Raw genomic sequence first — 144,179 nt, 5'->3', positions numbered from 1 at the left:
CACAAAGCTACAAAGCCAATAGCACGACTGTCTAAATGTTATTTCCTTTGATTTGTTTTTTGCCCTGTCTTGCCACACACACACACACAGACACACAGAGAAAGACCCTCCACACATTACCAATGTAATGAGATTGCTCAGCTCTGTATGGTAATGATGTTGTTCACTTTGTCGATGCCTCCACAGACATTGTAGTTGTTTGTTTGGTTTTATGGATAATAACCATTAAAGGTCAGAAAAAATGTCATCCAAAACACTGACAAGCCTTTCATCTGGGAAACTAGGGTTCAACCCCATGTGGTTTGCCAGGATGATGCGATCAAGTGCCTGAAAAAGAGATATAGGCATATAAAAAATGGCTAAGGTACATGGAATATAAAATTATATTTGGTATGCAGCAAACAAACAATCCAGAATAACTTGTGTTTCAATTGAAGCAACACTCGAAATATGGTTTCTTTGTATGTATATTTTTTTAGGGGAGGGAATGTGTACAGCGAGACATACCATATCAATAAACAGTCAAAATCTGACAAAACATGTCTATTTTCTTGTTATTGTTCCATACTTTCTACTGGAAAAAATGAAAATTTATATATTACTCAGGATTTAAGAAAAAGAATTATTTGATTGGCTGATTTTGCTCCCTGACAACCATAGATTGGCTTTATATGTATACAGCACACCTGTTCAAAAGATCAGTTTCTTCCATTCCAACCTCTCCACCACCATGGGCAAGACAAAACAGCTGTCAGGGTCAAGATCTTAGACATGCACAAGGCAATGACTGTAGAAAAAATGGCCAACCTGGCTGGAAATCCTCCTGTTGTTCAAAATCAATCCAAGATTTTCCATTTGTGGGAGTTGTCATGTTGCCCTTTTAGAGCCAAAGTCTGTGCACTAATGACTGTAAGTACTGAACATGAACACGAACACGCCCCTCTGCACTTTTTCTGTAGCTTAGCTGCTCCAGTTTTGACGGTATCTGCCCATGGGCTTACTGTGACTGACAATTGGTTAAATTAAAAGGTAAGTATTTCTATATTATCAAAAAGACACACAGCTTAACATCTTATAGTTCTACAACATCTAACATCGCTCTGTAGCTTCTGTTGTTAATTCTTTTTTTTCTCTTTTGCCTGTCCCGTTTGGTTCTTTAGCCGTCAGAATTGTTGTCTGAAAACCAACAAGGATACCCAATGGATTTACTTTGCCAAATGGATCATCGCGGCCTTGCTGTATTGGTCCATTTGATCGACCTTTGTTGTTATTATTTATTTTATTTTATTTTCAGTTGTTACAGATGGGACAGACATGACTGCGTTATAGGAAAGGGAGAAAGAAAGATGAAGGAAAAGAAAAACAGAAGGGAAGAGGGACAGTGAGAAAGGGCACTTAAAAAAATCTCCTGGATCACCTGTTGGGAGAAAAAGAAGAGAAAACAAGCAAAAAAAAAACAAAGCAACATACTAAACACAACACCATAACGTTAATCTAGTTAAGTGTAAACAGCAGTAAATACTAAATATTGAATGTTGTTGTGCAGCACGCAGGACCGACAGCGCACAATGTCCTTTGAAGTAGCAGCCAATAAAGGTGTAGTTTATGTCTATGAACAGTGAACACCCGTGTGCACACCTGTGTGGATCAGCGCGCTTGTATTCAAAAGGTTTTCCCATGTAACGGTGTGCTAGAGGGTGTAGAGGGCCATAGCCCTGTCCCCCAGGGCATGAAGCAGGCATGGAGGAGATCCAGGCTCCAGACATCCAGAGGCCCCAGAGTGCGAGAGCCCAAGGAGGACCACCGGAGGGGCATCCGTGCCACCCTCCTAGGAAGAGCTGAGGAGAGCCCCAGACCCAGTAGCCACAGAGCAGAAGCCAGAGGGGGCTGCACTGGCGTGCCCGCCGGCTCTGCCGGCAGCCAGCTGTGCCAGAGTGAACCGAGCCGCAGGCCCAGAGGCCCGAAGAGGCCTAACTGAGCAACAGGCGCCAGGCCCCGCCAAGTAGCCACCGGGAGTGAGCTGATACATACCTGAGCACCCAGCCCTGGACACCAAGAACCACCAACGCATCGACCTCTGAAGGCATCAGTCACCGGCAGGGAGTGTGGTGAGGGGAGATAGGCCTCCATACTTTGGAAGGCCTGGGAGTTCCCAGAGAGGTGGAGTCTAAGACCCAACCTGACATATAGACACAGGCAAACAAGCACACAAAGACACAAACATGCATTCCCACCCTCGTGCACACATATACAAATACTCAGCACTCACCCAACGTAAGTGGACATCTACACACAATCACACTCTCCAAACATACTCTATACCCCCAGAGTATAGAGTATAGAGGGGGAAACAGCACCTAGACCCAGGAGATGTTACCCTTTCCCCCGGGGTGGAGGCAAGCAGACCGCCCCAGGCTTCACAGCAGCAGGGAGGCCCCACATCCCAGATCCCAATCGGATGGCCAACACCTCCTCCCAGCCCCCCTGCCCTGCTGGCCAGCAGAGAACCGGGGTGTGTGAAGACCCCATACCTCCCTCCTCCTGCTCATGTGTAGTGTTGCTGCGTGTTGTTCTAAAGTGCATTTAAAAATTAATGTTAATTCTTTAGTTAGATTAGCCATTAGCATAGGTACTGTGTTAGAGGCTTGTTGCTAGCTAGATAGCAAGGCTACACACCTGTTACTCTTGTAATCTATATGTTTGAATGATTTGCACGCCTTAGTTTGCACACTCCACGGAAGCCTAGAGTTACTGTTAATATCAGAAATGTCTAGAAATGCAATGTTGTCCTTTGAGATTTTAACTTAAGACTGAGGATGAAATGAAACTGAAGATTTAAACAGTTTTACAGCCATTACGTTACCAGCTTTCTTAGGTCAAGAGGTTTAGAAAAACTAGAACCCTTCTTTTCATCACAGCTGTCCTGTGCCAGATGTTCTGTTGACGCACTGAGAGAGGTGTAATTTCAGAAACATCAGGAAGACTGAAGCTCATTGCAGTGCTCAAGCAAGACTCACAGTTTTCATCAGCAGCTCCCTCTTCATCAACAGTGTGATAGTCACCTTTTCTTTCTGTAATGCTCAAAGCCCTCACATTATCTTCATATAATGCATCCTCTCTGGTTACTCTGTTACAAAAAGCTCTGAATGACTTTATGGCAAATAATACACTATTGGCAAAACACAGTGTGAACGAATTCCAGATAAAAGTTTTTAGTTCAACATACATGTGAAGACCTTTGATTTTAAATCAGGTTGTATTTAATACTGTCAGAGAAAACCATGTCCTCTTCATGTAGTTGACTACATTCAGTGTTAAAAGCAGAAGCTGAGCAGGTCTGAGATCAGCAGCTGTCTGAAACACCAAACTGAGTTGTTGTTTATGGTCTTATATAGTGACACTAGTTGCATGAATGATTAATCCCTTTGACTTTTTGTCTTTAACTTTATCAGTAAACCAGCTCTAGCTTTCACTGACAGTACATCATGTGGAACTTTAGCCTTTGTACTTTTTACATTAGTTCATTTTGGAGTTACTACAAATAGTGAACACATAAAATGATTTGTCTGTTGTCACTGGGTGGTGCAGAGGTCTGAAACTGAGGGCATCTCCTGTGATCACAAAGAGAAAAGAATCATGACGAATAGTTTTCCCCTTACATTTGAAATAAAGCTGATTGTATAGTTTCTTTGTAAACTCGGTACTGTGAGTGAGAACCTGAGTGGCTCTCTCCACTCCGTTACATATTCCATATTCCCTGTGAGGTGATGGTGCAGCCCACACCCAATCACAACAGTGTTGTCAAATGAACTATTTAAAAATATACATACATACATGCTGGCCGGGTCAAGGCCCTGTCACAACAAAGCAAGCTGCTATGGTCAAACTGCAAGACGCTAGGCCGACCTTGGAGATAAAAGCTACTGCTGAGCACAAGCACCCGCTCCCCGAAAGAGGGGCTGGCTGCCACATTCAAGCAGCAAAACCTAGTGAAGATCAATCCAAACGACCATGTTGCTGCCACGCAAATGTCCCAGAGGGAGGCCCCCTTCTTAAGACCCATGAGGTGGCCACCCCCAGGTTGAGTGGGCCCACATTTCAGATGTGAGGGGAACCCCCAAAGAGACATACACTTGCGAAATGACCTGCACAAGCCAGTGGGACAGCCAGTACTTAGACAGGGTTCTGCCCAGGATCCCAGAGTGGAAGCTCACCAACAGCTGGTCTGTTCGGTTGGGTATGCCATAGGGCAGCCTGGTGCCAAGCCGCCTCCTATTCCAAGCCCTCAGTGGAAGCTGTTTGTAGCTCAGTCGACTGGGACAGTTGGAATTCGGACAGGACGAACAGCAGGAACTCTGGGTTGGGCCGGAGTACCACTCCTTTCCTGTCTTGCAACCACCCGCAGCAATCCATGTGGATTAACAGAGCATGGATTTCACTGTGTCCTCCAGCGGTTCAAAAAGAGGATGCTGAAGGGTGCCAAGGACCAGGTTCAGCTCCCATGGGAAAACCAAGGGGCCAGTCTGTGAATTGAACGACCAACGCAAATGGCATTGATTGCTGGCATTATGACATGCATGGGATTGAAAGCAGGATTGATAACAAGCATGGACAAGCATGGATTTTTAAATCTCTTTGGGGCCAAAGAGGGGCCTCCAGGATCAGCCTCAGCATCTCAGTCTGGACCAGGCAGATGATTGACTGGAGGAGGAAGAAAGCAGAGAAGGCGTAGAGGAGAGGCTGGTCAATTGGCCGTTGACCCGTAGATCGCACCCCAATCTACTGGGGAGGCGTCTCTAAAGACTAACTGATGGCAAGTCTGGCCCTGCTCTAGGTTGGACGAGTCCCTCCACTGGTAGGACCTCTGCGGGCACAGACCCAGGCTCAGCAGGTGTCCTTGGACTGGTCTCATGTGTAGCAGCCATGAGGTCCATGAGATTAAGGCACAGCCCCCAGCTGATCTGCAAGTAAAGCCCAAATTGATCTAGGCACGCCTCAAAGGCTTGATGTGAGGGAACACGAAGGCCATGGACATGCCCAGAAACATTGTGACCTGGAGGGCTGAGACTTGTTTCCACAGTATCTGGGCATGCTGGGAGTCGCTCACTGAGGTAAAAGTTGGTATGTTCGTGATGGGGGATCAGCAGAGGACCTGTAGGCAGTAGCCCTGGGTAACAGTAAATACCACCCAAGGATCCGCCCCCAGAGCTGACCAAGCCATCCTGCGCTGGGCAGAAAGGGAAGGGGGCTGGCCTGACCCAAGGAAAATTCAACAGGGAGGGGGACAGCTGTAGGACAGCCGAACCTTGACTGCACATCCTCTCCGTTTCTTCTGCGTGTCGGTGCTATGTCGGTGAAAGGCCTCTAGCTGAGGCCTGAGGTCCCCAGGGCCCCCATTCAGCAGATGATCCAATTATTATTTCCTCCACTGTATTGAAAATAAAAAGTAGGGTAGCTTAATGGTACTTCCATACTTTTCTAAGGGTTGCATCTGCTATGGGAGAAAACCCCTTTGGAAGAAACTGTTTAGCCCCTGATGGCCACCCTATCAGCCATTAACATATATTAATGCTGGAAGCATGTGTTCAAAGATTCACGATCAGTTTGAGAGTAAAATCAATAGTAGCTCCGTCTCTTAGCTATTCCTGCTTAAATATTGGGAAGAGCAGGGGAAGAGAGATCAATGACCACCCAAGAGGCAGGTACATACTCTACTTACACCTGTGCAGCAGAACATATCCATCTTATTCGTTGACACAGGAGCATTAACTGCCAAATAAAACCCCACAAACAACGTGGCAAAGAGAGATCCCAGTGTTCCAGTAGAGCTGAGACACCATCAGTCTTCAACCCTCCCCCACTCCCCTAGGCTACCACAGACAGCCCGCTCTGCTCTAAAAACACATTAAAAATACTAAGTGTTAAATGCCTGTATAACAATTTTCTATGTTAACTTGAGAGTCCATCTATTAATTTGCAGCACATCCAAACTACAGAATCTATTAGCATCAGTGAAACTATAAGTAATTTATTTTTGCCCTTTAGATAATCCTTGTGAAGTTTGACAAAATGACATTGGCACTGATAATATATTAGTTAGCAAATAGGCAATGTAGATTTACACCAGTATATATTTTTTAAAGAGTGGACAGTAAAGTGCATACATTTAAGCTAACCTGTACTTAAGCATTTTACTTTATGCTTCTTCATCCTCTCTGAAGTATTTGTACACTTTTCACTTAAAATGACTGGTATCAAATCTTTAGCCTCCATTAGTTGATTTTGCTAAATTAAATCAGTTTGTCAGCCCAGAGACTAGCATGGATTTTTAAATCTTTAAACAGGGATCTTAAGTCAGCATTAATATGGCATGCCATCAGATATCCTCTCATCTGGCTTGAGGCATCCAACAGTTAGTATTACTCTATAAAGCTACTGTCTCTTTATTATTTCAGGAGGCTGCGCAGTGAGAAGAGTAAATCAACATAACCCCGCAGAGCTGCCTCCTGACGACACATATTTTTCTCATTTTACAGGAGGAAGTTGCGGGTCTCTTATTGACATCTTCATATATCAGCGCCGTCCTGTGAAGAGTGCTCGCCTGAGTTAGAGATCCTCATCGCGCAAGCATGCACGAATATGCAGCTTGCAGGGAGAGGATTAATATTGGTAGTAAGCATGGTTCCAACTGGACACTGAGAAAATAATTGTCTTCTTTATCTTGCCAAAAGCATCCGTTGTATTTTTTATAATTGTATACTTGATGCGTTCGAGAACAAGGCTGTGCAGAATTGTTTTTTTATTGCTCTCATTTTTATGTGCACTCACAAGCCTAACTTGATACCCAAAGCATGCAATATTAAACCACACCAGTACTTCTGAATGAATATGACACCATACGCTCAGCATCTTTAGCTCCATCCAATTGGTAGGGGTGGTAAATTGTCAGTGCGATGATGAGCAGGCCGGGCCCTGTGGACTCTTTATTTTGAAATAGAATTTCAAATGTAATTTGAACAAACATCCACAGGCTTTGATCAGATCCCTTTCTCTGTTTGATTTTGTTGCAATGGTGTAAGAGAAGATATTGTGTTTGCAAATGAATTTGAGCTTTATTGCAAGAACAGAGAATCCATCCAAACATCATTACGTCTGAGTCCCCCCTTCCTTCGATCTATTCCAGGCGCAGCCAGGCAGCGGCTATGAATGAGTAATTTGCATCACACTGGTCATCATTAGCAGCCTTTACGGATCTTTAGACTGTGAGAGTGTTGCTCCTTTTTCCTGATGAGACAAAAACTCTTCCCTCTAAAACTCCGCAGGCTACAGAAGAAATAAGAACTTCTATAAGGATGACGTATCTTTTCTTCCCATATCAATCTGTGAATAATTCATTAGTTCACAACAAGAGTCACTTCATGTGACTGACTCTTTCCTAAGACCCACTACTGTTTGCTAGTGCTGCTGCTCCTGGTAAGCTTTATAATCTTACATGGAGTGTATTTCAGTTTCAGCCTAGATAGTCAAGAAAAACCTCCATTACTAGCTGGTGATAATGCAGCTGGTTTGAACTGCAAACAGCTTTTGTGGTTCCTGTGATAGATTCTTTTTGTCACTGGTCTCGTCCCCCTTCTTTAGTGTCTCTTGGTCCCGTTTATCTCTCTCCATGTTTATTCAATTAAGTTAAAATTACAAATCACAACACCTCAAGTCTTTTTATATTGTAAAGCAAATAACTCGCTATGCAATAATACATAGAAAACTACGTCAGTCAGATGGCACAGTATGAGCAAGAACTTGGCAATAGTGGGAAAGAAAACCTCACTTTTAGCAGGAAGAAACCTGAACAATAGAGTAGAATCCCTTTATTGTCACTATACAGATGTACGATAAGATACAAAATATACAATCTGATAAAAAAAAAGGAAACAAATATGTAAATAAATAGTGTTATGTATATACAGTTTGGATTATTGCACAGGTGGTTTATAGAGGGAAATCCTTGAAATGGGGGGTGGAACTGTGTTTATCAGTGCATGTCTGAGTTCAGGGTGGTTATGGCTTTTGGGAGAAACTGTTCTTTAGTCTGTGGGTCTTTGTGCTGATGCACCTGTAGCGCTTCCCTGAGGAAAGCAGGCTGAACAAGTTAAAACCACGGTTGGAACTGTCCTCTCAATGGATGAGCAGTAGAAGGTCAGCAGCAGGTTGGAGTTCAACATGACAAACAAGAGCAGCTGTCTGTGGTTACTGGTTGCGGGTGACTGCGGACAGAACAGGATGATAGACAGGACATAAGAACCCAAATTGGGAGCTGGATCCACAGAAGGGTACTGAAAGATGAAGGCTCTGCTTGCCATTCTACTTTTGGACGCGCCGGCGCGTCAAAATCCCATGACCAATTTAAGACGACACAGCTACAAGATGCAGCAAGTCAGTCTCCATTTCAACTTGGGCCGAAAGTGCGGACTTCAAACTACATACCAGTTTTTGAATTGTGTCGATGGGCCACATAAAACCAGAGTTATGATAAAAAAAATACACGCGATGTTTTTTTCTGAACAAAACAGTGGTTTTTACAGCGGGAAGAACGCTAAAAACTGCATTTTCTACGGACAATGCTAGCAAACACTCCGCTCGCGAGTGAAATAAGTAACAAAAAAAACACCACTTCTCTATCCGATTGTTCAGTCTGACGTCACTAGCCGTGTCTGGGCCTAAACTCCGCTACAGGTCCATATATCAAACGATCACTATGGCATTACTGAGAGTTGAAAAACTGTCTAAAGTCTTTCATCTTTAATAAAATAATCAGCGTTCTGCTCTACCAGGTGTAACAATTGAGTTTAACATCCAGGCATCCATGAAAACGGAATTTATGACATTTAACGGAGTTAGAAGTTAGCAGGGAGTTAGCTCGCTAGCTTCTATCTAAATACAATATAGCATGTCCTGACTGCGGGGTTTTGGAAACAAATTAAAACGTACAGCTCTGTTATCACTTCCAGCATAAATGAAGACAGAAAACTAAACAGCAGTGACGTTTGTAGGGTTACAGACGTTTGGCTAGCTGGTAATGATGTGCTACGTGACCGCTAGCGACACAGCTATGTTAGCATAATATAAACAAGCTAACTTTTTTTCCACTCGATAAAAGTTAACGTGAGTGTTCTCGGTGGTCAGGAACAAATGTAATCGCATGGCAGGATGCTGTAAAAGGACCAAACTTCAGCCAGGAGAACAACTGAGATAATCCATCCACATATGAGGTTAGTCATTCATATACTGCTGCATGGACTGGGCTGTAGTTACATCCTAAGGTTTTAAAAACTGAGCTTAAATAAATGATTAGCGGTAATAAAAGCCGAGGGAGGTCAACAGTGATCACTGACTGTTTTAGGAGCTTTTTGAGATCAAATAGAAGAAAATACATAACATTAAACATGTTAACAACACAAAAGCCATATTAAACGCAGACTACTTTAGACCCGGAAGTAGGATTCGTCGCGTCATCACTGAACAACCGGATTGGTGTTAGAGTTTACCATGTCAGCCAATCAAAAACAAAAATGATATGGCAACATGTGGTACTTGGTTGTTTAGGGAGAAGGGGAAGTTTTTAGGAGTGACACCCGCGACGGAAAGCGGGCGAGCGAAAGAAAGAGAGAGAGCGCGCAAGTTTTCATACGTGAAACATTAGTGATGTTTAGCGTGTTTGGAGGCTGTAGTTAGTGTATTGTGTAGTTATTGTTTTGTATTGTGTGTCAGTTAGACTGCTGAATTTCATATTTGCTCTTAAAAAGCCGTCAAAGGCAGATTCCAGTGTAAACGCTGTTCCCACATGGAAAACAGGACTGATGCACCTCCTGCTGTCAGACCTACAGGGTTTAGGCCTGTGGTGTTCTCCTCTGTCTTATACTGAACACAAACTACATTTTTGGACTGGCACAAATAATTTGTGTGCCTTCTTATTTGATGCAGCACACCTGATTGTTCTGTAAATAGATTTAAATGGTTATATAAAAAACGCCTGAGGCCTTGGGTGCATTTTTAGGTAAATAGTACCATATAACTTTATTGTTTGCAAAGCATGTGCAGAATTTTTAGAAATTTACAATTTCTATTTGCATTTCAAGTTATGAAAATGATTCGTTAGACATGTTTGTGGGTTTTACAGTAAAAAATATAACTTTTTTCTACTCGGATTTTGAATTTTCTGTCTGAATTTAGATCAATTGTGCTAATATAGTATGCAAAAATGAAATAATTACTCAAATCTCAGATATTTGAGGTTGTGCTGAAAAAAATGATACCAAACAAGGCAAGATAAACAGTTTTTAAAGGTGAAATATAGAGGTAAAATCAAAAGTAGTCAAAAACGGCCAATTATACCCTGGACCCCAGAGGGTTACACACCCCAAGGACAATACGTAAGCCTGCAGAGAGCAAAGGGCTCTACTGGGGTGATATGTTGCCACAGGGGTGATATGCAGAAAAAAAACCCCTTCTTTTGAATCTGTCTGGTTTTGAGTCCAAACCCTTTGTTTATAACTCAGCTAGCTGTTCATGCAGCTCATTAACATTTTCGTTTGACTCATGGATGGTTCACTTCGTGAGTCAAATGATAATTCAGTGTCCAGCTGACCCACTTTAAGACAAGTACTCCATAGGATCTAACATAACTGTGTTCGGGGCTAAAAGACTGAGCTGCAAGCTGCAAATACAAAGCCAGCAAGCAGGGATGATTATTAATATTGAAACAGGTTTTAAACAGGTGGGTACAGTTGTTGTTGGTTTACTTCTTAGTTGCACTGCAGCATGTGAAAATTGAAAGATGTACTTTAGCTATTAACAGTGGCTCATGGTCAAAGTAGCCATTCATTTCACCTCTGTCCTTGAATCCCTCCCTCCCTATATATGTATGTATGTATATATATATATATATGTATATATATGTATATATATATATATATATATATATATATATATATATCCATTTTCTTACCACATTAATTTCACCTTGCTCTGTCTCTTCCTCACTTGTGCCAGCTGCAGCCTCCTGTGACTGAGGCCTGGATACTGGTTGTTGCTGACAGAGGTGGCCAAACTCCAGACATTCTGTACTTAAGTAGTAGTAAAGATGCTTGTGTTAAGAGATACTACAGTGAAAGCTGTGCAACAAAATGTACACAAACAGTTTGTGTGCGTGCTGATGTTTGTTGAGATGACAGAAATGTTGTAAGATGTTGCTGTATAATGTCCAGCTCACTTTGACCCCGAGTATAAACACTTTAAAAGATATCGTTAAACCTAAAGTAATGAGTCTGCTTTGAAAATGTAAGGAGAAGAAAGAAGCGATATTTGTGTTAAAACATAGGGAGTAAAAGTAAAATATTGACAGAAATAAAATAGTCAAAAATAATACTCATTAAAATTTAAAAAGGTAGGGAAGCCCATATAGACAAGTGTGAAAGAAGAAGATCTTGTGATATGGGCCAGTGGGCAGGTTTAGAGTATGGTCCAATATACAGTCCCCAGCCACTTCATTAGGTATACCTTTATAGTAATGTGTTGTGCCCCTTTTGCCTTCTGAACTGTTTTAATTCCTTGGGGAACAGATTTAACAAGGTGCTGGGAACGTTCTTCAGAGGTTTTGATCCACATGGACATGATAAAATCACACAGTTGCTGCCGATTTATTAGCTAAAGATCTATGAAGATCTATGCTGCCTATGAAGCAAATTTCCTATTCCATCACATCCCAAAGATATTCTTCTAGACTAGAGTTCTGTTTACTGTGGAAGCCATTTGAGTACATTGAACCCGCTTTCATACTCAAGAAACCAGTTTGAATGATCTCAGCTTTGGGACATGGTGCATTATCCTTCTGGAAGCAGCCATTTATAACCACACTGTGGTTATAAACACAAGGCAGTATTTTTTCTAGTCTTCTATTGTTCACTTTTGGTCTGTGAGATCCGTAGCCTCAGTTCCCTGTATTTAGCTGGCAGGAATGGCACCTGGTGTGGTCTTCTGCTGCTGTAGCCTGTCTGCTTCAAGGTTTGATGTGTTGTGTTTTCAGAAATGCTCTTTTACATACCTTGCTTGCTTATTAGTTATTGGTTATTATCTCCTGGAGGCCTGATTCCTCCCTCCCACCTTCTGCTCTTACAGAATGCTTATCCAAATTTCGAACCACAAATCCTGGTTCAGCTCTAATTTTCTTAAGCTCAGTCAGGATGAAACTGAAATCTTTCTGTTGCTTTCCTATCAGCTCAGTACTCTGACCCTTCTCCTCTTCGCCCACTGGATACTTTCTCTTATTCAGACCAGTCTGTCTAAATTCTAGAGATGGGCGTGATGAAAAATCACAGTGGATCAACAGTTTCTGGAATACTCAGTTCAGCAACCATGTCACATTCAAAATCACTTTAATCCCCCTTTTTCACCATTTTGATGCTAGATTTGCAGATCTTGAACTTCTCATCTCGACCATGTCTACTTGCCTAAATGCATTGAGTTGCTGCCATATGTTTAGCTGGCGAAAGATTTGCTGTTACAAGCAGCTTGAACAGTTGCATCTAATAATGTGAGCAGTGAGTGTTTGTAATTAGGCACGTGCACAAATGTTCCCCTATTATTACACATCATCCAAACAGAAATATCAGGGCTTTGCTTGACTGTATGGTTCTTGCCAAATACTGAACATGCACAACATTCACACCCCTCCCCCACTCACCCCCTACCCGCCTCCACCTAGCTAAAAAAAACAGACACTCCTTAAGCCAGACAATTGGGCATCCAGTGAGAGGGAGAGAGGAGAGAAGATGATGATGATTTGCCTGCAGTGAGAGTGGACTCGCTCTATTCTCTCTCAGGGTAACTTGAGATTTCCCTAGATGTAGATGATGCAGCTTTTAGCCAAGTTGTCTGGGAAGCTATGTGAGGATGCACTGCCTTCATTAGGCTTTATCGACTGCTAATGCTGCTCTTAGCTTGCTAATAGATGAACAGTTCACTCTGCCAGAGAATGATCTAACTTACAGAGACTTTAAATAAAATAATGGAAGCTTGCGCTTTTTCAGTCCAAGGATCTGAGGGGTGTGTGTTGTTGAACTGCTGCACCTGCAGCTGGTAGAGCTGGAGTGCAGTAGAGTATAATAGGCTGACATCATCTCCATCACCGTCTTGGCCTGTCGTGCTCTCTTATCATATCCATCAACATCAAAAAAAGAAAGAAAGAAGGTAATCAAATTCTGAGATTTATTTGTCCTAAATCCTCTCCATAAGCTCTCAAAGTTACTGAGAGTGCTTTGCTGCAAGACATGCTGGCCCATTTCAAAGATCGCTCGCTTCACGGCTCTCTAAAACTTTTATAACTCTTGACATTGGGTGTGAGAGGGTTTTGTCCAGAAGTAACTGTGTTTCAATTTTGTCCTGTGGAGAGAGAGTGAGAGAGTTGCTAAGTAACACCTCAAAAAGCCTTCACTGGGCCTTTTACCACCTCGGAGTTTATTCTTCGGGCTCAGCAAAGTATCTTCACAACATCAGCAGCTTGGCCAAGTTAACTTCAGAAACTCACAGAGTAGCTTCTTTTTGAGATGAAGCTGCCATCCCTTCCCAGGTCTCAAAGCCACATTTATTCCTACTCAGCTGTTTTGCTGTTTATTCAAAATGTATACAGTCTGTCCACTTGGTCCATGTGGTACACACTGCATTCCAATTAGTTAAAAACAACTAATGTTTAAATAAAAGAAAAGATCTTAGACAAAATTGCGCTTTCTTTGTTATCCCCTGCAGTGCCTCTTCCTCTTTTTCTTCTTGATCTCTATTCATGAACATCTTAGCTGCATCAGACAGCGAAAAAAAGCTGCTTGAGCTTACTTGCCTATTCAAAAGACAGAATAAAGGGGAACGATAATGTCCAACTGCACACACAGAGGAGAGGCGAGAGGCAGCAGAAAATCATAATGAGCGACTGAATATAAATGGCGAGTGTGAGAAAATTTGCAGTTGGTGTAGGGAGAGGCATATAAAAAGTTAGAGGGAAGCAGAGAATATCCAGTGCAAGGGGAGAGAGGAGGATTTAAATTCAGCGGAGCAATAAATGTTCACTGGAAGACAAAATAGAAGAGCCACAGAGAGAGCGGGAGGTGGAGGGGGACGCGGTGACTGCACAAAGATAATGGGTAGAGAGCAATGAGTGACAGTAGTACAGAAGTCACTATGAGCATCGTTTTCCCCCCTTTTTCTCAAAATGTGATAAATACACACACATGCGAGCACACACAACTAAAACAAAACACCACCTTCATGCAAAAGTCAGTCTGCAGGCAGTGATGAAATCAAGAGGGAAATGGTGGGAGCGAAAGCAAAACAATCCTCTGCCTATTAGCAGATTCATAAAATAACAGTAAAATACAAACAAGTGCCCTACTTACCCTGACATGTGATCCCACCCCTCACCATCTACCTCGCTGTACACTGAGCTTACATTTGCTGGATGCACATTGTTCTGATTTACTACTGTCAGTTAAATATTCATTTATTCATACATAATTAGTTTATATCAAGGGTGAACAGGCTAGCCAACATTTATTCAGAAAGCATCATCCGGTCTGAGTTGTATTTTGTGGCCATCTCTCTCTCTCACTCCCGTTTTTTTCCTGTGTTTTGATAGTCACTAACACTTTGTTCATCATTTGATCCTGGGACATCTGGTAATATGGCCCAGGATCAAATGACTGTTCTGTTCTCTCTGAACAGAATTCTATTAACTAAACATCTTTTTTTTTTTTCACCAGCCTTTTATTTTATTTTATTTTATTATTTTAATGTCAAGTATGGCGGCCTCACTGAAAAGTTCTCCATTATGGTGACTTTACTTTTTGGGTGAATCATATCATGTATAGCATTTTCAGAATGGCGGAAATCAAGAATGAGAATTGAAAATATAAAAGTTTGGGTCTTGAGTGTTGAAGTGCACCAAGAACACAAGGAAAATGAGCCAAAGTGTTAGCATACAGTACCTTTTAAACAAGTACAAATATGTTTACTGTGATGAATTACCCATTGCAAGCTGTTTTTAATTTTCTCCATAATTCATTGAACTTTCATGAAGACGTAGCTGGAAGCAACAAGCTGCCAGCAAGAGAAAAAAATCAATCCAGTTTGACTTGGAAAAACACTTGATGGTAAATTCAAGTGCATGGTGTATAATGACTAATCTAACCACACAAAACCACCAGTATGGCCCATTATAGCTCAACAATCACACAAACCCCGTGGGTGTCTGTCGTTTTTTTTAAAATCTTCGCTTGTTTTCTTGTTTTTGCTTGGTCCAAGATGGCATCTCTAATTAGAAGAGGGATTAGATGGTGAGGATAATGTGCCATCGCCAACTTCTGTCTGCCCGTGCTTTTATTAGCTCAGCTCATCATTTTGGATCATAGAACGCTGGGGAGACAGACAGATAAGTACTGATGGATTAACATGCCGCCCCCGAGAAACCAGGGGGCTTAAGCAGGGTACGGCTAATACCGCCACACAAACTTGGTCATGATGGGAAAGCCATTATGATCTTTAAAATACAGTAACGAGCTCCAGGATCCTCAGCTTGCACAAACACTTTCAGCACAGGAAGCCCTGACACCTCGGAGGTCTGTGACATTTGGGTAGGGGGAGGTTTCGGAACACGTGTGAGCAAAGTGTGATGGTCGCTGAATTTGAAAAATCTCTTCCCCGTCGTCGTGTCACAGTAAAATAAATGGCCTGTGAAGAGGAGATGTGAGTCACTGCCGGTACTGTGACTAGCCCCCAACAGCTGTTTTGGCAATGTTTCATGATCCAATGTCTCATGTTCAGTCACAGGTTTCATAGAGAGACTTTAATCCTTATGAAACATTGAATTCCTTGGCCTCACGCCTAAGGGAACACTGAGATATGGGTGTGCGTGCATGTGTGTGCATGTGTGTGTGTGTGTGTGTGTGTGTGCGTGGTGTTCTACCTCTCCCTCTTCCTCTCCGTCTTTGTGTATGTTTGTGCCATCGTGCTGCAATCCCGCCATCTGTCCTAGCTGAGAATCAGGTGCTGAATGCTTTGTGACTTGGCTTCCAGCTAATTCCTTGTTCCCCAGCCTCGTTTGCTCTCTGAGGCCAGTTTATGCCTAAATGAGCCCAATTGTAATGACAAGGATACTGGCACTGAGCTGTACAGGTCCAATTTGCATACTGGAACTAAGGAGTGTGTCAGAATGATAATACGCTATCACCACTTAACCATTTCCTGTTCTGTATTTGCTTCCTTTTTCCTTTAGTGAGGTGCATTTTTTTTGTTCATTCTTCCCCTCATCCACAAAAGAAAAACAAACTGTATGAGAAACGAATGCAGGACGGCGCTCAAACAGCTGTTCGTCTATGAAATAATTTACACAATAACATCAGTATTAATCTGTGATCATGAAGCCTGGATGCATGAGCAATCTCAGTGCCTTGCTATTTTTTTTTTCCCTTTTGTGTCCTAGCCCATCTTGCACTGGACCCTTGCAGTGTTATTGGAGCACAACATAATTAATAATGCATTAACTGAGAGACATATGTGGGCCACAGTGCAAAAGCTATTTTTGTGTCAGAAAAAAACAACAACAAAAAACCCACAGATTTGACTTTTATTTACAGCAAAAATGGCGACCACACAGGCATTACCAGCCTCCAGAATTTAGTTTGCCTGGTGCTGCTGCTGCCTGTTATTACAGGGCTAGACAGACAACACAAACTGCAAACTGCTTTGATAATTTAGATGCAAGCAACAATATGAAGAGTGTCTTGCCTTTTGGAGTTTATCATTCGTGCAGACTTGTAGATATGGACAGGAAATCACGCCCACACACTGTACTGCTCAGTCAGTTTCTGCCACCTACATATTGAGCGAGGCCATGTTTGGGTTTACGGCTCCTGTAGCCACTTGTCGTGTCGCACAAGCAGCTCAGCGGTGTGCACTGTTCTCTATAATGAGTGATAACCCACCTCTCTCCACCAATCCGCTGTAATAAATGACATCATACGCCCCGCTCTCGTTCCCTCAAGATCCAATTTCCTTCCTGTGTAACCCCGGGGTATCTGACCACAACTAATTCCTCCAGTCCTGCCGAATCATTTCACTTTCTTCGCCTTCCTATTGACTTTGGCATTAATGTGTGTGCGCCAGCACGCGGCATCAGGCGCCGTGGCCATCATCGAGGAGAAACGGCGAATTAGGAGAGGATGGGAGGAATGAGAAGCGGATGTAAATGAAATGAGTCAACAGCCAACACAGATGGCTGTGAGACATCCAGACATCCTATTTCCACAGTCATGCATGAATTGCAGAACAGTCTTGTTCTGCCAATATTGTTGCCGTGTACTCTTAAGTGCAGAAGTGAATGAATCACCTGTGACCCTCCCTCCTTTATTTCAAGGGTTTTTTCGAGACAGATTGTGTGCAAGCTGTTTAAATGTGCAGGCGTGCACATGAAAACAATATAAAACAGATATGCGGGAGTCTGTCAGACTCAGTTCAAAGATGTACACTGATCAGACATTATGACCACCAAGAGGTGAAGTGAATAACACTGATTATCTCTTCATCACGCCACCTGTTAGTGGGTGGGAACTGTTAGTGTATTAGGGAACAAGTATACATTGTGTTCTGCTGGGAAACCTTGGATCCTGCTATCCATTAGTTCTCATGCAGCTCTTGTGGGTTATTCCTATTTTGCAGCGGTCAGTATCTATCAAAAGTGGTCCAAGGAAGTAAGAATGGTGAACCAACAAAGCTGATGGAAGCAGTCTAATGCTTTGGGCATTGTCCTGCTGCCAAAACTCAGTTCCTGCTATCCAGGTGGATGCTACTTTGACACATACTACCTACCTACCACCAAAGCATTGTTGTAGACCATATATACGCTTTAATGGAACCAGTACTCCCTGATGGCTGTGACCTCCCTCAGCAGGTTTATGCTCAGTGCCGTAACGCAAAAATAGTTCAGGAATGGTTTGAGTAGCACAACAATGAGTTTGAGTTGTTGTAGCTTCCAAATCAAGCACTGTGCTGCCCTGCACAAGAGGTGGAACTCTTTTTTTTTTCAATCTGTATATTGATTATATTTTGCACACTCCCACAAACAGACATACACACATACTTACCTGGCCTGTTTTCCTGTGGATGTGCTGTATCATAAATAATTCATTTTGAATTTTCTATCAGAAATTTCACATTATAAGTGTGCCAATCAGTGAAAATAGTCCTTGAAACCTAACATGGCCTTACAAGCAATGTTGCAATGTAAGTCTTCAAAGGTGCTACTACCTGCCTGCAGACATACAAAATGCAATCCACTTTCTAAATAACTGAACTGATTTTTACACCAGATGTTCTGCAGTTTCTCTCCGATTATTCCAACTCTCACACTCCTTTGAAAGTAAATGCTATGCAGGACACTTTGCTGAGGACAGACCTCGTGATAGACCCCTGTGATGTCTGAAAGCGAGCTGTAAAAATTTCTCATGGTCACGGCCTTCACTCTCACGGCTCAAACTAGGTTTAATTCCATCCTGTCAGCAGCTGTGCCGCAAGAGAAGGGCTGTAGCTACCAGCTACTGCAGGAGATGAGGCTCCCATAATGATCCCCCTTGACTGCTGCAGGGTTTTGCTCACATCAAAGCTAATACCCCCCCTCCGAAGATGGGCGCAAGGTACAGAGTAGGCCTGACAGCTGTGCGTAAGCACGATGCCAGGCTTAATATTCCGACTACTATCCATAACAATTCTCAGGCAGATGGAATCCTGTAGATTGGGATCAGCAAAGTGGAGGGTTGCCACTGTTTTCCAGGCATGTAGGTTAACATTTCATCCCCCAATTTTGCTTCCAAATTGGGCCAGAATATAATTAGCATTCAAAGTGCTTAGGTTTTGGAGTTTTTTTAGTTTTTTTAGTCCTCCGAGGCTTCGCACCGCATTTCTCTTGTTCTAGAAACTTCCTTTTCTACGTATTATCAATAAACTTACTTCACCTTGTGCAGCTCGCACACGTCGGTGGTTAATGCGCACACTCTCTGAACACTGCATAATTATTAAAGAGGCTGTAGACTCAGGATTGTGTTTTGAAGAAGTTAGTGAGATGTCACACTGAGTTTTGAGCTGTCAGACACATTTCTGGATGAGGCTCTAGCTGCCAACAGCACACCTGTGCTGGCACTCAGACAGGCACGATTGCACCCTTCTCTGAAAAGCGCTTGAATCGAAGAGTTAGCAACAACAACAAATGGTAAGGAGGCTACAGAGGCATGAAGAAGCATCTGGATTTTGGTGACAACCTGCCACTTCATGACAAACGAACGACTCACTGGATTCCTAATTTATTGTTTAGCACTTTAATTAGTTAGGAAAAAGCATATGGTCATGAGATTCATCCCCTTTTGTTTGCTAAAAATACACTTAAATAATTAAAGCAGTGTAGAGAAATAGAGTTAGGATGTTTTTTCCTCTGTCCATATTTGATTTTTGTTTGTTCTAAAAAAAATGATATACATATATATATACATATATGTGTATATATATATATATATATATATATATATATATATATATATATATATATATATATATATATATATATATATATATATATATATATATATATATATATATATATATATATGTATAAAACACCCAGCACGCCCCTGCGGGCGGTTTATCCTTCAAGCTCGGGTCCTCTACCAGAGGCCTGGGAGCTTGAGGGTCCTGCGCAGTATCTTAGCTGTTCCCAGGACTGCGCTCTTCTGGACAGAGATCTCCGATGTTATTCCCGGGATCTGCTGGAGCCACTCGCCTAGCTTGGGAGTCACCGCACCTAGTGCTCCGATTACCACGGGGACCACCGTTACCTTCACCCTCCACATCCTCTCGAGCTCTTCTCTGAGCCCTTGGTATTTCTTGAGCTTCTCGTGTTCCTTCTTCCTGATGTTGCTGTCATTCGGAACCGCTACATCGATCACTACGGCCGTCTTCTTCTGTTTGTCTACCACCACTATGTCCGGTTGGTTAGCCACCACCATTTTGTCCGTCTGTATCTGGAAGTCCCACAGGATCTTAGCTCGGTCATTCTCCACCACCCTTGGGGGCATCTCCCATTTTGACCTCGGGACTTCCAGGTTATACTCGGCACAGATGTTCCTGTACACTATGCCGGCCACTTGGTTATGGCGTTCCATGTATATATATATATATATATATATATATATATATATATATATATATATATATATATATATATATATATATATATATACATATATATATATATATATATATATATATATATATATATATATATATATACATATATACATACATATATACATACATATATATATATACAGTGGGGCAAAAAAGTATTTAGTCAGCCACCGATTGTGCAAGTTCCCCCACCTAAAATGATGACAGAGGTCAGTAATTTGCACCAGAGGTACACTTCAACTGTGAGAGACAGAATGTGAAAAAAAAATCCATGAATTCACATGGTAGGATTTGTAAAGAATTTATTCGTAAATTAGGGTGGAAAATAAGTATTTGGTCACCTCAAACAAGGAAAATCTCTGGCTCTCACAGACCTGTAACGTCTTCTGTAAGAAGCTTTTCTGTCCCCCACTCTGTCCATATTTGATTTTTGTTTGTTCTAAAAAAAAATGAGGAGAGAAATGTCTGTTCTTGATTTACTGAATGTATTCACCGAGAGTGAGAATTGTGACTTGTGTGTGTGTGCAAGGGAGTCAGAGAGTTGTAGAGAGCAAGGAGGGAAATAGACTTTCTTTAATTAATAAAACAAGATTAGGGAGCTTGTAGATTCAGGTAAATTTATTGTAAGCGCAGCAAAATGAACTAAAAGAGGAATGAAACAGCAAGAAACCCACGTACTGCGAAAAACTGCATTAATACTGAATTTGTCTGTGCAGAGCTGCTTTTAACTTATTACCAGCTGTGATAGTGTAGCTGTGACTGTTTTCACCTTGTAAACCTGCCCGTGTGAGTGTGTCATTGCGAGTAAAATGAGGCCCTGGAGACGCCCACATGCGGGAATTAACACAAATGTCATTTTGAGTGCTTTTGACAGGTTTTTGCATGTTTGCAGTTTTTGTAAACACGACAATATTACAACTGTGAAAGTGAAGAAATATACTGTCGTGTGGTTGAGAATGGTTATGTTTATTAATTAGATCTGGTAATAAGTAAAAATTGACAGCTAGTGTGTTCCATTCATAAGGGGCTCTTTTGTTTTTCTTTAAAGTCATCACATTGATGTCCAAAACACCAGTGCTCTGAATTTAGCCCAGCGAATACACGGATCAGGAGAAATTCAACACAATTCAGTTTTATTTATATAGAACAAAATCACAACAGCAGTCACCTTAAGATGTTTCATATTGTAAGGTAGAGACCCAATAGTACAGAAAAAATACTAATAACGAAACAACCCCCTTTTAACAAGCACTTTGTGACAGTGGGAAGGAAAAACTCACTTTTAATTGGAGAAAAACTGATATAATCAGGATCAGCCATCTGGCATGACTAGTTAGGGGTGAGGGAGACATTATGAGAACCAATGAGTGATCTTTTTGTGATGACACCTGTTAGTGGGTCGGATATATTAGGTGAGTGAACATTTTCTTTCTAAAAATTGATCTTAGAAGCAGGCAAAACGTGCAAGCATAAGGATCTGAGTGAGTTTGACAAGCGTGATGGCTAGATGACTGGTCCTGCCATCCATGTGATACTACTTTGACTTGTTTCACCTACCTAAGCATTGTTGGAACCATGTACCCTACTTGCATTAAAAAACATTAGTCCCTGATGGCTGTGGCCCCTCTCAGCAGAATGATGCGCCCTGCCACAAAGTAAAAATGGTTCAGGAATAGTTGAATAGCACAACAATGAGTTAGAGTAGTTGACTTAGCCTCCAAATTCCCCAATCCAATCGAGCATCTGGGGAATGTGCTGGACAAATAGGTCCAGGTAGAGCCTCCCACCACACAACTTACAGGACTTAAAGGATCTTTTGCTATATATATATATATACATATATGTGTATATATAAGCGGATAAGCGGAAGGAAGGGGGCCGGGGACTGGTGAGTGTCAGCACCACAGTCCAGGATGAGACAAGGAACATCCAAGAATACATTGGGAAGATGGCCCCAACTGACCGAGTGCTCAGTGAATACCTCAGGCAGCAGAAACCCAAGAAAGAGGAGGGAGACGAGGAACCATCATGGAAGGACAGGCCCCTGCACGGTATGTACCACCGGCAGATAGAGGAGGTGGCTGATATCCAGAAATCCTACCAGTGGCTGGACAAAGCTGGACTGAAAGACAGCACAGAGGCACTAATCATGGCAGCACAAGAACAAGCTCTGAGCACAAGATCCATAGAGGCTGGGGTCTATCACACCAGGCAAGACCCCAGGTGCAGGCTGTGTAAAGATGCCCCAGAGACAATCCAGCACATAACAGCAGGGTGCAAGATGCTAGCAGGCAAGGCATACATGGAACGCCATAACCAAGTGGCCGGCATAGTGTACAGGAACATCTGTGCTGAGTACAACCTGGAAGTCCCGAGGTCAAAATGGGAGATGCCCCCAAGGGTGGTGGAGAATGACCGAGCTAAGATCCTGTGGGACTTCCAGATACAGACGGACAAAATGGTGGTGGCTAACCAACCGGACATAGTGGTGGTAGACAAACAGAAGAAGGCGGCTGTAGTGATCGATGTAGCGGTTCCGAATGACAGCAATATCAGGAAGAAGGAACACGAGAAGCTGGAGAAATACCAAGGGCTCAGAGAAGAGCTCGAGAGGATGTGGAGGGTGAAGGTAACGGTGGTCCCCGTGGTAATCGGAGCACTAGGTGCGGTGACTCCCAAGCTAGGCGAGTGGCTCCAGCAGATCCCGGGAACAACATCGGAAATCTCTGTCCAGAAGAGCGCAGTCCTGGGAACAGCTAAGATACTGCGCAGGACCCTCAAGCTCCCAGGCCTCTGGTAGAGGACCCGAGCTTGAAGGATAAACCGCCCGCAGGGGCGTGCTGGGTGTTTTTTATATATATATATATATATATATATATATATATATATATATATATATATATATATATATATATATGTGTATATATATATATATATATATACACATATATATATATACACATATACATATATATACACATATATATACACATATACAGATGTTCCTGTACACTATGCCGGCCACTTGGTTATGGCGTTCCATGTATGTATGTATATATATATATATATATATATATATATATATATATATATATATATATATATATATACATACATACATACATAAATACACACACATACACACACACAGATCCTCTGTGTCTAGTTTTTGCCAGATTGAAACCGGCCTCGTCAACAAAAATATACTTGTGATGATTCACAGCAGCGTCCAGCTCCATCACCCTCTGAAATGATAATTTAGTTAGTTTTTTTTTTACTACTAATAGTTGTCAGTACTGTTACAGTAATTGCATGCCAGTTTAGTGTTGTACCTGAATATATTCTGAACGCAGTTGTTTCACCTGGACATTGTTCCTCTCAAAAGGAACCAAGTAAATTTGTTTCATGGAAACCTGGTGCTTCTCCAAAAGCCGGGCAATGTTGAAACACTTATTTTGTGTAGTGAAAAGGATATTTTGTCATTATGTGTGTTGTACTAACACAATTGCAAATATGCTGAAATGTTTGAAAAAGGTGCACTTATGATGATCTGTTGTGATATAAGTACTAAGAGTTTTGAAAATGTACCAATTGCTTGTGAAAACTGTGCCAAACCAATAAAAAAAACCTGTAACCTGAAGCCATTTGAACAAGCACCTTCACGTCAGGCGGTCTTGTTCATGAAAGTCAGAGAGATCAACAGTTCGACAGGGTGGTGCATCAGCAGTTAAGTAGGTAATGTACTGTACTGCTGTCTGAAAGCAAAATTTCTCTCTACTTTCCAAACCCTCATATGTGGTCATAAACTTCAAGTGCAGACTAAAGGAATGAGAGTTCAGATACAAATGTCAGAACTGAGTTCTCTTTGTAGGATTTCTAGAAACAGCCTTAAAGATTTTAAAGAGAGAACTTTGAGTATAACTGTTGATCTTTCAGTGCAAGTTCAGTTGAGCTGGCTGAGGAATGTAATACAATCTGAAGAACAAAGAACTGAGAAGAATATCTTGGCTACCATGCTTACTTGGCTCCCTGTCTACCTGCATAAATGTAGCAGATGGATGCTTGATAAACAGTAGACATGAATGCAATAGGTAGCTGAACAAGAAACAGAATAAAACGCATGACAATGATAATATATGCACACAGCATTGTGTGTGTACTAGTTTCCAAGCTTATTATATTTATATGTTACTATTCCCTCCTCTGAATGAAAGCATCTACACCCCTTGGGTTTGTTGAAAGCTATTCAGCTGCAGAGAAAAATCACAAAACACAGCAGGAGTCGAAGGTGGCTGACAGAGTGGCTGCACGGTGAAAGTCCCCTTACAGAGGGAGTGTCACAGATTGATGATCACTAACAGTGTAAGAATACTTGAGGGTGGATTATTCCTTAAAAAGTTAATGCTTCCTGATACCTGCCTTGGCGCCATTAAAGATGCATCAAGCACGTGTATTTGATCCAGCTGAGTTATGATGATGAAACATCTTTGTTGTACTTCTAACGTGGTGTGCTCGGCATTTCCTAATCCAGCTGTCATTTCAGGTTTAATGACACCTCGAGCAGACAAAAGTCAGCCCTTAAACAGAATCACTTTGACTGATCAGCGTCATGCCGCACACATGAGTAGAGATATTTCTAGGCTGGGGTTGGAGACCAGTGAGAGGCTCTCTAGGTTTGAGGACCATTTACAGCGTGTGTGTTTGCTGCAAAATAGTTCAGGAGGTGATGATCACAGTGAAGGTGAGTGGCAGAAAGAGCAAAAGCTGCTCTAGATGTACAGAAGCTGAGGTGCATCTGCCAGTCTGAACTTTGCTGTGCATACAGTACAGTGTGTCTGTGTGTGTGTGTGTGTGTGTGTGGGCGGGCAGAGAGGCAGCAGTAGGGTGATGTTGCTGCTGGTACCAAGGGAGATGAGTGATGACAGCAGTGAGCTGTGTCAACTTAATACCATTAGATGAATTATTCTCCCCATCAGTTAGTCTGGCTGTGGACACCAAGAAGCACAAGCTTGACAAGCTGCAGTCCAACTGGTCCTCACCAATCATCTGTGTCTCACTGGTGTCATTCTGCTACAGGGAGCACAGCAAAACTCAGAGCTTTGCTTTGTTCCCAATTTCCCCATTTCAAGAAATCCTAAAAAAAAAAAAAAAAAAAAAAAAAAAATTGTGCTTCCTCAGATTTGGTCACTTCTGTGTCTGTTTGACAAATATCAAGCTACAGCTATCAAATGGTTAGCATAGCTAAAACCTGTATAAGTACCTTTAGACTGTTGTTTGAACATGCTTTACCTTAGTGGTTTCATCACAAAATTGCTCACATTTCCTGAAGTTTGGTTTTTGCTGTTACCTGCCACACCAACAAATCAACCAATCAACATCATTCCTATATGCCATGTTTTTTTTTCAACAGTGACTTGCAAAAATTTTACTCAGAAAAATTGTATCTCACATGTAAACCTCCTTGGTCATTCTTAGTCTGTGTCTTCTTTCAAAGGAATGTCATGTGACATGAACACAGTCTTGATCATGATTCAGACTGTCTAACCCATATGCAATATTAACTGTTTGCTGCACTTAATCTGAATATTTAATGAGTGTTGTAGACACTAGTTATTAGTCAGCTGATATTAGTTGTTTGCTGATGTATCAGGCTCAGCAGATATGAAAAGTTAAAAAGTAAAGAACGGACGAGAGAAACTGTCACGGTCTGGCTGGCAGACCGTGGGGAGATGGGGAAATAGGACCCAAACGCCGGACTCTTCAGTGCAACAGTGTTTATTTACAAGGTGGTGAAGTAAACAACAATAAATCCCCAGTTTCCCAGACTCCCGTGTAGTGTCTTCTTCCCAAAAGTCCCCGTGTAGTGCTCTCTGCCCCAGTGTCCCTGCACTCCCCGTGCTCACTGCTCCTTCTCGTCCCACACTCCTCCTGAGGGGAAAACAATAGAGGCAGCCGTTACAACTTATCCCAGCAGGCATACACTCACACTTGACTTGCTTGAAGACTGACGTGTAGTCAAACGCAATAATCCAGCGTCAGTGGAAGCTCCATCGCTCATCTAAATAGCTCCCCCGACGAGCCCAGATGAGGAGCAGGGCCCTATTTCAGGAAGCCGGTTTAGAAAACTCAGAGTGAAAAACGATACTCAGGGTTGAGTAACCCCGAACTGTCCAACTCGGAATATTCGGTTTCAGAAAGGCTGATAACAATTAGTTCAATCAACGCGGAGTTGCTTTAACCCCAAGTGAAGCGCGCGGACGAGGATACATAAAGCCCTGATAAGCGGAGCACAGATTAAGCGAGTCACCATGGAGACGGAGGGAAAGAAGGCGCGGTCAATGTATTTCACAGCGCTTGAGGCCGAAATTCTGATGGCAGCATATGCCGATAACATGCAAATTTCTCAGAAAAAAAGTAACACAGCCTCAGCTGCAAAACAAAGGGAGCATGCATGGCAAAACATAGCCGACAGAGTCAATGCGTGAGTGTTAATATAAACATTGATCTAGGGATTTCCACCCATTTAACACGTTATTTTATCATATGTTATTTTATTTGTTATTTTATACATTTTATTTTGTGACGTGATGTGAGCGCAGGTGCAACCCAACAGGCCCCAAACGTTCCTGGCAGCAAGTAAAAATGAAGTATAAAAACATAGTCCAAACAGGTGAGGTGTAATTGTATTATGAGCCACAGTGCTTGGTCTGTTTGTCCTATGTAAATCAATTGCAGTTAGAGGCTACATTAATTTTCTTTCTGTAATTATTGAAATTATTGAAATTATTGAAATTATCTGAGCACATTACAAGTACATATTTGCTTACTCTGTATGCTCAAATGTGACCCCGTTATAGCCAACAGAAAAAAAGCGGAGGCCCGAAAAACAGGTGGGGGTCCTCCACCACCACCACTCACAGAGGCTGAGCAGTTGGCCCTCAGCCAAAACAGTGGGCGCCCTGTGGCCGAAGGCATCTCTGCGGGGACATCCTCTGAGTCAATAACCCCGCAAGACACAAGTGCCTACATAGGGGGTAAATTCAAAATAATACATGATGTGCATACATCCTTTCTTCACAGTCACCTTTGCAGTGCTGCTCATTCATTTGATAAACTCTTTACCATAATGGATTATTTTGTAGTGAAGTTATTTTCCTACTGATTTTGCCTTCCCTCAGTCTTGGTTGTCTTTGAGAGCATAATGACAATGAAGTGTAAGGTGCTTGGTATGTTTGTTAATTGCCATTTGGTCCCTTGTAAGTTATAAGTGACCTGTATAAACCTCATATTCTATCAGTTGATGGTGGTGGTGTACTGCATCTGGTGCAGCCTCCTGTTGAGCCAGACCAACATGCAGTTGTGAGTAATACTCCACAGATTATATGAGTGTACAGTAGAACAGCAATGTTGTTTATTTCTTTACTACAGGAAAATAATGAAGAAACATTGACAGCTGTTACAGAGGAGGAAGCAACAGAGACACTTTATGAGGTTTACATCTTTTAATACTTTGTGTACAGGAAACACAGGCGACCAATAAAGCCAGTTGAACAGAAAATCTGTTTATTCTTCTTTCAACATGTTGAGGTGATGGGTCAAAGGAAATGATTGTGACATATGGTGTCTCTGACTGCGCTTCCATCTTGTATGTCCGTGCGAGGGTCAGGATGTTCATGGTTTGGATCACTGCTGTTTGGTTCAGAAGGACAGTGTTCTCCTCTAATTGTGGCAATGTTGTGAAGAATCACACATGCCACAATAATGTCACATGCCCTTTCTGGGGTGACCCAGAGTCTTTGCAGGCACTGGAACCGGGCCTTAAGCATTCCGATAGTCATTTCAATTCTGGCTCTTGTCCTGCAATTAGCCAGATTATATCGCTGCTGTGGGCCCGGTTCAGGGTCAGGGTAAGGGGTAAGCAAATAGGGTAAACATGGATACCCCCTATCACCAAGCAAGTAGCCAGTGAACTCTCCTAAGACAGAAGGATACACTTCAGTTCAAATGTCCCTGAAGCAATTGGTCTTTATATATTTTAAAGTATTCTCAACTCACCATGTCCAAATTTTGTGCTCAGTGTACAATCACGGAATATTTGTGAGTCATGGACAGAGCCTGGCCACTTGGCTTCCACATTTGTGATAATGTTGGCAGCATCACATATGATCTTCACAGTGCAGCGAACACAAATTAGCATCCATTACTATAATGAAATAATTTGTTAGTTTGAAATGCTACAGGGAACTATGTACCTGTACATTAATGCTGTGGAAAGACTTCCTGTTCACATAGTCTCCTTCATTTACTGAAGGAGCAATGATTGGAATGTGAGTGCCATCTATACAGCCAATCACGCCTGGGAACCCTGAAAATAAATGTAAAATTTAAGTAGTAGTCCAAGTATCACCACATCATAAATTAAGTTTTGGTCATCCTGATACCTGCAATTTTGTGGCATCCCTCTTTGATGAATCTTGTGGGTCTATGACCGGGGAACACCACAGACGGGTACAGGAGACGTTTCAGTGCAACTGTAACATTCCTGACTGCCCGACAGACGGTAGCCTTGGAAACGTGCTCAGCGTCACCAATATTATACAGAAAGCTCCCGTTTGCAAAAAACCGAAGTGCAATACAAATAATATGTACAGAACTGAGAGAATGTCCACGATGTGTCACATGCGTAATATATGGCCTGAGGATGTTATCCAAATAACTTATAGATTGTGCTGAGAAACGGTAACGTTCACACAGAAAATCATCAGGAAATGATAAAATGTCCAAACGCGCTCTGATCACTCTCTCCCGGCGGAGAGCTCTGCGGAGAATTTGGGCTTCACGATCTACTGGCTCTTCAAGGAAGGGGCACGCCATGTCCGACACTTCCTACTGTCAGGTTTCCGACAAAGGGGCGGAGACAGTCAGGGTTAGTTGTAGTAAACCTGCTAGGGGGCAGGTTAGCTTCACGGAGTGTGTCGTCATAGTGACTCACTGAGGCTTCATCTGAACTCGCTTTGTGAAACCGAAAACCCAGAGTTTTCGTTAACTCAGGGTATACTTACTCAGTTTTTCCACTTAACCGGCTTCCTGAAACAGGGCCCAGGTGTGCGGCCAGGACTTCGGGTGTGGCCAGCCCTCAAGTTAGACCACGCCCCCAGGGCTGAAGGTGCCTGTAACTTGGCCACAGCAGAAAGGCAATACACACACATACCTGCCTACATACAGATGTGCACAGGGGCAGTGCAGACAACACACCAAATAATAATAATAATAATAATACCAATAACAACAACAACAACAACAACAGTCATCGTCCCCACTGCCCACGGACCCCGAGTCCCCAGAGTCGGGGTCCGTGACAGAAACACCCTTCATTCATGCTACGAGTGTTGATGGTGCATGGTTTGTCCACCAGAGGGCGATTGGAAACCTACCTGTATTCGGGACACTGTGTAGGCTATGTGAGTGGCCGAAACTGTTACCAGCAATCTACTTTTGGGCAGTGCGTTAATTACATATTTGTTTTGGTTGTGTCCCACCCACTTTGTAATACTTCACATCCAATCCAGTAGCTTTGGCTATTTCCATCTGCAAGACTTTATATTGAGGCAATAATTGTTATTCAGTCAAAAGCAGTATCAAAATATGCAAAGGAGGGATCAACAACGCTGAACAGGCAAATCACAATAGTTGTAGGTGGTGGTTGTAGAACCCTCTTTTTTATCAGGTGGAGTCTCTCATTCAAGTAAGGTGTGATTTTTTGAGCATTACTTTATTGAATCACTTCACATTGTAAAATCAGCATTGAGTGAAGGTAAGAATGGCACAAATAAATCATTTATAAAATTTCAGTCTTACTCTTTTTTTAAGGCACTCAGGAAGCCAATGTTAAAATGCTACGAGCGGGATAACCTCATTAGGATTAAACGTTTCTCTTAGGACCGGTTAGTGATCTGTCTTGCTTAGCTGACTGCAAAAGAGTCTCCTGCAGGCCAAAGATGCTTCACTGGTTTTGATTTTGCTTGGCACCGCTGTCTCCTGCTGATGTTTAATCAAAGGTTTGGGAGGGGTTTTTTTTTACCTGCTGGGAAGGTGTTGATGTTGAAATGACAGTGATGAATTACCTTTATGCGCTGTGACCTCAGGTGGTACATTTGCACCCATCCTTATTTAATCTTCTCTTCTTTTTTTCGACCAACTTTGTTTTGGCAGGATGCAGTGAAGCTGGATGATTCTGGGTGACTTTAATCAACAGAAAATGACATTTGGGTAAGTTGGCAGAGGCAGTTCTAAGACTTGAAATAAGAAATTGGAACAAAAAAAGTAACATTAAGATGATTTTAGACACTAAAAGTTGCTCTGTCTGTCACACAAGGACGGTATGTAGAAAGGAGATTACAAATCATTGTATTTCTTACAAAGAATATCTCAAAATATGGCACGTTGATATATCACCGTGTCATTTTTACAACAGCGTACATGCACGTCTCTCCATGCTAACGCTTGCATATACCGTGTGTTTTATTGCAACTGAATTTGCATCCGCAAATCACCTAATCCCGATTGTACTTTGTCATTCGGCAAATGATTTAATAGCACGTAAAAGCAGGGCAGAGAAATGTGAGACGGCGTGGCCGATAGCTTCGGCATCATGAAATATTCAGTTGAGTGCACAGACTCTGAAATGATTTTATCAGCTGATTCATTTGAATCTGTTAGACATATGCTGCTAGAGACCTGAAAGATGTGGCCTCCCATCCGAGAAAACAAAGAGGAACTGATGACTGAATCAGACATGTCCTCCGCTAGATCTTCACTCGCATTGTTTAGAATGGCTAATAAATGGCGTGCAGTCTCCATAAAGCAAACCGGGGGGTTGTTAAGATCTCGTAATAATGGCTTCATCGTGATGCACATTCCTAATGCGACCCTGCTGCACGCTTGCATGTTAGACAACTGTACAATGATGCCACTGATCCCACCTGTGCTTACCCAGCATGCACCAGCAGAGATGTGGCTCATTTGTGAGAGGAGTAAAGGAAATAGAGTCAAAGAAATATTAGCAGAAGGTGTTTGTTGACAGATACCAGAACCACAAATAAAAGTCTCCCAAGTGAATCTGAGCGCAAACAAAATTGGTTTCTGTGTCATCGCCCCCCACCCCACGCTTCCGTATATTCGCTATATGATATGCTTTTTTTTTCTCCTTTGTGTCTCAAAATGTCAAGCCATAAGGCATCTCCATCTCCTCCCCTGACTCCAGCGGCAAACCTTTCTCTCTGCACACTGGGCGGTCAGTCTCAGGAAAAACATATGATGAAAACAAAACAAAAAAAGCTGCCTCAAGTGCATTCATTCATTTCCACTGAATTTATTGTCCTGGCTTCTGGCTGGATGAATAAAAAAATGTGTTTGTTCCTGGTCTGTTTTCCTCATATGAGCTATAAACCTTCAAGGTGGTTTTTTTTTTTGTTGTTGTTGTTTTGTGGGTATTTTACATGAGAGATGCCTGCAATTTTGTGCACCCAAAGGAACGGCATTTGAAGTGAAATTTGATGGGACTGTTTGTGCTTTGTTTCCAGCGCTCAGCTCAGTTTTAAGGCAGAAGAGTATACAATACGAAACACAAGAACTCGGTTAAGTGAATTCATTAAGCGATTAATTCACTCTGTCCTTGTTTGTCTTTCTTGAATGACATCAAGGGGAGAAAAAAATCTGCTCGTATTGTGCCTGGGAGAAATAATTAATGCTTTTAATTTGGGCCTGTCCTTGGCTGCTGTTCGGGCCCTGTACCACACACAGGTTTCAATGACCCTGCCTCTCTACAGGGGAGCACCGTAGTGTGGAGGAGAAGCCTGCAGCTTCAAAGCTGATACTCTAAGAGCCTGAAAATAGAACAGTGCTACTGTATGTGAGTGAAGAGCGGGGGGGAAGTGCAGGACCATATGCTCTTCCTTCTGGCTGTGAAACAAGATGATCTAATTAAATCAAGTGCTAAGTTTTACATGAGTGGGACAAAGCTTCTCCTGCTGAGAGAAGGTTCAAAGTCATATTGCTAACTGTTTCCGTTTGGCACCAAATTCAACAAATCACCTCGATACTTTAAGAATTTCTTCCTGAAAGTCGTCTGCACTGACACGCAATATGCCGTTTATGTTTACGTTGCAGGCTTTAATATTTCTTACTTCAAACTTTAAACATTTTTCTTCATTCTTGAGCCATCTCAAGCTTTCTCAGTCCCCTCGAGAAATCTCATTTCTACTAGGAAACTGAATTTAACGACCTCCCAGATGCTGCCTTCCCTCATGACGACAGCTGAGAAGAACAAAGGAGATCCACGGGACAGCAACGCTAATTCATCCCCAGCATGCTAATGATAACCGCTGACAATTATTTGAATATTATTCTAAATCCGATCCAAACTCATGTGTTATTTACCTGCTTTTCTGCAGGGAAAACATCACCGGCTGTGTGCTGTGTATTTACACATCAAACATCTCCCTCGCTTCCCTGTCGCTGCTTTCCCTTTTTTGTCTTCTAGTTCTTTTTTGCAATCCATCTGCTCTTAGCATCGGCTTTGCCTCCTCTCTAATCCTTTTACGTGATGTTTCTCTTTCCATTTTTTATTTTCTTGAAAACTTTGGCTCTCTCCCTCTCTCCCAACACAAAGTACAGCATTGTGATTATTGTCTGGTAATCATCTTAAAATTAGACCATGGTAGAAATAATTAGTTGTGCAACATCTGCTGGAATACATAAAATGAGTTGAAAGCCAAAGTAAAGGAAATAACTGCATGAATGGCACTATGAACCAATGAACATCCAGCCCTGCTCTGTGACATGCATTAAAATGCTGAGCAGGCTCAGCTTCTTCCATCCTGCAAAGAAGATTAGATCTAAGACAGTTTGAAAGAGGGTTCATTGTTGGGAAATCAAATCATTGTTTACAAGTCGAGACAGAAGTACAGACATGCTGTTTGTCATCTTTATTCACTAAAATGATTGGTTTCAAAAGTATAAAACTGATGTAAATCTTACGCTGTGGCCTTAATGGTCACCAGGTCTCAACCACTGTGGACACGTCCGGTAGATTTTGGACCAATGTGTCAGACAGCACTCTGTCTCCCCAAAACACCAAATCTTGGAATATCTGTAGGGAGGATGGTGTTTCATTCATCCATTAGAGTTTCAGAGACCTTTCAGAAGCCAAAGAGTGCTGAAGTTTTTAAGGTGACATTTGATAGACCGCCGCATTGCCAACACACTTGTTTTATCCTTCAATTTGTCACCAGTCTTCAGCAGAATTACAGAACACAGATTTCTTGGCAAACCCAGATGCGATTCACAAACTTTGAATGTTTGAAGAATACTTAACACTAATCAGCAGAGCAGTGAAACAAATATATACGATTCTTCAGACTGCAGTGGCTCCTATTCTGCCTCTGCACGCCCACACAGGTGCTGGAGCGCCATGTGGGAGTGTGCAGACTATGTTTGAGTGACATGTTCCAGACTCCCCTGACATTTTTTTCAAGATCCTGTTTTGATTGTTTGGGAATAAAATATGTGGTTTTAAATCCTGGCAGATTTGTGTCATATGTGCGCATAATTTTCAAATCCTCTTCTATCCTAGCATTCAATACAATTCTCATGGCAGCATTGAGTGTTTAGTTTGGGGTGTTTATCTGCTGCTCCGCTAAACTGCTGTTGAGGTTCTATTACAGCTACAATTATTGGCAAGGTGGTGGCAGAAGGAACGCTGGGAAGCAGCAATGGTCTTAAGTTGGAGAAACTATATTTTGCTGCTATTGACAACGGTGGTACTAAAGGTGTTGGAGCATTGGTATTACAGCTAAATTAATTTTGCCACACATTTGACTGTTGTGTTGATTGTGGAATGCAAAGCCACGGGACGTGACAAAACGTCGGTATACTACGCCCCGGGAGTGAGAACGGGCTGAAAGTACTGTGCAAAAGCCATGTGTCACCACTCATTTCTTGATTCTGCTAGAAAAATGGGGGAAAAGATGCAGCACATGCATGAGGCAAAAACAGGGTTTTTATTCTTCAAACAACCTTGAAAGTCAGTATTTGGTATGACCACCTTTATTCTTCAACACAGCCTGAACTCTCTTAGGCAAACTTTCTTCTAGTTTCTTTAGGTAGTCCTCAGAAATAGTTCCCCAGGCTTCTTGAAGGACATTTAAAGCTCTTTTACACCATGTCAATAATCCCAAACTCACTTCTAACACAGTAAAAACATACCTGGAGAAAAAAAAAACGCATGATAATAAAGCCCAGAGCCCAGAGCATGATGGGATTATCTTGACAGAGAACACAACAAATGGCAGTCAACAACCAAAGAAGATCCCCAACACCACTGGCCAAAATGCAGAGCATCTACCATGTTTTACAGAATGTAGACACTCACCGGTTGCCACAGATTTTAAATCCAATTCTTGTATAAATTGGCATACCTGAGCCTTTCCTCCCTGCTTCCCTTTCTGAAGAATAGTTTCATGACAGGAACCATTCCACATGCATGTCTCAGGTCCTGTGTCAGGATTTTGCTGGATTTTTTCCTATTTCTTATTTCAGTTCAATTCAATTCAATTTTATTTATATAGCGCCAAATCACAACAGCAGTCACCTCAAGGCGCTATATATTGTACAGTAGATCGTACAATAATAGATACAGAGAAAAACCCAACAATCACATGACCCCCTATGAGCAAGCACTTTGGCGACAGTGGGAAGGAAAAACTCCTTTTTAACAGGAAGAAACCTCCGGCAGAACCAGGCTCAGGGAGGTTGGGGCGAAAGAAGAAAAACAGGATAAAGACATTCTGTGGAAGAGAGACAGAGGTTAATAACAGATATGATTGAATGCAGAGAGGTCTATTAACACATAGTGAGTGAGAAAGGTGACTGGAAAGGAAAAACTCAATGCATCATGGGAATCCCTGGCAGCCTTCATCTATTGCAGCATAACTAAGGGAGGATTCAGGGTCACCTGGTCCAGCCCTAACTATATGCTTTAGCAAAAAGGAAAGTTTTAAGCCTAATCTTGAAAGTAGAGATAGTGTCTGTCTCCTGAATCCAAACTGGAAGCTGGTTCCACAGAAGAGGGGCCTGAAAACTGAAGGATCTCCCTCCCATTCTACTTTTAAATACTCTAGGAACAACAAGTAGGCCTGCAGAGCGAGAGCGAAGTGCTCTAATAGGGTGATATGGTACTACAAGGTCATTAAGATAAGATGGGGCCTGATTATTTAAGACCTTGTATGTGAGGAGCAGGATTTTGAATTCAATTCTGGATTTAACAGGAAGCCAATGAAGGGAAGCCAAAACAGGAGAAATATGCTCTCTCTTTCTAGTCCCTGTCAGGACTCTTGCTGCAGCATTTTGGATTAGCTGAAGGCTTTTCAGTGAGTTTTTTGAACATCCTGATAATAATGAATTACAGTAGTCCAGCCTGGAAGTAATAAATGCATGAACTAGTTTTTCAGCGTCACTCTGAGACAGGATATTTCTAACTTTAGAGATGTTGTGCAAATGGAAGAAAGCAGTCTTACATATTTGTTTAATATGTGCGTTGAAGGACATGTCCTGGTCAAAAATGACTCCAAGGTTCCTCACAGCGTTACTGGAGGCCAAGGTAATGCCATCCAGAGTAAGAATCTGGTTAGATACCATATTTCTAAGCTTTTCAGGGCCGAGTACAATAACCTCAGTTTTATCTGAATTAAGAAGCAGAAAGTTAGCGGCCATCCAGGTCTTTATGTCTTTAAGGCATTCCTGCAATTTAACTAATTGGTGTGTGTTACCTGGCTTCATGGACAGACTTCTTAAGGACATGCCCTTCACTTGTAGAGTTTCTTCAAATTTTTTTAGGAGCACACTGCACACTGTGCTGAGATATGCCAAGTCTTTGGCTTATAGCTCTTTGGGAATAACTGTGTCGGTGCAAAAACATTATTTTATTCTTGTCAACCTGTCTTTAGCATTTTTGTACATTCTATTAAACTAAAGAAATTAGAAGAAATGATGTGTTACTTAATGGGCTTTTTTATGTTTCAGTGAACTATAGGTCTGCGTTTTTAAAAGGTTTAACAAACATTTAAAAAAAAAAACAATTATTTCTCTGAAGACAATCAGGTAGGAGGGCTGGATTGAAAATGAGTGACAAAGCCAATGTCCAAAGAAAAACAGAAAGACCTTCAGAAAGCCTGAAGAACTATTGTTTAAGACAACTTTGAGAAAATTCAAAGAAAGTCTGGCTCTGTGGAAGCAAAATAAAAAGATATAAGGGTAGCTCAAACTTTTTGCACGGTACTAGTCATAAGTAAAGCTGAGATAAAGTTGAAATCTATCACGTGTAAGGATTTAATTGAAAAGCAGACCCCAAAATGCTGGCAGGTGTAAAACAGAAGATGATTTTAATAGGACTCGTGGAAAAATGTGACAACAAAAGCCACTGCAAGCTGAACAGGATAAAAACCAAACTAGGGTACAGAGAAAAAATCCAATGAGTACAAAGGGAGATTAATATTAAGGAAAAGTTAAAAATAAAATAAAATAAAAAAATAAAAACACATAGGGCACACAAAGAGACAGGAGGCTGATAACTTGATGAACTGCCAAAGACTAAATGAACGGACTAAATACACAGCAGGGAGAAGGATAATAAGGCACAAGTGAGCTCACAGGAAGACAGAAAGGGAAAAAGTATAACAAGCCAGATGAGGATATAATAAAGAAAAATGGAAATAAGAGAAAGAGTAACATACCACATTCACACAGTTACTAAAAATAGGGGAAGAGAGGTAGAACAAAATATTTGTTGTTTTTTTATTTTCAGATACAGAGACAAAATCTCACATTTTTCCCTCAATGTCTTCCTTAAATCTTTAAGAGAATCTTGATCCCTCTTAAACTGCGACAGGGTACAAACACGGCAGCGACAGCCGAGAACTGCAGCTCTGTGCAATGCTTGGGTGGCCGACGCTAATCACATTACAGCACGCACAACCTGAACTGTATGGCCATTCCTCAATCTCAAAGTCTATTAGAGCAGAGCAGCCTTTTATTAATATTCCAATATGTCAGTGCCAGTGTTGTAACGCTATCTCATTCTAGCTCCTCTATCTGATTCGTATGTAAGTAGGTCAGCAGTGCAGGGTCGGGCGATGAATGGGCTCTGTTAGCTGAAGATCCACAGGCTCAAAGCAATTACACGTGAACACTGGGGTTTGGTCCCAAATTTCGCGTTTAACATCTGGCTTTTGACCCTTTAGCTCTTCCCCAACTTGCAGACCAAACATTTTAACAATGAATAATTAGCCTTTAGAGTGTTACTGGATTTTTTTTTTTTTTTTTTGTATATATTAGGATCACTTATAAGAATCTAGAGGAAGTCCTATCCCCAACCTCACTTCATCAGTGCTACACACACACGCACACTCACAAGTTTCTTATTAAGCAAGCTATCAGAACAGAGGAAATGAAACTGGTTGATAAATAACTGCAGCTGGGAACAGTTTGCTAGCAAAACAGTGAAACACATTTACAGTGTTCAGATTTAGAGTGGTGTCCTATTCCTGTGGGATGCCTCAGAAATGACCTGCAGCAGTCCCAGACACAGGCGCTCTTTTGTCACTGAGTGAAGCACTAACGTACAGAATGCCAATAAATCCTCAGCGTGCCAGTTATTTATCAGATTCATACAAGACTCTAAATATGTTGTGCTGCATTACCACTATAGAGCATGGGCATCAGGCGTATTTTAAAGATAAAATCTTTGTAATATTACTATTAGTTGCCCATATTTCTCCTAAAGAAAGGCAATATAAAGTATAAGCCTACGTCTCATGAGACAGAGGACAGGTTTTGAAACTAAAAGGCCTGATTTGGCAAAGCAAAAAGATCAATAATGAAAATAAGACAATAGGAATGTATAGTAAAACCAACTAAGAGGATGACATAAAATACACCAGGAATTCAAGAGCAGGATTAGACTATATATACATTTCCACATGTCTGTCTGTCGGTGAGCCTGTGCAAACTGTGCCCGATGTGGACTTCTGCTGCTGTTACCCATCTGCTTCAAGGTTTGATGTGTTGTGCATTCAAAAGATGCTCTTCTGCATTGTGATTGTTTGAGTTACCATTGTCTTGGATATTGTTTTCTGTGTTGGACCATTCTCCGTAAAGCCTAGAGATGGTTGTGCAGGAAAATCCCAGTAGCTCAGGAGTTTCTTAAATATTTAGAACAGTCCATCTGTCGTTAACAACGATTTGGCGTTCAGTCACTTAAATCACCTTTCTTTTCCATCCCGATGCTCACTTTGACAAAAAGTGAAAACAATAAACACAATCACAATAAAAGGAAGAAAAACAACAGATGCTGAAGACTAGCCTAAACTCAATCACAGACAGTGAAGCACAGAAGGCATAAGCACACAAACACAACAGAGGGAAATCAGTTTGGACACAATGGGAAAACAGCAAAACAGAAAGAAGAATAATTTTACAATCAAAATAAGTCCAAAACTACCAAAATAACTGTACTAGAATAATAATTAAGTCAAATATGAATTTAAAACTCAAAAGCCACAGAAAATCCTAGAACTGTGGTATCACCATTTAACAGTGACAAGCTTGTGTCTTGCAACAAGCCAAGAGAAGAAACAATGAAAACTAAAACAGAGTGTAATTGGTTCAAATGTCAGTGAATTGCTTGAAGTTTCAGTAAAGCAGTTGTTCCCAAACTGTGAAGCTGACCCCCCTGGTGGGACAGAGAGCCATTGCAGGGATGGCGCTGACAGTCAGGGTAAATGCGTGGTGGAGCGAAGCGAGCACAAAGTGTGCAGAAGGGCAAAGAGTACGCTGATGGGTCTTTATTTTACTTACATTTCAGCTTTGATCCTTTAAACTACAAAAAAGAAGAAGCTTCCCTCTGAGCTTCTTGGACACAAGCTAACATGGCACAAAAAAGGTGAAATTACCTTTACCATGAAGTAAGTAGTTTTACTTTTAAGTTAGTATAGTTTATATTATTGCTTGAGTATCTTACCTACGTAGAAGACCCAAGTGTCAGAGTATTTCTTAAAATTTCTCTGAGCTGATTGACCTGAGCTGCTTGCATCTTAAACAGCACACCTCGACATTTGGTGTTACATTTCTTTCACTATGCACTTCCTGGTCTGCAGCATTGCTTCAAGCGCATCTGCATGTCCCAAATCCATCCTTGCATCCATTTCAAATCTCACCACATCCTGAATCCACCCCTACAAAGGTTTCACAGGGCCTGTCACCCTCGTGTTGCTGTTGCAGTCTTTGACATTTCACCTATTGCCATAATTGGAGGGATCTAAAGGCCCTATGTGTGGCCCTCTTATCCCCACTATTGTAAAAAGTTGGGAGCTTAAATGAGGAATGAACTTTTCGCTTTGGCTTTGCTGCTTTACTCACCCAGGATGCTGCCTCAGTGGAATCCATGCATTCTGATCGTCCCAAATCCATCCTGTAAACACTGCATTAAATATTGATCACGGGTATCATGCAGAACAACGTTTTATTTATTTATTTATTTATTTTTGCTGCGCTAAGGCTTGTGTGAGGTTTTCTTCCTAATGAGACATTTGGAGTGCTGCGAGTCATCCTCACCACCGCAGATTTGATCAAAGCTTTGGAGATTATTGAAATTAGTGGTGCATGACAGGCTTTATTATAATGATCACCGAGGAAGGCTTACATAAAATACACACAGCGGTTAATGCACATATTCCTCCGCTTGTCCTGAAAAACCTGCAAGGCGAAGTAGAAAAATCTGCTGGAAGTGATAGATGTACACATTTTCGGTCCAAAAAAATCAAACAAACAAAAAAGCCTAGAAAGGAAGTCGGTTCTTTCTTTGAAGCCTCAGCAGGGAATAATCCACGGATGACCGTAGCTGTGATCACCAGCTGTGATCTTGCCTTTTGTGAAGCATCTGTAGAGCTACAACTGTTTACACTATTAAAAACATATTGTACTTTACCTGTTGTGTAGCTTAAACAGACATCCTTAAGGACACAATCTCTCTCACACACACAGCCCACAGCTCGGTAAACAAGAAAGCATGGCTGCCTCAATGAATGTGTCAAAATGCTTTGTGCCTGGCTCCATTAAAAAGGTGCTCTCATATTGTGTAAAAATAGATGGCATGTGGAAAATAATAATAACCTTGCACGTAAAGAGGGCGCCTCTTACACTTACACTATGGTATCATTTAACATTTATTTTTTTATTTTAAATAATACAATAAATATACTACAAACGAACATTGGCTTTGGTAGAGTTACAAGTTCATCAGTTTCTCTCCACTTCACAATTGTGGACATGACCTTTTTATTCTTCTTCTTCTTCTTTTTTTTTTTCCATCTGTAGCAATGAAAAAAAAAAAAAAAAAGCTAACGTATCCTGATGAATAACACATGGACCGGAGATCATGCCACGCTACAAAAAAATCATAACAAGAGAAAAAACTTTACAATTTCATGCATACAGATAGGTTTTAATGCTTCAAAAGACATACAAGAGTGGATGGCCACAGTAAACTTGGATTTATTGACATAAAAACCAATATATCTTCTATCCTCTGATCCTTACACAGGTTTGACAAAACTGTGAAAAACAAACAAACAGAAAATCTACAAAATGAAACAAAGACAAAAAAAAAGAAAAAAAGAAAATAATGGCAGCATCACTGCTGGTTCTGGAAATTTACAAAATAATTGTTTGTTCTTTTTTAAAAAAAAAAAAATCATTATAATTATTATTGAGAGCGGAGTGTTAAATTTGGATTTACTGCATCAAATGAAAAATAAAGCCAAAGATCTACAAGCATATTGAGTTATCTTAACAGAAAAGGTTCAAGTCACATATTTAAAGATTTTTTTTCTCTTTTTTTAAAAAGGAAGCCAAAAAAAAAAGAAGAGCTGTAACAATTCTGTGGTAGATACTAGTGGTCATAAGCATAAAGAGTGCATAGTTTGAACAAAGAGCAATATTACAATAAGGGCAAAAAATAAAAAAAGAATTATAGACCGATAGGCAAGTTTTGACGCTGCATGAACAAACCGTTCCATCTGGCTAATCAACAAGTTTCTCGAGTTGTTTTCCCATAACAAAAAAAAGAAAAGAAAAGAAAACCTTTGGTGGAAGGACCTTCTAATTTGCACTGTATCCATTTGGCCCAATTGCAACATGTCCATCTTTTAACCTAGTTTCATGTGGCACACATGATCAAAAAAAAAAAAAAAAATGCAGCGTCACAGAGCATTGATACGCAAAGCCAACAGCACCATCTTAGATCCCTCTCGTCATTTCCAACATTTTTTACAGACCCATTTCTTATCTGTGTGGTCCGCTGAAGCAGGAGATAACATGCTGCACTGATCTCAGAGTGGCTATGTATGGGAAACAAACAAAAAAATAACGGCATGCATAAACCACCACTGGATGCTCAAGCGAGTCAAAGGGACTGGTGGCGATGGAGTTACTCTCAGCACAAGTTTTCCATATTTCAAACACAAAACTAGAAAAAATACATAGCACCACAGAAGAGAGAGAAAATAGCACCTAGGTTTCGATTTCTTTGTGTTTTCGTTACAATGTGACATCATCACCATCATCATCTCCCACTGCAGTCAGATTTCAGGAAACGTGAAGAAGGCTTTTATTAAGTTAAGAATATTGCCACCAATGCGGTTTGTTCTGTTCAGAGGACACAAAAAGGAGGAATGTATTTTTTTTTTGTTCTTTTCGTTTTCTGTCTGCAAATTAACTGTCACATAATAACAGAGCTTGTTTTCGTCCTTTATTTCCATTTTGTTCTTAAATTACAACAAAGGCGTGCTCCACAGTTGCAACAAGACAGGACTCACCACGGGGTTGGGGTTTGTTTTCTGGATTTTGATTTTACAAGTCGAATTCTCTCACTTTTCTACAATTTTGGATGTCGTCCACGCGCTCCTACCTCACAAATATAGAAAGTCACATGCATGTTTTGAAGCCAGAAGCAATAAAAGATACCCAGAAAAATATACAGAATGTACTTACAAACATAAAAAAAATCATTTATATATATTTATATATATATATATTTATATATATATATATATGGCCCATCCCAAGAGAATGGGGAGACAATTATGCACAAACAAAGCTCCCGTAGTGAAATGAGCAAACAAACTGAGAAAAAAGCAAAGCCAGGGAGATGAAGGAAAACATGAGATCAAAACTAAAGCAAAGAAAAAAAAGAGCCAAATCAAATGGAGTCCAAGGCACATAGCGCGACCGTCTGGAACGGCTGCGGCTCTCAAGGTCGCCTTCGTTGTTTGGAACAAAAGTGTGGTGACATGGGGCTAGGTTTTTGTGTGTGAGTGAACTGTATAGGAAGGAGGATCTGACATCCAGTTTCAAAACTTGCATGTGATGGAGAAGGCACACTGAGGTTTCAAGGTTTTTTCCTCTGTTTCCTATAAAAAAAATTTCACCGCATTCTCAACTTGATTTCATTTTACTTTATACTTGTTGCTTTTTGGAAAAAAAAGTAACGTTTTTCTTTTACAAATAGAATCGTCTTATTCTTTTTCATCAATTGTTTTTGAGAAAACAAAAATATGCTTTTTTTTTTTCTTTCTCCATTTGCTCAGTTAAAAAGTCTTAGCCGATGAAACAGACGGGCCCCACTTCGAATCCGAACTTCTGCGTGGGGCCGCCAAAATCGTTGAACATGACGTCCACAAATGGCACCTGTTCCACCTTTGGTGTGTTGATCTCAAGTACTGTCTTTTCATAGCCCTTTTTCAGCTGTCAAAGAGAAAAGACACAGTGGGGTTGAAGAATCAGTGTGCGGAAAATATTCTTTTCAAAAAAAGAGAAAGAAACACCACACACACACACACACACACACATTTGCTGGACTCCTGCTCACGCAACGACTACAAAGATACTCAAAGCATAACTTTCCAACAGTTTCCATCAAAGGAACCCAGCTTACCTCCCAAAAAACACACACCCACACATACGCACACACTTCCCTGACTTACCGCACAGCCATCAACTAAGGCGCGGATGTAGGGGTTGTTGTCATAAGACATCTCCTCATCGTTGGAGCCCAGGAAGCGGATGGCCTTGTCATAGTTGTCCTGCTCCTGGTCGTGCCATGCCACCGATTGGTAGCAGTTGTATGTCATGTTCTGCCTGGCTGCTGCGCTCAACAGCCGCAAGAAAGTCATCTGGACCACACCGATGGGATTGCCCTCGGCATCCACATAGGAAAGCTGCAAAAAGAAGACATTTCCATGTTTACACCATGCAGTTTCCTCTGTCACCTGGAAGCATTTTTTATGTGTTGACTATTGAAAATAGTCAACCAGACAAAAAACTTGATGTGCCATTAATATATAATATGACTCAGCATATAGACCTAGTAGAGCAGTAAGGCTGGCATTCATCAAAATTAGTAATAAAGACCTTAACCAAACAATGCTAATGTCAGTCCAATACTAAAGACTTTTCATTGTTTATTACCTCCACCAAGAAAGTTTTGTTTTTTAGGCGTTCACAAATATGTCGTTCTTTCTGTCTGTAAACGTGATAGCTTGAGAACTTTTGAATGAATTCTCATTAACCTTTGTAGTGGTGTAGAGTGGACTAATGTTAACAGACCATTAATATTTGTCTTACATCCAGGTTGTCAAGGTCAGCTTCATGATTGATTGGTTGGAAATTGAGGAAATTAACTTGATTTAACTATGTTTCTTTCAAGTTTGGTGGATATTATCAATATGCAGAAAGGACCAAGCTTTAAAATGTCACATCCGACCTCTGACCTTTCCTTCAAGTTCAATAGAGTGATCTGAAGGTCAATGTGATAATTATAATATATAGAGCAGTAAAACTATGTTTCTTACTGCCATTGTTTGTATTGATAACATCTAGGCATATAGGGATTTAAAATATCACAATACTTTGGATATCTAACCTCTTCTTCAAGTTCAAATAAGGTCAAACTTTCATTAAATCCCTTTTATCTTCAAAACTTTGCTAAAAAATTCTATTGCCTTTGTTTTTATTGCCAACATTTAAGAAATTACACTGTCATATGGGAATTATAAATACTCTATTATAGTTTGCATCTCAATATAATGTCACATTTGACCTCTGACCTCACTTTTACATTTCACCTCAGCCTTTCTTTGAAGCTGACTCCAAAATGTGGGATCAATTTAAAAAACAACTGTCAAGTTAGTCATAAGTATACTGCAGTATAACATTATATAATGAGCTCAAGTTATAAAAATATCTCCCCAAAATGCTGACTTTAACTAATTTAATTAAATGTAAATTTTCCTTGTAATTTTGTTACATAAGTACAATGCAAATTTAATGAAATCTGGTTCAATGAAATTCACTTGATTGGTACACATTCAGTTTGTACTGAGCACATTTTTCCTTAATGATTAATTATTTGAATAATAAATAAAAAAAATAAAACTTTGACTTGATATATTTCAGATACATTTTACTCAAAATTACTGCCTCGTGTGTTTCGAGAGTGAAGAAATCTTTTTTTTAAACTATTTCAGTTATTTACAAATCATGACCTACTCATACATATTGTTTGTGTAATCAAAGTAAGCATCTCTCATGCTACCCTTACCTATTTTGTTACTGCACTACAAATTCATTAAAATATGTTTAAAAAGAACAAAGAAACAAAAAATGTAAAATGTGTAAAAAAAACAAAACAAAAACAGCAACAACATTAAACATGGCGCCTAAAATGGAACCAGTTGAAGAGCCCGTGCAATTAGTTTACTGACAGCGTCCTCTTACAATCAACAGGCTACTTATGTGAGACCTGCGGCACATCTTTCTATGAATAACAGACCTGACCTTAATTTAGATGTTAATTTGGCCCCACCAATGTATGAACGTCGCAAACACAAGTGCGAGAAGAACAATGGAGAACTAATCTGTCTCTCCTGTTCTACGCCTTTTGAAGGCTTGTTTTTTTAAATGCTTTTCAGCAGCACTTGACAAGCTGACTGGGCAATACTCCAGGTGTGACAGAACAACATCAATCATAACAGAAGCAGGAACATACACGGAGCATTTCCTCAAAATAGCAATGCCCTTTCCCATTTTGGAGACGATGAAATATCAAACCAAGACAGGGGGTAATTTAGTTTTTAGTGACCTATTCAGGTGAAATCCCATCTTTGAACAGGTAAAGTGCCTTGACATTACCAAGAGCAACCTTACTACCGAATACCATATGTTTAAATCTTTGCAAAAACAGCCCGCAATACAGAGCTGTCATTTTTACTTTAAGTTCTTAGAGCATCTGTGTTGTGTAGTTTTATAAGAAAAGATCAAAAAGCACATATTCAGCTGCAGTTCAATACACATTTAGTACAATTTTGAGTGTTTATAACAGCATCGCTATCAGGCGTTAAACACACTGTGCTTATTAGTGCTGTAATTCATTGTTGGTTTGGGTCTTTAATGAAATCTGCTGACAACGAATAAAAAATGTAATTACCAGCCTTATCCTTAAGTAACGTACAAATATGTGTAAATTTTTAGAAGAGGAGGATAAGTGCAGAATATTTCCAAGGCCTTATGCCCGGGAGCTGCACTGATGTTCAAGGCTTAATGCGGAACAAATCTACCTTCAAAGTATAAAAAATAAGCATAACTAAAGAGCTCATTTAAATCGTAATTGTGTGATTATGTAAAATATATAAGCGATACGAGCAAATTATGGTAAAATCATGAAAATGTATTGTCGTAATAGGAACTATGTGGCAGTAATGATATGTTAATTGCTTGCTAATTAGCCTATAATTAACCCAGCATCCCTGCTTTTCAGGCTCATGTTACAAGAAGGAAAACAAAAAGTCGCATTAAGCTGATTATAGTAATCCTGACTGACTGACAAGACAGCAGATTTTGGAAACAGTTGTATTTCATTTTAATGTCCGTAAATGACTATTTGCATACCAACCAGCAGGAATCCATTAGATCCACATGGTCACTTTGTCTTTCAGACAAACAGGACTTACTGAAGACTCATGCACATGCGGATCCCTTCCATGCAGCCAGAGCAGCAAACTGTCTGTGTGTCTGTTCGTCTATTACCACTCATTCTTCCACGTAAGCGAAGGTCCATGCACACACACATGCATATAAAGAGCCCAGAGTGCCGACACTTTGACTTGACGCAATCTCCAGCTAATAATGAGGATAAATGATCTAATTTGATTTTTTAATTATGAATATATTTTAAAAAATTAAGACTGTTTCTCTGTAATTTATGTCTGTGAGTGTCGGCACTGTGGCTCAAACTGTGGCTGAGCAGGTCCGTGCTTTTCTCATTTACCCCACCACTCGTCATCCCCTCCCTCCCGCCCTGACCCGTACAGCGTGTGAATCCAGCCTGGCATCATCATAGGCACATTACCTCTTTATCATCACAGTCGCAAGTCAACAGTGACTGAGTACCCAGAGGGCCCCTGGGTTGTGACTGAGTGCCTGACCCATTTGACTCAGAGGTACTCTCCAGCGTTTAAGGGAGAGAATGGGAATGTGAGTGCAAGCTGAGAGAGAATGACACTTGGGTTTTGCCATTTGTGGAGGACAGATGCCCTGCTGAGGCAAGAGCTTGTCGAGATCACAAAAAAACAATAACAAATGTGTAAGCGATGCATTCAGTCTGAGACGTTTTGTCCACACTAATAAATCAACTATCAGTGGATGAACTAACAGAGCCGTGGGATTGTCAAGGCACACAGTCACTCTTTAAAGATGCTCTCTTAATGTAGCAGAGGTATGACAAGAATTTTTACGCACATTGTTTTCCTTTTTTTTAGACTAAATATGTTTCTTCACCAGATTCCATTTCTTGCTTTGAATGGTCCACAAACCTCTCCTCCATTTCCGTGTAAGAGCATCCGACTATGTCGTTGGACTGAAGGTGAGTGCAGCTCATGCTGAATCATGCAACTCAATAACGAAACAACCAGCAAGCGAGGAGCCAGTCGATACATACTTCACAGAACCAGAACCATGCAGAGCCTCAGGCACACGGAGTCCAGACCTGAGCCAGGACTCCGGGACCGCGGGCAGCAACACTTACCAGGGAACCTCTCTTGTAGTGACTATACCATGTGCCTGGCGAGTCTTTGGGCCATTTTGCCATTTTGCTCTGTAAAATATAAGAGGCATTCAGGGAAGGGAAAGGGACTTGAGAAAGTCGGGGGTCTGGCTTACCAGTTTACCACGTTTGAATTCACTGAACCAGGAACCGGGATTCTCCTTTAGCCAGGAAGTGAGCCTAGCCTGGGGGCATGGATCGACAAAGAGGAAGAGGATGGAGGAGGAGGAGGAAAAACAGCAGTGTTATAAGAAAAGGAAACAAGATCCGACAGAAATCCCACATCCCCTCTCAGCTTTGTTCTCTCGCCTTCTGTTTGTCTTCTGAGGAGTCTTCCAAAAACCTGAAACAGTTTCGCAGTGAGACCGACCGACTGGACCAGGGAAGAAGATTTTTGTAAGCCATTATGCTATTTTGTACTGTACACACTGGGGCTGGCAGCTAATTGCCGCTGAAAAATTCATGAGTACACAGTGATTAATTAAGAAATGATCGCAGGCAAGGAGCTCTGATAGTGCGGGCCTCCATCCCTGCTGCTCGGTGTCAGCGCCGTGCAGCCATGGTGCACTAACTTTGTTACGCCATTAAAAGCTGTGAACTGGCCAACGGGGGCACAGCTCTAATGGTCTCAGCCATGACAATGATGAATTTCTCTATAATTAGAGAGCAGGGTCTGATATGGGGCTGTCATCAATGGCTTAATGCGTTAATGAATGATGGGCCGGAGATCGCTTATCGCTGGGAGATGGCACACATTAGACCCACGCTGCATCCAAGGTGACCTTCACTTTTTTTTTTTGCCACGGTGCACAGAGTGGAGGAGAAAATTCAACCTTGAAGGCAGCACTATCCCTTTGAGGATCTTACAAAGCGTGTGCTCTTGTGACCACTGCGCCCATCTCAAAACGCGCATGGGAGTGTTTGGATGTCTGAAAGCAAAAAGACAGACAACGCGGGCTTTTCTTTCTCACAGCCCTGACACGAATGAGAACAGCCCATCACCAGCGCGCTATAAAAAGTCTGCTTCATTATTCCGAGCTTAGGCAAACTCCCGCTCCTCTGAGGCTTGGTGAGTGGGATCATTAAAATGGCTGTAGCGCGCCGCTATTACACAACCCCCGACTCGTCAAAGACAGTGTTCCCAATGTTTCACCACTCCGCTGTGCTACACTCCTTCACGCATTCATGCATAATGAAGCAAAAATCTTCTCACCTGCCAAAGGCTTTTATGGGTGATAAAGTCCTTAATGTCATTCTATCTAAAAATGGTTCTGAAACAACAGAGTGAATGTGAGTGCTTGTCTCGCTGCAGGACTAAAAGGAGACTTTTGCACGCTAGCAAAATAACTCGGTCCCTCTCGTGGGATATGCAGGAGGAGTCCTGGTGAATCATCTCCCACATCTTCTTAGAAGCAACACACTGGCTAATCTCGCGGAGGCTAATTATACGGGTAAATACATTTACTGTTGTATATAGTGTTGCTTTGGCATGCTCAGGTTAGTCCCAAATGTGAAGGGTAAAAAATTTTAAAAAGCTTATCGAGAGTGCTCGGCTCACATTACCCTTGCTGTCAATCTTATCACCAAAATAGATGATGAAAATAGCAAAGATTTTGTTTTTTGTTGTTTTTTTAAGGCCCAAACTTTCTGTTTACTGTGTTGTCATCTCATGTTGTGCGATTGCATTGCTTGTATACACACAGCCAGACTTACCCCTCCAGACTTCTTATCTGGGAAGATGCAGCTCTCGCCGCTTGCTGTGAAGTTGCAGTAAACCTTGAAGGAGTCCCGGGAGCAGCCCTGGTTTGGATCAATCCAGTACTCACCTGGACAGATAAAGGAAGGGAGAAGACACACAAAAACACACCCACGCACACACACACACGGATGGGAGAGAGAGAGAGAGCACAGAATATATAATTCAATATATATATAGTGTTTCATTGAGGTCAAGGTAAGGCTAGACACTGGGTGTGTCGTGCCTCTGTGTTTACATCTTCAGTTCACATTAGACACATTCTAAACTGTGGGTGTTTTTCTTCTAAATTAGCATTGCTAATAAATGCATAACTCATTATTTAATTTCATTATTTGATCCTATTTTTTAAGGTTTTGGCTTCGTTTTAACAGCTGCCAAAGCAGACAGCGATCAGGAAACTGGAGCAATTAGAGGGAATTGAACCTTGGATGTTGTGGTTATGCGGTATGCACCTCACTCATTAGCACGCCAGACATCCCAGATGGTTTATCAAACATTCATTTTTGAAAAGTAAATCCTGCTGTTTGATAACATCCTCACCTAGAGATGGATGATGCACCGAGAAGTGGAAAAGTACTTTGTTTACTAATTAATTATTAATTAACTAGTCCGTATGTGAGCAATTGCAAGTGTCACGCTCCTGTGACGGATACACTGCAGATATAATACGCCTCTGTATTACAAAACAGAATTAAACAGTGATTTATATTTGGACGTTTGTTTGTGACTAACAATTATTTTCATGATAAATAAATATTAGAAAAACACAGGAATGCGATGGCTTGTTTTGTCCAGTCAACACATTCAAATATGAATACAAAAAGGTTTTTAATCTGCAGGCAGATTAAGAAAAAATTACTTAATTTAATGCATTATTATATTATTAATTTATTTTTGGTTTTTGTTTTGTTTTTAGTTGTAAGCATCTTTCGGATTTATTCATCATGACCCATTATTAAAGGCTGGGTTTAAGTTATGCAGGGCACATGACTCCCTGTATATGTTACAATATAGAAATAAGGGGTGACAAGTATATCCACCCCTGGAGCCCAGATGTGCATGTTGGGGTGGTGGAGGGGTTAAAAGAGCATGTAGTGAAACAGGAAATATTGAGTCAGGCTGTATTCTTCTTTTTTTTTGTTTGTTTCACCATTAACATTACATACCCGATTTGTGGCCAGTAACACTGACTTTCTACAAACATTTCTAGCTAGCTGTGTTTGATTTTGTTAAAGTTTAAAAGGCGTAAAGAAAGAGAATTAAACAAAGCACCAATTTGGGCTAAATGTAACACGAACCATCAGGGAAATCAGGGTGGCAGAGCTGCAGGTCCTTGCAGGTACGTGCAGGGTTGCCCTGGGTGCCCAGTGGGTGCTTCATCTGCTCAATCTCCAACTTAAGAGAGTTAAGTGAGCCAAAGATTTCCTCCATGCCATCATCATAGTCTTTATAGTTGGCATCCATAGCTGCATCGTCCACCATCTGGCTGGCATCGATGTTCCTACGTGATCGGCCCTTAATAGGAGCCTGGATGGGGAGTGGGTGGATGACATCACCAGGAGGTCCCTTTTATGGAGAGATGACACGAGAGGAGATAAATGTCGGTTACTGTCAACCAAAATTATAATGACTGATTTCGTCATTTTGAATTTTACTGCTCAAAAAGTAGAGCATCTACTTACAGGAGGGCCAGGAGGTCCAGGTGTACCAGTCTCTCCCTTTGGTCCAGTTTGACCCTGAGCAGGACAAAATGAAACCAGCGGTTAATCTTCGTAAATAAGTGTCATGATAAATGCTTGCGTTTTTTTGCAGCTTTTGGTTAATCACTTACCGATGAGCCTTTAGCTCCTTTAGGACCCGGGGGACCCTAAAAACACAGAGACAATCAAGTGATCAGTACTGGCTCAAACATTACATCATGAGTCTATAGTAAGACACACGTGCTAAGCTTACAGGTAATCCAGGGGGGCCAATGGGACCAAGTGGACCCGCAGGACCAGCAATACCCTGAAAGAAAAGAGAAATTGCAAATCCATAAATGTTGTGTGCCAAGAAAAAAAAACCTTCTTTATTCCTAAGGCAACAGTATTGACTAGTATGAAAGATATTAACACCAGTGGTACCAATTTGCTCTTGCTAAATAAGGAAGATCAAACAAAAGTCTGTCAATAGCTAGCTGACTAATGGCACAAACTGAGCTGCTGTTCAAAAATGTAGGTGCAGTGTTGTTTACTCACATTGTCTCCTTTGGGACCAGCTGATCCAGAAGGACCAGGAAGGCCTCTGTCACCTTTCTCTCCCTGTTCACCTGGTGGTCCAATTAAACCAATAAGACCTGGATGGCCCTGAGCAAACAGAACAACACAAGCACATGTAATCAAAGCAACATTTAATGAGACACGTTCCAATCAGAGGAGTAAGAATTTGATGGTCAGTGGAAAACAAAAAAATAAAAGGAAAAAACAACTCAGCAATCACTAAATTGGTTCCTGAAGTAGCTCACCTTTTCTCCTTTGACACCAGAGTCTCCTTTCAAACCAGGTAAGCCAGGTGGGCCCTGTGAGAAAATGTAAGCTGTCAGATCCAGTCGCACATTATATGAGGCATGGCAATACAAGTTATTTCTACTCACCATAGGTCCGGGAGGTCCATCTGGGCCTGGGGCACCAGGTAGACCTTGTTCTCCCTGCAAAAACATTTGTAGAGTTTTTTTAACCCCACTTCACAAGAAAACCAGTTCCTTTTAATATTCTGGATTTATTTAGCAAATTAGCGAATCATATATGCTGTTTAAACAAAACCACACTACATAAAGGTATGACAGTGATGAATCGCTGCGAGGCTGAGAAATAAGATACTTACGACAGCACCAGGGATTCCCCTGAGACCTTCAGGACCTGGCTTTCCGGGTGATCCTTGAGGACCAACGGGACCTGTTTTTCCAGGGGGACCTTCTAACCCAGGCTCTCCCTTTCACACAGGAAAATGATTCACACGAAAACATTTGATGTTAGCTCATTTGTTAGGTTGTTTTACTTACACAAAAATTTTTTGTGTTTTTGGATGAATTACCTTGCCTCCCTTCTCTCCTTGTCTTCCCTCGGGTCCTGCAGGTCCAGGAGGCCCCTATTTAAAAAATAAAATAAAATAAATTAAGCAACTTTTTAACATTTTCACAAGGATAGGAGTAAGACAGTGCAGGGCAGCACTTACTCTCTTTCCTGGTGGTCCAGCAGGACCAGATTCTCCAGTTGGTCCAGGTGAACCCTGGTTTAAAAGAAATAATTCAACATTGAAAAGACTATTTACATTTCTCAGTAATGACATGCAGCAGAGTGGAAAAGAAAAAATAACACTCACAGCCTGACCAGCCTCTCCATCATCGCCCTTGTCACCCGGTAAACCGTCTAAGCCCTGTATTGGAATTGAAGAGGGTCTCAGTCATGATGTTTTGCAATAAAAAGTGCATAAAGACTTAAGTTTGGATGGTTTATTCACAGAACAGCTGCCATACGTACAGCTGGACCAGGCTCTCCAGGGGGGCCGGGGTCACCAGGGAAACCACTTGGACCCTGAAAATGAATAAAGTTACATTTTTTGTTTGTTCTTTTTTAGACATTTACTTTTAAGTAACTATAATCGTCCTCTGCTTAATGACTTATGTTGCAAAGTGTATTTTAATAAAAAACCTGGAACAGAACTTACTGGGCTGCCTTTTGGACCATCATCTCCTGGGGGTCCCTTAGGGCCTGGAGGTCCAGCAGCACCAGCCGGACCAGCCTCTCCCTTCTCTCCTCGTTCTCCTCTTGAACCCTATAATAATATGCAGCATGTTACCAGTGCAATTACTTGTATAAGCTAGAATTCAGAGTTGCTAGTGTACAACATGAGGAAAATGGCCTGTGGAAGATAAATACAATCTCTTTTTAACATCATGGACATTATAGATAAACTCTTTGTTGTGTTTTTTTTTAATAAAAATGAAATGAAATAGACTGAGATAACTCACTGGTGGGCCAACTTCTCCCTGAGGGCCTGGCTCTCCCGTTTCACCGGTATCTCCCTGAAAGAGGTGGGCAACAAGGGGTATTAGTAGGTGAGAGAGAGACATACATTACAAGTAAAGTGATTTGTTGATCTTCTGTGGTTCTAAAAATCCCATAATTTACTGCAGCCCCTCACTGTCCCAGTGTCCTTGTCACCAAAAATGGGAATAGAAAGAGATGGCACAAGAGATTTCAATTCATCAAGTGCAGGCAGACTGGGTGGCAGGAGCAAGGACGGCACTGACCTCACTGTTCTCCCTGGACCCTGCCCATATATCTTGTCCTCTTCCTTTTGCCTTATTGCCCTGTTGACTCACCTATATGCCAAGCACTATCGTTATTCACTGCCATATGAGACTACTGTCCTCCCTACTGAGGTCTACCACACACGTGTTTAGTGGAAGAATATTAGCCCATGTCATGTTTGGGAAACAAGGATGTCAGTTGATGGCACAGCTCTGCAGAGCCAACGACAAGCTGCACAGTGACTCGTTATGATAAGCATATCCAGATTCCCTCTAGCATGAACAATAGCTCTGTGTTGTGAACATCAACTGATACTCTAAATTAGTGTCTGGCTGTTTTCCAAAATCTGCCTCCATGCTGTCAAGAAATTCCCTCTAAGCAGCTGGTATGGCTGTTTACAAGCCTCACTGATCCGCCTGTATTAGCGGCGTACGCTGCTGTTTTATGCAATGCTGCGCCTCCGAAGCCCTGCAGAGGCCTTGACTCCATTCTTATGATGACCTTCACTAAGGACTGCTGAGAATAGGAAAACCAGGAAAAGGCAGCTGCTCATCACAGACACAGTGAGGGATGTGTTTACCAAAAAAAGGCCAGGACTCTGTCGCTTGGCAGCTCCCTGGGCTGGATAATAAAATGCCAGCTCAGCTGACGCCCGATTAGCCCAAAGACCGCTGTGTTTGCTTGCACAGAAGCAGGACAGGCTATCCTCGGGGAGATTAGAAAGGAGCAAGAGGTGATTCTATTGACCGAACCAGATAAAGCAAATTATACCATCACCCCGGACAGCAAGCGCTGAAAAACAACAAAAAAACTGCCCAGCGCTGCATTCCAGCGGCTGCAAAAACTACCAAAGGAGGCCTCGATGATGAAGCAGCAGCAACAAATGAAAGCTGTAGCCGCCTTTAATAATGCATTTATCTTCTTAGAATTGCAGTAAGATCTTTTTGACAATTTATTTATAATCTCTCCACCCCAGCAGCAGGCTACTGTCGGGAATGACACCCTGTCCATTCGATTTGGCGTGCATCTGTCACTCTCGAGTAGGAAAAAAACATCCCAAATGGTATCATATAAATAGGCATGTGAAATATTAATAGCTGCAAAAGCCTTTCAAGAGGTATCAGTCTTTGTATAAAACACAACCCAAACAAACTGCTTAGCACAATGAATCTGACTTTTTTAAGTTCGCTTCTCCAAGTTAAAACTTTCTCTCTATGACAGGTGAGTCTGAAAATAAACATACCCAGCACCGCAAATATATCTATAACGGAGGAAAAGTTCGATCGTCAGGAGTCTAAACAGCTGATATGAATGTGTCATATCAGAATTTCAACTCATTAAATATTGATTATGTTATCAGCCTCAAAAGTCCCACTACTGACGGGACTAATCAAACTACATTATACACATGAATGGTTGAGTTTCCGGCTAAAATCATTCCATCCAAAAAAAAAGAAAAAGAAAAAGAGTTTTACCTTTTCTCCAACAGCACCAGGGTTTCCAATACCACCGGGAGGTCCCTGAGAACCGTCGGCTCCCGGGGGTCCTGAGGGACCTCTGGGACCAGGGGGACCTGGTGGACCCTGTAGGCAACAAGCAGAGCCACCTCAGTTTAAGAAATGGAATTCATCTTCATGCTCCTTGTAGTGTAAAGGTGCTCAATGATAACACAGTCAGAATGCGCACAAACTAAGCTCTTACCATTTGACCAACATCTCCAGTTTCACCTTTCTCGCCAGGTGGACCAGGTAAGCCCTGAAAGGTTAAAAAATTATTTAATCAGATCTTTCTAAATAAAACCATGGTTGAAGTTTGCTTAATACTCTAGTTCGCACCTGCAGACCAACTGGGCCTGGAGGTCCGGGGAATCCTCTGGATCCTTCATCTCCTTTCTGGCCAAACATACCCTGCTGACCTCTGGGACCAGGCTCACCATCTGCACCCTGCACAGCAGAAGAGATAATGAGATAATGAGAGTCAGTCTGCTAACACATAGATAAGGCACTGAATAATGTGAACACATAGCTCAAAATGGACACTTACAGCAGGACCCGGTGCTCCAACAGGTCCTTGAGGGCCAGTAGGACCGGGTGGACCCTGCAGTTGGGGACATGAAAAAGCGTAATTTTGTCTGTCACTCAGTATTTAAAATTCATGTATCAGCCTCAGAATTCTAGAAAGCAAAACAATGAATAAATGATGTGTTTTCTACAGACAAACTTACATGTTCTCCTTTGTCACCCTTACTTCCTTTCTGGCCCGGCTCTCCAATCTCTCCCTGTGAAGAGAGCATCAAAGCGTGAAACAAAAAAATAGCCAGTGGTATGCACATAAAAGGAAAATAAAACTTTGACAATGAATATTCTTAACAATCTCTAATTTGCCTGAACTGTCCTTCCTTTCAAAAAACATTGTTTTGTACCTTTAGATCTGCCTATAGATATCTCAATTACATCACTCCTTCCCTAAAAAATATACTTCTGAAGGGGGCTTATCGTGATGGCTGACTCAGTGACAGAACAAGCAGCCAAAACAGAATATATTATGACTCCCATCAGAACCTGTTTAAACCAGAATATACCAACTGAAGAACCTTGTACTTTGTTCCCCCCAAATGCCTGTGTGGGTGTTAAAAATAATGCTAATAACCACCAAAAACCAAAGGCATTTACTTTGGTGTTTGAATCAGAAAAAGCTCTTTCTGTGGTGGCTTTAGTCTCCTAAATAAAGGCCTTGGACTTATCCATTCCCTGTGAGCTGGGCTTATAATGAGAAAGTGTCTGAATGTATGTAAACATTATCTGGCAAGATCGTTTTTTATCTGCATGGCAAATACCCTCTGTATTCTCTTTGTCCGTTTACACCACGGGGAATGTTGTAAGGCCAGTTAAGAACTGAGGCATTCTTCAAAGGATGAGAGATTATCCTCTGAGTATTTCCGCAGCTGATCTTCCTGCAAATGTTTTAGAAGGGATGAGCAGTTGCTTGGATCTGAATACTAAAGGGTCACTTTCACCCATCCTGTCGTTGCCTCTCTCTCTGTGTCTGTTTGTAAAGACGGGTACAAAGCAGCAACAAGGCCAGTTCTCCTTTTAAGGATCTGTTAATCGATGCAAACCCTGTCAGACAAATTCCCCTCACAGCGTTTTAAGGTCACAGAGAAAGAGACAAGAGGGTCTGGCTGGGAGCCCAATTGCAAAGTTTAGTGTCTAGTTTAGGCCTGTGCGTACACAGAGAGACACAGATTGTGAAACAACAACTGCTCAAAAACCAAAAAAAGACATTTAAGTGCAGCTTTATTAAATTGCATTATATTTTTCTTCACGTGGATACAAATAAACCAAAAATACTATTGTACCTTGTCTCCGTCCTCTCCAGGTGGGCCAGGAGGTCCTCCAGGTCCTGGCAGACCAACAGGTCCCTGAATACCATCTCTTCCAGCTGGACCTTGAGGTCCTTTCTCTCCCTAAAATAATGATTGTTGACATAGAGCAACATTGTGTTTGTCAGTGAGACAAAAATGTGCAGTGTAGCCATGCTATTCCTACAATGTGGTGCTCTTACCGGTCCACCTTTCTCTCCAGCAGGGCCTGGAGGTCCCTGGGGGCCAGAGCGTCCTGGGAGACCTGTAGGTCCTGCTGGCCCTGCAGGACCACGCTCACCAGGAGAACCCTACAGCAGTACCACACACTGTGTTATTAGCTAGCTGGTAGCTAGTTATCGAAATAAGACACCATTAATATCAAAGCCATCCAACACAGGAAACTAAAGCATAATATCAGGCACATCAAATAGGTCAGACCTCCCTTATGTAAGTAGCAAACAGTGCATATCATTATATTATATAAGGGTCTGGAATAGCTGAGGGTAGGAACTTTACTATGAAGATATCAGAGATGCAGAGAGAGTACAGAAGGTGAGAGTGACAAAGTGGGGATACGGATGCGGTAAATTGTACTCACAGCAGGGCCAGGTGGGCCAGGAGGACCCTCATTCCCTTTCAGGCCATGAGCTCCCTGCAGATGAGAGTGAAATAAAGGCCTCAGAAAACAAACACATCTGTTGGGGAAGCACACATTCTACCTTACACTGCACTCCTTATCTGCAAAGAGGCTCAGCATGAGATGGAAAGCCTCCTATAGACTCCAAAGTGAAGGTTGAGAGTTGAAGGGGAAAACAGTTTGGCAAAACTGCAGCAAACACCCAAAGGAGCTAGTGCATCACATAAAGTCTGAATCCTAAGGTTAATGAAAAGGCTTTGTAATAAAATGGCATGAAGAAAACAATATAAGTTGCGTAACTACCAGGACACGACTTTGTCAAGTTAGAATTATTTGAAAAAGATAAAAAAAATCAGCCAAGAGCAGGCTGTTCCTTTACTGACGAGTGGATCTGATATCATCTCCATTTCTTGAGGTTTACCGCATTCTTACAGAAATTTAATAGTCCAGAACTATTATGCAATAACCAAGCTGTGAGTGATATTGATTTTGTCACGAGGCTTTAAACAAAGCAGAAGGCAATACTAACCACAGGACCAGGCAGACCTCTCTCTCCAGGGAAACCTCTTTGCCCAGGTGGGCCATCTTTACCAGACGGGCCAGCAGGGCCAGGATCACCCTGTAAGTGAAATGGGAAACAAATATGAGCTTTGTAGTTACATACATGTATTTTAATTAGCTGACAATGTTAAAAAAAAAAAGTTCACTAATAAATAGAACTTCAAGTTTCACCTTGGCTCCTTCTTTTCCTGCAGCTCCAGGCAGACCTTGCTCACCAGGTGGTCCCGGGGGTCCAGGGTGTCCACGTTCTCCCGTTTGTCCAGTCTCACCTGTTGGTCCCTAGAATTGAAAATAAATAAATATATCCCATTCAACACTAAAGTATAAAACCAAGTTACAGAGGAAGTGTGAAAAGAGGGACAAAGCAGAGAGCAAAATCAGCAAATTAACACAAAAATGATATAACAATTTTTCCATTTATTAGAAACGTGGCGAGGAAAAGCTGAACATTTGCTGTGTGGGAGGCTTACTAGTCATTAAAGCCACATACAGCTTCATTATTATGAATGTCCTCAGCCGGCATTAGCAGAACGGCTGGGAGGAAAAGTCTGTTAAACATTTATGCATAATGGATGAAGAGCCCATTGCAAATATGAAAGAGGATAAACAACACTTAAGTCGTGGCTCTTGAGATATAGGTAAGAGGAGCTAAATCGATTTTCATTCACCGAGCAAAATGCTAAGAAAGCATTCCTAATGACAACTTATAGGTTTCTATTGTGCTTCTGTGTGTGAAAGGTTTGCAATTCTGCAAGAGCCTAATTTTTCGAAAAACAATGCAAATGCATATTTAATTATTTTTTGTAGGAAATTGATAGCTATTTGTTTGCGCACAAAGGAATACAGTGAACAAAAAGCTGTGCGTCAATGAAGCAACTAAGAGAAACACTCAATGGCTGTCACTCACCTGAGGTCCAACCACTCCTGGAGGACCAGGAGGGCCTGTTTTGCCTTGGAATCCCTGTGTATTATAAAAAGGAAATAAAAGTCATAAAGTTGCCTCAGTGGATGTAGATATAAGATAAAGAGTTGAATAACCAAAGCACAGCACACTCACAGTTTCTCCTCTCTGTCCAGGATGTCCTGGCAATCCGTCTTTCCCTGCAGGTCCCTGAGAATTTCAAACAAATTAAAGAATTTATATTAAAGGTCACACAGAATGGAAAGACAAAGGGCAAAGCTCATATTTCAGTAGAGTGTCTGGACTTACAGGGGGGCCCTTTGGTCCTGGGAAACCTGTTGGTCCCTGAGGCCCAGGCAATCCCTATAAAAATTTAAAAAGCACATAATTGAGTTAAGAATCGCGTGTCTGATCGAAACCTCTGCACGTCCCGAGAATAAAATGACTCCTGGTGATGCTGTTACGGTACGTACCCTCTCACCGGGAGGTCCCGGTGGGCCGTCATTCCCTGAGTTACCCTGGACACAAAAAATAAGGAATCAAATGTGAACATGTATAATGACATATTTCAGAAAGTGGCATTAAAATAAATACTAATACTCACCTTTGGACCAGCTTTTCCTGTCTGTCCTCTTGGTCCTCTCTCTCCTCGAGGCCCCTTAAGAAAGAAAAAAAAAGCTTTTTAACAAAAAAAAAGTTTGTAAAGGATGCATGTGATCTGAAAAGCTTGGTTATTGTCTCAGTGTGGATTCCCCTTCGAGCACGTTCAGGTCGAACGGCCACTTTTACTCAGGTGCCAAGTTCGCCATCTGCATGGAAGCACGAGTCTGCTGAGTAAGACTAACCGTTGGTCCTCTCTGTCCGCGTGGGCCCGGCTTTCCTGCTGTTCCCTGTGGACACGAAGAACACACACAACGATCAAAGGAATGCCACTCACATTATTAAGATCCTGCATCCTCTGGAAGAATGACTCTAATGCCAGGAGACAGAAATGTTTGCAAGCACAATTGAGCCATTTATGAGCTCAGAAATAGTCTTTTTATAATAAAATAGGATTTACTGTAAAAAAAAAAAAAAAAGACCATTAACATTTATCTTCACTTACATGTGAAGTCATTGCCACCTTGGAAAATGATATTTTAATAATCAATTATGCATGATATAGCAATTTTGCAGCAGTGTTACAATGACACTGGCTACATACAAATTTAATGAGGAAAACTATTAAATCTTTTATGTAGCTTTTTAAGTTTCAAACAAGTGTTGTGAAACTATCTTAATAGCTCTATTATCCCTTTCTGTCTCGGAGCTGGGTCTCATAAACTTTACAAATGTTTTGTGAAGATGACAAAGCTTAATGCGCCTTGCTCCACTCGTGTTGACAAACCATTACTCTTGCAGGCGAGCTAATGACCCATCCCTTCGACAAAAGAAAATGAAGCATTGCTCAAGAGCCACAAAGTGATAAACAAAGCTTTTGGGGTATCCAAATGAATTGTGCAAGTGGTAATGAAAAGCAATTGCAATGGTGAGCAATTGTGTCTCTGTTGCTTTGTGTTAGAGCCATGCAACTTCCACTAGGTTGATAAATCTGGAGCTGGGACGGGAGCCTGTCTCTGGCGGTACGCCTGTATCCAACCCTTGAGGGAATGAGACGAATATCAAGAAGTCTATCTACATACATACCCGAGTTCCTTTCTCTCCATTGGCACCAGGGAAACCTTGGAAACCCTGGGATCCCTGTGTGTGAGCAAGAGAGCAATTAATCATTTGAGAAGCAAACACAGTCACTATATTCCTTGTTTATACCCTTGGCTTAATACATTTAACAGAAGACTGCATGCACACAAGTAACAGCATTCCTTTATTGCTATTGTATCAGCAACTGAAGGCTGACACCAAATAGCATATTCAAATCCCCAGCTCTTTGATCAGGAAGCTTCAAGCATGTCCGCTTGTCAGACTGCAGCTTTGCCTCAGAGAGGCTAAACGATGAGCCATCAAAAAGTTCAGCAAAAGCAGCCTGCACATGCACGTGTGTGTATTTTTTATTTTCCTTGTTCTCTTTCAAATACACACAGAAAAGCACGTTTTGGTCAGGTTAACTGTGTCTCTGTGAGTTCTAACATTAGCTTAAATTAAATTGTCAAGTAAGTTTAATAACAAGCAATGTTGGCCAAAGCAAGGAAATAAGACATAATTTAAATTATTACACTGAATTAAAAGAAAGATAAAGTCACATTAAAGCACAATTTAAAAAAAACTGTTAAAAAAAAAAAGAAAGGCAATTATTTGAGAATAATTTGGGATTATTAACACCATACACTAAACAACTTACACGTAAGTAGACATAACCTGAAAAGGCTTATGAATGGAGGTATATTTTCAGCCACGAAAAAACTATTGGAGAGCTAGATGATCAGCAATTAAACCAACCTGACAGGCTCTGCAAATATGGAACTTAATAAAATAGTAAAAAGCAGCAGTCGACTGACCCTAACAAGTGTCACGCAAGTTCATGTGTCCATGAACACAGAAAGCTCTAACAGATAACACAGAGCTAACCCAGGGACTGGTGGTGAAATACTGTATGTTCATCTAGCGGCATCATTGGTTTCATTGGTGCCTCGCCCAAATTAACATACAGTAATTACTGTAACCGAGCATGGATATGGTAAAATCAGTAAATTAATAACAATGCTCTTTAGCAGTATAAATGCAATTACCTTTGGTCCTTGTCTTCCTGGGTATCCTGGCAATCCAGGAACTCCGAGTTTACCCTGTAAAAGAGAAAGATTAGTAAGTATACTGTTATATACGGTCCTGACAGGAACTTATAAAAGTTTATCAAAAAGTATTTACAAAAATTAATTTACTACTTTTAACAAAAAAAACGACAAGGTTGAGCTCCATGAAACGATTCATCAAATTAAGAGACATAATAAGGTTCCTGCTCTATGTAAAAATGTAAAAACTGAACATTTAACGCAGCATTTACTTAATCCACTGATCTTCTCCTGCCTCAAACCAAACTCCTTATTAGAGCCGTACCAAATTATTCCTCTTAATCCGTGACACCTGATAACCAGTGATAACCTCTTCTCATATTAAAAAGACAAGATGTTTCAGACTTTGAGAGAAATGTGTGCTTTTGGCATCTGCCAAATGCATGGCGATGATGGGATTATTTCAAATAAAATCCTGTAAAAAAAATGTAAATAAATGTTTTTAATTAAACATTCTCAAGCCAACAGAGGATTTCAATTGGCATCAAATTAAAACTTATAATTACAACGTCTAGTAAGAGTCTGTTGATTTATAATTTAATATTAACACTGTCTTTGCTATAGTACCTATAATCTACACATACATTATACTGTATATGAACCTTCTCTGTACCCAGCTGAACTACTACACTCATCTGAAGGGCAGCAGGACACTACAGCCATTACACAGAGGCTGCCAACTGTGTTTACTGTGATTAGCCAGGTTGCTACAGAGTAGCCGCAAACAGCTCTATATACATGAAGCACTCTGCTTATAAATCTCATCAATCCCGAATTCCACAGCCTCTATTTCAGCTATGTCTGTAGCAAAAGCAGTGTCTTAATTTTTTTTGATTCTTGCAATGCAAGAAGTATTTATAATGTTGAACACAAGATGTTTTCATGAACTACATAAACCAAAATAGCAGCACTTGTGAAGATGCCCACACAGTCTAAATAGGGTTTACGAGTTATCTACAGACTTTCTTTACCTCGCTGATCTCCTAATTCCATGTACATTCCTAACTTAATGCAAGTAAAGAAGGCTGGCTCTCTCCCACAGTATGCTGTAAGCTCTTTGCATCTGTGAGTTTAAGTAATAAAAACTCTGTTATTCTAGCGAGTAACATCTCCATTAAAACGTGCAGAAACACTACAGCGGTATTTTTAGAACCGGATCAGTGTGTGGGGAAAAGCTGGTGTGAAGGCTATAATTAGGCATGAAAGAGACTGCTGTTAGCTAATGTGTGACCAAGATTCGGATGGATATCTGCTTTTTAAATTACACTGTGAATAACAAACACAAGTTTCGCCTGTCCTCACTGGATAAGGATTGGACCAGTCAAGCAATTACTCTGCCTCTGTTTAAGTCAGTTTTTTTAAGAATCTCACCTTCTCACCACTTGGGCCAAGAGGACCAGCATCTCCTGGAAGCCCGGAACGACCCTTTGGCCCCTCGGGGCCATCTTCACCTCTGGGTCCTGCTGGTCCAAGTTCTCCCTGGAAAGCACAAGATGTAAAAAATACAAATGCCATTAGCCTGTATGGTAAACAAACAAACAAACAAAAACAAGGTACTTGAGCACATCTCTCCCCTCAGGTTTTGCAAAGATTATTCTATTGACTGTGCATTCACAAATTATTAGCATCAGTGGGAATATTTTTCCACTCATATAGCTTTCTAAGGTGATTACAATGAATCTGGGTACTATAAGAGAGATCTGAAACAAGTATTTTGTTATGACTGGTATAAAAAAACAGTTTTGCTCTCTATAGTCTATAGCTTGTTACCTTAATAAGCAAGATGCTTGCCTTTAAAGTGTTTTACTTCCTCTGAGGGAGTATATCAACTTGTATGTTTACTCATAGTTGCCATAGTTTATCTCATTTACATAATGTTTAGTAGGCTATTCAATCACTTGAGCGAAATGTCCTACAAGACTGGTAAGCGGTCACGTGCCTGCAAAACATCTATTAGCACTAATTAGCTGGTTGCTAACCAAGCTAGCTTGCACTTTTGACAACTTAGACCTCCATCCTCTTGCACAAATATGGTCACTTTTTGCTCTATAACTTAAGAATGCTTTGCTTTTATTATTCATCGAAAAAGGGGCTTAAGGATGCTAATTTCTGTTGCTTCATCATTAAAGAAATTAGCTATTTTAATATTGCTTCTCTTTTTAAGTGTGCTTTCCTTCAAGCGGGACACATATTAAGTGACAGACTACAAACTCACTCTGACAGCCAGTCACTGTTGCATGAGACCTGGTGGTGTGTAAAAAGATATCTAGCTAAAGGCTTGCGCAGAGTTGAAGGCAAAGCCAGTGTGCTCGCACACCAGCACTTAAAACGGCATCAGACAAACTGTACTTGACTCACACTTGCAAGCTCATCAAACAGAACACTTTAAATTGAGCACACTCACACACTTTTCATAGGCACGCTTCAAAATGAGTCATTTACATTCCGGTCTATGTGCATCTCCAAAACAGAGGGCCTCCTCAAATCTTTGCTTTCATCTGGATCTGCTGCATCTCCAGAGGAAAATAAGCCGGAGCCCCATGTCTCTCTCCCGGGTTTAAAGGGGTTTAAAGTGCCATTGATTTCTCCTTCCTTTCTATGCTCAGCTAGAGACAGCCTGGTCAGGGATTGGAGGGTTGATGTTTGAAGTATTGGCTTGTGCAAGTTATGTTTCTTACTGTAGAAAGCATTTTTTTCTTAAGACTTGACAGTGTAAATCCCTGAAGCACTTTGGAGAAAGAGGCTGTAGTCAGGAAAACCTGTCAAAGTCGCGCTTTTCTCCTAAAGTTGTCGAGGTTAGGAGTGACTGGAAAGAGGCAATGGGGATGGAAAAGAAATTGGAAACTGCTCACATTAAAACAAACGCACGCACACAAACCACTTGTCAACTGGAACAACACCTTATGTTTGCTCATTAGCCACAATTCTGCGGTAGTCACAGAGGCTTAGGCAATGAAAGTGGATAAAGTGACAGGAGTGGTTGCTCCTTTCACTTACTGTGGATAAAGGTCACCCTCACCCCCCCAATAAAACAAAGGTAGTTCTGAGTGCAGCACTTAAGAGTTGTTTCATTAATGTGATCATTTGAGTGATTCATCCAGCAGTCAAGTTTAAACAAACAAGCCTTACCCTGTCGCCTTTGATACCCATATCTCCCTTGAAGCCGGGGAAGCCGTCTTCTCCCTAGCAGAAGGATAAAGAAAACGATGTTGAAACCATTTGATTGGTATGCATGCAGAGATGATCAAATAAGTCCACACAACTTTCTTAGACGTTTTTTAGCCGGCTGTTTGAATTCCTTTACCTTTTCACCCTTGTGTCCTTTAAGGCCACGCACACCGTCAGCTCCCTGTGATACAAGAACAGGCAGAAATTACAAACCAGTGGGGAGGATAACGGACGGCTACACTTTTTTTAAAACTTAGAAGTAAATTGTGCAAAAGAGGATACTCTTTAGGATGGATTCATTTTCATTGTTTTGGTGTATAAATTAGCATACAAAGTTTCTTCCTTCTTGACCAATCTTTTCATCTTCCCTGAGAGCAGACTTCAGCCATGTAACAGGGGGACTATTAGCTACGAGTCGAGCCACTTGTGTGATCCCCCTAGCTCAGTAGCAGCTTTAATGATTGGATCAGTCACACTTTCTTTCCAAGAATTATTTGATGGGAATTCTTTTGTCTCGGTTTCATCAGATACTAATGGCACAGAGGAAGGAGAGGGCTGTGCACCTTGAACTGTTATCAGCCCCTTTGCCATCTCAGTCTTTCTGACAAACACAGACAGAAGCCTATACAAAACATTTTTAAGGGGATTTTTTTTAATTTATTTGCAAAATCACACTAGTCTGGTTGGCCAAACACCAAAAAACAACAACAACAACAACACTCAAATGAGATATTGGGGAACTATTAACACATTAAATGCAAAGTACAAAAAAATACATAAAATTAATTTCTTAGTGGTTGATAATCAACTCACCTTCACGCCTCGAGGCCCAGGATAACCAATAGGTCCTTGAGGGCCAGGAGGACCCTAGAGAGACAAATATTTAATAAGAGTTTGCAGCACGTAGTTTTTAACAATCCAAGCATGCACACACACACACACACACGCACACATTTTGCTAATCTTATCTTCGTGAATGCAAACACATTTTATGCAAATGTTTCTGAACAAGGACAACAGGAGGGGAAACGAAAAAGTGAGAAAAGCGTAAATAAAGGAAGGAAGAAATGAAAGCTAGCTCATGGGAAGCAAATGTAATAAAACTCACCATGTGGCCTTTCTCTCCAGAAGGCCCCTCTTTTCCAGGGTGACCCTGTGAATTATTAAGAGCAATATTATGGCATTTCATTTGAGGATAATTACTACCATAAATACCACAAGGCCCCTTAAACAGAGAAATTAGGTTATTAAAACTGTTGGAGGGACGTATCAAAGTGGAAAACTGCAAAAAAAAAAAAAAAAAAAAATAGAGCCATTGCAGTCTAATTGCATTTGAGATTTGTATTAAAGAGGCCCTACTAGCTATCACTGAGCTCAAAAAGCACAGACTGTCATTTTCTTAATTTTGTACAAGCAATATAGCAAACAGCATCGTGCATGTATGACACAAAACTCCACCTCATCAAAAAACGCACACATCCACACACATGCATGGATGCTCATCTGAAAGGACTAAGAGGAAAATGATTGCATTCTCATTAACAAAAGGAGCTGTGCAAACCCTCTGATGGGCTATTAGTGATATGAGGATGGAGAGAGAAACAGATACATGAGAAGAGGCAGAAAGGGAGCACTAAGGTTGGGAATATTGTGCTTGCTTTATATGCAACAAAACAGATTTAACAGGAACAGCCTGGCTGTGTAACTCAGGGAGAACTACCCTCAAAAGAAATTATTAAAAGGCTGAGAGATATTGTGTGTCGTGGGGCTCTACTTTATCTCCTTTTTCTGTTTTGCTTTTTTTTTTTTAATCTTTTTCTTGCCCTGTAGTTATTCAAATCTTGGCCCTATCTCTCTTAGGTGCCACCTGGTACCTTCCAAGAAACATCTGCCATTATAGCAGGTGTACTGTCTGTGCAGGGATGTCAGAGGGACTGTTTGCCTATATAAAGTGCGTCTGTTGTGATGTGTTTTATCCTGTGAAGCAAAAGGCTGTATAAAATAAAATTAGAGATATGGCTTTAAAAATGTGAGTTCTCACAGCTACCTATAAAAAACTCTTTATAAACAGACAGAGGGGAGGAAAAAGATAAAATACGGCTCTTTGGAAACGTGGCCTAAAAACTCACTGGAGGGCCATCAGCTCCTGGCATTCCTGGCAAGCCTGGCTTTCCGGTCGGGCCCTGGGTAGATGATAGAAGGTCAGAGTAAACATGACAAGATAACAAGAGCACACGGAGCCATCACAGGATATAGATGTCTATCGGTATAACAACAACGTGAGGTTTAGCTGATATAACACTGACTATTGTTACATAATCCATTCAAATGCTGGCGAGACATATCCCAGAAGCCCACACATGACACCAGAACCCAGGGGATCACAAAATCCTGTAGGTGTCATCCTTTGGTGATGATGAGTGTGCGTAAAATTTCATTTATTGTCATTATAATTCATTTGAACCTCAGTGGCCAAAAGACAAACAGTAGGATTCTTAGACAAGCAAAGGTACAGACACATAAAATGAATCATGACGATAATAGGATGCAGATTTCTTTTCTCTTTGTTATGCTCATTAGCTCTAGTCCCAAAAATTATTTACATGGTGTTTTGGGGTGGCAAAGTCTTGCATATGTATTGAATGTGTTGTATTAAATTCAAAGATCTACGATTTAAGTCTACTGTTTCGCTTTATTACACTTAGCAAATATCATGATGGCTTTAATGTCTTTTAAAATCAGGGCACACGCGGTACCTACATTACCAAATCCCAAATGCTCAATAATAAAGTGAGTGTGCTCCATATAAGTTAGCCAATGTAATTTAGCTGAAATGAAATTAAAATGTATCAGGATTCAAATCTGTCTGTACCATCTACAAGGCAACATTTAGTCCTGCATTGGGGATGAGGAGGCATTTGCATAATTGTGTGATAAGCATTTCTGAATAAGATAGCAACTTGGCTTTCCGCTCATGAAAATGAATGCGATCAGCTATTTTATACATTCTGATTCTTTTTGTTTTTAAAGCATCTTAGAGTTTTTTTTAGTGGAGTTACAGGATTTTAGAGCCACGTGGTATGTTACCTTCTCTCCTGGAGGTCCAATGGGTCCTTGAGGCCCTGCAAGTCCCTGTGGGGAGGATACAGAAATGATCAGCAAGCTTTCATTTCACACTTCCGAGAAAGAAAGATCTAAATTCACACTACATTTTCATCACTCACCTGGGCTCCTGGGTTGCCTTGCTGTCCGGGAGGTCCTGGCTCTCCTTGGGGTCCCTGAAAAAGAAAAATTGTCTTAGAAATCTCCCCATGTAGAAAAGACTGAATAATTTATTGATTTTCAACCAGGCTGTGTGAATGCGAAACTGATTTGGTGACCAGCATTGTCCAGCAAAGGGGAAAATTTCCTCTGAAAAAATATAAATGAGAAGCAGTAGCACACTTCTGCATGATTACCTCATAACAACACAATAAGCCACAACTTTTGGACTGATGGAGTAGCATCTTTCCACGGCTCGAGGTAAGAGACACACACACACGTACACAGTGCACATTACCGCAACTACTTTCCTAATGAAAGAAACTGCTGAGGCACAAACACAACAACACCTTTCCCAATGAGATAACTGGCAATCAATTATATTTCCTCAGGCCAAGAGTCGGGGAACGCTCCTGGTCTTTCATCTCTACCTCGTTGGATCGTTCCCAACAGAACAAAGGAGCTGCTTCAGTTAGGCATTCTCTCATTACAGCCGGGCGCTGCCTGAAATTGAGCTGGAATGGTACAAGCGGCCGAGGTGGACTGCTCAAATAGACCTAAACACAGGCAGCCTATTCTTCATTATGTCTTAATGTCTGATTGAACTGGTGTGTGTGTGCTTGTGTGTGTTTGCCCATGAGTGCATATCATGGGCTTTTTTGAGGGTGAAATTAAGCAAACGTTGATTGAAATTGAAATTGTGCGTGTTGGTTTATCTGAGAGTTTGCACATATAGGCAATTTAGTTCATTCCAGCTTCACTTACTATGTTTCCCTTGGGTCCAGGGTGGCCATCCATTCCAGTAACGCCCTACAGCAGGTGACAAAAGAACATTAAGAACAAAAAATGAAAAGGGAAAGGCAGCAAATCTATAAAAGACTAAAATGGACAGAATCGACTGTGTGAATGAATTTTAAAGTCTGATGTATTTGAATCGCTAACTCCTACAGAGAGATATCAGTTTCAAAAATGTGCAGTGTCCACGTTAAATTAAATCCGCTGGAACAAATTAGATTGAAGCCTCGCTGCACTGTAGACATCTATCAGAGAAGCTGAAGTTAAACTCAATAACATATGCTACTCTTTTGTATATTGTGTCTGAGAGATATTGAGTTTTGTATTTCCCCGTGGTTGTTGTTTGTCCTTCCCTTTTCTCTCGCTGCTTATGAGATGCTAAAAAATTGATTCCGCTCTCTAAACTGTAAATCTATTGCTGGATATGAAAAGTTGAGAAGTTGAAGGAGAGGTGAGAGGGTTGGGTGGGGGGTGGGCACTCACAGGTGGTCCAGGAGGTCCCTGAGGTCCTTTTGGGCCCAGCAAACCCCGAGGCCCCTGTGGTAAAAATGAAGGGAAATGAGATTGAGAGTGATATCACACCTGTGAAAAAGGACTAATGCATTATTAAACACGTTCAGCTAAATCAAGTTTCAAAATTATACTGCTGGAAATAACCTCACTTTCCAAATGTCCTTGAGGATTTTCTACAGAGTGAGATGTGAGGGAAAGCTGAAGCCCGCTCTCCTTTTTTTCCTTCTTTCTTTCTTTCTCTCTCTCTTTTTTTACTACTCTTGCATTTCCCTCAGCCGTACCCATGAAACAGTGCTGTGATTTTCTTTCTGTGTGCCATGCCTCACAGCTACAGTTACCCAAGTAGATGGATTGTCCTGACTGTGTGAATTCAAACCAATGTAGCGCACCCTGGTGGATAAAAAAGATCATAACATGCAATATCAAGGGCTTTCTGATGGTTTCTCCTTTTCCTGTCTTTTCCACCCTCCGCAGGGAATATCCTGCATGGGTGAGGCGGGGTGTGGGAGGCTATTAAAAGAAGCTTGATGTGTTCTGCTTGCTTTTCTCACCACTAGAGATTCCCCTGTACACATGAGTTCTGATCAACATTCACTTTGCACCACAATAGCACTAAAAAATAAAAAATTCCAAGTCTATATGACTATGAACATGTGATATATGATACCAGCCGACAGTATGATTGTTCAGTAACACAATAACATGATGACAGCAGGCCTGCAGCTCTTATACATTTCCCTGAGTGTAAGACTGAATGGTAATATATGTGATCACTCACTGGTTCACCAGGAAGTCCCCTGGGTCCGATCTCTCCATCATCTCCCTGGGAAAGAAAAGAGCAGGTCAGGCTGTGGAACAGACAGTGAATTATAATGGAGGAGAAAGTGAGGATGTGCAAGTGTGTGTGTGTGTGTGTGTAATGTGAAAACATAATGAAGAAACAGAGGAAGTGGGGGATCAAGTTGCATCAGTTGTGTTTAATGGAGAAGGTGAGGGAAATTGGGAAAAGGTATTTTTGCAAAGAGAAAAAACTGAACGTATTATAAGGAACGAAATCGACGAGAAGGAGAAAGTAGGAAGAGAAAGTGGAAGTTCAATTCAAATGATGACAAAACGGTGCGTTTGGGAAGAATCCTGCAAAGAAGTCATTTGTGCAAGAGCAGAACAAATTCAGATAGTGCGACTTCGTGTGCACAGCACTTGAGGTTGATAAGAAAATGAAGGGGCAGGAGTGAAATTCTTTTCTTTTTTTTGTTTTACCCTCTCTCCATCCTCTCCAGGACCACCCGGAGGTCCATGGGGGCCGGGTTCACCCTGTGAAAACAAATATGAACATGTTTAACTGTTGTCCAAATTCCAACAGGCACACACCTCTCAGGTTAAAGGTTAAAATGCTTACTCTGTGTCCTTTTTCACCAGGAAGTCCAGCCAGACCATCAAATCCTCTGTCTCCCTTAAAAGCGGGGAAAAAAGAACATTTAATGATATAGATCACCACCTCAGCTTAAAAATTAACTTCAAAAAATCTTTTTGTCAAAAGTGGCACATTTAAGTGCATCGTGAATGGAAAAGACGACATACCTTTGGTCCAGTCTGTCCTGGCATGCCCCTGGCACCATCAGCTCCAGAGCGACCCTGTAAAAGCAACAGCACATGTTCTACCTCCAGATCAAGACAATCACAGAGCATTTACTATTTGCAATCGCAAACAAACACTGTGAAGTGCATCAAAACTATCATGCTTAGTCTTAATATTACTTCTTTGCTGCTGAATAGCTTGGTTGACAACTTACTCGTCTACCAGGCTTTCCAGGAGGTCCAGGGGTTCCCAAAGGTCCACGTGGTCCCTAAAACAAAAGTGCTGTAAATCACTGAGCCATCTTTTTCATTTCCAATCTATCCACCTAAATTAGGCTTTTTAGCTGATTTGCTAGTAACGGAATATTACAAAGGCTCAGCATTAGTGAACACATTTCCACATTTGCTTAGACTGATATGATCAGAAACTGATCCTGAAAACAGAATGTAGCATGGTGATTTCTAGTACCTGAGGTCCTGCCTCTCCAGACTCCCCCTTCAGTCCTGGTACACCAGGAGGACCCTTAAAAAGAAAAATACTGACTAAAAATTCATATAACAATTGAGCAAGACCATCCTGTGTGCAACAGAATCTGCAGATCAGAGTATTTGTGCTTCAGTGTTTTTGCTGGGAGGTGATTTGCCATACATACCAGCGGTCCAGGTCTGCCAGTCAAACCCATTGGCCCTGTAGGACCGCGCATAGCCAGCTGACCAAAGAAAGGAGAAATAACATAAAAATGAAATCAAATGAAACATATGGAAAAGAAGGAAAGAGGACAATTTAGCTCATGTGTGAATAGAACTGCAGCAGATTTAGCAATTCATATTTGTCTCTGCTGTATACTGTGTCTATACTTGTGCTCTGCATGTTAATGTTAAACTTAATTCACAAAATGCAGCATCTATTAATAATAAATGAGGAAGAACATTGTAGGAAATGTGCCACAAATACAGTAAAAGTCATGTGATAAGCAGTAACAAAATGTTAAAAACGAAACAAAAATAAAAAAAAATATGACATTTGAGGAGAAGTGAGGGAAAAAAAGTTAAAAGTATAGAATGAAATGATCTGAAATAAGATATTTTCCACATGAGAATCTTATAGTTCGCAGAGTTTAGCAACAAAGAGCAGTAAAAATAGCAGAAATGTGAAGGTGTAAACTGTTACCCTAGCCTGCTGCATGATGGCTTGCATCTGGGCCTCCTGTGCTGATACAGCAGGTCCCTTCTGCCCAGAGTCACCTCCGGCGCTGAGTCTGAACTATGGAAGGAATGATAGCTTGGTGAGACTTCAGTCCCATAAAAAGGAATACACAAGAAACAAAAAAATGAGAGCCAAGAGAAGCATGTGTAAGGACTAAAGTGCTGGCCTGTGGCAAAATTAATCTTTTAAGTTTAAACAGCCACACACTGTTACCAACAATAGCTCTAATATTTCTTTAATACAGTCTGTCCATTTAAGAAAAACAACAACAACAAAAACAACAACAACTATGCTACAGCCTCCAGCTGTCAAATCAGCTCCATCCATGGCTGCTTGCAGGCCATAATGTTCACATTCGACTGCCATCTGGTGGTGATAAGCCAGCATTACACCCTAACATGAATATTCATGCCTATGGTGCAACTCTTGACTTTGTTTGGGCCAGACATCTTGGTTTGGATTACACGGCACAGTCCTCAGGAGACTGACTGTCAGTTGTGCTGCAGATGCAGAGGCAACACAGCAGTGAAATGCTGTGCAGGATTTCAAAGTCACAGAGAGGGTTGTTGCCACGAAGCAAAATACAAACCGTTGATCTAGAACATCAGGGATGAGTCAGATGTACTGTAGCTGAATAAAAACAATATTTTTTCATATTTTCCCACAAATCCCGCAGTTTTTCTTCGTCCACTTGATTCTATCTCTGCCATGCAAACGAGATGTTCTGATTTATCAAGAAATGGCTAAAAAAAAAGAGAAGCTGCTTCACCAGTGTCTAGATTTGCCACCTAACCCTGCCGTGCTGCTCATGTTGACTCCATCATTTCAAGACAGAACGTCTTGAAATGATGAGAAGGCGTGTTTCTCATTAGACTTGGAGCTCAAGGATCGCCGGCTTTCTGCCAGCAGATACACCAGAACACCTTGTCCAGACAGAGTTTGCCACATGACTCCGCCAGACAGTTTTTGAGGAATCCTGAAACCACAACTCTGTATCTGCACAACTAATCAGTTACAACCGCAGCAGCAGCATTTTCCCAGCACCTAATAAAGAAAGCGGAGGAGGTAGACATCACAGGAAGCTATTAGGATGTCTGAGCAACTGTTGCGGTCAAGTCTGACATAGAAAAAAAAAAGATGCTCGGTAGCATTAACTTTGCTGACTTGGCTAGGATTTGTGCAGCTTAAAGCAGCTGACATTACAGCTGTTATTTAAGAATCTCACTCAACATGTTGAAGCACATATTTATGCAACAAAACGCTCGTTAGTAGGGCTGAGTATCGTCACTGATTTCTAGAATCGATTCGATTCCGATTCACAAGGTCCCGAAACGATTCGATCCACGATTCGATTCAATTCGATTTGTATCTGGGAAATTTTGCCTCAGACAGTCAGAAATATTCTAATTCAGATCAGTACATTTACATATATTTGTATCTATAAAAAGGAAGCTGACACTCGCAAGACTTTATCAAAGGTGTGAGCATCACAGCAGATGCTTCTGTGTCAAAGTAGCTGAAGATAAAACACAGAAAAACATGAAGGTGATTTTTCCTGGCCTGGGATTTTATAAAAGTATTCTGCAGTACATCAAAAACGAAAGAAGAACATTAATCAACACATGAACATTACCTCTGAAGTTACAGCGGTTTTATTAGAGACACGGCTAAGCGTTTTGCATTTTGCATAATTTTAAAAAGTTTCAATTTGTTCAGAAGCCCATTGAACAGCAGAAATGAGGTTTTCTTTTCGGAAGTAAGTGAAAGGAAAAAAACAGCGGCCAACAGCGCTGTAAACAACGGTAGACTTGTGGGTAACAAGCAAGCAAATAATGCAGAAAACAGATTTTTAGACGGGAAACTGTTCTTGAAGTACAGAGAGAGAGAGAGAGCTGTGCATGAAGTGTGGTGGAAGCAAAACAGCAAAAGTCAGAGGGAATTCATGACGATGTTTATGTGAAGCGTAGTTTGGATCTTCTTTTGCTGCTGGTTCGGTCAATATTGTTTGGAGAGAGATCAAAACTAACAGCTTTAGAATCAGCGCAAAAAGGGCGTAAACACAAAGCGCGGCCAAAAACATCAGAATCAGCGAGCTGTCGGCTTTCAGCCCCGACCGTGTCCGTGCCGTCGGGTGAGAAAGGCAACATCTCACTGATTCTTGTCCGTGGGTCTGCGCTTTGTGTTTACATTTATGTGCAGAATCCGTGTTCCTGCTCTCATTTACTGTTTTAGCTGTTTGGTGGTTGTTGAAATTTTGTGAGGTTTCACCTGAGATTCTGGCGTTTTGGGCAAAATAAATTTATATTAAAAAATCGATTCAGGATTTTAATGAATCGATTTTACGTTATCCAAGCCAGAATCGATTTTAATCGATAAATCGATTATCAAAACCCACCCCTACTCGTAAGGGTTAGGCTCATCATAAATGGCTTGATGGGAAACCCCCTTTATTCCACTTCATTGTATAAGTTATCGCTAAAACACGGTGTCAATAATAACAATTGGTCTTAAAGGAGGTTAAACAAGGATTAAAGCACTAAGTTAGAATTTCTGACTTTGGAAGAAGAAGAAGAAGAATTGTATTTTACTTACAGGCAGCATCAGGACAGTTCCAGGAGGTCCTGGCAGGCCATCAGCACCAGGAAGACCAGGACGACCTGGAAGACCCTTAGATGGGAAATTACAAACACAAGTGAGTGTTTTATTATTTGTATTTGTAAACCTCTGGTGATGTTTAGGACATTAAAAAAAACAAAAAACAACCTTACCCTCTCTCCAGAATCTCCAGGACTGCCTGGTGGGCCGGAAGCACCTGGGGGTCCAGGGAGACCCTATTTTAAACAGAAGACCTCATTTAACTTCTATATATACACACAATACAACACAAGGTTTTGCCTTCATCTTGCAAAATGGTCACATACAGCAGAACGGAATGTGCATGTGGCAATATTTTATAAGAGAGGCTGTGAAGCTGTAAATCTTTGTGGGGTATTCTTATTTGTTTATATTGTAGTGCAACGCTTCAGTGGCTGGACTCCATCTGCAGGGTGTCAAAGCAAATCTGTATTAAAGGAATCTTCCTAAATAAATGACGACGTTCCTTCGACATCTAATCAAGTCCAAAAACCGCTTTGGGGGAACTGCTCGGGCCACTCCTTTTTGCATCGGGAGCCAGCAAAGCATTAAAACTCGAATTTTCTGGTAGTGCAGACAAACAATGAATGCGTGAAAGGAAGCTCTATTGGCTTTTCTTTACCAAGTGGCTGCCAAGAAAAACGGCAGCGATTACGATGCGAGGGGGGGGGGGGGAGGAAAACACAGGAAGTTAAGAGACAGGAAGATTGACTTACTGTTGGCCCTTCAGGCCCAGCCGGACCTTCCACTAACATTCCCTGAAACACACAAGCACAAATCATTAGGCCTCATTCATAAGCACATGGCTGCAAACAACACTGTCACACTTGAGTACAATACACAGGAAAACGTTCACTTGTAAACTTGTCCCTTCATCATGTTCCCATCTTTGCTGACTCATGTGCATGCATGCCTGTCACTGCAGCTGTGTTTGCAGTCGATCCACAGAGAACGAGAGAGTGGCTGCAAACAACAGGCAAAGCCATCCTGAGGTGCTTCCCCTACCCGGACAAGTTCAGTTAAGGGCTAATCAGATCAGTGGGGATGTTAAACTTATTCACACATGCAAACGGAAACATAAAGCCAGTTTAGCCATGCCTATGAACATTTTGGAATTAGTTCAGTCTAAGTGTAGGGTTAGTGTTTGAGTTAGGGCCTGATCAGTAACACTGAAAAGGCAATAATAGCAGTTCATCTCATTTCAATGTCTCAAAGACTCAAGGATCTGACTTAACAGATGCATCAGTGCAGCTCTACAGCTACATAAATACCACATTGTTTGCTCTTGTGGTAGCAATTTGGCTTTTTGTTTTCTGAGATTAAAATTCTGCCCACTCTCCAAAGTTCAAGCTGCCTTCAGAGCATTTTTATTTTAAACACTTCCTTCAGACTTGTTGTTTTTTTTTTTTCTTCAATCCCTGCAGTTATTCCTGTGTGTCACCTGCATTGTGGCTACTGATTGAGGGGCTGGGTCTGTACATGTATTTATTTTTCATTGAAGTTAGCACTTCATAATACAGCCCACACTTGTACTTGTAGCATAATTTCTGTCAAAATTCCTGCAAAATATCCAGACGTTGTGCTACTTAAAATTACTTACTGACCAAATAAATGTATTTACAGAAGCGTCTTTCCTGTAAAAATCTGACTTGTTAGGTCCTTATTTTAGTGTACCTATCATTAAGTATTTGTAGGTAAATTTTATTGCATACTTTAAAAAAAAAATACATAGAAAGTCCACTCAGTTACAGGGGAATTACACCCTCAGTCAAGGGCTGTATTATAACATGTTGCCCTTTTGTAATTTTTTAGCTTTCTTAGTTTTCTACCTCACAGCTTTTTGCATGTTGCAAAGGGACAAAAGCACACTGGGAGGTTGCGTATGTGTGTTCCAGCATGCTTATACGTGTGCATACACAAAAGCTCATTAAGGAAGTGGACTCAAAAAACATGAACTCCTTCTGTAAACACTGAAGGCACTCAGTCACAGAGGCAGGTATGCCTGGTGGAGCTCCATGACTTCTGTTTGAAGTAAAACAGCTGGTGCTATATTAGATACATGCAAACCTTTTGTGGCATATATATCCATATAGGAAGAGATTTTCACAGTGTTACCTGCATATATATATGAGTGTCTGTTTTAGGTTTTTTAATTGAACAATTCCTTTCATACTTCCTATTGTGCTTCCTGGTTTTACTTCCCTTGTGATTACACGCTCCCTACACCGTGTGTAGAGCTTATTAACAATTGCCGCATGGCTCTACAACAAATGTTTATGGTTTAGCCACGATGAACAGCCAGGAGCAAGGCCTCGTCCGAGGATGCTAACAGATGACTGTGGTGAGCTTGTGTGGCTTATGGAGCCTTATTCAGGAAGTAAGGGATAGTTTGTGTTTAGATGTGGATTACACATATGTCCTCCCCATGAGCCCAAACGGAGCCTTCGTCTGCTGCTTGTGTATGTTGCTCAAACAGTCATACTCACAGGCTCAATAACAGCAGGCTCTCCCTTCTGTCCTTTCTCACCATGAGCTCCGTAACCCTACACAGCACAGACACAAAAACAAAGTCAGCCCACCCTCACTTATCTTCATCACCTTTATGATTTATTTTTATTCTGCAGTGTATCCTGTTTAATTTCACCTGCCCATAATCCTGAGTGTTAGCGGGCAGCCCTATGTTAGGCAGCTCTGTGCCGTAATCGTAGGTTTCATCTAGCTCTCCGTCATAGTTTTTCAGGTCCTCCTGATTGAACCCTTCCGTGTAATCATAGGCATCCACATCCAGGCCAGTGCCAGTGGCGATGGACCCTTGGTTTCCGGTGCCTGCGCTGGCTGAGCCGCCTCCCACTGACACGGAACTTCCTCCACCCCCGAGAGTGATGGTGGAACTGCTGCTGCTGCTACCACCACCTCCACCACTGACGTGCACAGTAGTGCTACTGCTGCTGCTGCTGCCTCCACCTCCAATGTTCAGAGTACTGCTGCTGCTGCTGCCACCACCTCCACCACTGACGTGCACAGTAGTGCTTCTGCTGCTGCCTCCACCTCCAATGTTCAGAGTACTGCTGCTGCTGCTGCCTCCACCTCCAATGTTCAGAGTACTGCTGCTGCTGCTGCCTCCACCTCCAATGTTTATTGTACTGCTGCTGCTGCTGCCATCTCCATCAATGGTGTGGGTCCTGTCAAAGTCATAGTCGTCATATCCGTAGGATCCGTAGTCATCGTGGGAGGCTCCTGCCTGTTGGAACAATTAACAGGACAGAATAATTGAGGATAACTGGCAATGTGGCCTTTTGAATACCATTCCATCCATAAACATGATAGCTCGAAAAGTTTTGAATGAATTCTGATCAAATTTTGCAGGGGTGTAGAGTGGGGTGGTGTTAACAATCCATTAACATTGGGCCTACATCCACCAACATTTTCAAGATAAACGTATTGATTTGACAATCTAATTATAATTGACTTACCATTGTGGTGTGTCAGCGTATAAAAGTATCGGATAGAGATTTAAAATATCATGACAAGTTTGACCTCTGACCTATCCTTCAAGGTCAATAGATTTAATGCTGATAATAATGCTACATAGAGCTATTTAAAACCATGTTTCTTACTGCTATTGTTTACACACATAAATATCACTTAACTTTGAATCTCAAGTCAAGGTCAAATAAGGTCAAACTTTCATGAAACATCTTTTATCTTTAAAACTATGCTTTAAATTCTACTGCCTTCATTTGTATTGGCAGCATGTAGGAAATGATACTGGTACATGGAGATTCTAAACATCACACTATAGTTTGCATCCAATCTATGCTTCATTTTTACTTTTCCTTGTTTTTAATCACTGTTGCACATGTACATTTTCTCAGACCCTTACTAGGCACCTGTGCACTTTTACATTAACTTTTTTGTTTATTTATTGTAGACTTTACTATCTATCTAGTCACATTTGACCTCTGACCTTATTTTTACATTCTTTACATTTCTTTCAAGAAGGCCCCAAAAAGGTTTTATGTCAACTGAATGAGAATGAGCCGCCTAGTTAGTTAGAAATAAACTGTAATATAATATTACATAATAAGCCCAATTTATATTTATGTCCCATTATTCACAAATCAGTAGTTATTATCTATGACCTATTCCTACATACATGTTTGTGTATTCTGTCACCCTACCTTTGTCTGACTTTGCCTGTGCTACAAACTTCTTAAAGTTTTTTTAAAAGAACAAAGAAAATAAAATGAATATATACAAAGTACAATACCATTCATAAAGGTGTGCAGTAATACTGGCAACAATTAACTCCCATGATTAATGTCCACCTACTGATGTTTTGTTGCTGGAGATTGTGACTGTAGTCCTTTCACCAGTGGTGATGACCCTCGTTCCAGTCCCGGCATTCAAATCAACCCTTCCCCCTGCTCCCAGGTCCAGCTCGCCCCCAGTGCCGATGCCGGTGATGGTGACACTTCGAGAGGTATCAACGCCACCAGGTGAAGACGTGGAGTCATAGTAGTCGTCATAGCCCTCATAGGTGCCGTACGTGACCCCCAATGCGTAATCATCTTCTCCTCCTCCAGTATCAGTACTTGAAGAGCTGCTGGATGAGCGAGAGGATGAGCCGGTGGAGATGGAGGTCCAGTCGGTGCCAGTCGAACTGCCTTTCAAAATCTCACCCCCTGTGATCAGACTGTCCCCTTCTGTCTCCTGTAAAGATATTTGGAGGGGGACGTTGGCATTGGATGCTTTACTGTAGTAACATAGAAACAATACAGTTATGTATAAGATGCGGGCATTTAGAGCAAACATGAAATGGTACCTCTTTTGTGGTTGTCTCAGTTGTCTCAGAATCAAGAGTTGAGTCATAAGGCTTTTCCAAATCATCGTAGTAAGGGTATTCATAATAGTAGCTGTCCTCCGCTTTCTTCTAAAGGGAGAAAAACATTCCACCAGCATTAAGAGAGTGTATGACTGAGAGAGAAAGATTGGCAATCAATTATTAGCAACATGATTTTTAAATATGTTGCACTGCGCTATTGCCTCTGGCTGGCTGATGTTTGTACAACCGGTCGACCATCGATCAGAAGCACACAGGAGTTCCTCCTCCTTGTGGAAAGCTCACACTGTATCTGCCTGTTGTAAACTGCTATGACTGAATGACACATTGCTCTTACATAGTTTTCCTAATGACTCCAGCACCTATCTTTAGAAAAAAGGAAAACAGAGGGGCAAGATTTTGTGTAACAAACAGGGCCCTGGGCAAATCAAAAAGTCAAAAGGAAGAGCTTCCTGTTCATCCTGTAACACTTCTTTGACATCCCGTTAATTAGCACACACTGAGTATATTGGTATTCAGTGGGAAAAATGACACAGTGCATGAATGCAAGCTTAGGCAGGCACCACATCATTCCTAAACATGATTAAGTAAATGCATAGACTGATAACTTGGTTCTTCCCAGTCAGCACTTTTCCTCTGGCACATTGCAGGTTTCTTACACAATGCCAAGAGGCTCTTTTCAGCACAGGATCCAGCAAAGATCTGATTTGAGTATTAGAGACAATTATGGTTTAATCATTTCCATGAGTAAGACCAGCAAGAAAATACTAAGTGGTTCTTTTGTTGGATTCTATAATGTGTAGTTTCATTCTGTATGTAAAGAATCTACAAAAACTGCTTCTAGTAAGCGGTAGCCTACAAAGCTGCACTTACACTTATGCACTGGTTAACAAGTAAAAAAAAAAAACTTGGACGAAACCTGTGATTTTTTTTTGTCATTTATGTATAATTAGATGCATAGCTTTTTGTACACTAACATCTTCATGGGAAACACAGCGTTTGTTGACATCCAGCAGTTCTAGACTTTCGCACATTTTGATTACTGGCTTTAAAATACATTCTGGGATTGTACAGAGGCAAAATTACAAAAACCACATCATTGTTATCTCTGGCTCTGCATTACATTTCTTTCTTTCTCATGGACGAGCATTTTCTCTTCTAACACTGCTTCGTTAAGCTGTGGGGTTCCACAAGGTTCAGTACTGGGTACATTATTATTTTTTTACTATTTTTTTCTACATCCTTTCTTTTGCTATCACAATTCAAGCACCATTCAAGCTTTTTCTATGACAATGATGCTCACCTATATATGTCTTTTAAGCCTCACCAGCTGTGCAGGCTGCTCACCTTAGTCCATGGTTTATTGGTTGGCTCTTTAATAATTACCTTATTTTAAATGTCAACAAGACTAAGACATGATTATATCTCCTTGTGATATATATTCTCAAATCAGTCGGGCTCTTACTTCATTTTGTTCACATCAGTCAGTGCTACAAACCTTGGTGTAATATTTGAATCCTCTCTAGGTTTCAACTCACATGTAAAATTCATGTCTTGTTCCTGCTATTCTCATTTAAGGAACATTTCTAAATTGCAACTTATGGTCTCTTTTGGAACTGGAGAAAATTATTCATGCATTTTTTTCATCGTCCTTAGATTATTGTAATGCTTTGCTTACTGGCTTAGATAAATGATCTCTTTCACGTCTTCAAGCAATAAAGAATGCTGCGGCCAGATTATTAACGGGTTCCCACAATCGAGCAAGCATCACTCCCATTTTATATTCTTTACACTGGCTTCCAGTAGGTTTTAGAATTTGTTTTAAAATTCTCGTTTTCACATACTGAGCTCTAAACACACTGTTTATCCCAGCTCCTTACAAAGCACACTGCTGCTCATAGGCTTGGATCACAGGATCAGAATCTGCTGGTTGTTCTTCCAGCCAACCATAAAAAAATAATTTAGAGGAGTGCCAGAATAAAACATGGAGCCAGAGATGATTTGAAAAGCAGAAAAGTAATGTTACTCACAGCGTTGTCTGTGCCGGGGTCCTGGTTCTGTGGCTGGTCAGGGGATGGCACTTCACAATCAGGGCTGTAGTGCTCACAGTAGTCATAGGCAGCACGATGGTCTGCTACAATCATTAGCTGCTGGATGTCTCCCTAGAAACCCAAACATACATGCATGCTAATAAGTAAACAAATGAAAATGACAGAAGCAATGCATGACACTGTGTGACCTGTGAGGTGAAAAAGGGAAAGCATCTACACTGCAAATGTGACATTGCTGCAGAACAGGCAGTCAAGAAACTAGGTCAAGCCAGGGGAATCTCAGGGTGACTAAATGATGAAGAACGTTGTCAAGGGTCCAAGAATGCCATTTTGCATCAGAGTTAAGAGTGTCAGGCGAACAGAGCTACAGCAACACAATAAACAAGATCAAATGTTTGGAGCACAACATGTAAGCCTGACCTCAGTCTGTGTGAATTGTAAGTGATTTTACCTTCAAACTGATTGTGTAAGGCATGTGCATGAGCAGACCTGCAGCTAGGACTAGATCAGAAGAGATAAGAGCTCTGTGTATATCTATGTATACACTGAGTGGACATGCAGTTGTGGAACAGAAGAAGAGGAAGAGAGATTTAAGACAGAGAGAAGTTAAAAAAGAGACAGAACAGAGAAGGCTGCTAGAAAATTACTGAGAGAGAACAAGGGAGAGAAAGGCTCAGAAGGATCCCCAGGCTACATAGGGAGCTGGGTGTGCTTCCCACACGTTTCTGAAAAGAATTCATATGGCACCAAAACCTTGTATTGCATTTATCCAAACATGTACTGGTCGCAATTCCAAATTCAGTGATGTCATTCCACATCAATCAAACACGATGTCAGCGTAGCTGAAACAAATATATTTCCAGGAGGCAGGAGGATCGTGAAGCGACGCAGCTATGGGAACGGACCGCCACGGAGGATGAAGTGTTTTTAATTATGTTCAATTGCCAAAAGTTGAAAAAGAAAAAACCCTCAACATGTCTTTCCAGCTGAAATGAGCTTTCTTTACTGACATGCATAAATGGATTGCATTTGTGGTCTAACCAGTGAGAGTTCAATGAAGTGCACCAATCCCACTGCTTTGCTTGAACATACCACTCAGTACCCCTTGCCTCAGATCCTTTAATAACCCTTGCAAAACACTTCACTAGAAGTTGTTTCCTGCTCCATCCTTGGTTTATGTTATAGCTGGACTTTATAGTGGATGCAGGGAAATCAGTCTCTTCCTCCAAAACAGAAGGACTAGAGGAGCCATTACACAGCACTCCCAGCTATGGACTTTGAAGCTTTCAAATGGCCACCTCTGAAGCCACAATCTACAGGAGGGTAGACTTGGTATCACTGTAGCGCAATGCCCCCTCTTATTTCAGCGGAGCAGTGTGCCGCAGCTGCGCTGACAGGGGACGATGGGAATTCAGTGTTTGAAATGAGGTCACACTCAATAAGAAATAAACCCACTCTACAGCAAAATAGCCCCCTCCATTTGGAGCATTGCACCGCTTTCCTATTCACATGCCATTCTTGCACTTCTCTGTTTTCTTTTTTCCCCCCTCCATCTCCCACAGCAGCCAAAGGAATGTCAGGGTACATTATGGCCACAAGTGGTATTGCATGAACCTAAGTTTTCCAAGACGAGACTATTAATCATACACCAAAGCTTTAATTAGCACATCCTCGCAGCACGTAGAGCACCATGGCAGAAGGCGCTTAATGATCTGTGACATGTACACAGAAAGAAGAAAGAAAGAGGTCCTTGCTTGCCTAGGTAGAAAAGTATACTGTTGCACAGGCCCTGCTGGGGATAGAAGTAAAAAAAAAGGCTGACATCCATCAACCTCCACTAGAGTTTATAATGAGGCTCTCACTATGACTTCAGCTGTTTTATGAGTTGCATATCTGTATAAGACCTCCTTTAACTTTTAGCCTCAATTGCCAGGCATGTGATAATAGTAAGTCCACCGCTTTCTTGTGTGTTTTGTTTTCTACACCGACATTGAAAGCTGCACACCTTCACAGTAAAACTACTGTCGAAGTCTCGAGGCGGCATGGCAACCACTAAAGCTGGTTCTGATTTCCTGTCTTTGAGCCTCTTTTCACCACAAGTCACTCCACGGATTCTGAAGCCAAATGTTGCATAAGCTACTATTTTACAGTTAGAGGGGAGGAGCTAAATGTTCCCTATACTCTACCGCAGACGTATGCTGATGCTTAAATTTCTCATTTTGAATTCTGGCCCTGAATGCCCAGCTTAGTCCAGCAACCCATTAGAGCATGAGGAATTTACTCCATTAGTGCAAATGGGTTGGGCTGTGTCACCATAATTTTGACGAGGGGAAACGGCAGTGCAACTGCAGAGTCAGACATTCAGCGTGTAATAAGGCTGATTGGTTAACAGGACATTATAGATTATTCTTCACCTCACGAGTCACATCACAAGGAGCCGATATGTGACCCCGAGAAATGAGGTGATTGACATCTGAGACAAAGGGTTAAAAAAAACAACCAAAAAACCCTGGTATTATTGCATAACACCCAAACGCTGGGTGAAACCATAGAACACATGCAATCAGCTCTCCTGTTAGAGGAGGGACAGTGATATTTTTCACTCTGGAGCATCATGTGGCACATCAGAGCAGTGCTTAAGGCAGAGTTCTCAGACAATAACAGGGCTGCAGTTGTCAGCATCTCCCCAGACTCCGCTGAAATACGACTCTGCTCCTCGCCAGAGCTCGCCTGATGTCGAGCTCTGGTGTTAAAGCCATCGCCTGTGGCTGTGAGCGACAGCCAGCCTCACTTGGACACGATTCACGCTGAAAGACACCTGCACGCACATAACATGTTAAGAGCGCAAGGCCACAGCTCGCAGCAAGAATGCGGAATGGGAGCAAATCCGTACAGATCAATGCCACTGAAAAATTCATCTTTTCAGAGTTTTCCTAAATAAAATATCACACAGTCTTTTAAGCTTTTATTCCCCAGCTCACCCTATTTTCTTTTTTTTTCTTTTTTCCCGAAACACAACACTGCTAGATTTTTCTGCTTATGTCCAGATGGGGGCAGGAGAGTGCTCTGGTGATCACAATGCCAAACATCTGTCTCCATTTGTATCTGACCCACAATCATGCAGGGTGGACCAAGTTCATTGTGTTCCGTCTTCTGAATTACAAAATGCGATGGATAGGACGAAAATCAATATTGGTGACATTTCAAAATCATCACATCGCATAATGAACGGGAGTAAACGTGGCTATGTTTGGAGGTTAAAAGTGGACAGTTACCAATGCACACATATTCTTCTTCCGTCTTTTTCATTTTACTTGCACACACAGAGACATACTTAAAGCATTAGGTGAGCATAGACCAAAAGAGGTGCATTTTGATTAGAGGAAGGGCCTAAGGCAACTCCCCCCGCCCTGCTGGTGGAGGGGCAGGCACTGTGTCCCATGAAATCTGCACCTTCTCAAGCTTAGAGTAGCGTACCACGAAATACACAGCACAAACCAACGCTCATTATGTTCACATATCCACGGGGACATCTGATAATGGTTCTTTTTACCTTCTAAACCTCACAGGAGACAAATGCAGCAGTCAAAAGAAGAAAAACTCTAGGTGAGTTTTCATCATTTTTATGATCAGATGTCAGCATAGGAAAATGAGTAGGTGGCCCCCAAAGAGCAGAATGTAACTCTTGGAGGTCTTGCTGCAGTTTAAGGAGCGCTACTTTCCCAACATATTTCCACAGTCACCCCCGAGCTCCGAGCCAAGCGTTGGTGTCACTGCCAGCCCACACCGGCGCACTCACATGCAGCCCCAGCGTCTGGGCATTGTCCAACCTGACCACAAAAACCAAACAACAAGCTGCAGAGGTCAGCTCGCTGCATAGGGGAAATAAATCAGAAAGGACACATGCATAGAAAGTCGCATAACCACGCACATGTAGGTATAGAAGTATATGTGTAGACACACGCACGTGCAGAAAACTAAAGCAAAATGCATAAATGTAAACCGTCGTCAGACATCAATTGAATTTTCATCCACTTTCCCCTCCAGACTCTAGTCCAATCTCAGTCCTCAGAGCTGCTGCCAACAGCAACATGTCTGTCTGCCGGCCCCACTTATCCACAACACAGCCCCCTACAGTAACCATTCCCCCACCTCATTGTCGCTGCCCAGTTTTTTGATTCCCTCTGGATGTCCCGTGTCACTCTAACCCTTAGTTTCCCAGCCCCTGCGACACTCACTGCACATAAGACTTTAATCCCACATCTCTATGGACTGCGGGAAGGCATATTCCCATTTCCTGTTCTTTTGGGAAAGCTGAAACTGCTTCACTCACCTAGGAGGGCGTTTGGCTTGGGCATTTGCTGAAATCTACATTAAAAAGTGCTGAGGGCACACTTCACGGTTTGCTGACACAGTAAAGGAATAACACGGAGAAAAAAAGGGAGTGAAATATCAACTTTTGACATGAGTTAAGGAAAATCTTAATTATCCGTGGAAATTCCATCTATCCCAAGGATAGTGATGTCTGGCCTAGAATGTACAGAGTAGTGTGCTTTTTCAGTGAAGCAGGATGTATACCTTGGACAAGATAATGCAAAGAAGCACGTGAAGACATAAGTATGTGGAGCAAGTGGCTACTAGGATCCAGGTCCATATACTTGGGGTTTAAAGTTATATCACTAACCACAACCCTTTTCCACAGTAAAGGCAAAGACAGCTGTGGCTTAAGGAGTACAGTTGTCTACTAATTAGAAGGTTGGTGGTTCAATCCACAGTTGCCATCATAGTGTAATGTTAGGTATATAAGTACTTGTGTGATTGGGTAAATTAAACTTTCAGTAAGGACTTTCAGCATCATACACTGAGTTCTTTATTAGCTAAAGCTTTCTGCTGGAACTTTTTTCAAGTGCTGATTAAACTTTATCATATATTTAGGGGCTGGGTTTTGTGCATTGCATTGCATTTCACTGGAGTTTGCATGATATATGTGCCCTCTCCATTTATGCCCACCCCTCACCCAAACTGGTTGCATCTGCCGCAACTGGTTGCATCTGGGAAAGTTTAAACAAAAAGAGGTTTTGCTGGAGGTTTCTTCCTGTTAAAAGGGAGTTTCTCCTTCCCACTGTCACCAAGTGTGCGCTCATAGGGGGTCATCTGATTGTTGGGGATTTCTCTGTATTATTCCAGGGTCTTTACTTACAGTATAAAGTACCTTGCAGTGACTTTAGGTGTGATTTGGCGCTATATAAATAAAATTTAATCTAATTGAACTGAAATGCCATTACAAAGATGTAAATGTAAAAAAAAAAAGACTGACAGCGCCACTAGCTTCTGACTTGTAAATGATCATGATGATCAGTCAGCATCTCATAGAAATAGTTTCAATATAAACTGAACATCATGGCGTCTTTGGATTAAGGATTTATACTGTGGCAGAATGCATTTGAATTCAGAAAGCAGAGTGTAAGATGAGTGAATTGGATTTAGGAATGTAGTTACAGAACTTTCTCTGAGCTATATGTTGATCAGCCATGTTTGTGGCCTTCTCAGTGTCTGCGCTCAAGGGCTAATTTGCCATCACACTTCTGAACAGGGGATTTGAGGGCTCTCTACATTGCAATTCAGGGTTATTTGAGACCTTGAGATCATTTGAGATGATCTATCCAGAAACACTGGTCCCTGGCTCACATGGTGAGATACGCCGTACAATCCCTCATCCCTCATTTGGAGTTCTGTAGAGCAAAGACAGCCCCGGGCGAAACTCTGCATTAAATTCTGACTGTGTTACAGTCAACCTAACAGAAAAAAATGACCCAGCACACACTATACTAGTGAATTATATTGAGTAGGGGGGAAAATGCATACACACATAAGATTGGGGCTACTTTTTTTTTTAAAGTTTCTATAACATTAGGAAGTCCTGTGTAATATATGAGCAGTGTAAATGAGAGACACACTTTTGTAATGCTTTGATTAATTACTATGTGTACCACTTTTATTGTCCACTTGAAGCCGGATCTCCTTTTCCCCCCTTTCTTTTCTTTGTGGAAGAACCTAAATTTCCACTTATAATTTTTTTTATACAAAGCAGTCATGGAGACCCAAGCAGGGCATCAAATTTCTTGGCCTCCTCTAATGGGGCAAAAGAAGAGAGGCCATTATCCACGCATTAGAAAAACTGAACAAACTGCTACTGCTTTCTGACACCCAATGGAAATCTGAGGTCACGTACATTTTTAACAGTAGAGCCACAAACTGAAATGCTTTTACTAAAGCTACTGAAACTATTAACTGAGAAAAAAATTAATAACACAGGAGCCAAGCCAAGGTCTGGCAAAGTCACTCAAACTGACCAATGAAAACTGAGTGACAAAGGGTTCAAAGTGTATTGGGAGATTGCAAAGTCTGCTGCAAATATCACTCATTCTGTCAAATCTTTACCTTAGATGACTGAAACATGTGAACAATAAAGATGTTGGTGGGAAAAAATGGAGGAAAGTCCTGAGGTGAAGATGGGAAAACAGGATGTGTAAAAACCCATCAGGCCATGACAATATTAAAGCTCATTATGAGCATCAAGCTCATGTGTTGCATTTTTTTATTAGTTTTTCCTGGCTCTATCTGCTCTACAGGGGCCCCGCAACTTGCTTCTTTCCACTCCGACTGAAGGCTTCCAGACCCATTCCCCTGCTCCCTTAGTCTTACCCTATTACTTTTAACCCTCCCTATTCATTTCATCATTAATCCTTTATTTCTGTATATCTAAAGCGTAATCATCTTCTGTTTTGTTACCTATCCTACCAAACTTATCACTCACCCTCCCATTCGCTCTTGGGACAGCCTATCAGCGGATACCAAGGAAACCTCTGGATGATGTCATGTGGTGCGGCTCCTGTTCCAAGACTGACATCAGCTGGGGAGAGAACTCCTCATTCTTTCCAGCGAATGACCCAACATTTTTGGCTTCTGTACCCACACCTCCTGTTCTGACCTCCCCCTCTCCTCCAGCCCTTCTCATTTCGGAACATTATTTTGTTTTCTGTACACTCAAAACTTCCCTCTGATGTCTTCCCCTATAACAGGCCGAATATATCTTTCTGTGATAAAGACTCCACCATATCATTGTCCACATTCATGGAAGTTGCTGTCTGTGCTTTTGGCCAGACAAGAAGTGCTGTGTTTGCACATCTCCACCTCAGTTGCTTCAATTCAACCGCTTTCCCCTGTGGATTAACTCTGAGTGGGGCCAAGTGGTTCATCTGTCCCACTTAGGTTACCTCAGACCAACCACAGGTCGCCATTTCACTGAATGCTACTTACAACTAAGGGATGGGTATTAAATTATCTCTGATTGTTCTTGGCTAACTCAGTTTGAAACAACATTGAACAAGGAAATCAGGGGTACATTTAGAATCTGGAGTCTTTCATGCAGAGATAAAGAGACACTAGAAATACATCCAAACAGAGAAACAATAATATCTAATCTGTACCCACAGGTATATCTGTCAGAGAAGTACCCTTTAAGGTGATTTAGCTACTCTTTATATTGCAATTTTGTTATGCTAATGTTAATTTGATAGTTTTCAAAACACCTTAATCTAATGTTGGTTGATGACACGCTTATTCTCTTAGAATGACCAGTCTACCACTTTTGTGTAGATTTTGCAAAGACCAGCAGGGGTCAGCATTCCAGGTTGCATTCCCAAACATAAAACGGCACCTTGCTTTAACTCTTGTGTGAATATTTTCCGGAGCTAAACATATAACAGAAAATAAGTGAAGGTTTAATCGAAATTAAAAAATATGAGGAAGAGAATGTAAGGGTATGAGAGTAAACAACTTTCTAAAAGACCTCATGTTAGCTAGCTATGTCAACCAAGCTAAATGCTACACAGGCTACACTCTCATTTGCTGTTTCAGGGAGTTTGTTCATTGAATCAAAGAACTGTTAATCCTAATGAGAAGACCATAGCTGTGGAAAGCACTCTTAAGCAGATTTAAACCACAAAATGATGATCTCAGGGGTGACACTGGTCAGCGTAACCAATATTTCAACAATCAAGGCGATCTTTGACTTGCTTTCAAATTAATGGATAAAATGAGTGTAGTCATTTTTATTACATTCATTTTACATTAAATCTGCTTTAAACTGAAGGATATAAAAAAAACAACAACAGCAATAGAATAATATTAAACACAAAGTGAACCCGTCTTCCTTCATTAAATAGGTTCTTTTAGATGTTAAGGAGGAATTGACTTAACCAGGCTGGCGGAGAATGAAGACAACCGGACACCTGCAGCAGATGGGGGAATCAGTGAACTTTTATTGAGACAGAGACAACCTCTCAAAAACAGCTCACATCAAGAGATTCCTAATATTTTCTGTGAGGATGGGTATATATTCTCTAAAACTTACAGGAGGGGGTTGTGAGGAAAGTGCTGCATTAGCAGAAAAACAACTCCATAAAAGGAAAGCGGCCTTGAGTGTTCTAGTCTCTTCGCTTGCAGATATCTTTCGCCTGCAGGATGAGGCGATCGCTTCTTATCGCTCTCAAGGCCAAAGTCGTGAGCACACAGTTGCACAGTAACTTTAAAGCTGTGAGCACATTTTTATTACACAGTTGCACAGTAACTTTAAAGCTGAACAATATTTAAAGCTGAATAATGTTTGATCAGATTATATTTTCTTCAAAACACACACAAAACTTTATGCTTGCACTTCCGCATTTCAGTGTATGAGGAGTAGCTCTACTGATCCATGGTCATCATCTCAAAACAAGTGAAAACTTCAAGAAGATATTTCACACATGGCCGGCCCTCCCTGAGCCTGGTTCTCCAGGAGGTTTCTTCCTGTTAAAAGAGAGTTTTTCCTTCTCACTGTTGCCAAGTGCTTGCTCATAGGAGGGTCATGTGATTGTTAGGGTTTTCCCATTAATATTGTAGGGTCTTTAACCTATGATATAAAGCAGCTTATACTGAATAATGGCGGCAATTGATAGCATTCAAACAACAATCATAGAGAAAAAGGGAAAAAACAAAAGATTACAATTAGTTTGCAACAGCACCGATTACTGTACCTGGTTCCAAAAAAAGTTTGCTTACTTGCACACCTAAAAATCTTTTTAATTCCCTTCACACTTTTTATTGGCACAAGCGCAAACACTATGGAAGCCCGTTTCCGCCACTAAAAAAAAAAGGATCCATAACTCAAAATTTCGAGTTATTTTCTCGAAATTCCGAGTTACTTTCTCGAAATTTCGACATATTAACTCAAAATTTCGATTTATTAACTCAAAATTTTGAGAAAAGCAACTCGCAATTTCGAGTTAGCGCTGCCAATCCGTAATCTACATGAATGACGTCATTTCCTCGTTACCCGGAAGCTGAGGCCCTCAGCTACAAATGCTACAGCTAAGCTACCGGTATTACATCCAGTCGTGAATGCACAGATTGCTGAGTGTTCTCAGCCTGGTTTCACAAATTATGAAATCCCTGTGTTATTAGCTGAATCACATGGTGTTACTATCAGCAAACGTACTCGCGAAAGCGCCAATTTGTTGGGATCTGTTTTTGAGTGCGCGTTCCTCTGCGCCATATGCTTCCAGGTGTATATTTTTGATTGGCAAAGCTAACTCGAAATTTAACTCGAAATTTCGAGTTAATAAGTTGAAATTTCGAGAAGATAACTCGAAATTTCGAGTTATGGATACTAGCTTTTTTTTTTTATTTGGTGGCGGAAACGGGCTTCCATACAAACATAGCACCCTTAACCAAGCAACTAAAATAGAGTGGTGCAAGAGGACAGACAGGCTCTTTGTGACCACAAAAACCTTGTCAGAAACCAAACCACAAACCACCTAAGCATATAAGTACTGCTTTTCTTCTTACTACTGTATGCAAAGGAAAGGCTCCATTAAAAAAAGAAGTATAGCACCAATCACCAATCACTCTGATTTAACAGTGTGATAAATCCTAATCTTTTCACTTCATGTTTTTCTCTCCAAAACAAGTGAAATGGATTAAGAGGCAATACAGGCAAGAAGGAAAATATGTAAATGTGATTCGGGGTTGTACTTTCCCTTTAGGACCCATTAAGTATGTCATTTTTAAAATCTCTTATAAATCAGCAATTACCAGCAATTATGTTTTCTTTTTAAGTATCGTGCAAAAAATAAAAATAAAGGTTTGCAGTTTTCTGAAGAAATTGACCTGGAAATCCCCAGACTCTAATGTAAAGGTCCGACAGTGAAATCACATATGTTATTTTGTGTTTTCACACTTACCAGCTCTCGGGGGTAACCAGCTCTGGCAAAAGTCAACACGGGATCAGACTAAACTACAAAGAGAGTAATGAGAGGAAAAGGAGTGCAACCTGAGCATAATTTGGAAACTATGTGGCATAATTTCCATTTTCTGCAGCACTGGAGCCTGTCCTGTCTCCTAACTGGCAGACGCACAGCAGGGGGGGCTTTAAACATCTCCCACAAAATATCTGTCCGTTCCCACGGTAACTACTGAACTGTTACCGCCGCTAAAATTGCTGGCTAAGATTTAATTGTTCCACTATCACCCCGATCTCCTGATTTGTATGCTAGGGGCAAATAATAGAAGTAGAGCAGAGTTACAAACGGATAAATGCCGTCATCTTTTTGGCAGCTGTGAGCTAATAGGCTGAAGAGGGGAAATAATGGCTGTAACACAGAATGCAGACATATAAACAGATGACACGATATCTTTATTTGTGCTCCAGTAAAATTGGCATCCTTCCCTTTTTCCCTCATGAACCACATTTTCCCCACAACATTGGATAAAAAGCTTCATATGTAGAGTTCATTTTGCAGATAAGTCTCTTACTTAGAAACTCGATTTTGTTTACAAGGCTATAATTTTGTCCATGTCTTTCAGGGAAACTTTAGCGACAGTGGCTAGGGAAGTGATGTCATATTTCTTTCTCTTCATCTGATACGGCTGAGTAACAGTAAGGTTAAAGGTCAGCTGGCTAAGGATCAGTCACATCAGTCAGCCTCTGTTACTAATTATTATTGAGGGCTTTGGCCTCGCAGACTAATCCCCTCTTTTAAACAAGCACAACTCCAAAGGGACAAAGGCAACACTATTCTTTGTGCCTCTCAGAATATTTTGGTGTGTCTGTGTGTGTGTCTGTGTTCCTCACAAACACAGGGGTCAGGTTTAAGAGACACACATATTCAGACAAAAACTTGTTACAGGAACCCAACAAAAGCTCTCTTACAGGAACTGTCCAAATGAATTCATAGTGCACAAACACTTTTTGAGCCATATCAGGGACTTGCAGGTATTATAAAGCACAAAAAGCTTCTTCTCACCAGTCAGATTATCATACATCTTTTGACTCCCTATCTTTATTAAGCATAAACGGAAGAGAAGGGGTGGAAGGAATAAAGCTCTTATTCTAATAACTGAAACAAGTAGCTGCCTGTGGAAAAACCTCTGTAAAGCGAAGTGTCATAGCCCTTTTAAACAAAGAATCCAGACGTGAAGCCGCAAAGAGAACTATAACAGCTTGATTATAGATTTAGCTACAATAAGGCAACACTTTGAAACAGCAAAAGAGGATGAACTGAGCAGCAAGCAAATCTAGCACAGCTGGCAGCAGAAGGGAACTGCAGGACACCAAGTTCTTTTGCGGACGATGTGGGATATGTGGTACCTTAAATTAAGTCTGATTTACGATTGTGTGCGTGTGAAAGAGTGGGTGGCAGGAGGATCAGATGCTGGTGGACTAGGGCAAGCCAAATATCTCTATAGAGGATGCGGCCTCTCCCGCAGTCCCCAATTTCAAGCAGTATTTCAAAAGAATTGGGGACTGGGGATGACCACCATTGGCACCACAGCCACATGTGTCTGTGCTGTAATTAAAAAGGACGAGTCTGATTATATAGAAATGGGCCTAAATCATCTGTTTAAAGGCACTGTTTGTTTGTTTTGTTTTTTCATTTTCATACAGCCTTTCAACATGAAAACAGCAAAAGCTGAAGCTAATTTGAACCTGGAATAAATGGCAAGCCAGCAGTCCATGAAGCAAACAGTCCCAAATGACCCATCAAATTTGCCAAATTATACTATATACAAAGCTCGGATTAAAAGTTTGAGTTTAACGCCTACCTCAAAGACTTCTTCATCAAGTATTCTTGTTCCAAACACTATAATTCCTTTGGTATCAATGACTGGTTGGGGACTTCGGAGTAACTTCTGTGTGGTCTTCTTTTTACAGTCCAGAATGAGGGTGATGGTCTGCTTGTGCACGCTGATGGCCACTCGATGCCACCTGGAATGGGAGGTACAATCAATTCACACACTTACTGGATTACAGGCCTCTTTTTGTGTTTGTCCATTTGAATTCGAATCTATCCATCTCTGTCTTCCAAAGTGAAATACAATCTCAAATCCTAGTTGTTAGTAGCGTAGTGAGGTTACGCAGTCAATGACACTTAAGGTTGAGAGTGACAAAAAGTTGCTTCCAAACTTCTAAATTTAAACAAAACTGCTGTCAAAGCCTGCCATCATCGTGAGGGTCCACTCTAATAGAATGATTTAAAATTGTTTTAAAAGTAGAGCCTGACACGCTTTTTAAGCGTTTTGTACAAGTGAGGTGAAAGACTGCACTTACTTTCCGTCGGCTAGGTTGACTCCTCTGAAGAGGGGGTAGTCCTCGGGGCTGGGTCTGCCTGTGTGGTCCTCATACAGGAAGACTGGAGAGCGGCCCACTTCTAGACCAAGCTGCTGGATGCCCTGTTCATTGTACAGAGACAACAGGAAGGACTGGCTGCCCTTCTTAGGCTTCACTGTGGCCATGATGGAAAAGTCCTCAGGGAAGACATCACCTGGCAGGACAAATGGTGGGTTTGATAGAAAGAGAAAAACATTTATTTTTTTTGGAGACTTATAAGCAGCCGTAACCATTCATCATCGTAAGAGGAATGAAGTATGAGGTTTGCTTTTGCAAGGTTGTAGTCGTTGTGTTATTTTAGGAGACTGACTGCGTTCTTTGATGTCTAAAGGGAGTGTGGTTATTTTTTACTGATGCTTCTAATGGAAATCGAACAAAAACTAACAAATATCATTTATATTGGTGGAATCAAAGATTTGGTTTTGCGCACCAAACGGAAACACCAGAAATTTTTGAGTGCCCAAAATATAACCAGATAGGATTCATCTGAACGGGTTGGCCGGTAAAATGAAAGTTAGCGGGAGGAAAAAAAGTGGATCGATTCCAGCGCAGCGCAGAGTGAAAAGCATTAATGACAAAAGCATGTGATCCCCAGAGACTTCGTCAAACTATCCTTCAAACTCCTCCTCTCCGCTTCTCTCCTCTGCCACAGCTGATGGGTCTAGCAGACACCGAGACACCAATGAAGGGCTGGAGAGGAGCAACACATTTTTACAGCAGAAATAATGAAAGACACATTGCCTGGAAATGGAAATACCAGCAGTATAGTGGTATTTAAACGCAGAAAAATATATAAAGAGGATGTGTTGGCCTCCGTCTGCTCGGCTCCTTTGAGAAGCCTCACAAGTTCCTGCATTTTGCTTCAGTGTGGAAAACATCTGCCAGACAAATTCCTGTAGTGGGGTGTTCTTAGGACCTCCAAAAAGGAGGAAGCTTGCCAACTGTCTGTGCAGACTGTTGCTTCCCAGATAGTGCTAAGGTCTGACTACATTTGGGAACACAGATCACCTTTCAGAACAGGAGGCAACCAGAGTGTATTAAAGCCACCACTGTTATCTGGATTATACTGAACATAAGCAAAGAAACCACTTGAATTCCAGTTGTAATCTCCAGTCTTTAGCATGTGTGGAGCAGAGATTTCCAGACAACCGGAAAAGAAAGGCAGGGTTTGTGGCTACAGTGGCTACGCTGGTAAAGCCCCTTACCCAGCCACCATATTCAGAATATGAAGACACTGCTAAACTAAACTGGGGAAACTTTGGTAATACTAGCCAATCAGACAATGTGGAGGAAAAAAAGAGGACCTCAGTCGGGTTAGAGAAGAGAAGAGACGAGAAGAGAAGACAATTTTTTAGTCTAACCTTCAACTGCAAAGCAGTTTTCATGGGTTTTAAGAAGTTGCTGTTTACACAGGCGACCTCTGGTGGTCACATGAGCGCACAGCAAACACGAAAATGAATAGCTTATTTAAGGACGAAGCAGTCTGCCTTGTAGTGTCCTTCAGATCCACACCGCCACCTTAGCTCAGAATATTTGTTTCAGCAAATACTCGTATACGTATGTCATTTCTACTTGGTAGTCAACCGATTCTGAATTTTGCTACCGCCACTCATTCGCTTTCTTCTTTTTTTTCCCATCGGCCTTCAGCCTTGTCAGCATCTGGACGTCTGTTTGCCTTCCTGTCTTGTCTTCCTGCCTTTTTCTATCATTCCTTCATTAAACGCTAGGCATCAGATCGCATCATGCGGAGAGCACATGCCTTGGCAGTGAGCTCCCTCAGGAATTCTGCTTGGCATCATATGAAAAACATTGCTTTAATTGACAGATGCTTCAGTGGGACGGTGTAAAGCAGAGAAAAAGGAGAGACAGAACACAGACAAGCAACAGGAAGGCAGCTCTTCAAAAAAAAGCTCCTGAGATGTTAGCGTTTTGTAAGGAAGACAGATCCACAAATCTTTGGCTGATTGCATAGTGAACATGAAATTAAAGCACTATGATATAAACAATGCAAGTGGGAAATACCAGAACAAAGAAACACAATTAAGGAAATTTAGTGCTGCATCTGTCTTGCACAATAGCCACGTCAGACACTCAGGCAGTGATTCAGCAGTGGTTTGGTGAAGGCTGTTTGTTCAGAAGTGAAGGGTCAGCTAAGGGGTGAAAGGGAAACCAGAGCACACGGGAAAATGAGTGGGTGTTCTGTGGAGTGTAAGCAGCAAATTGCAAAGCATCGTCCTACTGTATCTGCCCTGCTGGGACTATAACGACCCAAACCCAGCATGAGAAAATCTAACCCCCCCACCAGAATGTGTTTCTCAACCTGCTGCTCCAGGCCACCAGATGAGAGATACCTCATACCTCGTGTGTGTTCGTGTTGTCAGTGTGCGTCTGTGCCAACATGGTAGGAATGGAAAGGCTGGGGTGCCAACAGTCCCGAGAGTTTACTCTGGCATCTCAGCCACCAGTGTCAGGCCAAAAAAGGTCACGGGAAACTCAAAGACGCCTCCAGCTAGCCAGACTAAATCCAGCATTTTACTCCAGATTTTGCTGAAGAGTTTGTATCTATCTTTTATTCGTCACGTAGGAAAGGGCAGAGGGAATGTCTTGTCCTGTGATATCATGCTACAGGTATGTGATGTGTACGCCTGAGTATTCTTCCTCAACAAAACTTACAGAGCCTCAGAGAATGCACAAAACGTCAGCATGGGACCCGGTTATGGCGGCACTTTCTCTGATGATGTCTGCCATCTGTTAGAGTGCATACACGCAGGTAATGGGGTAGAAAGCTTTGTGTCCTGTAATTGGTCATTCAGTCATCACTGTGTCCAACTCTCTTCTTCTGTATGAGACAAGCTGCATTCCTGTGGGACTGCATATTGCTGCAGAGACAACAACTGCCTTGCAGAGCTGTCTGTTTGCAAAGGAGTGCACCTAGCAATAGGACGAAACAGTGAAGTGACTTAACATAACAGTAAGTGGCTCTAATGTAAACAGCTCCCACTGTACAACTTAAGAAAACACTAATAATAAAAAAACATTTTAGCTGTGATATGACATGTTATTACTGTCTTACTCTGGAGTCATTGAGCTTGCCCTCAAAGATCATGTTGTACATCTAAGTCTGAGATAGGCAATTTTCCCATGGGCCCACATGAGAAACTATGACTGTTGTGGACGGCCACACCAATGAGCTTGGAGTTATTCTATAAACTCTTTATAGGCTTATTTGTGCAGCTCTCCACAGCAGACTCCCTGTTTCTCATGGAGAATTAATTGTCCATCCATGAATTCTACAAAATCTTCCAAATAAATAGTAGTAAACACGATTACAACCTAGTTTTGCTTGAAATTAAATGCCACTATATATGTAGCATGTGGCACTGAATGCAACATATCACTCTTGAGGGATGCTGGCACACAACAGAACCGTGATTGCTTTTACAGCTTGTGAGTTAAGCTGTAGCAGAAGCCCCTGGCCATCTGTGGTCGGTGCCGTCTAGCTAAAGCAGTTGTGACCACAGGTTTGCAGGCTAAGTTACAGCTAACCCCATTCAGAGAACCTAGGATTTGCTGAGTCTTTCTTCCTTTGGTGTTTGATGGCTATTGTTTATGATGGCGCACAACATACGCAGAAGGTAAAGAAAAAAATGTTCCAAATGGACAAAATTAAAATGCCCAGATTGGGATTTACTGCAATTTCCATTGCAATGAATTCTCAGATGCTTATTTGTTCTTGATGGGTTGTAGTTTAAGAGAGAGGCAGTTTTATTGCCCAGTTTCTTCCCAGCTCCTTCACTTAATAAAGGTAAGAAAGGTCTCTTCTGTTCAGGGTGCCTCAGAAGTTTCAAATGAATCATCTCTTCCACATGTTTGCCTAATGAGTGCATGTCTGCACTTGCTCTTTTCCAACACATCATCACAAGCTGTCTGTGGCTATGGGGTCACAAGGCGGTGTGATCTTAGCCGGTGCTAGTGTGCTTTTGTTTCAATACCATTATTGTAAAGCAAAACAATTGTATTTGTATGCCTTTATTTTCTATGTGTGACTTTTTTGTACCTTTTCAATAATTAAAGCAAACTGTACCTCCAGACTGAAGTCATAACTCAAACTGTACCTCCAGACTAAAGTAGCAAACTTAGTTAAAGAGGGGAAAAAGAACCGGATAAAATGACCTCAACTGCCTTCTGGAATATATTAGCTCTATGTTCTTGTACCATAAAGGCAAGAGATGGCCACATCACAAACACTGCGAGTGAATTTTAAAGCCTTCAAGCCAAAGACAGCTAGTTAGTCTGTTTGCACCTTAAGACTGTGCGGTGCCTGTTGTGAATTCCTCCAGTTGGTTTGTTTTATATAGACTGTTATTTTGGATGATCCAGCGTAGCATGTGTGTAATTACAGCATGTGTGTCTAAACAGAGACTCATATGGGGACATGCTGTCATAAAGCATCAAAGTGAACAGTATTTGTTTGATTGGAGGGCATGTAAGGGCATGCAGCCCACAGGAGCCTTGCAGCTCTACATTAAGCCCCTAGGAAGAGTTATGCCACGGATCAAAGATCCACCAAGGCCAATGTAGCATCTTAGAAGACCACGAATGGAGTTGCCATCCAATCTAAACTTTGTGGAAGCTTAGCGCACAGGAAGGGATATTATTTCTCTCTTGTTGCTATATCTAGACCTCACCGGCTTTTTATATCTGTAAGCCAAAGGAAAGGCAACAATCACAATCATTTTCAGAAATTGGTTGTCTGGGTCATGAAACTGTGGGTTTTTTAATTTATGTTTTATGGGGAAAAAAAATATATACAGCAAAGACAAAGGAAGAAAACACTGCAAGGCAGAAGCAGTCTAGGAGAAATGATAGAGGGAGAAGCGATGACGCTTGAGGGAAAAAATGAGAGAAGGAGGGAGAAGAGCAAGGAAAGAGCGCTGGAGAGGGAGGGGAGAAAGGAAAGAAGCACTGCAGCACAGTATATAGCAGTAACTCAAAGCCACGTCAGCATGATAGAACACAGAAAAGTGGAACCCCAGGCTTCCCTCCCATCCACCAACCATATTTTCGCTGCTTTTTCATCACCCAGCTCCTCCTGCTGCGACATTAAATATTACAGGGCAATGCATCTGATGTGCACTTTCATTATCGTTCTTTTACCAACATTTGCTAAAAGTGTCCACACGTGGTAGGCAATTTGTTTCAGTAAAAAATACAGACGCACTTGGACATGCATTAGCAAGATGTCAACATGTTTGCAGGGGACTTAAAGATTAAACAGCAGGCACAGCCATTTTAAAACCTAGAAGTTAAAGGTAGAGTCGAGATAAATTATCAGCTTATGCTAATGGACAAAACTGAGAATCTGGAGGGGGAGAAAGGAACAGGCTAGACGGGAGCAAATGCAAAATGCTATCCAGCCAAGTTAAGACGTTATATTTGGAGTTTAATGTGAAGTAGGATTAAAGGTCACGAAAGCCAAACAGATGGTAAGACTTTAACTTTAAAACCTGGGAAAATGTCTTTAAGCAGAAAAAGGTTTATTCCCGCTAAAAAGGAGTTTTTCCTTCTCACTGTCACCGAGTGTTTGCTCATAGGGGGTTGTCTGATTGTAGGGGTTTTCTCTCTATAATTGTACGGTGTTTGCGTTACGATATAGAGCACCTTGAGGTGATTGCTGATGTGATTTGGCGTTATTGTAGTGTTATGTGTTTCATGTTTGAAAGAGGAGAAATTCTTCATTGCAAGTTCTTAAATTACTTCTTAGTTGAACATGTGCAGCATGAAAAGTTCCTTGAGTCATATACTCACCTGGGTACAGCTGTTTGGTGGGGGCACTGAGCTGGGCATCTTTGGATACTCTGTAAGCCACATCGGGTCCTTGTGATGACCTTCTATGTGAGCACAATCCCGTTGTTTTTGTAACACCTTCGGGTAAACTGTGAAAATCTAAAATCTTCAAGAGGTCTGCTGGTTCCACTGCAGAGAAGAGAGAGAGAAACACACAAAAAGGACATTAGATTCATATTCAACAAACTTAACTTCGGAGCATTTGGCTAGTCTCTATGAAGGCCAGCGCATTGCTAAAACAATGCCACTGCAGAGTTTGTGCAACTCCAAACTTCTGCATATTAAGCAAGCCTTAATTATGGCACACTCAATCTATTTTCTGTCCTTTGCTGACTTAGAAGCACTAGTTACTCAGCAGGAGACTCCACTGTTGTGGTTCAGTGAAGATTTCTGTTATCCATTTAGGCGCTAAACAGAGACATGCCCATTTATAGATCACCCATGATCACTGGTTTCAGCTGCACCAAAACCCATCCTTCCATCTCTTTCCCTGCTATGTTAAATCTACCGCTGCCTCCCTTAGACCACAACCATGCAATTAGCACACTCTCAAGCCGGTCGTCCAAGCTGTAACCAGGCCACCACAGAAGTACACTAGGTCAGAACAATGTGACACGAGGTTTGACCCTGGACCGCACTGTCACATGCCAAAACCACCCAGGACAAACAGCTGTTCCTGCAGCCAGATGCACAGATAGCAAGCTACCCAATGACACACATTAGTACCAAGCATTGCCCAAGAAAGGTTCTGGACAATAGCACACAGGGTCACGACTATAGGGATGGTCACATAATGACTGAGGATCAAAGGCTGTCCTCATTTTTGAAAGGACAATCTAAAAAAAGGACAACAGAGGGGGTTATGGCAGTAGAGTTAGGAAAGAAAAAAAGAAAGCATTTTTGTATTGTTATGTGAATACCAAGGGCCAACCCACTAGACAAGATTAAAAACACGCCCACACACAGGTAAAGCTGTGTCTTTTTCAGTCTACACAGACCACACACATTGTTTAAAAAAATGTTCAATGGTCCCATCCATCTAAGAGTGAAAGGGCTGCTAAGAAAGGTGAACAGGCATCTCTAAATAGTCTTTGAGTGCATTCTCCATTGCCCTGCAGCAACCTCCAGCTGGATGTCATTACACATGACTCACGTTCAGAGCAGATCAATTAAAAAGAAAAAAAGGGGGGGAGGGGGGCGTCCTAAACAGAGGTTTTCAGTTAAGAGTACTTTGGATGCACGTGTTCCTCTGCAGCTGTGCAGGCTTCGTAAAAGAAAAACTTCCTCCTCATCCTCGAAGGTTTGATTGCATGTTTCCGACATTATCTTATACAAAGAACTAGCTAAAGAGGGCTGCTGATGTCTAAGGCTACAATTAGTAAAATAAAAATCATACTGTTTTTATTTGTTTGCTTGTTTTACTAAAACATCAGGTTGGCAATGAACACAAAGCAAGAATGCTGAAGCATCTGTTTCCAGTTCAGATATTACTTTGTAAAGGCAAGAAAGTTGTACGATTCGAGTCGTGTCCGAGTTACACTGTGTTGTTGTGCTGGGGTCATATTAGGCAAAAGTGGTTAAGGGATTTGTGATAGCAGCTCTTTTACACCCACTGCACCCATCTGTTTAAAACCCCAACAAGTCAAGCCTGTGAGTATGTCAAAAAGATAACTACTCTTATATTCCTGTCAGTCCAAACCCACAGGATGACAGAGCCTCTGCGCGGGTGAAGGGTCTAAACACAAAGAGCTTCGTCTGTCATCAGCTCACAATGAAGCAGCAGCTCACGCAGCAGCCAGAAAATGTCTATCATTCAGTCATGATGACAGAGGTTCACCTAATGAGGCTTACTTTCAGAGCTCAGCAGCAGAGTAATGATATATCACACTAATGGAAATGTGCTTCTTGTACAAATTTCCTCATTGATAGATTACTAATCCGCATTCGTGTTCTACATCATTATTGCTTCATGAACAAAAGGTCAGAAGAGCCTATTCCTACTGAAGGAGTCACGCGGCACAAGGCGAACAAAGCCTGTGAAAACTTGGTCCACCTATCATCATATAGACTGATTTTTAAGGCCAATATGTTTCAAAATATCCACTGATTTTATTTTTTAAAACACGTGAACAGATTTCCATAAAATTCATTATGTGTAGATATTGATTTACCCTTTGTGTTACTCGACTCTGTTCAGGTTAGCTGCTTGTTGTGTTTGTGGCAGAGTTTTGCGATACAAACAGGGAGGGTGCAGTGCCCTCTGGTGGACAAACTATGCAACGCTAACACTCATAACATGGTTGAAGGGTGTTTCTCCTCTCTCTTGATTTCATTTTCATTTTTCATTTAGCAACTGTTATAAAAACAAATACCAACAGACTGGCAATTAGATAATATCAGCCTGCTGATACATTGGTCACCCTCCAGAGTTGAAAAAGTTTAGAATACTTTAACTCATTTAAAGTATGCATTTGCTTTCAATATCTGTGTCATTCCTCAATTGATAATGTGAGAAATATTTGGCCGAAAAAACAACTTACCCTGTATCTTCACACTTCTTAAATGGCATTAGCAAGCACAATCTATTCATCAAAATATCCATCTGAAGCCTCTATAATCCATTATTAACCACACAGGAAGATTATTTATAAGGCTGATGCATTAAGCATAGAATCACAGAAGCATTTTTGTTATTTGCTACAATTTTTGAGAGGGACCACAAAATGCAAATATCTCTGCTGTTCCCCAGCAGACTTCTTTGCCCCAACAGTCATTCCCTTTAACCTGCCAACATCTAACAGCGCTCACTGGGAGACAGATCAATTGATAACTGCACAGAGGCAGTCCATACAAGGGATGGAAATAACTATCTCACAGCTGACACAGTGACCACTGTCTAAATGATGCAGCTTAGTAGTGTGGTCATAAAGTCAGTACACAGTGTTGCAATCCAATAGTAATGCTCAGGTGGTGGCGTACTGTGGTGTCTTTGATTCTCAGACTGTTTCAACCAGCAAGCCACAACCTCCCTTTTCCATCTCACCTCCTCATACATCTTCATGTAATCTCCTTCTATCACACACTGTCCCCGTGTCCTTATTTGGACACAACCTTGCTATTCCCCACTGCTGCAGACTCTGGTGGTGACAGGTAAAAACACCAAGTTCAACTTTAACTCACTGATAAAAAAAAAAAGCCTGATTTTTTAGCCTGTGCTTCTAGACCGTAGGGGTAATTTAACACAACCCCTTTTTATCATTTTGTATGAAGTATGAACACAAACAGATACACTACCTCCACTTATGAGATGTTTCCAACAAGCCATTTTATTAAGTCACAGACAAATACTGACAAGTTAGATCGAATATTTTTGTGCTACAGCCACTTAAACTCAGATTAATACTCAATAACAAGTTAGTAATAACATCCAGGTCAGTACTAAGGGGAGAAAAAAAGGAGGATGTTTGTAAGGAGCACCCAGCGACCCTTTCCAAGGAGTGTTGCTTTTGCTAATCCACACTGACATGATCAAATGTCAGCGTGGATTAGCAAATTGGAAGGGAGCATCAGGACAGCATTCTTTCATATCCAGTTCAGAGCATCCATAAGTCAATTTCTTATATTATTCTTTTATCCTCATATAAAATCCTTTTGGTTTCAGGTGAGGTTATGGATGCGCCTGGTCCTTAAAGCAACCTCAGGGATCGGTCACCTGGAGGTGAACCAAGGTGGAGCCTGCCAATAGGATTAAAAGAGAAGGGGGTAGACTAAAGGAAAGCATAATATAACAGCTATAAAATAAAAGCCCTATTGAAAAACCCATTTGAGAATCAGCCAAAAGCGCGTCCCTTTCAATAAAGCAATCTTTTTGGGCACTTCAGAGCACAAACACCAACATTATCGCCTATGTTTCCATCATCTGTTAACACATACGCACTTTCATTTACAGATTTCTGTCACAGGCAGTCGACCTTTTTGACCACATCCTAAACCACAGGTATGGCTCTCAATCCCACCTTGTTAACCTGAGATGTTTACCCACTTAGCATGGCAGATCCCTCAAGAGACCAACACCTGAGGTGCTGGATGCTAAAAATAATTTTCTCCCAGACCACAGCCCCTCACATCCAAGACGCTGGCTCTCCATACATACACAGAAAACTGTTTACATGACACGGTCTTGTGTACATTTGCTCACCCAATGGATCTGCTGTAGCACTTTTGCTGTTGTTTTTACTGCTTTCATGCAAGTGGATGTGACACAAATATGGTAAATGGCATTCCTTAAGCTTTAGTACTCTACAGGAACTCCTTCAGTGTAAATAAAAACATTATACTTCTCATGTTACCTGCGCATGCTTCCACTAAATACTGAAGCACCATTCAAGATGTGAAATAAGCAATGCCACATGAATCCTGCATGAAAAGTAAACCTGCACTGCCACCACTCAGAACATCGGGTGGTATTAGCAAGACTGTGAAATTAATGGATCTTTTCTCAGTAATGAAAACTACGACCTGAACACAAAATTTTTCTTTCTATGAAACTTTCTGTTGGTTTTTGAGAGTGGCTGTAATCCTACAGTTAGTGCGTCCCCATCCATGTACAAAGAAAAAACCCTGTACATTGGATACATATATTAGCCACCAAATTACTTTGATCTTTGATGTGACATGCTAAAAAAAGCCGTTTATGGTTTTGTTTGTCAAGCACAGGTCGTCACAGTGGAATAAAGTGTAATGAATTCATAAAGTCTGAGTTAATTTGAAAGGTGTGGTGAAACATTACATTGCAACAAACTGTTATACAAAGAAGTTGGCAGAAAGCTCTTTTATAAATCTTCCCCTCCCTACCTAACTACACCTTTTTTATTTCAGATTTTCTCTCTTTATGTGAACAGTAGCTCGAGTGCCACATTCTTAATCCACATTCGGCTCCGTGCCAGGACTGTGGTGGATCCCATTCCCCTAAACATCCATCTACCGTCTACTTCCACTAATGCACACATACGTGTACACACACAGAGTCTCTGTGACAACACTCAGTGACTCCAGACAGCAGCATTTCATTTGACAGGAGGAGGGGTGCCGGACCACTGAATTAGGACTTTTTCATGGTGGTGGGGTGGATTAACATTCTTCCCTCTTTCACTGCCTCCTCCTCCAGCCCTTCCTGAAGTGAGGCCTAACTCTCCAGGCACATGCTTGACCTGGCGCTGAGGACAAGGAGTAATTAGCAGTCATAAAGAGGACCCTGGCTCCTCTTGGAAATCAGCACAGTCAAAAACAAGAATGCCCAAAGAGAGACTTCCCCCTCCTAGTGCGCATTACAGATAGGGAGGGTCTGGGAGTCTTTTTTTATTTCACCTGATTCTGTTATAAAACTTGAAGCCAAGTGTTATGAAGCTGGAGCCACACTGTGAGTACAGCAGGTTACAATTAGGGTCCTGGCTTTAATTACTTAAAGCAAGACTATGTAACTTTAAAAATAGGGCGATGTAAGGCATTCCTACAGTTCAAAATTGAAAGCAGAATTCATAACCAACAAAACACACAACCAAGTAGCCTCAGGGGTTTTACACATAAGATATATTTGGACCGGCATGACTCATGCGGGTGGATATTATCTAGTTCACCAACTTACTTTTGTAACTTACCCTTCTGCAACACCTCATTTGAACATTTATTGTTATTATTCCATATTTGTCCTTCAGCAAAACACTTTGCTTTACAATCTGAAGCGGAAAGATTTATCTTAAAACTGGCTTAGATCCTGACAGAAAATGCCTAATCAGTACAAATTATTTGAGATTTTTTGCCATCCTTTTTCTTTCCCCGTTAATGGTTCACATTTAATCCCATAAAAGTAACAAACCTTTTATTAAGTTTGCAGATGTTGTCTTAAGATATGAACTCCTGCAAATGTACAGCATATTAGATCCAGAGCATGAAGGAAAAAAATGAACACACCTCCATCAGCGCTGACCTTAAGTTGTTGCTTCTGGGTTTCATGTGACCAGACATGAGAATCATACTGTAGGCATTATGCTCATGCTAGACTGAGCACATTATACACACTGCACGGGCACATGTTACTGCAGATGCATGTGTAAACTAATGCAAGCACATACTGGAATGGGATGCCAGTACCCAAGATGGTAATCATCTCCACAACTTTAATTAACTCGTAAACTATAACTAGACTGGTTTCTTGCCAATCACACTTCTCTGCATGCGCTGCAGTGAGGCTCAGACAAAGTTTTAAGTTGTGGCAAAGCATTGAAATCACCTTAAAAAAACACCTACACTGAATACCAAGTGAATGTGAAAGTTCCTGTTAGCGTAAACTATATAAAGAGAATCACAGGGCCACAACACATTACACCGACAGGAACTTTTCAGCCATACAAACTCACGTCATGAAGCTCCCAGCATACAGTATTGTTGATGAAGTTAATGCCAGAGGTCTCGGACTTTGCAAGTACTGAGTCAGCGGAGTGTTGGTGACTATTATACACCATGTGGGTCAGCACTACGTGACCCAACTTTATATGGTCTGCCACTTTGTGGTTGAACTACTGTGGTTTCTAAACACTTCCACTTTGCAATAATACCACTTAAGTTGTTCATCGAATATCAAGGAGGTAAGAAATCTCACAAACGGACAGTGTCATAAAAAATGTCACCCATTTGTGACATTTTGGTCTCAAGTTTCTGGTAATTGCTAGAGTAAAAGTGACAACAAAGAGGTATTTGGTGCTGCACCAAAAACCTCTATGCTTTGATTGTTAGCAGGTTGCTGCAGTTGCCAACTGATTACATGGAAGACAGTGACTTTTCTGCAAACACTGGCAAACTACTCAGCAACTGGTCATGAAACTGTAAGAAGAGTGAAACAAACTGGAAACCTATACCATTTTCCTTGGAAAAACCTATACCATGGTAAAAGTAAACACTTTACCATTTGAAATGTGTCTGCTGCAATTCAGCTCAAGTTACAAGTCTAGATGCCTTTGCTACTGTTAGCATTAGCAATAGCAACCATCATGTCCTCAGCAGGGTTGTACTTTACAAAGATCCAAGTAGGGATGAACCAAAGTATGAACCCAATATTGGCATCAACTGATATTTGCGCTGCTGACAAAAAAAAAGAAAAGAAAAGAAAAAGAAAGATGGAATTTATTCATGTCATTGGTGGAAGTTTATTTGTTGTATTGCATTACCTTTGCACAAACTAAATGAGCTGGAAAAACTTTAAAACATGTCCAGAGAGAGAGAGAATAAATGAGCACAAAAACAAAAGCTTGAGAAAAGAAAAAAAATTAATTGGTTTCAGGTATCACCCACATTGCTCGTTTAAACACTGGCATTGGTATTGAATTTAACAATCAGTGCAACCCAAGTAGCAATACACAGTACATCTAGTTAATGACTAGATCATAAGAAAATGTTTTCTTAGGCAACAACTTCCAAAGGCAACAAAGGCCAGTGTTTAGTCTGTAAATGACTTCACATGCCAGTATCAGTTTCATTTTATCCGCCAGCTTCAGTCCCAGACATTTCAGGACACTGACCCAGTGACCAGCTGAAAAAGCTGCACAAGGATAAAGCAGCAGGGAAGATAGGAGGAGAGGAGGACATGAGAAGCCCGGGATCGTTTTGTTTACATATCCACTGCATTTGTTCCTGTGGTTTTGATCAAATAAATCTGACATTCATTTAAAATATGAAACATTAGCTCAAGCCTAGTTGCAAAATGACAAGACACTAAAAAAATGACAAGCAGGTAGGATTCACACACAGACACACACCTGAAAGATGATCCAGACAACAGAGTTTTCCTGACCTGAGCTTCCTCAATGCAGTCTGATGCTCTGTACTTTAGCTGCACTCTTATTGCTTTAACAGTGTAAATGCCATATGGTTTACTTCACTGTCTCCACGCTGCAGCTCACAGCGCTGAAGATAAATCATTGTCTGCCGTCCACCACAGAGTCAAGATTCCACTGTGCACCTCTCATTTTACAGCAAAAACTACAGAATTGGTTCTTTTGAAGCGCATATGCGATCCATGTTATCTCTCACTTATTAAGTCTTTTCTCATTCCGCCCACTGTGGTTTTGTCTTTTTCGGCAGCTTCTGTTTTATTTTTTAATCTCTCTGTGCAACCTTCTTCCACACACAGACTGCCTGTTTTATCTTTTTCCTTTTTTCTGCACTGAAGCCTCCCCTCATTCTGCCTCTCCCACAAGCAGATATGGTTTTAATAGCTGACTGCTGAGAAATTCATGATAAAGGAGAGCCTTGCAGCACTGACATTACGGAACCATTTCCTCTCGGAAAGCCTCACAAAGAACAGCTCCAGCACCAACACACTGGGACAGCGCAATGAAACAGAATAATAAATACAAAATCCTGCACAATAATGATGCTTTTGTCTTCGTTGAGGACTATCCAGCACTGCCTATCAAACCTATTTGCCTCGACGGAGCTGCTGTGCCTCACAGCTAATGATGGGAATCAAATGTGCAATGTTTTCTCACCAAGAAGGTGTTTCATCATCTTTAGTGAACTCATTGACCCATAATGAAATAGTCCCACTCAGCCCACATAATCAATAATATAGTGGTTAAACATATGTGTGGTGGAACATGGGTTATATTTTGTGTGTGCAAAAAAAAATCCAATTATATTTCTAAATTGGGAATGTTTACATTCATAGGCATGGCTAAGGAGAAGTAAATGAAAGCATAATTTCAAGGCGCACATCAAGCTTGTCAGTGATGAGAATGGAAATCACAGAGAAAAGAATGAGGAAAGTTTTTTCTTTCTTTTAAAAGCAAGCCAATGAAGTGTGAAAAGGCATGAAAACAACAGGAATATATAAACTATCAGTCATATTTCTCATTATACAGTCTTTATATGAAACTTGCAGAAAAACAAAACCTTGCCATCTCATCACGGTGCCAGATAACATGCAACGAGCTGCACTGACAGCCAAGTCAACCATCAATTCATCTCCTGCTGACACTTTAACCAGTGTCACAGTTGAGCAACATCAAGCCTGTGGGTGAACAGAAGTTAAAGCATGAGTAAATCTCAGGAATGACAGACAGCTGCAGTATAAGTGATCAAAATCAGCTGCTAACTATGATAAGATGCACAGTCTTGAAGTCTTGAAGAAATGATCCTTCAGGTTAATTTCATTGAGGAAGATCTGTTCCCTGACAGTTTGCTTTTGTTCCTCTATGTGTCAGAGTGATGCTGTAGTCCCGTTCTGTTGCTCTATTTTTCATCATTTTTGCTTTCCCACTTTGTCAAACTCACTCCTTTAACAATTTTGACATAACTGTGTTCTGAAAACCAGTCACTTCCTGTTCTTGAAGTAGCCTTTACTTTTTAAGAATTCTGCCTTCCACGTAAAATGCAGCCCTCCGTTCCCTACCCATCACGGCCTCGTCCTCCTGGGTTTCCTTTTACTAACTCTACATTATCACCACTAGCATCTTGACTCTGGAGTAGGGCTGGGCGATATATCGAGTTTTTTAAAAATATCGATATATTTTCATAGGAGATATAAGATGTGACAATATCGTTTATATCGATATAGTCTATGTTACGTTATAATTATACTTGTGGAGCCGCAGATTTGCCTCTCTTTCGTCCACTTTTGTCTCCACGCAACGTTACTCTGCCTCGCCTCTCCTTCACTGAACACAACTCCGCCTCCCCCATAGCTTCACCTGACAATGACAAGGCAATGACAAGATGAAAGCGGAAAATCTCCGTTAGCGAGTTACCGCGGATGGCCCCGTGCGTGGGGCTGGACGGCGTCAACGTGTTAGCGAGCTAACCGCGCTAACGAGCTAACCGTGCTAACGACATGCAGCCCGGAGGGGCTGCACGGCCTAAAATCCTTTCATTTTCTCAAAACTCGACAGTGCGCCTTATGTATGAATTCTGGTTGTGCTTACTGACCACGAACCGATTTTATGTGGTACACAGCGCTCAGCAATCTGTCAAAAAATGTTTTAATATGACTTTGCTAAGCTACGGAGCTGCACGGCTTGATGTCGGAGGATTACGGCTACCGGGGAGGAGCCTCGCGGAGTGATACGTACTGTGTGTGTATAAGGACCACAAATGGCACCTGTTCAGAGACGTGGTGCAGCTGTGAAATCTGTCTCTTTGTTATTATGCTCAGCGTCTATTAGTTTACATTTTGACTGCACAATTGTGAGCTTTTTGTTATGCACAAAAACAACATTTTCTTTTATTTATGGGCCATGATTATTTAATAAATGCTGATAATTTATTTTTGAGTAATTTCTTCATGTACATCTATGCTGTATGTAAATAAAAGTGCCCGTGTGACATCTGGGACACAGTGTGACTAAGAACTCTCTTTTTGTTCTTAACTTATGGCTTTAAAAAAAAAAAATCGAGATATATATCTTATATCGCCATCCAGCTAAAAAATATCGAGATATGAATTTTGGGTCATATCGCCCAGCCCTACTCTGGAGGTCCTGCACTAGCTCCGAACTTCATTTAGAGCATCACTGTATGACATTGCTTCTTATCATGAGTCTGTTCACAAAACTGTAACTCAAAACTCTAAATTACACAATTTTTGTTGTTTTTTTACTTTCATTGGAAACATTTTCTGGGTTTTTCATGCAAACAGAGTAAATGACATCAATGCCACAGGCCATAGTTTGTATTCTGAGTACAACTTGTGGTTGAGTTTGCATAACAAAAAAGAGTTTTGGCCTAGGATAGGGAAAGATTGCGGTTTTGGTTAGCATATCAGTGCAACCAAAAAAACTTTTTGTCTCAGTTTTTAGCTTTATAATGTGTAGCTTTTCAATATCTAATGCGAGCAATAGTATTCACTAAACCGCGTACTGTACGTGTAAAAGTTTTATTGTGTTTTAAATTATGCTATTTTGTTGCAAGATGTTTTGACAGTGAACATTTTCCTCTTATATTGTCACCATTTTGCAACTGGGAAGATAATAAGAAACAGGGTTTCCTTTCCGGGACCTTTAGCCTTCATTGAGCTTGCTTTGGCAAATTAGTGAAACTCAAGCTTGTTCCTTTGTTGCTCCCTTGTAAGTTCATTGAGGCTGGTTTCATGACAAAACACTGCTAAATAAGCAAAACCTTACTTTTTACTGTGTTATTATTTCAACTCCTTCTAAATTTGTCAGCCAATAAATTAAAGAGTACATGGGGCTACAGTAAAGTTTTTAGAGTGACCAAAAAGCCATTGTATTTCCCCCTAGTAGGAAAAAAAATGCTTACACTCAGTATTTCTGCTGCCCAGGCTGTGGCTTAGCTCGGGCTGGGGAAGGGGGAATGGGGTTGGAAAGGATGAGTCATACATTGCTTTCCATGCTCAATGATTATAATACCCCATTACAGAGAGAAGCACTGTTTCCCAGCTAAAGTGAATACTCGGCTTGTGAGCCTGGACCAGAATTCACTTTTCACTCTGCCATGCACTACACGCTGCAACAAAGCATACGGTTGAAATCAAAAACAGGCGTGGGGGGTTGCATCATTAGGTAGAGCATCCAACTTTTACATCACTCGTAGGGTCATGTTGACATTTCCAACACCACTGTCTCCATTCTGAGAGTGTAAGGAACACATCGTCCCCGTTTGCTTGTAGTTTGGAGCTGGAATGATCCATCTATGTCGGTGTGCTTTTAGCAATAAGCTAATTTGGAGAAAAATCTACCACTGGCTTCAAATCAAGCACACTGTGTCATGAGTACAGAGGACCATTGAGCGGTTCAACACAATTATTTGAACCTTAATTAGTCTGGAAAGGACTAGACGATATACTTTCCAAGATATGGCAAATAACGAACTATTTGTGCAGCACAAAGGATCTCCTTAACTCTGACACGGGGTCAAAAACTTGTCCTGCATATTTTGCTTTATCTTCCATGCTATTATCAGGCATTAGGGCTGATTTACAGAGTCGTTTCCACAAAGCCGGTATTTACAGGGCTGAAGTGGCACATGCAGTTGCAGGGTCACTGCTTCTCCCCACAGAACAGCTAACTCGGATTCCTTCCTCAGCGCCATGGCAATAGGCACACACAAGAAGCCACTTTTTCTCATCGCCATTTATCTGATTGAGTTTGACGTGACCTCAGGATTGCCACTTCAAGGTAAGTAAGAAAAGCCCTTCAGAAATTACAGTTACATTCTCACTGGAAGATTGAAGCTAAGGCAGATTGGTGATGGTAACATAAATCTGAATATCCCTCTTAAGGTTAAAACCCAATGTTGTAAATGAAACATTGGCATTGTTGCCTTTAATTTATATAAACTGATATGCAATTACCAATCAGGAAGTAATGTCATTGGTTAAAATCTCTCTGGTCACAGTATCTTTTATGATTTTTTTCTTACTGGGCTCATGAAAAACGGTATATGGAAAAAAAAAAGTCAAAATCAGAGTAAGCCACATAAATTCCTTTTGAAAACGAGTTTTCCAGATATGAGACTATAAATAAAAAACAGCTGTGGACCAGCTGTAGTCGACCTTTAACCCTGCCATAAACCTGGCGTGCTTAAACAGAAAGAACCTTTTAACAGCCCTCAATGTGTATGTGCAAACCTTGCTGAAATGCAAGGCGTAGCATCATTATTTTTATAAAATCTGCTCTAAGACTGCAGATGTTATTTGATTAGAAATCTTCTCTAAAACTAGCACAGAATGTATTTTCACTTGAAAAAAAATGCAGCAGTATTTTTTTTTCATGGTCCCCTGTTCCACATAGAATGGGAAGAAAACATCTGGAAGCCATTTTTTCTGGCTTTTTGAAGGGCTTAGCAGACAGCACAATGGAACTTATCAAGTCCAGATGGGAAGGAGCTCAGAGAAACAGCGAGGCCTTCTTCTCTATATTTCTTTAAAACTTATGTAGAGAATCAACATATATCAGTTCTTACTGTATAGGGTATTTCTCAAGTCGTTACCATATTTTGTGATCTATTAGCCTGTCAGCCTTTTCTTCCAATATTTTCAATGCCCTTGGTGACTTTGGCCAAAACCCATTCATGTTTTCATTTGCACAAGGTATTCAAAGAATGTTATTTCAGCATTTTCGATGACTAAAATACACTCGACAAGTACGATCTGAACTGGTTTAAATGTCTGGTATTAACAAGGGTGATCCAAAAAAAAACTTTTACTAATTAAACAACAACAAACCAAAGAAAAAAGAGTCAAAGCAGATTATCTAATACTTGTGAAAAGAGTCCATTGATTGAGGAGGCCAGATTAAAAAATGCAAGTCAGCAGAAACACAAAGGAAACCATTTGTAAAATAAGCTAGATTTATTCTATAGCAGTTATACTGTGTCCCACAGACATGTGAAAACATCAGTAAGCTAAAAAGTCGAGACTACACATATCAATCAATCCTAATTTGAATTCTGCATTTCAGGGTTTATATTGGCTTCAAACTGTTGCAAAGGTTCTTTGAAAAGCTCACATCTTACCCTGCTGCCTCCAAGACACAGAGAAGAATTATGGGAAGCAAAGATGAGAGGAGCTACACTATAAAGAATGCCTCTCTTCAGGCAGTGAAACTGTAAACCTGACAGCAGTCCTGACCTTCACTTTTGAACTCTGACCCCTCTTCAAATTCTTGTCCAGGGCCTTCTGTTATTACCACTTTTCACATAGCTTAAACTGAGTTTTTCCTCTCTAATACCAAGACAAGGTCTTTCTAAACGTAAGTCTACTGAAAGACAAACTGACCGCAAAATATTAAAATATATACACTGTGATACAAGTATATAACTTAATCACAGTATAAATTCAATGCATATTTCTGTATTTGTCTTTATAAAATAATGAGTAAGGAGCTTATTCCACATAATTCAATTCTGGTCAGCATCAAATAAGCTAAGCTACATTTAACAGCAGACACACAGCATTAAGACTGTCTTTTATACTTTAAGAGAGACTGTAATAAAGCTGCAACAAATTAGCTTAGCTCTACATAGCAGGCTATTTTAACATCGTTTTCCCAACTGCGTTAGTTTATAGAATGTGGCGTTTTAGTATTTGTTTATTAACTCATTTCTGTGTTTCAAAATGTATCACATGCCAACAGTTCACAGTGAAAAAGGCTCTGAATCAAATGTAGTGAAAATGTAGTTATGCTTCATGGGTAAGTAACCCATTGTGTAAAGAATATGCTAACTGCTAATAGGTTAGGCCTTGCTGTATTGTTTGCTTGTCTTTTTATTGAGCTCTATACGCATTTTAGTTATAGGAAATACATTAATTATAGATTTATGAACACATTATATATCATTTGATAAGAAATTTGTTGGGCTATGATCTTGACTGGGTATTGTATTCAAAACAAAAACCATTGTGGAATTAGCATCATACTACCTAAACAGCTGGTGATAAAACATGAATACAACATTAATTCTTTAGTAAATAGTATTTGCTCAACTGTCCTTTTTTGATTTCAGTGTTAAACAAAAACAAAACAAAAAAGCATACTTAAAATTTTGGTTTTTAATTTAACCATAGCTGACAAGCCCTAAACAATTAGTATTGTATGCCTGGGCAGGTCTCTACTAGTCTTCAGCTTGATGCATTTTGGTCCTCCCTCAGGCTAAGAGGTGATGAGGCTTAGGTCAGCAATAAGCTTTCACTTGTGATAAACTTGCTAGCTGTCAGTAATTATTTGTAGACTATTTGTCTTATCTGATTGTAAGAGGTCTAGAAAAGCCATTTAGCAAAAAAAAAAGAAAAGTTTTTATTAATAGCTAAACTGGATTTCATTTTTGCATTGCACAGTGTTTAACTGAAAGCAGCTAATTTTAAAAAATGAATGTAAAAATCTAAAAGATATTTGACGGACAGAATAATTAGTTCACAAAAAAAAAGCTTTCATGGAGTTGGCATGTTTCTTGCAATCAGTCATGAAGTGCTTCCTGTCTGGCGTGTGTCAAGTTTCAGAAAATATACCAGAACCCTTAGGGATTTCTTACAAAACTCTCGTTCCTCTCTGTCAGTTTCAAGAGATGATTAAATCCAGCCACCACCATCAAAATGACCTCAGGCCCACACTCTTTAATGTCCCACCAAAAATTCAACTCCTCCTCAGTCATCACAAATGACCCAGATTTGAGTCCAGCCAGCATACAGTGACCAAGGTTTTGTCCAGTTAATAACCAGTGTTTATAGGAAACATGAAAATAAACACTTTGCAGTAATTTTCTTAGTGTATATTCAACGACATGAACCTATAAAACCACTTCAACTTTATATGTTATCATGGCTTTCTAAACCGGAGTGCATTTTGAACTCCATAATGGGCTGTAATCAGGCATCACAACAAATTTACACCATCAGCACAATCATGGAAGCTTTTTAACTGCCCCGAGCAGACAGAAGAAGCTATCTGTTCATCTCAATGTCCTGTGTCAGACCTTCACAGCACACAGCAGCCCGCCACCCATGCCAGGCAGTCTTAAGGCGCTAATAATACATATAGGCCAAGCATAAACCCAACTGCATGCCCTCTCACCACTGAGACAAAGAGGTGGTCACTTCTCCAATTAAAATAAGCGGGCCTCTAACTGGCATACCAAACTATTATTTGTTCATGTTTTTGGACTAGACTCATCAAACTGTCAGTGAGAAACATCGGGAGAATTTATAGAATGCATTTAGTGAAAGATGTGTTTGCTTGAGCCTCAGTGCAGGGCCCCAGCGCTGTCCCCTGATGTGGAGTCCTTAAGGCGGCTCCACCCTACCACTTCAGAGGAGCTTCAGCCCCTCCTTCTTATGAAAATTATACTCATCCTTCTCATCTGCTGAAAAAGGAGCACTGGTAAAAGAGTATTTAGACTTTAAGATGCACCACAGCAATTACTCCTACATAATAAGTATGCCAGAGAAAAACTAGTTACTTATGATGGTTACTAATTAATACATATATTTCCTATTTTTTATGCATTGAAATAAATAAATGCACTTCAGCTATACTGCTTTGGCAAACAAAGAAACAAAAAAAAAAACTTAAGCACAACTTGCAGATGAAACCTCCAAAAGCAGTCTTTTAATTCTTTTTGACAAGTTCCCATAGTTTCGGGGCACACCACCAAGATGAATACATTAAAGAGGAGGGGCAGACATCTGTGGTCCACTATGAGCGAAAAGGCAAAAAACTTTTCAGTGCAACGCTCCTCCAAAGTGCATCCACAAAAAAAGAAAGAAAAAAGCCCCACACAGCTGCATCTCACCTGAGCTCGCTTGCGACGTGATAAAAAGGAGAATCACGGATAAAGTGATTTGGACGTCCCTTATCCTCCGTTTAACTTTCCATCTTATATGGGTATCCATGACCGCCAGAGACGTCCACGGCAAAGTGGGTTCACTTTTTCAACAGCTAATTAGACTTGCAAAAACTTCTGGTCAGGACAATAAAAAAAAAAACTAAAAGCCAAAAAAGTCCCAGAGAAAAAAAGGGGGGAGGGGGGGTATATCGTTATTTCTCAAGCAGCCATAAGGGTTTGTTAGTGTGTGTTTTCCCCCAGCTGGTTGACGGACGGCCACCGTCTCTCCCGTACTCCTCTCTGCGCTTCTGAACTGTCCTGCACCGCTGCGCCTCCGATCTGAAGTGCTGGCCCCTCTCTTTCAGTCACGTAGAGCCCCTTCAACTCAACAGGGCAACACACACACGCACAGAAGAGGAAGAAGTCTTCCCCCCCAGGCTGTCACTCACTTTGCGGACAGGAGACTCGGGCAAATCAGAGGAGCCCGTATATTAGGGCCAGCCCTGTTATTGGCCGAGGGTGGGAGGAAAAGTTGAGGTGAAAGTTTCACGCCTCCAGCTCTTGCGCTCGGAATTCTTTTACATGGAGTCCGCTATTTCCAGAGAAGTGGTTCAGAGCGGGAAAAGCAAAACTGCTTTTTTATAGATGGAAAGGCGAGGTGTTTTATCTGCAAGAGCTGATTTATCTGGAGCTGATTGTCATGGGACTGCGAGAAAAATCGTGCTGTGCAATCCACAGGTGGACCCCCAGTGCTAGTTGATATAACAGTATACTGAGCCTAGATGATCAGATACATCTATTTATGACTTTTTGTAATGTTCTGCCTTTTAAATGAATCAGATATTTACTCTAAGGAATAATCCACTCAAAGCTCATATCTTTTTCATGTTAATCGGTGATCTACGGGCTTTAAACCTGTTGAATGTATGATGAAATAATGTGCTTGCAGCTTTTATTACCCTCGGAAGTTTTTTCATTAGTACCACAACACTTTAATGTTTAAGAGTTAATAAAAGTAAATATGTAAAAGAATTTCCACCTTTTATGTGGTTTCTTTATCTAGAGCAGAGACGTGAATTCATTTAATATCATTCCCACATACAGCCCACTTTGATCTTATGCAGGCCAGACCAGTGAAACTACCCTTTATGTCAGTGTAGAGAAATTTAACTACACATTTAATCAATGCAAGATCTCAATATGAGAAAAAGAAGCTCAAATTCAACAGTATGTCTCACTCTCTCTACATGGCAAAGTAATGCCTCTGTAGTAAATTAAAGAAATCTCTCAGCATGACTCATTGGGCTTGAATTGTAAGAAGTAAATGTGTAAAACACAGAAATCTATTGCTTAATTGCTTTGGTGTTGTATGAACGGCCATAGGGGAAGTCTTTATCAGTAGGAAAAGCTGTAAAGCTTGTGAAAATACAGTTAAAAATGCCCAATTTCCTAAATTTCCAAAGCCATCCAATGGGCTCGAATGGAGTTTTTGCTTATGTTTGACAACCCAAATCTAGAGGAGCAGAGGTGGGTGGTGATCGATGATAAGAATTTATATGGCAGTGAAAGGGAAAAAAAATAACAGCTGAGGGTTAAAAAGAGAAACATCTCCAGGAGGACCAGGAGGGTGGCCATGTGCCGCAAAGCTGGTTTGAAGGGGGGGGGGGGGGGGGGGGGGGGGGGACAGGAAATGGAAAAGATGAGGATAGAGAGGCAACAAACAATGCAACACACAAGAAAACAATACTTAGTGCCATATAGTCACCAAATAACACTTTTTTTAGAGCTGAATGTAGCATGAGAGTCAAACTTTCTGTTGTTTCAAGAACTGCCAAAAATGGCAGCTGGCTTTTATAAGCTGTCACATGCCTCCTCCAGTGGGGGGCAGACTTCTATTAATTGCCCAGTAAAAGTTGGTTCTACGCAAAGTAAACAAGCAGCAACATTGGAAACCGTGCCATGATGTCACATTGTGAAGTGGGATAGGATAGGAAAGGATGAGTCTGAACATGGTCCCTCTAACTTCAGACCTCTAAATTCAGACTAAGAGGTGTTGTATGTTACACGCTGTAGGATTTTTAAGAGCAACAGCTTTACTTGAAGGCTGTTAAGCTTGTTAGATTAGTTCAGCACCTTTGAAAGATCTCTCAGATGGCCTCTCTCAGATCCTCAGGTGACCTCTTTGACCACATGGAAAAACTCCTTGGTTTTAAAGACATTCATTTTTTCCCCTCTGTTGTTTGAAATGAAAAGCTTGTTCTAAAAAGCGGGGTAAAAATTTACATTAAGTATAAAGTAGTATTTCTAAACTGACCACTTAGCCATATACTGTAACCGTTATGTGGTAACATGGGTCAAATTATGGCCCGAGCCCTATATTTAGGGTGGGTTCATGCCTACACCACACTTGCCCACACTGTGTTAATCTCAGAGACTCCAAACTACTCCTGAACAAGGCCGTCACGAGCTTACTTAATTTGCCTTCTAACAAAAAGGATGTTGATACGCTAATGCTGGCACACTGCTGGTTAACTTTCATTTTAATTTTGACTTTCATCATTTGCTAAAAAACAGTTCCTGTGAGACGTAAGATAGGATATAGTGTCTAAAACAGGAAATTATGATTTACTCCTCAAGTGTTTCTATCCGTTTCTCCACGCTTTGTTTTCCACACACGCACCAAATGTCAGGCAAGCTATGACAGTCTGGCAGTCTGTCTGGCAAGCTATTACTATTACAGGGAGTGCAGAATTATTAGGCAAGTTGTATTTTTGAGGAATAATTTTATTCTTGAACAACAACCATGTTCTCAATGAACCCAAAAAACTCATTAATATCAAAGCTGAATGTTTTTGGAAGTAGTTTTTAGTTTGTTTTTAGTTTTCGCTATTTTAGGGGGATATCTGTGTGTGCAGGTGACTATTACTGTGCATAATTATTAGGCAACTTAACAAAAAACAAATATATACCCATTTCAATTATTTATTTTTACCAGTGAAACCAATATAACATCTCCACATTCACAAATATACATTTCTGACATTCAAAAACAAAAACAAATCAGCGACCAATATAGCCACCTTTCTTTGCAAGGACACTCAAAAGCCTGCCATCCATGGATTCTGTCAGTGTTTTGATCTGTTCACCATCAACATTGCGTGCAGCAGCAACCACAGCCTCCCAGACACTGTTCAGAGAGGTGTACTGTTTTCCCTCCTTGTAAATCTCACATTTGATGATGGACCACAGGTTCTCAATGGGGTTCAGATCAGGTGAACAAGGTGGCCATGTCATTAGTTTTTCTTCTTTTATACCCTTTCTTGCCAGCCACGCTGTGGAGTACTTGGACGCGTGTGATGGAGCATTGTCCTGTATGAAAATCATGTTTTTCTTGAAGGATGCAGACTTCTTCCTGTACCACTGCTTGAAGAAGGTGTCTTCCAGAAACTGGCAGTAGGACTGGGAGTTGAGCTTGACTCCATCCTCAACCCGAAAAGGCCCCACAAGCTCATCTTTGATTATATCAGCCCAAACCAGTACTCCACCTCCACCTTGCTGGCGTCTGAGTCGGACTGGAGCTCTCTGCCCTTTACCAATCCAGCCACGGGCCCATCCATCTGGCCCATCAAGACTCACTCTCATTTCATCAGTCCATAAAACCTTAGAAAAACCAGTCTTGAGATATTTCTTGGCCCAGTCTTGACGTTTCAGCTTGTGTGTCTTGTTCAGTGGTGGTCGTCTTTCAGCCTTTCTTACCTTGGCCATGTCTCTGAGTATTGCACACCTTGTGCTTTTGGGCACTCCAGTGATGTTGCAGCTCTGAAATATGGCCAAACTGGTGGCAAGTGGCATCTTGGCAGCTGCACGCTTGACTTTCCTCAGTTCATGGGCAGTTATTTTGCGCCTTGGTTTTTCCACACGCTTCTTGCGACCCTGTTGACTATTTTGAATGAAACGCTTGATTGTTCGATGATCACGCTTCAGAAGCTTTGCAATTTTGAGACTGCTGCATCCCTCTGCAAGATATCTCACTATTTTTGACTTTTCTGAGCCTGTCAAGTCCTTCTTTTGACCCATTTTGCCAAAGGAAAGGACGTTGCCTAATAATTATGCACACCTGATATAGGGTGTTGATGTCATTAGACCACACCCCTTCTCATTACAGAGATGCACATCACCTAATATGCTTAATTGGTAGTAGGCTTTCGAACCTACACAGCTTGGAGTAAGACAACATGCATGAAGAGGATGATGTGGACAAAATACTCATTTGCCTAATAATTCTGCACTCCCTGTAATATTATTATTACTATTATTATCCAGCTTTTGCTCTCTTTTTTAATTCTTGTCTGCTGCTAGTGACACCTAAGGATGGTGAGATTGTGGCTGAAAAAAAGAAAAGTAGCTGAGAAATTCCACATCCTTGCTTGACAGTTTCCTCAGTAAACATATACTATGAGCAGAGTGGACCAGCTGTTCGCAGGCTCAAGCTTAGCCAAGTTATAATATTAGCAAAGTAAAGATTTATATAGCACTAAATCAAAGCATGCAGCACTGCATAATCTGCAGTCACATGTTGAGATTAGTTACAGTACCTGCCAGGTGGGCCCATAAATATATATTTGACTGGCACACATTGATTTGACCTTTAATTAAATATTATTTAAAAAAAAAAATTAGTTTGGAGGTTGAAAGGATTACTTAGGTCAGAGCTAAGCATTTAAAACTGCGTATGACACACGAACATGAGCTTTTAAACTGTTAACACCTGATTGCAGCAAATTGCATGTAATTTGTGCTTTTTCTCAGCGGGTTGGCGTTGATTGTATTATGGCTCCAAGACGGGAAAACATTAGAATACACTAGTCACAAAAGTAGAATGGAGGGAAATAAAGTCTGATTCCAGACTTTTGTCTTCAGTGCCCCTAACCAGTCACGTTTTATGGTGCCCAACCTGACCGCAACCTTAACCCTGAGCAGTAATCTTCATCTAAGGTGTGCTGGAATGATATGTTTACATTTCTATTACAGCTAAGTACATTTGAAACAGAAAATATTTTTGAATTTTAGAATACACCCATAAATCTCCTTCACAGTTTTACAGTGATAATTATCAGTGCAGCTGAAATACGTATAGCATGATGCCTCAACTAATGGCAAATCAACTCTTTGGGGAAAAATAGCACTGCCAATTCTGAAATTGGTAGTGCTATTGGTGGCCAAAGTGACTTTCTTTCTTTTCTTTTTGTCTTTTCATGACGTGTCGCTACGAAATATAGGAGCAAAATTGTTCTTTGATTGTTCCTACTGTAAGCCGTTTTAATGAAATTGCATATTAGTTTTAATAAAGCAATATAACCTAAGTCTCGTTCCCATTTATCTAATAGAAAATCTGTGAGTACGCAACCTTGAACTGGATAAGGAGAATTGGATGAATGGATGGGAAAAAGCCCAATTGCAACTTAGAAATTTGAGTGCATAAATTTGACTTCCCCATTGTCAAACATGGAAATCAAGTGTTACACCTCTGAAATGGATCCAGCAGTTGAAATTAGGAGGTAAAATAGTAGTTTTGTCAGAAATGATGCCTAACTTGAAAAAAAAAAAGGTGGCCATTTTGAAACCCCAAGTGGCTAGTGGGATGTTTAAGATTACTGAATATGAAGGGACAATTACAAGGTTTGATGTTTTTGTTGACATTACAGTTACAGTATGTGCATCACTAAAACATGCGTCTCGATCGCTTGGAAAGGAAGGAAAGTATAGAAAGCCACTTCTAAATATGGAAGATATAATAATAATAATGTAGGCAGAGGGAAAGTACTCTCTGCATTTAGCCCATTCAATGTAACGAAGCAGTAGGCAGCCAATGTAGTGCATGGGAAGCAGTGTGTAGGGACGGTACCTTGCTCAGGGGTACCTCAGGATAGCCGTTCAGTGGATTCGAACCCCCGACCTTCCAATCATGGGGTGACCACTCGACCTACTGAGCTATCCCTGCCCCTTGCCCCCTTGATATAATAAAGATATTTTTGAGATATTTAGATATATCGATATTTTTAAGGTTAAGTTTGTTTAAAAAAATCAGCTCTATGTTAGCTAGCTCCTCAGGTTCCCCATAAACAAACATTTAATTAATCAAGAACTTGTAAACTTTGTGCAAGCTGACTCACATATACATCAAACCTGCATCCCGGAGCTTTCAAGTAAAGGCAATAATTTTTCACAGACCCTCCATCAAAACATTGCCCTTCGGCACTGTGACCTAGAGACAAATCACAGAATGGAGCCCATGCTGTGGTTACACTTTAATCATAGTTTCTTTAGGAGGTAGAAGCAGGAAAGTCATATACAGAACGCCAAAAGACCAGATAAATTGTAGATCCTGTCACCGAGTTCTTCATAGCTCCAAACACAGAAAGGATTTTTACACAATATTGGATGCTGCACTCCAGATCAAGGATGTGGAAATAACAAAAAGATCAGAGGTACGACATAAGTGCTTGTCTGCTTGCATGTTTTGCTCTCTGATCTGTGAGCTCAATGGCCCATCAGCCTCCTTCAGGTGCACAAGCAGCAAGAGGGGGGTAGGAGAACAAAGAAAGAGAGGAAAAGCCTAAAAAAAAAGGTACATCTATCATCCCAAACACAACAGGTATCTCTGGGTCAAATCACAATTTTTTAAATCAAGACTCCACAAAACAAGCTGGTAGCATTTTTTTAAATATATATTTAAATTATATTTGATCTTTTTTTTAATCTATGTATAAAATGAACCAAGTGCCTTCTCTTTCAGTTGCAGGCTGTTTTTGTTATGCTTTGTTAAAGCCTGTTTGGCACGATGCACTACAGCGGCACACCATATTTTCCATTCCACAATGTGTGACTCCTTCCGTGCCAGATTTTATCATGGCAAATCTCCCCGTGCACACTGTGGGGAAATTTTGCAGAAGTCTAGAGAGAAAGAAGGCTTATACTTACACACCCATAAAGACAAAACGACATCTGTCATCAGAGAGGAAAAGCACTGGTGTTCAATGAGTCAGTCTTACCTATCTGCTCGCTTCCTTCAATATGCTGTATTGGAAAACATTTTGGAAGCACAGATTTTTCTCTTGCAAAAGAAGTAGGCCAAACATATTGTTGTCAACCATGAATCAGTCAGCGGCATTAACTATAATAACTACAATAAGAAACAGACGCGTGGGTGTATTATAACTTGCAATTACATGCCAAAGAGTGTGAAACAGGTAGGCTCAAAGGACAATGTATTGTTGGCACTGTGATCACAGACGAGATGTGGATTTCTTTAGTTTATCAGCCGTGACAGAGATATTGTGGAGCACAAGAGTTCCCTGTGGTCCTTGGGTTCAACGGAGCTGCAACCTTCCTGTTTTAACAACACTGAACTTGATCCAGCTTGTGCTATTCAAGAAATGCAAGACATCTGCTTACACTCTTCGAAAGTGTGTGCTCATAAATGCTGTTGTCAGCTTATTTATCAATTCAATTCTATTTAGTTTGATCTATATAGCAACAACAATCACCTCAAGATGCTATAGATTGTATGGTAAGGACTCTACTATATTAGAGAAACCTAAAAAAAAATCTGAGGAGTCCCTGTGAGCAAGCACTCGGCAAACGTGGGACAGAAAAACTCCCCTTTAACAGGAAGAAACCTCCAGCAGAAAAACACAGGGTCAGGGAACGGTTGAGACATTTGGGGAGAGAAGAGAAAACAGAACATAGAGAGACATGCCTTATCCTTGTTAATGTGGTGCGTAGTAGAGTTCATTACAATTTGGGGGTGGGTGGGGGGTCTGTGTGGTAATGGGCAAATTAGACTTGCACTTGCTTTAACGTAAATACAAGTTGAAGTTGCTTGTCATCATAAACATACTGCTGTGAGGTGCATTAGGTCTTGGCTCACTAAATTATAGTTGTTACGACTATGTAATAAGCGCAATTTCAGCTATAATTTGCAAAATTAACCAAATTACAGAAGAACATTTTTAAGGTGAAGCAATTTTTCTTTTTGTAAACTATCATATTCAACATGTCTTTGGATTTCAGTGCTCTGAGTGAAGAGATCTAACACCGCCTTAAATAAAACCTTTCGGCCAGAGCAGCAAAAATTAAAGTGCCAAAGTCGTCGTCTGTCGTCTAAGAAATTAACTACCCGTGTCTCCTTCCCCAACCCTACGAGCCCATCTCCGCCCTGTCGGCTGTTTGTAGTGGTCACTGTAATTATGAAAGGCAGCTCATAACTATGTGTTTTAACGAGACCCATTTGTTATGTTCTTCTCTCCCTGCTGAAGGCGGCTTGTCACATAATTGCAAGGATCTGAGGAGAGACATGGTGCAGGCAAGTTACTAGTCTGTCCAACAGAAGGAGGACTTAAATACTGATACAGTATTATGGTAAATCCCTTAATGCTTTGTGATCTAATCTTTGGGTCAAACAGTTTTCTCACGAAGATGCTCAAATTATCTTGTCTTCAAATAAGCTTCGTTAGCATAGCCTTCCTTGAATGTGTAATTATTTGGCATGACATTTTGACATAGTTATGACAAAAGTTATTGTTAATGTCAGGCTCTCTTGCACAGTGTGTCTTTTGTTCTGCCTTCCTTCCCTCACCCCTCGCAACTGCTTGCAGCAGATGGCTGTGCCTCCCTCAGCCTAGTCTAATGGAAGTTTCTTCCTCTTAAAAGGGAGTTTTTCCTTCCCACTATTCCCTTGCTCACAGGGGGTCGCCTGATTGCTCGGGTTCTCATTCTATTATTGCAGGTTTTTTTTACCTTTCAATAAAAAGCGCTCTGAGGATACTGTTGTTGGCCATTACATAAATAAAACTGAACTGAACTGATTTGAATATAGGGAAACTTTTTTAGGTAAGTCCTCTATAACCTGACTCTCTCTGGGCAAACTGCAAGATTCTCCAAGCTGAAACCGAGTACCCACATTTTTAAAGTGGAAATAAGCATATTTCTGTTTTAAGAGCCAAAGTCAACCCAGGAGAATCTTAAAAATGCAGACCTGTTTATATTTCACTTGCTTCTTCACACCATTTTCCAATTTATTGAACTCAAAAGGGGGGAGGCCTGGCAGCTGATTGGTGACTCACTGTAGTCTTGCATCAGTCTTTAGTACTGCCATTACTAATAAATGATAAAAAAGCAATGATTTATGACATCTCATTGCTGTGGTTAAGCTTTAATTGGTTTTAGAAAAAAAGACTATAATGTGTCAACCTGTCAAACTTACGGACCTTCCACCATAAAGACACATTCTCAAATTCAACCAGAAACAGCTCCACAAGTCTACAATAAATAGCCTTGGACCATGTGAATAAAAGGCATTTCTTTTAATTTAACCAGGTAAAAAGTCTCATTTGGTTTGAAAATCTCTTTTTCTGCACATTTGTACAATGCCCCTTCATCCCAGCTAACCACAATGGACTCTAAATAGTCTGTCACAGACTCCACCATGATGCAGGACTATGTGTCTTCGCGCTACTTTCTGCTTACTCTCCAGAATAAAGTTTCCAAACACTCACTGTGTTGACTGTGGTTATGTCAGGACCCACCTTCTGTCAGTCATAGCCGACAGACAAACCAAACCTCTTCTTCATGTTTCTACATAATTAGGCACCCTTTACTGAGTTTCAATAACATTTACTTTTTCACGCAAATATGGGAAGCGGGAAATAGCAAGTGCCAACGCAGGAATTTGGCCGAATCTGTCTAGTTTGTGTTTCTAAGCAGGCACTTTTGCTGGATGCTTGAAGGCACCTACGCAGACAAAAAAAATAAACTCACGTGGTGCACCCCCGTCTTTTGCTGTTTGTTTTGATCACGATGATGTGAACGCCCAAAATGCCCAAAACACAGAGAGTTTCCACTGGCCTTTGGTTGGAACCGAGCTCATATAAATATTATCATGAGTGCATAATACTTGTGCACCTATTAATGTGTTTTGCAGCTGCCCGCAGGAGAGCAATACATCAGATTAAACTAGAAAAGCATGAATGCACACAGACACACACACACACTCGCATACTTTTAACAAACACTAATACATCTTTCCTCCAGATTTACACAACTGACACGTTGTCATGAACTCACCAAATGCATGTTATCAACTGAGTGCAAATCCCTTCCTGGCAGTGTACAACGGCCTGCATGGTTGTGCTCTAGAGAAATGCCTTTCCCCTGAGTATGAAGGGTAATCCCCCGAGGAAGACCTTTCAGGGTATTCAGTTTTTGTAGAATGAATTCAGAAGGATAAAATGTTGCTTAATTGTGAAATACTGTTTGTGTGTCTACCTCAGTATGCTAAGTACACACACTGAGTTTAAAATCACAAGGTGCGTGTGCATGTTTTGTTTTACCTGGACCCTACAGAGGTTGCACAGGTGGTCCAGCTCCTCCAGGATGGGACATCAATACGTGCCATTGTGAGAAAATTTGCTGTGTCTCCCAGGACAGTCTCAAGAGCATGGAGGAGATTCCAGGAGACAGGCAGTTACTCTAAGGGAGTTGGACAGGGCCATAGAAGGTCATTATCCCATCAGCAGGACCACTGTCTGCTCCCTCTTTCAAGGAGGAACAGGATAGCAACATCATCTAGTGGACCCTATGCTCACTGTGGAGCCCGATTATGATTTGCCAGAGAATACCAGAGTTGGCACGTCCACCAGTGGTGCCCTGTGCTTTTCACAGATGACAGCAGGCTCACCTTGACATGTGACAGACACGAAAGGGTCTGGAAAAGCCATGGAGCATTTTATGCTGCCTGTAACATTGTTTACATGTCCAATTTGGTGGTGGGACAGTGATGGTCTGAGGAGCTATATCCAAGGTTTGCATGATCCCCCAGTACGCTGGGTACATTATTGTACTCAGAGAAGTACTCAGTGCAACTTTGAGTTGCTGAAATAAATGTATTTTGTTACCCAGTCCATACCATTATAGATATTCAGCATGATTTTTATTCCCATTGAGATCTACATTCCTTTAGTTTCTTTGAGCAGTGTATTTATAATAATAATAGATTGGATTTATATAGTGCTTTTCAAGGCACCCAAAGCGCTTTACAATACCACTATTCATTCACTCTCGCATTCACACACTGGTGGAAGCAGCTACAGTTGTAGCCACAGCTGCCCTGGGGCAGACTGACAGAAGCGAGGCTACCATATCGTGCCATCGGCCCCTCTGGCCAACACCAGTAGGGTAAAGTGTCTTGACCAGGGACACAACGACCAGGACAGAGAGCCCAGGGATCGAACCGGCGACCTTCCGGTTACAGATGCGATTCCCAACCCCCTGAGCCACGGTCGCCCACACCAAACATCCATGTAAAAATATCAGATGCGGTTGGAGAGGGAGGCAGCGAATCGAGCAGAAAGGGGATCAAACTGAAGATGGCCCCTTGCTACAAATTTATGCTCCGCTTGTTTACAAAGGTGTTTCAGAAATTGTCTCCTTTTATTGGTGGGTTTTGTTGCACTAAGGGATCGAGCACTGAATCCTTTGACTTGATACCTAAAAAGTCTGTTTCATTATCTCTGCAGAGTTTTTACAAGCTCAGCCTCATTCTTGTGTAAACAGGCAGCAAGTCAGAGAGCAGAGGCAAGAATCGCCTCAGAAGGGAGTTGTAGGTGGCGTCCTTAGTCAACAGCATGCTAAGCATTATCTGATGCAATTGGGAGATGTTTATGTGGAAATAAATATCATGCTTTTCTGACAGTGATCATTTATGCACTCCCAGTTAAGTTTATTACATGAAGGCAGAGTGCACCAATCACTGGGGCACCGCAGTTTCCCACCTGGTAGCTTGTTTGTAGATTGACTCATTATTTCAGCAAGCTGGCTTTGATTCAGCGCCGGCTCTTTGCTGCATGCATGTAATGTGTATAGCTCTCTTCCACTCTCTTTCCAGTACTGGTAAAAAAAAAATACTTATATTTTAATGAAATGCTTTTCTTCTGATGAGATTCTTGAGGCATGAGGTTTGAGACAGCCGTACAAATATATATATATGCATATATATATATAAAAGGAAATGATCTCGTTAATGATTACAAGTTTAGGTTAAATCAGATGAAAGTTTTTCCATCTATTCTATATAACTTGAATGACTCCAGTGACTCTGTCAGCAGCTGAGGAACACTTTGGATCGCTCCTTGCCCCAGGCTGGCTGTATACTCTGCAGGCAAGCAAGCACTCAGATGCACTACCTTAGTCTCCCATATGGCATGCAGCCCCTCTTGGCTCACACTGGTCCTGCTGTTCTCTGTCACACTCTGTTTTGATTTTTAATTTTTTTTTGTTCTCTTTGGAGAATTGATGTCATAAATTAAACATCACATACATGCTGTAATAATTAAGAGCCAGCAGGATATGCTAATCAGAGACGCTACACTCTGCGCTAGAAGGGGAGTTTGAGAGATAAAACGCACGCCAGCTGCAGTCCGGGTGGCTGTGCCTCACTTGAGAAAAAAATGTCCACATTGAATAAGTTGAAGTGGTGTGGTTGAATCATTAGTGATGTCACTGAAGGGGTAAGAAGGGGTAGTCCCGAAATCTGGATCAAATCTTCTTTTTTGTAAATCGTGTCTCATTTTATGTTGCTTTGTTTGCCAGATTATAAAGCAGAGGCAGTCCCAGAGTGCAAAGTTGGAAGGAAAAAAGCTTGTGGTAAAGCTCATTTTCCTTTTATTGACAAAAGCTTTTAACCCTTTGGCAACATCACAAACACCAAATACTCTAACTTCCACATTTAAATGAACTGTATGTATATAATATAAAGGGATATTACTAGATATGTGTTCTGTATTTGCTTTCTATTCCCATTCATCACAATCTGGTTTTATGCCAAAGAACGTATATATATATATATTTTTTTGCAGTTTTTGGTCCACTGAGCACTAATTCTTCAGACTTTACATCTAGTGAAATGTCCTGGCAGCTACTGGATGACGTGCTTTAAATTTTGGTGCATGGTCCTGAAGGATGTCTACTAGTAATTCTAGTAATCCTCTGTCTTGTTGTCTCTTCACAGCTGGCACTTTCTGTATTGGGTCATATTGACTCTGATCATCCATTTTTTCACTGGTGCCTTCATTAGATTAATTACATTTATGATCTTGAGTAAAATCTCTACAAAACTATTGGATTTACTGTCATTTTCTTTGCTACATATTCCAAGGATACATCAGGATTAGTAAAAATTTATTCTATTAAGATCACAGACAGTATAATTGATGAATGTAGCCACCCTGAAGGCTTGTCTTGTGTAAATGGTTAGCCATTTACCCAGTGAAGCACTCTGATTTTCTTCTTCTTCCTTCCATCTCTATCTTCTTTATGAATGCACATGTGTGTGTGTTGTTTGGCCCCAATCTGCCAATGACACATATGGTTTCCCCAGTGTATTGTGATTCATTATTGTGTTCTTATTGGTTTGTTTGTGGATGTTTGTCAGTGATGCAGACACGCTGTAAGGACCCAACCCTGACATTGTCCTAATTTTGTGGAAAACTAGCTTCAGTCGCTGAACTTCAAACTGCCCATGGTAAATGGACTAGCTCTTAAATAGTGCTTTTCATCTCTAGAACTCACTTTAAACAACATGTCTCCTATTTCACCTATTCACACAAACACTTTTTTCCCCTAAATTTAAGTGCTTTCTATCTAACATTCACACACTGACAATCTGATCACATGAGAAGCAATTTGGGAGTCAGTATCTTGCCCAAGGCTACAGCCAGGGACCCACGAACCTTTAGTTTAGTAGATGGTGATTCTATGTTACCTAATTTTGCCAGCCCACTCATATTGTTTGTACTTATTTTAGGGAGGTATTAGACTTTGAATATGGCTTTGTAAAGAAATGAGAAGAGATGCACCCAAGTTTAATGAGATTCAGTTAGCCATAGTGAACGGTGATGTAAGATGTCCCATTTTGTTTAGATACATTGTTTTGGTGGTGAGTTGATTGTTGAGGACCCAAAGAGCCAAACAAAGAAGGAATAGAATTCCAACTGAAACCAAGAAATCTAAATGTTCATTAGAAATGTAAAAGGTAGACCACAATCCAAACGTTACAGGGCACAAGGGAAAAGAGAAGAACCAGAAACATTACCAGCATATTAACAGACAAAATAAAAAAGACTAGGAAAGGACTATTTATACACTGTTGGATGTGTATAAATAGTACTAAAAATAGAATGAGAGGTAACTCATGACAGGAGGGGAACAAGAGCTAGCTGAACACAATTAACTCATGTGTCAACAATTAGGGAAGTAAAAATACCACAGAGTACAACTGATAACTAACCTTTAAAGTAAAACAGGAATTAGCCAAAAGACTAATCATAAACAGAGACAAGAAAACTCACATTAAAGCTGAAAAAAGACAGGACAATGGCGCAACCACAGAAGAATGAAATGGGGAGAAACAGGAAACACTGAGGGAACTAAACACAAAGGCATCCAAAAGTCTATAAATACTAAATGGAACTTAAATAATACAATAAACACTGAGGCCCAGCATTAGTAGACTAAAAAGATAACAAAACTCAACCTACAAAAAAAATAATCAGAACTTCAAACACTAAAATGACAGAATATATTAAAAAAGGATTCATAATTCAGAGACATCAAGTGGCCTGCAACTCATTAATGCTTTAGGCTGCTTGTTTACATATAAATATTATTTTAACCAGTCTTTTACCAATCATTTCCTGCCTTAGGATATACAATATATGCTGCTGTTGATGCAGTTTTGGTTTTCATAGTGCCTTTATTCTAAAATCCTTTTCACACATCGTCTCCCTGCTTTCAGATGTGATCCAATCATTGTCTGAAGTTGCACTTTCTCACATGCAGCACATAACTGTAGTTTGTCCACATCACACATGCTCTCACTTCTGTTAGTGCTCTGTTTGGTTCAGTCACCGGGTGGGACTTGCTCACTGAAAATTCTCCAGGACATTTACCTGCTCTTGGTTTCATTAGACATTTCTAAGACATGCAAGTTGTTTACAGTACAATTATTTTATATATATGAAAACAGATTAACTAATTTGGACTGGTGCAAGTGAATGTTCTGAACTTTACACAAAAAACATCCAAGTACTACGTGTCCCTCTTAAACTAACAGTGTTCTTGTTTCTCGTTCCAAACGTTTCTTAAAATTCTTCTTTTTACTGAGCTACATAAGACCTTTTGTGTATGAAGCATTGCAAGATGTTCAGGAAATGCTGGAAACAGTGAGATGTGCTGAGTCAAGCAGCCTGTGGTCATCTTTTTTTCCCTTTATTGCTCATGATGCCATTGGCTCCAGTGCCTCGCTGACTAAATGCAATTTGAGGGTTTGGATTCCAACTCATATTAACCTTTTAGAGAAGAGGCACTTTGTGTCTTTGTCATATTTCTTGATGGTGAAAGTCTTGGCCATATGACTGACTCCAGAATGGAGGAAACTTTACAGTTAATATAATGTTAAACTAGTAAAGAGGAAAATAAGTCCATTGATGTATATAGTTTACAAAAGTAAGGACTGAAAACTGCCTGACAGTCCCTAGACTATTCTCCATCGCACTTCCATTCTCATATCTGCCCAGCAGATGTTCTTACACATAGTCAGATCTACACAAAAAGCAGTACCAAATGTAATACGGTTATGTCCTGGTGCATTAAATAGGCCTCTCTGAATTCCAGGAGCACCCATCTCAGATATTCGAACTATTTCCCTGTTGTGTTTTATGCCTAAGGGAGCAATCCTTCTCACCTCTGTCCTTTATGCCACTTAAGAAAATACCATGTTTATTCTATGCATGAAGAGAAGTATTAAAAGCCAGGTGGAAGCATACTTATACAAGCACTCGTGCAGCATGAACACGGATATACAATCCATACATGCGCATGTCTTTTCCATCACTCGTCTTTTTACTGCTCCTGTTTGATACACTTTCCATCTAAAATGATTCATCAAAACATTTAATTGAGGTTTGGCAGCACTCCTATGGAAAATCTTAACTTTTCAGCTTGTGCCCAACGGCTATTGGTCTTGATAAACACAATGTCTGGAAACGAGACTCGCAGCATAGTAGTGGGAACTTCTTGTGAACTTACTCCTTCAGTATATTTAAAAATCAACTGGTTTTTTTTTTAATCAAAGCGTACATGAAAGAAACATAAGGGCACAATTTACCCATTCATAACATGCTGTAATACCACTCCTTGGATGTCTGTTGTTTTATGGCTGCTACTTGCCACTTCTTTTGCTAAGATCATAAAAGCTGAAGCTGTTACCATGTAATGGTTTGCACTGGAAATCCAGATGTCTTCTGGTGAAAGCACGGTTGGGGGGAAAAAAAGAGAATAGGAGGAGGGTCGTTTCAGTGGAAAGAGGAGGGCGGGAACAGAGGACATGAGAGTTGAAGAGTGTGGGGTTACTAGGAGATGCACGTGATGAAGATGGACTGGGTTCAGTGGGAAAACCTGAGAGGTTTAAACGTTTCTGTGTCTTTGTTAAAAGACATATGGCCACAAGTGATGCCTAAAATATGTAGACAGCCACAGGACATGGCAGTCTGGTTGTGAAAGGCTGGTAGCAAGGAAGAGGGGGCAACATGTCAGAAATTGTGGTCTGTTGGTTGCTTCATGTGGTTGATGACGCACTCACATGAATACACCACAAATCTCTGAATGAGTAAAAAACATTTGTGAAAATTTTCCTCTCATATAAGTCCAGACTACAACAGTGTGGCTCAGACTTAGGTAATGTACTCCATAGACTGGGCATAAAATGTAAATGGTGAAATATTGATGGAGCTATAACTGGGACAAAATCATCCAGAATTAGGACGGTGGGTGTTAGTGGAATATTCCACTAGACCAAGGAGCTGGTGGTGGAGTTCAGAAGGGGTCAGCACAGAGACTACAAGCCCATTATCATCAATGGAGCTCCAGTGGAGAGGGTGCAGTCCTTCAAGTATCTTGGTGTCCACATCTCCTCAGACCTGACATGGGCTGCCCACATTCAGGTCCAGACCAAAAAGGCTAGGCAGCGCCTGTATCACCTACGACAACTGAGGAAGCTCAGGGTCTCTCCAAAGATCCTCAGGATTTTCTATACAGGCGCTGTGGAGAGCATCCTCACACAGAACATGACATCGTGGTTCGGGAACAGCTGTGTGAAGGACCAAAAAGCTCTCCAGAGAGTGATCCGTACAGCAGAACGCTGCTGCAGGATTGCTCTCCCCCCGCTTCAGGACACCTACACCAGGAGATGCCAGACTAGAGCAGCGCAGATACTGAAGGACCTGTCCCATCCTGGCAACAAACTGTTCCAACTTCTGCAATCTGGTAGAAGGTTCCGCATCTTCCGGGCAAGGACAGAGAGACTCAAGAGGAGCTTCTATCCCCAAGCCATCCGTGCCCTAAACACACACACCCGCCCTCTCACATCATCTATAATTGACTGAGACAGGACTCTCTTCCAGACACTAAACCAAGGCACAATGTACATTTCAATTCCTTTAATTTTAAATATGTTTATATTGTCTATCCTGTAAAATAGTCAGATGTCTATTCATATTAATGTACAGAATTCACCTGCTTGCTGCTACTACTGCACATTCACCCAGTGTATATACTATATGTGTATATATATATATATATATAATGTTTTTCCTCTACACCCCCCCCATTTTTGCACATGTCGAGGAGCGTGTCAGGCTACATTTCACTGTGTGTTATACTTGTATAACTATGCATGTGACAAATAATAAAGAGCCTAGAACCTAGAACCTAGAACCTAGTTAAACGCCATCATTTCGTTCAGTCCAGTTCAGTCACAATCAGACCAAGACTGGAACTACTGGTGAGGGAGGAAGAGAAGAACACGGGAATTTTTCTGCTACTCCCTGGGAGCGACTCATTCACTCTGTGTAGGTTTCACTCCCTATTCCTTGCTTAGCCTTTTTCCGTTTCTCATTATAGCACCATGTATAATGTTTGATTCTGCTTTAAAATCCTTTCAGCAGCATGGGTTTATGTGATCAGCAATCCAACACTTGGGTCCAGATCGGTTCTGATCTGAGTTCATACACAGTACACACAGTCATTGGTCCTTGAGGGTGACTCCGCCCAGTAATGGTGTTGGCTTTCACATTTGATTTTTGGCAGTAATATGTGACAACAAATTTTTGTAGATTATCCTTAGATTTGGTTTGTGCCTGTGTCCTGTCCCCCCTTGCCTGCTTGGCCTTTTATCTCATTCTTCATCTACATTTTTATAAAAGATATAAAACACTATACCTGTTCCTGCTTAGGTGTTAGCATTTAGCAGAAAAGCCTCACAAAACTGCTAATGTGGCTAAAAAGCAGCTATTATTTCTCCACCAGTTTATTTTCATGATCTCAAAAAGACCATGAATGAAAAACAGTCACTGTTGCCAAAAAAAGCAACATCCAGAGGGAGACACCTTGATGGAAAAAACAACAACACAAAAAACACAGAACTTGAAGTGGAGAGAGGCCAAAATGAACAGAGGGGTATTGGATGGTGTGATGGGAAGAGCGTGTCTAGACTGTTCCTGGCCTGCCTGAGCTCTGCCCTTTGAAGTGCGCGTTCATGATGCGTGCTGAACTCTTAAGGCATTTGTGCAGGGCTCTGATGAGGCTTACACCAGATCTTCTGATTTTAGACCGTCATCTCCGGGTTTATAGTCCCTGGGCACCATCATACTGCTCACTGTCTACTTTCCCACTTCCATTCATATTTTTTCCACTGATCTCTTTCCCTTTCATGCACCCCCTTCTCCTTCCTGCATGCCCTCACGCCATTTTCAGTCCTTTTTTGCAGTGCTGGTCCCCGCCAAATTCCAAGCAGATGTGTACGTGCGTGCACATGTGCATGTGCGTAAAAGAGAAAGAGTGCTCTTTTTTATCAGATGTAGAGAAAGATCTCACACTCAAATGCTGATTTTCTTTTTGATCACTCGTGAGACCTTAATTCTAAAAAGAGACACTTCTGCACAAAAGGCATAGAAAAAAGGCCAAAAAAATGTGGCAGAGGTAATGACTCTACCACAAACACAGAAGACATTTTCAACATTTGTGTCAAAAGTGGGCTGTAGTGTAGTGTAGCTGAACAAATGGACATGGTGGAGTCTTTAACAATGTAGTTTCAGCAGAGGTGGAAACACTTCAGCAACTCACACGTAAAGAGTTGCTGAAGGTTTATTTTAGACGGGTTTATAGAAAGGATGAGGTAGCACTTTCCAGAATCTTCCAAAAATTACAAGAAGGGTGGGCGGGCAGTGGGGAGGAGGGGACTTTGTCTTCTCAAAGACTATTAAGCTATACAACCCAATGAGGAAAAAAAGTGCACTGAGAAAGCTGTTAAAAAGCCTACTGTGGCAGGCAAAGTGTGTTTGTAATATGCTCTTTCACAGAGAAGTGTGGTGAATTAATGAGCTGAGTAAATTAAATAAGATGACTTAACATTTTCTACAGTTAGTCGTGTGCTAGTTTGGCACACAGCTGGGGGATTTAATATGATGTCAGAACACACTAAAGAGATGAGTTCTGGAGAACTTGGGAACTAATATACAGACTGAAGCATCATTACAGAGAATTCATTCAGATAAATAAAATGTGGAAAGACAGCCTCACTCCCTTCAGTCATTTGGTTGAACCTGATATATTAACTGACTATCCAATACTGCAGCATACAGAGTCGATGCTTTGAATGTGCCATTTTCAAACCCAAACTAAGTAGTTTTGATAGCTACACACTGATAGCAAGCCATTGTGGCAACCATGCAGTTTCAGCAACCAAATTGTTGCCCAGAGTTTGAGTGTGAAACACCTTCAAACTCTCAGCAATCACTTTCAATCTCAAGGCAGTTGCAGACCTCACCTGGTAGAAGGGGAGCCTGTCTCTGCACAACTGACAAAGGTTTGCAAATAATTGCAGCTAAACTTATGAAATTAGATAATTTGCCGACAGTCTGCCTGCATCTGCGATGTGTCTCTTTACAGTAGGGGAGTCTGCTCAACTGGTTTCCAGTTGTATTCTCATCTGGTTATATTCTCTACAAAGCGCGTATGTCATTCTGTAGTTAAATTTCCAACCTGCAGCAACTCTATTGCTACTTGTGGAAGAATTTATTGGAACAGATGCCAACAGACAGGAAAAGAAGCGCAGTTAATTAGGATATTATCTCAAATAGATTGTGTGCAATTGCCCAATTGCCAAGTGATTTCAAACTAAAAGGAGATTGACTCTGTTTCATCAGTGTCTTGATGCACCAAAGTTGCTTTGAAGGTAGTAGCTGATTGCAATTGTTTACTGACCTGGTCCTCATCTTCAAAACAACCATTTCAAAGGTAACAAGATTAGAAGTTCCTTGCACACGTTCATAATAATTTTGGTTACGCCATGGTCTCCAATTACCATTTTCCTTACTGTGAATGCAGCATAAACAAACAGCAATTGAAATGAATGTTATGTGGAAAAAACCGAATGTATAGATGGACAGTTTTGTTGGCAAAGTTTGGAAAGTTTTGTTCTGCCTCCTAAATGAATTCTTGATCGCTTTACAATTTGCAACCAGTATTACGTCACTGTGTCATCGGCAAAGTATGTCCTTGAGACACCATCAGTATTAACAAAACAGCAGCGTTTCAAGCCTTCAGAAGAGTATGAGACAAAAAAGTAGTTCTAGTGGAATAGTAATCAGATTTAGCAGGATTGTAAATAGTTATGTAGACATATAGAAAGACAGACAAATATTCCTATGTGGCACAAATCACTGCTTCGGGCGCTCCTTGGCACACCTTAGTGGAATTATCTGGTAACGGAATGATCGACACTGACAGCATGGCATGAAGGAGGAGGTCACTGAGTTTAATATGGCACGTAGTTTGCTGACATCCTTTTCCCCACCATTACCTCCAGCGCTTCAAAGTTAAACCCCGCAAAGGAATTTTTCTCACCAGCATTTCATCAGTTTGTCGAATGCTTAAATTAGTACAGCATGAAAAGTTGGTTTCACATGTACACTGAGCAAACAGAAAGTTCCAAGTATCCTTAAGAGGAAGTTAGCTCATCTGCAATTTCATGTCTAAATCATCAGTGTTAGAAAGTGCAACCCATTTTTTACCCAGAGTAGCAATATTTTAGTGTAAAAGGCAGCACACAGGCCAAATATCACTGTGTAGATGGCTTGATGAGAACCACAACAAAAAAGAACCGCACTGATGGTACATTCTGAGCCTGAGCGATCTCAAAAATGTATTCAAAATACAACATGAAAACAGATCATACAAGCTGGGCTTTATTACCCTTATGATAAGTTATTGCCAAATTTAGTAGTCTGGTGGTTTTGGTATAAAGTACTCTGGGACTGCATAACATAAAATAAAACAAAACAAAATGTTTTGTTCCACCCGTAGCCAGCACGCTAAGCATTTTCATATGTCATATGTGCATGCTGGGTACACTGTGGTGAGAAAGTTGGACCTGGTGTTTGGATTCTGAGAGTTCTCACTGCCGGTCAAGTTCACTATTCACAGCATGTCCAACCCACCCTCAGTCCACCAGTTCTATTCAAACAAGAGATACTGTTCTCAGAAAATAAGTAATAATTATAATCAAACATTAACCAAAATGTTGTCTTCCTGGCCTCTGAGTATTTACTGGGATTTTCCCCAATAACTAACTCTAGGGTTTACAGAGAATGATTCAGCAGGAGAAAAGACCCAGTGAGCATCAGTTCTCTGGCTAAAAATGCCTTGTTTATGCCATAATTCATGGGAGAGTGGCCAGACTGCTTTGAAATAATAGAAAGCCAAAGGTAAATGAAATTATTTTTTATTTATCTAGTACCAGATCACAGCAGTCACTTCAAGGCACCTTATAATATAAGGTAAAGACCCTACAATAACAGAGAGAAACCCCCCCTAAAATCAGCCAATCCCTTATGAGCATTTGGTGACAGTGGGGAGGGAAAATTCCCTTTTAACCCGAAGAAACCTTCGGGTTAAAAGAAACCAGCAGGGGAAGCCTATTGCTGCAACAAATTGGAGAAGAGGGGATGGAAACGGGACGAAAGACAAACTGTGGAAGAGAGCCAGAGATTAATAATAACAAAAGATTAAATGCAAAGTGGTGTATAAACACCAGTGAAAAGAGTTGAGTGAAGATGTAGTGCTCAATAATGGGAGGCCCCAGCAGCCTAGACATATTGCAGTGTACCTGAGGAAGGATCCAACCCTACAAGTTTTAACAAAAAGGAAATTTTTAAACCTAACCTTAAAAGTAATCTTAAACCTAATCAGACAGTAGGGCGTCTCTCTTCACCAAAGAGGGGCCTCAAAGCTGAAGGCTCTGCCACTCGTTCTGCTTCTAAATATCGTAGGAAGCACAACTAACCCAGCAGCCTGAGAGCGAAGTACTCTAGTTGGGGTAATATGGTAATACAAGGTCTTTAAGATAAGATGGGGCATACTTATTCAAGATATTGTACATCAGATAAATGTTTTAAATCCAATTCTTTAATAGGGAGCCAATGAAGAGAAAATAATATGAAAGAAATATGGCCTCTCTTACTACTCCCTGTCACTAGTCTTGCTGCAGCATTTTAGATCAACTGAAGATTTCTCAGGGAATTTTTAGAACAATGAATTACAATTCTCTAGCCTAGAAGTAATAAATGCATGAACTAGTGTTTCAGTATCAATTTATGCACAAATTCAAGAAAGCATTTTTGTTTAATATGCACATTGATGTACATATCCTTGTCAAAAACAACTCCTTGATTCTTTGAAGACATTCTTGTAGTTTAACTAATTAGTGTGTGTTATCTGACTTCAGATAAAGCTGAGTATCATCTGCATAGCAATGAAAATGTATGCTGTCTTCTATCAGCACTGCCTAAGGGAAGAATGTATAACGTAAACAGAACTGGTCCAAGTACAGAACCCTGTGGACCTCCATTATTAGCGAGACATGATAAAGTTGGAGTCTATTAGATGATATGATTCAAACCACTCAGACAACTACTCAGATACTCAAATAACCACACAAATAATGCTCATTACAAACATGATATACAGAAGAGCATCTTTGAACACACAACAAAGTAACCCTTGAAGTAGATGGGTTACAGCAGCAGAAGACCACACACAGTCTGCTTAGAGAAGGAAGGCAGGAAGGTTGATGGTTCCTTTCAGAAGGATAACTATCTCATTCTTTTGTGATCAACCAAGGAGTGGTTGTATTTACCTTATTTCCAAATCGATGTTGCCATCCACATATTGCAACATCTCTTTGAGCTACAGCTGACAATTCTCAAAATTTTGAGTCAGTTGTAAGAGTCACACCTAATGTGTAACTTAATGTCATCTTTTCTACGATGCAAGAACAGCTCAGGCAAAAAGAGTTCTCAGCTTCAGCTGGCCTGACCCAGATAAAATTAGTCGTCCCACATTTGTGGATGTTATTTTCTGTATTCTTCACATCCACTGGACAAAAACTGGAGTTTATAAAGGTGTTTGTTGTGCAGTGAACTAGAACCACTCAAAATGTGGGACATCGAAGTCATGATTGCATCATTTAAAAAGCCTCTACATTCGTATGCGGTTTATTACGTTTTTTCGGAAATAACTAACAAAGTTGCAGCGAAATCTTTACTTTTTTCAGTGGAGCAAGGCTGGACAATAGGGATGCTGTACTGAACTCAGATCAAGCTCTGGGCTTCTACAATATTTTCTCTAAGCACACACAAACAGCCATTAAAAGACAGTGAACCACAAAAGTAAATATGTGTTAATAGAACTGTGAGCTACTGTAACTGCCAGAAACCTGCAGCACACGCTTGCATTGATGTTGCAGCCATATGGAACCGCACTGAAAGAATACTCAACTCATTCTTCCACAGGATATGGCATCATTTTGGTTATCCTTTATAGGAACACAAACTACAGGGTCAGTTTCCACTCCAGTAGTGTTGGTTTGAAGAGGCTTACAAACACTATGTAATAGCAATCAGCTATCTGTGAAAGCAATAGGATAGCAAAGCCAAAATCTCTAGCAGAGGCAGATGGGAACAGCAGGAGATAAAGCGAGCCTAGCTGAAAATCGATAAAGGCATCAACAGAGTGTCATTAAGAGCAGCGAGGAATTACAATGCAATGGCCAACTGGCTTATTCTCTGTCTCCTGCTCCAGCATTTTTATATAGAAAGCCATATGTCTGGCGTGAGAGTCCTAACTTCTCACTTTTCAGCCCCTTTTATCTGTCTCGTATTCAGTTAAAAGATTTAACATAAATCTGAATGTTGTATCAATATATCATTCTGGGATCAAAACTCTTGGTGCTTAGCCAGGGCCAGAGGGCTGGGGCTTTGAAAATAGTTTACATTTTTAATCCTTAAGGGTAGCATTGGAGTCCAAGTCAGAATGAAACACCGTGTGATGATCTGTCTTGTGAAGATCATTAAAAATCAACAGCAAAATTCAAACGCCATAGAAGAAAAGTGGTACTTTTACATTCCAAAAAGTCACGGATTGCCCCGAGTGGCAAGCATAGAGACAGAAATTATTTTTGGATATACAAATTTTTTCAGTGGAAACATTTGATTTTAAAAGTGTTAAGGTTAAACACAAAAGCATCAACAGAATGATTTAGGATTAGACTTAGATTAGGAAATTAGAAATTAATTTGATTCTTGGAAATACTGCAGGTGTTTTAAAGAAAGATCTGAAGACAGGGTGTGTCTTATCACTAAAAGAAACTTAAAAGAAGCTACCCTGAAGATGGCAGCGAAGTTAGCTTTGTTTTTACACTTAATTCTTCCAATAACACACTCTCATCCCACACAATCAGATACTGCTATTTGGGCAGGCAACACAAAGACATGCTCAAGGTGTCCTTTGATACACTGACTATGGCAATATCAGGTGGTGAGAGATAACGGCTCCTTCTTTGAGAGAAAAATAATGCTTATATTGGGAAACTGAAGGACTGAGAAGTTTTCTTTGTGGTTTGTATGTAGACTGTGTCTTCCTTTGTTTCTTGTCCAGTGCATGTAAATGCAGTGCTAAGGGATCTTCAATGGCTTATATGAGACAAGTTAAGAATAAGAGACCCGTTTTAAGCCCACTAACCAAAACAAACACCCAAAGCACACTTTGTACTTATTTGCCATCTCTTACACCTAAACGATTATGATTATGCTGAAGAAAATGGTGACAGCCGTCAACACAGAAGTCAACGAGTTCAAAACCATAGTCTACAAACTGCTGGCTGATATCACGGTGGCTGTCTATCTTTTATGCAAAGCATGCTAGTGAGCTATGCTAAAACAAGAGTATGCAGATCCCCGAAGGAGGACATGGACCCCCTCCAATTTTTTAAGTCTTTCAGCCAGTCCAAAACTCTTCTCCAGTTCCCAAAATCAAGCCAGCACTGTGGCATCACTGAAAGTTACATCTTTCATCTCCAATAAAGTGATTAGTGTGGCTGTTCTCCCAGGTGTTAAAAAAGAGTTTAATATCCAGGCATGTGTGAAATAAGTTAGAAATTAGCAGGAAGCTATTTTGCTACTTTTCATATAAAGGTGATAAAACATGAGAACACACATTTCTGCTTCCCCTTTAGACATGAATAAAGAAACAAAAAGTAGCAATGTTTGTAGAATTCTTGAAGTTGAGCTGACATATAATGATGGTACCTGGTGGCTACCTACAGAACTATGGATAGGATCATTTAAATAATTAGTAGAGTAAACATAGAAGATGAAGGTTACATTTTTTCCCCTCAATAAAGGTTAATCTGTGGATCCCTGATGGACAGAGACAAATGCAACTGTGGGGAATGAAGAAAATGCCACGAAACTTCAATCAAGAGAACATCTGAAATGAGCCATTTCAGATCAAGTCATTAAAATGCTGCTGCGTGGTTTGGATGACTCTATGAACAATTCCTGATCCTAAGCTTCATGTACCCTTTGAAATCTTAGTCATGCTTAGAGTTCTTTTCTGAAGCGTTCAAATATTTGGTGTCTGGCAATTTATGAGCGAATGGGACGTAGTTACATCATAAACTTTATAAAACTGAGCTTCAAGTTGCAATGCACATGAACAGTGCTAATAAAAAGCCAGAAAGGATGACTACAATCACCGGTTAATCTTATGGGTAAGATTGATGCATTACAACATGTTAAAAAGGTTCAATGAACACAGTAGGACTTGGACCCAAAACAGGATTTATATGTAATCACTTAACAAGCAGATTTCATATAAAATTGCCACAGAAACACAATAAGGATCAATGGATTTCATGGATGGCAACCCAAAAATGATAATATTACAGACTATGTGAAGTTAGTTGTGGACTGGCTGTTTAGAGATGGCCTGCTATTGAATGATAATAATGTGTCTAAACTATGACTTTATTTAACTGATAAATACAGAAGCCTCACCATGCAGGGACCTGTGACATCCCTGGTAACAACTACAAATCAGACAAGTCCTGAAAGAGAACCAAAGAAATAAGAGTCTCGGATTTATTTAGGATTGTGTGTCTATATATGTACAGAGCTAAATATAACGTCTGTGGACGTGGGACACATGTAACTTCCCTCCTTTTAATGTCAATCTGTCACTTTACCCTTCTCAAATGCTCACACACAAACCTGCACGTTATGTTTGGACACATTTTGAAAGCACAGACATAAAGGCACACGAATGCCTACAGTGCAAGCGTATAAACCCATCACTCTTTCCTGTTTTCTGTCTCATATTCTCTCTTTCATAGATTATCAGCCCCACACACAGTTTGTTTGACAGGCTCATCAACCATGTGTGGATGGAACAAAGTGTTTCCTCTCCCATGCCTCTGGGGTATTCAAACATTCAAAGCGTTTGAAACATGTGCATTCCCAGTTTTAAAGATCAGCTGTTACTAATGATTTGCCACACATGAAAAATGCAAGTAAGGCATTATGTAGGATAAGACAATGCAATGGCATAAAAACGCCGCTTTACTTCACTTACAGTTGCTCTAAAAATATTTTATAAGCACCTAACAAAGAACATAATATGAATGCAGTGAGCACAGTCCTTCAGAGTGTTTTACCAGGGATCTGTGTACTCATCACATTACTGCTTTAGTCTCGCGTAGTGTATTTATAGCAGTAGGCAAATGTGACACAAACGTTTATAGCAATGTGCACTAACTTCCCAGCTTCCCAGTACAAACATTAGCAACTGTTCTGCTACTATCATTTAGTAGAGAAAGGACAAAAAGAAAGTGAATATTGCACTTTTGTCTGTTAGTTGGACGAAAAGTTACAGAGTCGATTCAATTCAGAAGCACAAAACATAAAAGATCTTTTCATAATATTAAGAGCAAATTTCCTTAGAAGTGCTAATATT

General features: G+C 41.0%; 1 protein-coding gene across 5 annotated transcripts; it reads right to left on the bottom strand.

The window, feature by feature from the left end:
- Nucleotides 1–42,120: 42,120 nt before the first annotated feature.
- col5a1 (procollagen, type V, alpha 1) lies at nucleotides 42,121–117,169 on the bottom strand. Of its 5 annotated transcripts, XM_080304151.1 has the most exons (67): nucleotides 116,685–117,169; nucleotides 100,350–100,517; nucleotides 94,482–94,695; nucleotides 93,977–94,139; nucleotides 81,812–81,943; nucleotides 79,764–79,871; nucleotides 79,271–79,651; nucleotides 78,065–78,179; nucleotides 77,583–78,025; nucleotides 77,425–77,481; nucleotides 75,655–75,696; nucleotides 75,073–75,135; nucleotides 74,897–74,971; nucleotides 72,269–72,361; nucleotides 71,751–71,807; nucleotides 71,567–71,620; nucleotides 71,313–71,366; nucleotides 71,101–71,154; nucleotides 70,919–70,972; nucleotides 70,780–70,833; nucleotides 70,298–70,342; nucleotides 69,490–69,543; nucleotides 68,977–69,021; nucleotides 68,175–68,228; nucleotides 68,038–68,082; nucleotides 67,080–67,133; nucleotides 66,059–66,103; nucleotides 65,764–65,817; nucleotides 65,087–65,131; nucleotides 64,912–64,965; nucleotides 63,154–63,261; nucleotides 61,723–61,776; nucleotides 60,683–60,736; nucleotides 59,842–59,886; nucleotides 59,601–59,654; nucleotides 59,470–59,514; nucleotides 59,306–59,359; nucleotides 59,153–59,206; nucleotides 59,003–59,056; nucleotides 58,267–58,374; nucleotides 58,064–58,153; nucleotides 57,496–57,549; nucleotides 57,098–57,205; nucleotides 56,892–56,999; nucleotides 55,758–55,811; nucleotides 55,577–55,630; nucleotides 55,369–55,476; nucleotides 55,235–55,288; nucleotides 55,009–55,116; nucleotides 53,251–53,304; nucleotides 52,947–53,054; nucleotides 52,760–52,813; nucleotides 52,602–52,655; nucleotides 52,455–52,508; nucleotides 52,314–52,367; nucleotides 52,104–52,211; nucleotides 51,874–51,927; nucleotides 51,745–51,798; nucleotides 51,479–51,586; nucleotides 51,195–51,248; nucleotides 51,073–51,108; nucleotides 50,924–50,977; nucleotides 50,540–50,807; nucleotides 49,196–49,308; nucleotides 47,599–47,667; nucleotides 43,368–43,601; nucleotides 42,121–43,128 (listed from the first exon to the last, which is right to left on the bottom strand). In XM_080304151.1, the coding sequence occupies exons 1-67, from the start codon at nucleotides 116,782–116,784 to the stop codon at nucleotides 42,982–42,984; spliced, it is 6,021 nt and encodes a 2,006-aa protein (XP_080160277.1). In that variant the 5' UTR covers nucleotides 116,785–117,169; the 3' UTR covers nucleotides 42,121–42,981. The 5 variants fall into 5 exon arrangements, with proteins under 5 accessions (XP_080160277.1, XP_026029113.2, XP_080160276.1 ...); XM_026173328.2 differs by having other exon boundaries at nucleotides 77,583–78,179; XM_080304150.1 differs by lacking the exon at nucleotides 47,599–47,667 and adding an exon at nucleotides 47,465–47,533 and having other exon boundaries at nucleotides 77,583–78,179.
- Nucleotides 117,170–144,179: the final 27,010 nt, after the last annotated feature.

The sequence above is a fragment of the Astatotilapia calliptera genome, chromosome 7 (genome assembly GCF_964374335.1).
Source record: "Astatotilapia calliptera chromosome 7, fAstCal68.1, whole genome shotgun sequence".
NCBI classification, from domain to species: Eukaryota; Metazoa; Chordata; class Actinopteri; order Cichliformes; family Cichlidae; genus Astatotilapia; species Astatotilapia calliptera.
Note: the sequence above shows the minus strand (reverse complement) of the source record. Positions and strands in the feature narration are given on the sequence as shown.

Bases quoted from the DNA above. Each gene is read 5' to 3' on its own strand.
- col5a1 (XM_026173328.2), bottom strand. From the start codon at position 116,784: ATGGATACCCATATAAGATGGAAAGTTAAACGGAGGATAAGGGACGTC. The intron at 81,944-93,976 runs GTAGGCGTTAAA...TTGGGTTTCTAG, and splicing joins TTGATGAAGAAGTCTTTGAG to GGAGACATCCAGCAGCTAAT. The intron at 52,509-52,601 runs GTGAGTGTTATT...CTTTTAAACCAG, and splicing joins ATGGAGAGGCTGGTCAGGCT to GGTTCACCTGGACCAACTGG.